Source organism: Thamnophis sirtalis, unplaced genomic scaffold (genome assembly GCF_051295495.1).
Source record: "Thamnophis sirtalis isolate CommonGarterSnake01/CBP01778 unplaced genomic scaffold, rThaSir2_p1.2 scaffold_5, whole genome shotgun sequence".
NCBI classification, from domain to species: domain Eukaryota; kingdom Metazoa; phylum Chordata; class Lepidosauria; order Squamata; family Natricidae; genus Thamnophis; species Thamnophis sirtalis.
Window position 1 is genome coordinate 110723217 of NW_028261385.1, and position 144179 is coordinate 110867395.

At 39.6% G+C, this 144179-nt stretch overlaps 4 protein-coding genes across 24 annotated transcripts in view; 1 reads left to right on the top strand and 3 right to left on the bottom strand.

Annotated features, from left to right (window-relative positions):
* The window catches only part of TMEM39A (transmembrane protein 39A), a 23081-nt gene extending 9119 nt beyond the window's left edge, over positions 1 to 13962 (bottom strand). Inside the window, exons 1-3 of the mRNA XM_014073959.2 lie at positions 13775 to 13962; positions 8232 to 8416; positions 7261 to 7483 (exon numbers count right to left, since the gene is read on the bottom strand). Of these exons, the coding sequence (XP_013929434.1) occupies positions 7261 to 7483; positions 8232 to 8344 (336 nt within the window). The 5' untranslated portion in view covers positions 8345 to 8416; positions 13775 to 13962. The remainder of the gene's footprint in view (positions 1 to 7260; positions 7484 to 8231; positions 8417 to 13774) is intronic.
* A 9247-nt stretch (positions 13963 to 23209) lies between these two features.
* On the bottom strand, positions 23210 to 46683 carry ALG5 (ALG5 dolichyl-phosphate beta-glucosyltransferase). Of its 2 annotated transcripts, none has more exons than XM_087716545.1 (10): positions 46536 to 46683; positions 44572 to 44629; positions 44310 to 44356; positions 44136 to 44204; positions 39774 to 39866; positions 36760 to 36873; positions 36086 to 36145; positions 32911 to 33062; positions 25816 to 25901; positions 23210 to 23810 (listed from the first exon to the last, which is right to left on the bottom strand). In XM_087716545.1, the coding sequence occupies exons 1-10, from the start codon at positions 46593 to 46595 to the stop codon at positions 23698 to 23700; spliced, it is 852 nt and encodes a 283-aa protein (XP_087572671.1). In that variant the 5' UTR covers positions 46596 to 46683; the 3' UTR covers positions 23210 to 23697. The 2 variants fall into 2 exon arrangements, with proteins under 2 accessions (XP_087572671.1, XP_013913282.1); XM_014057807.2 differs by having other exon boundaries at positions 44467 to 44629.
* Positions 46684 to 46977: 294 nt separating this feature from the next.
* On the top strand, positions 46978 to 66886 carry EXOSC8 (exosome component 8). 2 transcript variants are annotated; one of them, XM_014057805.2, is made up of 12 exons: positions 46978 to 47091; positions 47604 to 47713; positions 51820 to 51856; positions 52339 to 52402; positions 53883 to 53956; positions 55397 to 55442; positions 55529 to 55634; positions 58060 to 58105; positions 63921 to 64017; positions 64455 to 64572; positions 66335 to 66441; positions 66716 to 66886. In XM_014057805.2, exons 2-12 carry the CDS (start codon positions 47685 to 47687, stop codon positions 66820 to 66822), a joined length of 831 nt encoding a protein of 276 aa, XP_013913280.1. In that variant the 5' UTR covers positions 46978 to 47091; positions 47604 to 47684; the 3' UTR covers positions 66823 to 66886. The 2 variants fall into 2 exon arrangements, with proteins under 2 accessions (XP_013913280.1, XP_013913279.1); XM_014057804.2 differs by lacking the exon at positions 46978 to 47091 and having other exon boundaries at positions 47506 to 47713.
* A 5-nt stretch (positions 66887 to 66891) lies between these two features.
* On the bottom strand, positions 66892 to 105935 carry SUPT20H (SPT20 homolog, SAGA complex component). Of its 19 annotated transcripts, none has more exons than XR_015696787.1 (24): positions 105909 to 105933; positions 104060 to 104175; positions 102890 to 102925; positions 101295 to 101353; positions 101150 to 101216; positions 100077 to 100206; positions 95069 to 95172; positions 93879 to 93995; positions 93729 to 93782; positions 92080 to 92219; positions 90926 to 91082; positions 90779 to 90835; positions 90171 to 90242; positions 84135 to 84283; positions 80341 to 80373; positions 79518 to 79635; positions 75837 to 75945; positions 75122 to 75304; positions 72984 to 73281; positions 72343 to 72497; positions 71295 to 71353; positions 69698 to 69817; positions 67644 to 68059; positions 66892 to 67216 (listed from the first exon to the last, which is right to left on the bottom strand). XR_015696787.1 is itself a non-coding variant. In XM_087716560.1 (24 exons), exons 2-24 carry the CDS (start codon positions 104063 to 104065, stop codon positions 67134 to 67136), a joined length of 2406 nt encoding a protein of 801 aa, XP_087572686.1. In that variant the 5' UTR covers positions 104066 to 104175; positions 105909 to 105933; the 3' UTR covers positions 66892 to 67133. The 19 variants fall into 19 exon arrangements, 16 of the variants coding, with proteins under 16 accessions (XP_087572686.1, XP_087572675.1, XP_087572676.1 ...); XM_087716560.1 differs by having other exon boundaries at positions 67954 to 68059; positions 71295 to 71350; positions 100077 to 100203; XM_087716549.1 differs by having other exon boundaries at positions 67954 to 68059; positions 100077 to 100203.
* Between the last annotated feature and the right edge of the window lie 38244 nt (positions 105936 to 144179).

The following is a 144179-nucleotide window of genomic DNA, read 5'->3' on the forward strand; positions in this document are numbered from 1 at the left end:
TATCATAAACATTATTGTATTAAATGTTAAACAATTTTTTAATTGTTTAAAAAGTATATACTATTGTGATTTAATTAATGTGATAAAAATAAATAAATACATATCATTCTGTGGACATTTAAGGATAGAGATTCAAGGGTAGATTTACCTTTAGCAAAAAGGTAAAAAAGGAGCTTAATAAATGATTATTCCAGAATTATCCACCCCATACCTGTTATCATCCAAAGGCTGTTTGAGGAAGAAAAAGGTTTTTCAAACAATATCTCATAAAAGAAATACATAAAAAATCAACATATCTCCTCTTGTAAAGCCTCTCTTAGAAATTAACATAATCCGTCCCCTGATGAATGAATCAGGATGCCTCTGGAATTGACAAAGAACTCGAAGTTTTGCACGCATTATTTCACTAGTACAGTTTTGGTCACCTATTTCTCAAAACCAGATTCTTGAAAAAAGAAAAAGTTTTGCTGGAAGAAACTTTGGAATATATTCAACTTAATATACCTGGAAACCATTCAGTATCTGCCATCTCATTCAAAAGCAGAAAGAAAAATAAAACCGTTTCTTTTGGAATGCAAACTAGGGCATGAATATTTTTTTCTCTCTGAGTCGATAAAGTTCCTTTTCCAGAGGGATATAAAATTATGATGTATTTCTGTATTAGAGGTCTCAAATATTGTATTTAAAAATGAAAACTCATAAAACTTAGAGGTATATTAGATTTCTATGCAGCATTTCAATGCATCAATGGGCAAAGAAAAAGATAAAAACTGTGGAAAGAATTTGCAGATAGAAAAGTTAATGTCTAATGAACTGAAATTTGAAATGTTCAGGCTATAACATATGCAAAAAATTCAGACACTCCATAGTGAAATTGTATGTGTAAAGTACCCTAACAATGCCTGCTTCATAATAAGCAACCCGATATTGTAATACAAAAAGCAGTGATTTATTAAAAGCTTCATTAGGCATTCTTCATTAGGCATTTCTTATTCACAGCCATCTTTTTTGCTTTCTTTATCTGTTTTTCAACTTGCTCGTGTTTCTTCCCTCCCTTCAGTCTTTGTCAATCAATCACATTATCCAATAGCTTCATTCATCTCAACCCAGCTACTGTAATCTGAGATCTGGCTCCGCCGACGCTCTGCATGGAATGTCAACACAGAGAGTTGACATACAGCTCCCCTCACTTTTCAAAGGCAATCTGTGCAAGCAAAAACAATTTGAGTACCAGTATGGGATTCAAGGCTATGTCCTCCCCCCAGGCGTGTTTGGATTTTTTTCATGGAATCTCTCTATGAGGCGATCAGCCTGGATATTTCTACTCTTTACCCAAGATGCCTTTGACAAGAGATAGCCCTTCCACTTAATTAAGTACTGGAGTTGCCTCCTGTGCCAGCTCGAATCAAGGATGCGTTGCACCTCATAATGGGTTTGGCCCCCTATGAGGACAGGGCCTAGTGGCTCCCGGGGCAGTGGTCTCAGAGTGGATCTCACCATGGGTTTTAAGAGGCTACTATGGAATACTGGATGTACCTTCTGTAGCAGTCGGGGCAGTTTCAGTTGCACTGAGACTGAGTTGATGATCTTTACTATGGGGAATGGTCCCACAAACCTTGGTCCCAGTTTCTTGCTAGGGAGTCTTAAGCTCAAATATTTTGTGGAGAGGTAAACCTTCTCTCCCACCAAGAATGGTTGTTGCGGAGCTCGGTGTTTATCTGCCTGTTTCTTGTAGGTTTGTGCTGCTTTAGCTTGTGCTTTTTTGACATTCTCCCAGGCTGCTTTTAGCATTGACATCCAGTCAATCAAGCTGACTGAGGAAGGGGGATCCCTTGGATACTCAGGCATTGGGACAAAGTCCATGCCGCTCACTACTTTGAATGGTGTTAGTCCTGTGCTGCTGTGAACAGCATTATTGTATGCAACCTCAGCGAAAGACAGAAGGTCTGCCCAATTGGACCGTAGCACCTCAGGTACTGCTCTACCATAGCATTCAGTCTCTCTGCCCCCCCCCCATTGGTGCTCAAGTGAAAAGCCGAGCTAAGGCCCTGGGATGACCCAATGGACCGCAGGAACTCCCTCCAGAACTTAGCCGTGAACTGGACCGCTCTGTCTGAGATAATTCTTCGAGGTACTCCATGCAGGTGGTAGATGTGCTTCAGGAACAGTTTGGCCAGCTTGTGAGCTGAGGGTAGTCCACTGCAGGGTATGAAGTGTGCCTGTCTATTACAGTCCAAATCACCGTGCTTCCCCCATTTTTTGGCAACTCTACTATAAAGTCCATTGCGATCTCCTCCCACGGCCTCGTTGGCTCTGCTACTGGCTGCAGCAATCTGGGGAGTTTTCCTGCTTGCCTCTTCATTGTGGCGCAGATGGTGCAACTTTTCACGTAATTGTCCACATCTTTCTTTATTTTGGGCCACCAGAACTGCCTCCAGGCTAAGTGTAATGTGTTTAGGAGTCCAAAGTGGCCTGCCGGTTTGGCATCATGGCTCCTCTGGAGAATTAGGGTGCTTAGGGATTCCGGGACATAGAGTTTTGTCCCCTTCCATGCAAGGTCATCTCTTTTTCTCAAGATGTGTTGGTTGTTTTGGAACCAAGGTCTGCTAGCAGTTCAGTTTTGAGTCTCATGGTTAGGTTGCCTGCTGGTTGGTTGTGCTGGTCACAGCGTTGTCATCTGGTGGTCACTTGGGCAGCTATTTGGGTAGAGGGAATGATGGCGTCCACCCCATTCGCATTTGTACTGGGGCACGTGGGAGAGGGCGTCAGCTTGAAAGTTCCTCTGCCCTGGAATGTGTTTTAGTACTCTCACTGCGAAAGCCTCCTTTTCCCATGTGGCCCATCGTCTCTGTGTCTCTGAGCTTGTGGGAGGTGTAGGCGCAGGGTTGTAGGTTTTCTTGGTTGTTTCTTTGGAGTAGCACCACTCCCACTGCCATGTCGCTGGCATCTGCTTGGATCACGAAGGGTTGCTTGAAGTCAGGATGTTTCAGCACCGGTTCCTTTGCAAACATTTCTTTTAGTGTCTTGAATGCCTTTTGGCAGGTTAGGTCCCACTGTAGAGGTTGTCCCGGGTGAGGTTTTATTCCTGGGCTTCAGGGGTTTGGCGATTTTCACAAAGGAGGGGATGAATTACCTATAGAAGTTTGTGAACCCTAGGAAGCTTTGTAGCTGTCTGCAGGTGTGAGGGGGTTGCCAGTTTAGGACGGCTTGCACTTTGGCTGGGTCCCTCTCTATTCCCTCATTTGACACTCGGTAGCCTAAGTAGTCTAGTCACTCATGGTGGAATTCACATTTTGATAGTTTGACGTACAGGTTGGCTGCCAGAAGTTTTTCCAGTACTTGGCGGACCAGGGGTATGTGGTTGTCCATGGTCTCAGTGTAGATGAGGACCCCTTTGTAGAGATGCTCATGCAGCACCTCATTTATTAACTGCATGAACACTGCTGGGGCTCCCTGTAGTCCGAAAGGCATCACTTTGAATTGGAAGCTCCCTAGGGGACAGTTGAACACTGTTTTCCACTCATCTCCTTCCCTGATCCGTATTAGGTAGTATGCCTCTCTGAGGTCTAATTTGGTGAAGACGTTTCCCTTGGCCAAGTGAGATAGCATATCTTTCATGAGGGGGAGTTGGTATAGGTTGTGTACGCACACGGCATTTACCCCTCGAAAGTCCACACACAATCCATTATTCTGTCTTTTTTCTCTTTGAAGACGACTGGTGCTGCAACCCATGGCTTGGCTGGCTCGATGAACCCTCGTGCTAGGTTTTTGTCTATGTATTTGCACATTTCTTGCATTTCCTGGGGTGTCATGGCTTACAGCTTGGGTTTGGGTAAAAATATGGCTGTCTGTAAAGTACCCTTCATAATAAGCGACCCGATATTGTAATACAAAAAGCAGTGATTTATTAACAGCTTCATTAGGCATTCTTCATTAGGCATTTCTTATTTGCAGCCATCTTTTTTGCTTTCTTTATCTCCTTTTCAAGTTTTCCTGTGCTTCTTCCCTCCCTTCAGTCTTTGTCAATAAATCACGTTATCCAATAGCTTCATTCATCTCAACCCAGCTACTGTAATCTGAGATCCGGCTCTGCCGACGCTCTGCATGGAATGTCAACACAGAGAGTTGACAGTATGTTTCAATAAACCCTTAGCTAAACAAAACAACAAAACCATAACGTAGTATATCTGCAAATTTGAATGCATTTTTTGTTTACACAATTTGAATAACTTGTACATATGTTCCACAACTCTGTTCACAAACTCTGAATATGAATATGATAGTTTAAAAAAATTCTACACAATACTTTATGATACCTCTTTTGATAGAAATATACTTTTCAAAGGTTTCCTGTAGTCAGTTAAGAGCAGCTGTCATTACACTCTTCACTATAGAGCTCTTCCTTCTCAGAAACACTCTTAATTAATGTTCTTAATGACTTTTTTCAAGAATTTATGTTATTGTTTAAATTAAAATGGTTTATGTCTATTTTTATACTATAATTAGTCCTCAAGTTATGACCCCAAAAATTTTGTTGCTAAGTGAGACATTTATTAAGTGAGTTTTGCCCCATTTGCCACAGTTGTTAAGTAAATCACTGCATTTTCTAAATTAGTAATATGGTTGTTAAGTAAATCTGGTTTCCCCATTGACTTTGCTTGTCAGGTTACAAAAGGTGATTACATGACCCTGGGACACTGCAATATCATAAATATGAGTCAGTTACCAAGCATCTGAATTTTGATCACATGACCATGGGGAAGCTGCAATGGTTGTAACAGTTGTAAGCCATAAATCAATGATATTGTAACTTCAAAGAGTCACTAAATAAACTAAGTGGAGGATTACCTGTACTCTAAAATCCATTATTCTATGTCTTAAATAGGACAGAAAAGATATGGAATTAATTAAGAGGACTATCATGACTTTCCTCCGTTCATTGTCTTTTCTTCTCAAGATTAGAAATGCCCAAATGCTTAATCTCATCAAATGCGATTAAATACTTAATTTTCAATGTTTTTGCTCTGAACCCTGTTTGAGTCTTTTGAAGAAGTGTGATGCTAACACTTGTACATAGTTCTTGACACGGCGCAGGACTAAATCAGATAGTGACAGAAATTGTGCTTAAAAGAATTCAGGCTAAGAAAGAAAAGGGATGATTTCAAACATCACTAACCAAGAGCCAGTAGATGTCTCAGTACTAGCCTTACCTGAGAAAAAGATATCAAGCCCTTCAGTTTCACATTCAGGGAACAAGATTCAAAATAATGGATTCACTCATAAATGAAGGTGAAAGCCGTGCTTCCTGTATTCCAACATATTATTTATTGACATCAAACTTAATTAATGGAACTCTCTGTGATTCTTTCTTCCTTGAACATATTCTGCTGTCAAGGGATAACAATATTCTCTGCTAACACAGCCTAAAAGTGCATTTGCCTTCTATCAACTATATTGCACTGCTGACTAATAAGGAATCAAGTATTATTCCAGGATATTTTTCACAAGTACATTACAAAGTCATACTGTGTTTCCCAGAAAATAAGCCCTAGCCTGATTTTTTGAGGTGAGCCTAATATAAGCCCTATCCCAAAAATAAGCCTGGGGGAATGGGTGTGGCAAGCACAAGAGATGGCAAGCACACAAGGGCCGACAGTGTCCGGCAGCAGCTGTAGCACCCCAGCCCCTTGGCACAGCACAGATAAGTCCAAGCACGGAGGCAGAGGCGGGGGAGACAGGCAAACTGGGCATGCTGCATGACTGCCTGCCTCACAGGAGGCTTGTGTGGCAGTACCGGCAGCAAGCTGAGGCAGAGGTTCTGCATTGGTGCTGCTTGGTGCGGCCATTGGCAAACTGAGAGATGGTGGGACGGAGTGGACGACACGTTGGGATCGCCTGACTCGCCGCCCCATGGTTCTGCCTCCACCACATACTTTTCACCCAGCGGGAGACGAAGCTGCTTCTGTTTGCAAATGGGGCATTTTGTTCTGTTCCCAAGCGTCCCAAAGGTGCCCAAACATTTTTCACCTGGAGGGAGAAATGATGCTTTGCCTGCTTGCAAATGGGATGCTTTGAAACAGAGTGATTAGCTCTGTTTCAAAGTGCCCCATTTGCAAGCAGATGTAGCTTTGTCTCCCTCTGGGCGAAAAGTGCGCAGCAGAGCCAGATGTATGGGGGGTGGGGAGACAGGTGATCCCAACATGTTTAGCTGTTTCAAACTGCCCCATTTGCAAGCAGATGAAGCTTTGACTCTCCATCATTTCTCTGTCCAGGTGAAAAGTGTATCTGCCCTGGGAAGCCCTGTAAGCTGTTGTGGCCACGGACAAACAGATGGTGGGAGAGAGTGGGCGGGCGACATTCCCTGAAAATAAGACTTAATGAGTTTTTTGGTCCTCCAAAATATAAGACCCGGTCTTATTTTTGGGGAAACACAGTACTTTCCAGATATCCCAACCTTTGATTTATGTTACTTAAGGGAGGAACTTTGGAAGTCTCTCTATTTACCATATCATTTTAACTAATTTCTCTATTCTAGCAAAATCATTTTGAATTTTGTTTCCACTTTTTAAGATATTAGCAATTGCCCTGACTTATGTATCACTTAAGTGCTTTACAGCCCTCTCTAAGTGGTTTACAGAGTCAGCATATTGCCCTCAACAATCTGGATCCTCATTTTATCCATCTCGGAAGGATGGAAGACTTAGTCAACCTTGAGCCAGTTGAAATTCGAACTGCCAAATTGCAATCAACCAGCAGTCAGCATAAATAGCCTGCTGTGCTGCATTATAAACACTACACCACTGTGGCTTGTATTAGCTCTCTTACCCAATTTCTTGTGACATGCATACCTGAAGGAACATTCCAAAAACCCTGAATATCAAGACATTTTTTCCTATGTTGGCAGGGAGGTATTTTTCAGATCAAAATGAATCAAATACATTTTGGGATAAATAGTCTACAGATTACAACCATTCTTTTTATATCATATTTTAATATCGTAATATTAAATGCCACATTTACTGTAATTCTCCCAGAGTGGAAGTAAGAAAAAGGTTGTGTCTCTCAAGAAAAAAATTGAAAGACGAGGAACCAACAACCCACAAATGCTGACCACAAAACTGAGATACAAGGTTCTTGCAATTCCTTCATTCTTCTGCCATATGATTATTGGAAATATTGATTAGTGCTTGATGATTTATATATATTTATTAATTACAGAGACTCATTAATCCTGGGATGGGTAAGAAAAGATGAACTCACCAGTGATGTACAGGAGGCAGGGTGGTTATATGGATACCACCAAACGGTCTTGTAAATATTAATATATTGAATGAAAAGAGACACCAGCAAGTAGATGAAAAAAAGGAATTCAAATAGAAGATTTCCATCCACAGGGAGCTCTGGGATTCGGCAGTGCCTCACAGGCTCAGGAGTAATCAGGGCAGTGATAGGAGGAGCAGAAAGACTGAGAGTACTACCATTCCTGAAACCAAAAATAATTGTTACCCACTGGTTGTACAACGATATTTAGCATTTAGATGTTAAATTGTTTATATTCATTTGATTACAATAGATCTATAAATTTGCAACAGATTTTTAAAAATGCAGTAACAGTCATATTGTGATGTAAAGATTAATAACATTATGGCATAAAAGTTATGGACGATATACTGCATCATCTTAAGTTTTCCATTACACAATGTATTAACTGGAAATTTAGGATTTCCATTTTTACCTAATAACAATAGTTTAGGTTTCAGATGCTTCTACTGCATCAGGCTCAAACTGTTGTCGGAAGATGTTTTAGCTGAATATATAGGCATTTGGCAATTGCAGGCAGCCCAATTTTCTTTTTTTTGCAAAACTTCAAATATTTTAAAAGACTGATTACAAACTACCTATGAAAGTTATATAAATTTTCCTTCCTCCCCAAAACAGAAACAATTTGAAAAACTAAACTGTCCACTTACATTACTGCCTGTCTATTGGAGCCTTCAATCCCTTCAAAAACATGCAAGTTAGACCCCAGACATCAAGGCTGTCCTGCTCTGGTCATACTGAGATGAATAAGGTATCATAACAATACGCTGAACACAAGGCAAAAGCCTCCCTTAAAAAATCAAGGTATTGGACAAATTATCAATGGCTGGTACTCTTTTGGACATAACAATATCCAATGATAACAGGGAATAAATAGATTTGGAAACACAATGTTAGACTTAAGATTTTACCTATTTCTCAGACCTGTTCCGTTGCCACAGTTTCCACCAACTAATGTCTGAAGAGAAGGCAAAGCTGAACGGCTTAGTTGCTGCCGGCTGGGTCCCCTCCTTCCACCGGGCATGACCAGGAAGCAATCCACCTCTTCCACCTCTGGCACTTTTTGCCCTGATTCTTATGTAACAATTTCCCAATTCTACAAATGAGAAGGAAGCAATTATTCCACAGAACCTTCTAAAACAAAAGAAAGCGCAGCAGTTGTTGATCATATGCACTTTGCACAGACAAAAGCAATAATTAAAAGTAAATATACTTTTAGGGAAGATCATAAAGGAACAATTTTAAAAAGATGCTGCATGAGTTTTTAAAATATTATGCTTTAATATTAATTTGTTAAAACAGAATATATCAAAATTTCACTGATATACAACAAAATCAGAAGCAAAAGAACTATTAGGACAGTGATTTCAGAATATAAAATTTATAATTTGGAATACAGGTTTAAACTATTTTAAGTTGCAAGTTTGTAAATCTAAAGTTATTTTATTATTATTTAATACAATAAAAATATTTCTACATTATAAGAAATATTTTACAGAGTTTAAACCGGAGATTTAGAGTTGAAAGAAATTTGAAAGCAACTTTATCATATTAAAATCAAAGCATATTTTGGAACTGCACATTGGTCTTAAGATTTGCATTTACACCGTGAATTTGCAAATGAGTGTGGAGCCTTCTTGGAATTGGGGAAAAGACTGTGCTGTAGACTGGAGATAGAGGATGTCCTATTCCTGTTCAACAGCATCTCTCAACAGAGTGGGAGGGTTACAACATCATCTATTGCCAGTCTACAACACAGTCCCTTCAGCAATTCCAAGAAGGCTCCACACTTATTTGCACTACTCAGGTGATCCTGAAGACACAGATAAATCTCCAAGTGGTCTCAACAACTCTCTAAAAGAATGCAAATGACCAGCTGTCTGCAAGGAGTATAAATCCTTCCATTCCCCACCATCCAGTCAGAGCTGAAGAAGCTTCTTGGATGAGAAGCAAACCGTCTTCAACCCCCTCCCCCCCTCAAAAAAATCCAGTTGCCTCTTGAAAAAGCATTTTTGGGACAGTTTGTACAAATGATGCAATATGTACATTAGTAAAAAACTGCATTAAACAAAAAAAAACCAATTACAAGTTATACTTAAATAACAAATTAGAACAAATATATGACTTTGGGTACCATGGTAGATAGAAAATGAGGATGTTTAAGATGAAATGGTAAAATGGCAGAGTGCTCTTTTCCAAGCAATGAACATTTCTCAACAGAAATAAAAAGGCTCTAAATAAGAATGTGCTTTTATTCAGTTCTATCTGTGGAAAAGAGATAGTATATTGAGAGAAATATTCAAAAACTGAATAAAGTAAGATGTACTGTGATCAATACAAAAAAAAGTTCATTGAGTTAATTGGTCATACAGAAAGAATGAATGAGGAATGAGCAAATATTTATGAATTTATTTATTTTACAGTTTTTATAACCTCTCTAAATGAGTCTGGCTGTGTACAATATCACCGAAAAGAAAACTAAACATAATGTCAATCAAAACAATATCAATCAAAAACAATCAAAAACTAATCACAAAAACTCAAATAGAACCTAAGATAAGTACTCACAACCAGGAAACATGTTTCCAGAATTGCAGCAAGGAGGGGACTGCATATATTCTGGGAGAAAACATTCCACAAGGTGGGAGTTATGACAAAGGCTTGTTTTGTCAGCCACAACCTGCAGGCGTCATGAAGGCAGGGAACTTTTACCAGGCCCTCTCTTGATGAGCAGATTAGACAGGCAGATACAGTTCTGGAAAGGATCCTCATATATCCTGGTACAATGTCATTTTACAGCTTGACAGCTAATGGCCAGTACTTTTTATTTGTATTATTTATACAAATAACTCAAGGTGATGAACATATCCAACATATCTTCCTCCTATTGACCCCATAACAACAATCCTGTGTGGTAAGTCGGGCTGAACAAGAATGACTGGCCCAAAGTTGCCCAGCTGGCTTTCATGGCTAAAGTGCGACTATAACTCATGGTCTTCCACTTTCTAAGCTGCTGCCTAAACCACTAGAACTGGTACTGAAATATTTTTTCCTAAGGAAAAAAAACGGACTCAGCAAGCTATAGACCAATCAGTCTGATATCAATACCTAGAAATATCCTGGAAAAGATAATCAAGCAACGAATCTGCAAATACCTAGAAACAAGCAAAGCTATTACTAAATGCCAATATAAGTTTGTCAAAAGCAGATGATGACAGACAAAACATATTGCATTCTTTGACCAAGTGACAAAACTAGTGGATCAGCAAAATTCTTTGGATGTAATACACTTGGACTTCAGGCATTTGACAAAGTAGACCACAGCCTTCTTTGGTAAGATTGAAAAAATATGGTATAGTTTGCATCATTACCAGATGGATTTGTAATTGGTTAACCAACTGCACTCAACATGTAGTTCTTACTGGAACTACATCAATATGGTGGGAAGCATGCAGCGGAGTACCATAAGGCTTGGTGTACCCTTCAACAATTTACATAAAGGGTTAGAAGAAACTCATCAAATCTGCAGATGATATCAAGCTGGGGGAGGAATAGCCAGCACTTTAGAAGATAGAATCAAGAAACAGAAGGATATTGACAGACTTGAAAATTAAGTCCTATCCAATAAAATGCAAATCAGTGCTGTAAAAGGAAGGTTTACACTTAGGCAAGAAAAATCAAATGCACCAATATAGTATAGGTGGTGCCTGGCTCAAAGCATTACTGTGAAAGGGAATTAGGAGTCCTAGTGGATGATCCCTTACAGTATTTTTCACAGTATAATATGCACCAGAGTATAAGATGCAGCAAGGTTTTGAAGAGGAAAATTTAAAAATAAAAGGTTTTGCACTCTGCAAACCTCCCAAAAATGGTCTGCTTTTCGTGAAAATATCCCTTTTCCCCCCAAAAAGGGCATGAATAGCTCTTAGGAGGCTTGTAGAGTCCTCCTGGGGGGTGGGGTCAAAAATGAGCAACCCCCCCCCCAAAGGCATGGGTAGTCTTTAGGAAGCTTATAGAGTGCTGCTGGGGACTGGAGGGAGGGCAAATGGGCTGTTTTTTGCTCATTTCTGCCGTCCCCAGCCCCCAGGAGCTCTCTGAAAGCCTTCTAAAAGCTATGCATGGCTATTTTGGTGAAGGTGCGGAGTTTCAGGAGGCCAAAAATGCTGTATTTAACGTGTAAGACGCACCCAGATTTTCAACCTTTTTTTTTGTGGGGAAAAAGGAGCGTCTTATACTCCAAAAATATGGTAAGTATGAGCCAGAAGTGTTCCACAATGGCCAAAAAGGCCAATGCAGTCCTAGTCTGCACCAATAGAGGGACAGTATTAAGAGCATGTAAAGGGTTAGTACTGCTTTCTACTGCACTAGTAAGACCACATGTGGAATACTGCATCCAGGTTTGGTCACCATGATACAAAAAAGATTTGAGACTCTAGAGTGCAGAGAACACCAACAAAGATGATTAAGAGACAGGAGGCTAAACTATATGATGAACAATTGAAGGAACCAGGTATAAAGAGAACTAAAGGTGATAGGTCAACTGTCTTCCAGTACTTGAGAAGGTGCCACAGTGAAGAGAAGGTCGAGTTATTCTCTAAAGCACCTGAGGCAGGACAAATGCGATGGGAAGATCATTAAAGAGAGATCCAACCTAGAATTAAGGAGAAATTTCTTGTCAGTGAGAACAATCAGTGGAATGGTTTCCCTCTAGAAGTTGAGGTGGAGGTTTTTAAGTAGAGATTGGACAGCTATTTGTCTGGAATGGTACAGATCTCCTGCTTCACAAGGAGTTGGACTAGAAGACCTCTAGAGTCCCTTCCAACTCTATACCTTTTAATCTTTAAGCCTAAAAGCCTATCAGCAATTCATATTTAAAACTAATACAGCTGTAATTCTATATTGGCAATGCCAATAATCTTGCCAGTACTTTTTCTATCAGCTACTGCTTCTGTATCATCTTTACAGCAATCTCATATAAATTAGCTCAATCAAGTGATTTAAGGAATGAATTACTGAAAATATGAAGTGGAAATGGATAAGACGAAAATGTATATCAAGAAAGTGTGATAGAAGGTGCACCTTGAGAAGCAGTGGAGGGAGTCTTGGCAACACTTTCACAGGGAGGACACAGTACATTCCAGAAAGAAGCCCAAATTTAGAGACTGCCCAGTCCTGAGCTAGATAGGGGTTCAGGGTAGCCACATGTTCAGGTATGCATTTTTCACATCCATTGCAATCTCAGTTTTAAAGATTCTGTATTGTAATATTCCGAATCCCATAATTCTTCCTTGACATGGATTTGTTTATGTAAAATTATGTACTACTGTATCTATCATCTCCAACTGCTTGTCAGTTCTATACTTTTAAATATAATACATATTCAAGTGGCCCAGCCATAATGAAAGTAACTATGCTTAACCAATAGTAGTAAAAAATTGCTTACAAGTATTTTTGTATTTGAAAAGGAAAGAAGCATAGTACAAACAGAATTTACTTCAGAAAATAAAAATATTTATAGCTCTTTTGTTAATTTGATGATCATTTACAATAAAGTAAATGTTATTTTAAAAAGCACTCATGAACATTTCTCCACAGAAAATAATTAGCTCCTTGCTAACTTCGAATGGCCACTAAATGAACTATTGTAACTCGAGGACTAGCTGTATTCAAAAACGAAACCTCATACTCTCAAGGAGATGTATTCTGCCCAAATGTCTACAGGTCACATAACTTTTATACAAACAATTAAATGCATGTGGCGCTACTCAGTGGAGCCACATCTTGCAAGTTTGGATTTCTAAGAAGTTTAAGCAGACTCCAACAAAAGAACATCATACAGTAACAGCAACATTTTTCATTATCAACAATAAACAGAAGTAAATCTCCTTCAAAAGGAACCCAAATTCTGTTACCTCTAAGACCCAAATAATATCACAGAAGCAGCTTGCCACGGTCTTCTGTTGGGATGTTTTTTCCACTGTCCAAATTTAACCCTTAGCCCTCGACTTCCCATTAAGTCCTACATCCAAGTACTGACCAGGTCCGATCTTACCTGCCTGGGATTATAAACACAGATGTTTCTAGGTAAGACAGTCTACTTCCTGCCTAAGTATTTCATTCTTCTCAACAAAAAGGTTGCTTGAATGAGAGCTAACGAAACACAAGAGGAGAAGAAAGAGCAAGGAACAGCCTAAAATGTTTGCGAAACGGAAAAAGCCCTGAAGAAGAAAGTGGGAAGGCCAACTATTCACTAACCCAACGCAACGGATAAAGGGGCAACGGGATAAAGCACAACTCTCTCTCAGGCAACTAACGACGACAGAAGCAAAGCACGAAGGCGGCCTTCACTATGCCAAGCCACAGGGCCGTGCTTGGCTACAACGGGGTGTCTCGGTTACACACCAGACACCACGGGGATAGAGGAGGAGAAGGCGGCCATTCAAATACGACTCACCGCCTCTCCAACAGCAGCATGAGCGGAGCGTCTTCACCACCAGCCCGCCAGGCCGGGAGCCCGCCAGGCCGGGGAGGGGGCGTAGCGCAGCCCTCCCAATTCCCTCCGCGTCGCCCTTTCCCCGCTGTGGCCGCGGCGGCGGCGGCTACTGCTGCTGTAAATGCTGCTGCCCTGAAGAGACGTGGCAATGAGGATTGATGCGTTCATCAGTGCGCGACGGCAGAGAGAAGGCGGTGTCTGCAAACGCGCTGACCAACCGGGGAAAGGGAAAGGGGGAAGAGTTGCGGCAGCCATCTCGTGAGTGGCAAAAAACTCCGAAACGCGAGGAACCGTGAGATTCGGTTTCCATGATGCAAAATTACAACCAGCCAATCGTAATTTAACCTAGTCCGTCTTGAGTACTTAGTCCGTGGGATTCCCAGTTCGTGGTTCATCGGAATCCAAACGTATCCTTGCCTATTAGTACTTCGGAAACTTTTCTATATGCTTCACGTTCACGCAAAACATTTAAAATATAGTAAGTCGTAAATGCATAGCGGACCAGATAACTTTCCCGATTCATAGAGGTGTTTATACCGCGGTTCTGAATGAAGGCGACAACAGCGAATGAGTTTGTTACATATAATCCTGTACTTGCCTCTGCGCGGCCGAGAATCCTCTCAAAAGAGCGACTTTTTAGTGTGAGTGCCCACCCACCACCCGTGGGTCAAGGGACGAACGTGAGCCCCGTTTTCCCCACCTCCAGGCAGCGAAGTCACGATTCAGGCTTCCCTTTTCAGTGAGGCGTTCGGACATAAAGCAAGCGGATAGTAATAGTTGAGCTAATGGCTAGGCTTTCTTCCCCAATATGGGGCGAACAGCTTTAGAAACCCCGTTACAAAAGGGATGCTAAGTTATTGAAGACTCAAATTGGCTTCTGCCTACCGAGCTGTGGGGATGCCTGTAAAGTAGCGATGAAAGGATAAACGAACCCACGCTTCCTTCCGGGGGGCGGGGGCACTGTGTTTTTTCATTCGGTTTTCGTTTCATTTTGCAATTGTTTACTTCAGGCACTGTAAGGTGCCAGTATGATCCTTGGGTGTTACCTGCTCTTGGATATTCAATCTCACTGCTCTACAATTTATGCATGATATAATAATGAAGTTGTCTAGCCAAACACACTCGAATGTTGCAATTCAATGAATACTTTTTTCGTTGTATTCAACAGTAGGCAATAAAAAGTCATCTCCCTGTTTAACTTAGTAATCATTTTTAAAGATTAATGTATTAATTCTCAATCAATTGGGTTATTACACTGTGGAAAGTTATCACCCAGCCCTCTCCCAGAGAAATGAAATATCCTAGGAAATGTTGAAAAGGCAGAATATTATATTTCCCTGGATGTGAAAGGGAGAAACGTTTTAAAGAGAAACTTCCTGCAGCTTCCTGCCCCCCCCCCCTTTGTCAATGGGCCATTAAGAAGGCCAAGCTAGTCCTTTTACATAATAAAGATTCTCCACTTCAGCTCCAGGGGGATGGGATTAAGGCATGATAATATTGACACTTTACCCATCTCACCACATGGCATCTGAGAGCTCAACCAAACCTGGATTCAAAACGCAGCCTAGAGAGTTGCCCCTGCATGGCCCCATGGGCATCTGACAACCAATCAGAATACAAGATCAAGATCAAAGGCCAGAGAGGGCATAAAACCAGGGACTCAGCATCTCACTCCTTCCCTTCTCTTTTTCTCCATCAACATTGAAGCATGTGATCACCTTTTCTGTTCAGGACTCAAGCCATGTAGTCCTGTCCTCCATTAAACATCTTTCCAAGCAGCCTCCATGTCTCCAGTGTCTTTTTCCCCACTTGGAGCCGAACCCAGAAGGACATTTCTTTCATCAACACAAAGAGGTAAGAAAACCCCTAGAGAAATACTGTTATATAAATATCCCCAAGGAACAAAAAATAGTTTATGTAAGATTTTCAGTCTTTACGCTTTATATTAAAATAGAAGGTTAATATAAAATGTAAAGTTAAGCCTGACAAGAAGGCCCTGAGCCTTATCCATTCCACAGGGTACTGAATATCTTATCTACCTGACTAGGTCTAGGCAGGAAATTGGTAAGATTCTATCCTCATAAGGCAATCAAGACATCCTGTCACTAGGGTTAATGTGTTCGAGGCATACATGACACGGGAAGAATGTGTACTTAGGAGAATGATCAATATCCTGGCTGATAAAGTATAAAAACCTGTAACAAACTGCCCTTCGGGGTTCAGATTCTGCTTGAGCTATCGCTGCTGAACCTTGCGCAATAAACCTTTCCCTTCAACAAAGAGCTGGCCTGGTCTCATTTCTGCAACGATATCCCTAATAGTTATACCCTACCTTTCCTCTAGGAATTCAAAGTAATATACATCACATTCCCTTTTCCAATTTTTCCCAATAATGCTAGGAAATAAGTTGTGCTGAGAAATGACTTGCCCAAATCAACCAATGAAGTTTCCCTGCTGAAAATGGACTTTGAACATGAAACTTTCTGGCCCCAAAGCAAGATCTTAAATTATTATCCCCTACTGATTCTCATTGTAGCAGCAATCTAAGAATGTTTTAAACACCAGCTCATCAACACTTTAAATCAGGTGCATCAAACTGGTGGCTCATGGGCCGGATGTGTGACACATAGACAACGCCCACTGCCGCTCTGTGAAGGGAAAAGTATCACGATACATCACTTGATGGCCATGTGACACATGCTTTAAATGAAGTTATCACAGTTGAGAAAATTGTCCACAATAAAGAAACACAAAAATATCTTGAACATCTATAGAATTAGTTGCAACCCATTGTCAGATCCCTAACAGTCATACTGCCATTCAATTGGGAGGACGGGGGGGGGGGGGCTTGGAGTCAACTTATTAGCAGTGCCTGTGACAACTGATATCTTTACAACTGGTTTCCTAGTGCCGAAGTGCCTTGAGATCCCCTCACCTTTTGGGGGAATGTTTATGATGGCCATCTGGGACATTTCACTTTAATGTCTAACGGAAGATAGCCATGGGAATTGGCTCTCAGGGCAGTTGATAAAGGAAACATCTCCACACTTGTTCATTGGTAGAATCTGCATTCTAACTAATGGGATGGGTCTCTACTGCTTTAATTCTACTTGCATTGCCTAAGGGGATTCAGATGTTGCTTTGAATTTAATGGTTTCCATTCTTCTTAATAAAAGGTTCCTTTTGAAATACTCCGTTTCAAGAGTCTCCACTTTCTTAAGTTAGGAGAGGAACCCTTACATAAAGCAACATCTCTGCAAAACAGTCAGCCTGGAGAAGCAAATTTTGCTCTACCGAGGCAACCCTACAAAACATGTCGAAGCACAACAGTGAGCAAGGGGAAGCTGAATGCTGGAGGGAGAAGTCAACCCCCCCAAAAAAACAGAGGCCTGCTCCATATACCTTGTCAGAGAGGATGAGGTGATCCTGGAGGACCCCAAAAAGCCTTGCTGGTCAATTGGCATTGGGACGAAACACTACTGGGATGGGAGGACCAGAGGAGTCACCCTCACCAGTGGTAACTGAAAACCGGGGTGGAAATTGGAGTTAGAAGTCCCCTTTGAATAGGAGGAGCTAAACGAAGCCTCGCTATGAGAGGATCATCTGAAGAGACATATAACCCAGTTGGTGATGGAGATTTTGGAAAATCTCAACATCCAGGGGGAACCAAAATGGCAGCAAAGAAGTATGGGAAAGGCAGCAGCCGCAGATGATGCCAGAGGGGCTACCTCCCCTCTGGCCCCTGCTGGTCAAGCAGATGGCACAACAGTAGCAGCAGGGGACCCAGCAAATCCTCCCCCCAGTTAGCACGTGGATTGGGGCCCACTCCCAACCAACCCCAAAACCTGAAATTAGAAAGAAAAACTCCTTCCCTTGGGGTGAAGTTTGATGGGAACCCGCAAAAGTTGGGATTCTTTGTGGCACACGTGCTCACATACATGTAAGAATACGGGGATGATTTTCAAACCCAAGGATTCCGAGTGCGAGTGGTTACCACCAGATGGATGGTGACCCTACATGATGCCAATGTGCCAGAACTGCTGGACTTCGACTGTTTCATGATGGCCCTGTGATGATGTTTTGAGGACCCCCTCGCAGACTGCAAAGCACACGACGGCATTAAAGTTGTAAAGCAGGGACGGCGGCCAGTGGCAGAATATAGCAATAGCAATAGCAGTTAGACTTATATACCGCTTCATAGGGCTTTCAGCCCTCTCTAAGCGGTTTTACAGAGTCAGCATATTGCCCCCAACAATCCAGGTCCTCATTTTACCCACCTCGGAAGGATGGAAGGCTGAGTCAACCTTGAGCCAGTGAGATATACCAAAGAATTCCAAGACCTGGCGTGTCATGTGAACTGGCCAGAAGATATCCTGGTAAACTGGTTCAAGGATGGGCTGAGTGATGAACTCTACAATGCCTGCATGGTGTGAAGTTCCCAAGAGATGACCTAATTAATTTACGAACCTCGAGACAAAGTTTTAAAAAAAACCATTCATTCATAGGATCAACATCTTGGCATGATCTTCTGTGGAGCCAAAATTAGCCTGCGGTTAATTGCGTTTGAACTTTACTCCTCTATCTCCTCCCTTCTGTCATGCGTCATAAATGATATTCATGAACTAGGTTGTAGAAATATGAGATTCTACCCTGGCCAAAGGTATGCATGGAATCTTCCCTCGAATGCCAACCTGATAATAGTCATGGCAAAGCTTTACAAGTTGACATGTGGCCTGAGGCGCACCAAACCACTTACATGAGTGGTATCTCACTGCAGAAGAGGCAGAGATCGACATGGCCAGGAACAAGTACTGAGCGGGGCGAATGTGGAAGAAATCTCCAACTCAATGGAAGCAAGAACCTTTCAATCTGAAAACGGCATCTTCTCTGAAACCCTCAGCCTGTTTCAAGTGTGGAAAGGAGGGACACTGAACTACAGAATGCCATTCTCAAACACTGGCTAGGAGACCAGAGCGCCCATTGGGGGAGTAACCTACAAAACTTGGCCAGTGCAGGAAGGAGACGACCCTGAGGAGCAGGGAGATTGTAGAATCTGCACCCCTTCCCTCTTTGAGGAGGAAGCCCTGGCTTCTCAGCAGGAGGAACCATACTCATTCGGAAGCGACCCAGAGGATGAATCACTGGTAAGCAAACCAATTAAACCGCTTACCCTCACCCTAAGACTGTTTATCCCCAACTGGGAGAGGGGGATAAAAATCTTCACTTTATTGGACTCAGGGTGCACCTGCTGTTTGATCAGCCAGCCTCTCTGGTCCCTGCTCGGAGTCTGAACCCTGCCCAGGGTCCTCCACATTGTCCAGAGCTGACTCATAGGGTCCCTCGCTATTGGAGTCTGTCAGCAGCTCCAACGGCCCCTGCTGGGCCACAACAGAAATCCTACCTGGTGCCAAACTCCCTAAACCCAAGATGTATAGCATGTTCCCGAGGGAACTGGAAGAACAGAGCATTCATTGAGAAAAACCTAGCAAAGGGTTTCATTGAGCCAGCCCGACCAAAAATCACAGCCCATGTTATTTAGAGAAAAAAAAGATGGTCTAAATGTCTCTGTGTGGATTTTAGAAACTTAAATATGATCAGTGTGGAGAATATGTACCCCCTTCCCCCTCATGAAAGACATGCTAGCACACCTCGCTGAAGGGAAAAAAAATTCAAAGCTGGATTTAAGGGAGGCTTACTACCATATCAGAATTAAAGCAGGAAATGAATGGAAAACAGCATTTAACACCCCTCTTGGATGCTACCAATTCAACGTGCTCCCATTTGGGCTACAAGGGGCCCCTGCAGTGTTTATTCAATTAATAAACGAAGTGCTACATGAGCATTTGTATAAGGGAGTTTTGGTCTATTTAGATGACATTTTACTATATACCGAGACCAAAGCAGAACATGTAAAATTAGTCCAGGCTGTCCTGAACAAACTCTGCTCTGCCAAACTTTATGCTAAACTCTCTAAATGTGAATTCCACCAAGCAAAAATCAATTATTTAGGGCACCTCATTTCACACTAGGGCATAGAAGTGGATCCTTTAAAAGTGCAGGCGGTACTTGATTGGGAATCACCCAGAACAGGTAAAAAAGTTACAAAGCTTCCTGGGATTCGCCAACTTTTATTGCCACTTTTGCCCAGATTGTTCTCCCCATCACCAAGCTTTTAAAAATAAAGGGGCAGGGTAACTCAAAACTGAAGCAGCCTTTGAACTGGACAATGGAATGCCAAGTTCATTTGAAAAACTTAAAACGATTGTTTTCAGCAGAGCCAATTCTAAAGCACCCGGACACAGAGAAACCATTCATCATACAAGCAGATGCCAGCAATTTGGCAATAGGAATGGTCCTGCTTCAGAAAAATGAGCAAGACCAATTACAACTATGTGCTTACACATCCAAAAAATTGAATGAATCTGAGCAATTTGGGAGAAAGAAGTTTATGCAGTTCGGTGGGCACTTTTAACATGGAGGCATTTTCTAGAGGGGAGTAAGATCCCTTTTGAAGTCTGGATGGATGATAAAAATTTAGAAGCCTTAAAGACCCCAAGGAAATTCTCCCCAAAACAAGTACAATGGGCTCAGTACTTTAAACGGTTTGAATTTACGCTCAGATATCTCTCGGGGAAATTTTTTTTCTGGCAGATGCATTATCCAGAAAACTGCAATACAATAGTACGAAACCAGACGTAATCAAACCCATGATACAAAACAATCAACTAGCCGCTAATCACCAGATCCCAGGCAAAACAAGAAACATTGATGGACAATGACACCACCCAAACTTTTAAACAAGCTTCAGCCACCGATGAATGGTTTTTGAGCCACAAATCCAGCTGCCTGATGAAAGCTAACAGTCTGGGTGGGAGGGAAGTTGTATGTTCCTGCTAGCCAAAGACTGCACTTAATGGCAAGATGCCATGACTGCAAATTAGCTAGACACTTTGGTTTTGTGAAAATTTTACACCTAATTAAAATATAATTTTGATGGCCATCATTAAAAAAGGACATAGAGAGCTATGTAATTAGCTGTCCTATTTGTGCAACAGCTAAAAGATGTCAAGGGAAAATCCCAGGACTCTTACAGAAGGTAGCTGAACCTTCAGGATCCTGGAAAGAGATTGCTATGGACTTTATTGTAGAACTACCAGAAAGTGAGGGGAATACTGTAATTTGGGTTGTAATAGATCTGTTTACAAAACAGGCACATTTTATACCTTGCCAAACGATCCCAACTGCCAAAAGTGTAGTCAAGTTATTCCTGATACACATTTATCGTCTTCATGGAGCCCCACAGAGAATCATCTCCGACAGAGGGGTCCAATTCATCTCAAAATTTTGGAGGGCATTTTTAACTTTACTTGGCACTGCCCAAAGATTGAGCTCATCGCACCACGCCCAAACTAACGGTCAAACTGAAAAACTTAACTCAGTCTTAGAACAATATCTAATAGGTTTTATTAATTTTTAACAGGATAACTGGACTGAACTTTTATCTTTTATGAAAGTGGCATTCAATAACACTGTACATTCAAACACTGGTTTTACCCTTTTTAGAGTAGCAACAGGCCAGGATTTCAGCCCCATGCCTGAACTACCCACAGAAGAACCCACTATCCCCTCACTTAAGGAATGGATAGACACTTTACGAGACACATGGCCAATAGTTAGATTAGCTTTAGAGGAAGCTAGAGTGGTTTTAAAATTCAAGCTGACAAGAAAAGAGTGGAACCCAAATCTTTCCATGTTGGAGATAGAGTATACTTATCTACAAAATTCCTGACGTCATTGCAGCCATCAAAGAAATTAGGGCCAAATTTCATTGGACCTTTCCCTATCACTAGAGTCATCAACCCAGTAACAGTAGAACTACTCCTTCCAAAGACACTCGGGCAAATCCACCCAGTATTTCATATTAGTTTACTCAAATGAGAAGTAATCTCACCACTCAGACTACCTGCACCTACAGTACCTGTTCCTACATGATAGAAGGTGAAAAACACTTTGAAATTAAGGAAATCCTTGGCTCTAGGATCTACAGGGGAAAAACCCAATACTTAGTTGCTTGAAAGCATCTACCTTCATCCCAAAATGAATGGGTAGCTAAACACCATGTTAGGGCCCCTACCTTATTGAAAAAATTTCACTCCCAATACCCTGACAAACCTTGTTAAAATACTATGATGGCATTCTTGTTTCTATCTTTTCACAGGTGGATCTCTCCTTTTTCTAAGGAAGGCAGCATGTCAGATCTCTAAAAGTGATACTGCCATTCAATTGGGAGGAGGGAGGCCTTGGAGTTGATTTATTAGCAGTGCCTGTGACAACTGATATATAACAACTGGTTTCCTAGTGCTGAAGTGCCTTGAGATCCCCTCACCTTTTGGGGGAATGTTTATGATGGCCATGTGGGATGTTTCACTTTAATGTCTAATGGAAGATAGCCATGGAAATGTGTTGTGGCCCAGCAGGAGCTGTTGGAGCTGCAGACTCTGACAGCGAGGGGCCCTATGAGTCGGCTCTGGAAGATGTGGAGGACCCTGGACAGGGTTCCAATTCCGAGCAGGGACCAGAGGGGTTGGTTGGCCACCAGGAGGAGCATGAGGCATGGAGCAGTGGTGAAAGCCAAAGGGAGTGTGCCCAGGACGTCAGGCCTTGGAGCAGTGGGGAGGAGATAAGGGAGTTGGTGCTAGACGCCAGGCAACGGCGGGCTGATGGATGCAGAGAACAATTACGCAGATACAGAAGATAATTGGACCCAGGTGGTTGTAATTAGGCTCCTCTGAAGAGAGTATATAAGGAGAGACTTTGGGAGGAGACTGTTTGCAGGATTCAACTTCATTACCAACGCTGGATAAGCTCTTGTGTATATTTCTTATCTTGGAAGTCTGGATTGCTGCTAAGGTCTGGTCAGTGTGTTGATTTACTGTGAATAAATAGTCTAGCAGAATTCTTGTCTTGGAGTGCCTTGGTGTATGGAGAGGGGGGTCAGAACAGGAATGTATATTTATTTGGCTCTCAGGGCAGTATGATAAAGGAAACATCTCCACACTTGTTCATTGGTAGAATCTGCATTCTAACTAATGGGATGGATCTCTACTGCTTTAATTCTACTTGCATTGCCTAAGGGAATTCAAATGTTGCTTTGAATTTAATGGTTTCCATTCTTCTCAATAAAAGGTTCCTTTTGAAATACTCCGTTTCAAGAGTCTTCACTTTCTTAAGTTAGGAGAGGAACCCTTACACTCATGATGACACCTAATGCGCTGTAATATTGAAAACTGCCAGTATATTATGTTTTATAAACACTTTCTTGTGCTCAGAATTCCAACAGATTAGGAATTTGTCCACCAGATGTATCTTTAATCTAAAACATGGTGAATAAGTTCAGCAATTTTATATTGAATTTAATGTAAAAGTCCAATTGCTGAATAGTCTTTCACAAAAATCAAGAAACTGCAATATAACTGACTGATTACAATAACTACTGTACAGTATTACAGTACTCTCAGGAAACTGATGCTATAATTTATGCAAAGAAATGTGATATATACAAAACCACACACACATTGCTATGGCAATATTTGCTTTTTTGTAGAAAATATTTTGTAGATTTTGTAGAAAATAGCAATCCAGAGTGAAATGCCCTTTTCTAAAATTCAATTTCCAACAGTATTTGGAACAAATGGAAAACAAAAGTTAAAAAAAGACTGATATTTATATTTGAAATGAAAAAGGCTGAAAAAAAGCTGTATTTTTGGCCATTGAAGAAAATTCAGAAAAAAATTGTAATACATGATCCATTTCTCTCCTTAATTAAGATTTTGTTGAAAAAAATCTTATTTTTTAATCAAAACAATCCTTTGGTGATGAATAAATTAATTCATTTTTCTGGTGTCAAGTTTCCAAGCACCTGTCAGGTATCGTAGTCGTATAAAAAGAAGGTCCTTTCCCATCTGCAACCAACTCCAGAAGGGAACCAACTTAGAACCTATGATTATTAAAAATAATAAAATTTATGTTAAACATATTTATAAATGACAATTATTTCAAAATCACTAATTTTAAATTTTAATTTGCTCTGAAATATATTAAATTTATAGTTCTAACATGAAATGTATCAAAGAGGCACAAAATTATAATCTCAAGTGAAAATAGGCAATATTCAGCTGTATCATTTTGCTAGATTATTATTCTCTTAGTTTTCCCTCTTCCTAGCCCAATAGCCAGCAGAAGTGTAGATGGTCTGGAGAGGGTGCATGGGTGGAGAAGACTACCCTAGGGACTTGCAATCTGCTCTGTCAGCTTTTCCACTATCTTTATAGGGAAACAGACTGGGAAGGGTTCAAATCTAATCATGTGATCAAGAGTGCTTGGCAACTGGTCTAAGTGCGAATGGATTGCCAAGTGCCCAGCTTGCGGTCATGTGGCATGCTTGTAACTTTAAAAGCCAGTTGTAAGTCTCTTTGTTCAGCACTGTCATAACTTTGAACAATTGCTGAATGAGTGGTCATATGTACAGTGGGCTATCTGTGCAGAACCATTCTTGTTATAGAGAATATTTATGGATTTGTATTATCTGAGCAACACCAAAAATAAAGCACTTGACCCACTCAGAAGCCATTATGAAATTGATTGTTTGTTATGGAGGAAAATAAGAAGCGCTACAGTTAGTTGCTGAGTTGGAAAGTATGTATCTCATCCCTTCCTTGCAGCAATCTCCAGATACATATTTCCAATTAATGTAATTGAGGTTACTAATGTAATTTGTTTTTTGTTTGACTATGGTGTTAAAAATAATTTTATCAGGTGGCTGAAAATTTGATATGTATATCTCTGTGTATCTGTTGATTCTGTTAATAAAACTCTTAATAGTGCTTGCTTTTATTTTGCTGTTATAGTATCAATAAATGTTATTTATACAATAAAGTAAAAGGCTTTTGTAGCCAGTACAGCAGTACAGAAGCAAGTCACCCCAAAGAACTAGCAGATGGTAACTAAAGAATGTAAGAACATAACTCATTGCATTAGTGTTGTTCTCTATTCTATTTCAAAAATCAGGTGTTAGGTAACACCTTTTCAGATTTACAACCTTTAATAAGAGGCTAAACGTTTGTGAAATACAGTTTACTTTATCATTTCAAATTATTTTGGGTTTTATTTTGTTGAAATGCAGTCAAATTGGAGTACATAGTACAATGGAGTGTTTTGAAGTCAAAACAAAATTTGGTTTATGTTGGCAAAATTACTGGAATAGTTTAGGAATTGGTTTCTCTCAGAATCATCACCCAATAGGAATCTTGTTATCACCCATCACACCATAATTTTTATTAACTACTAGGGAAAATATGATAGAAATCTACTGAAATATAAATAGTTCATAATATATTGACAGTGAGGGATAAAGCATATTAGGAGACTAAGGAGCACCATGCAAAAGACCCAGTGTGGAGGAAACAGCTTAATTTTCTTAATAACTATCCAGGTTGTCCTTGATTTACAAGTTCATTTAGTGACCGTTCAAAGTTACAACAGCACTGGAAAAAGAAACCTTACAACTGTGTTTCACATTTATCACTATTCCAATATCCCGATGGTTACATAATCAAAATTTGGACACTTAGCAACTGACTCATATTTATGACCATTGCAGTATCCCACAACCTTCTGCAACCTTCTGACAAGCCAAGTCAATGGGAAAGCCAGATTCACTTGACAACCATATTACTAATTTAACAATTCCAATGATTCACTTAACAACTGTGGCAAGAAAGGTTATAACATGGGGCAAAACTCAATAAATGTCTCACTCAGGAACAGAAAGTGTGGGCTCAATTCTGGTTGTAAGTTGAGGATTACCTGTATTAGAAAGACTAGTGGAACAATAACCTTTCTATATTATCATAGGGAATATTTTAAGACCACTGAACTCGTAGAACTCACCTGATCTCTAGAACTGATCTAAAATGATACAAAATGTAAAATTTTCAACTGACCTTCAATTTCTGTCCAATTGACAGCAATCTCTGATATTGGGATTTTAAAGCTTTGAGCTATGTAAAGAAGTTCCACATCAAAAGCCCTAAAAGAAGAACAGAATAAATATTTTCAAGATTATTCTAATGAATTTCCATAAGCATATGGCAATATTGTTGCCAATTTTAATTTTTCTATCATAAAATAAAAATAATTGTGATATATGTTTCTCATGTTTCTCAGGACTGGACAGTCTCTTAACCTTTTTTTTATCTAAAAACTTTAATCTCCCCTCGTGTCCAGTTTTTGAAATCATGAAATTGCTTGTTTTGCCTTGTAAAAATAAAGACAATTTCCCCCCACCAAAAAAAGCTGTTTTTATATATTAAATCCAAAATTTTATTGTAAACGTTTCAATATATAAAATTTATCTGGATCCTTAGTGTGTTTTAAATTTTCTAAGACCAAAATTTTATTTTTGCTGATTATTTATGACTCTTAAATTCTTAAAACTTATGATTAAAATTTTCTTTCATTCAGGATTGAAGGCAGACTCACCCAGTGTTTTTAGACTTGTTGGTCCAAAACTAATAGTTTAGAAGTAGTTAATAAACAATTTCAAAAAGTGAGTAGGAAGTCACGTTTGCAAACTTAATGTCTTTTATAAATCTCCACTGCTGTTGCAAGCAAAAATGCTAATCTCATCATCACCCAGCACTCAAACTCGCAGAAAACTGCTATTGTGTGGTCTCCCCACAAAAAGCAGTTGTCTGGAGCACATGCAGGTGATCTCTGGTCATTTCCTTATCCAGAGAGTTCTACTCACCACTTCCTTGTTCTTTGTTGCACTCACTGGCTCTGCTTTTGCAGAGTCACCTTTCACAGAGTTCACCACACCTTCCCAGAAGCCAAGCTTTTAAAACTACATCTGAAGGATGTTCCTGGGAAATGGCCAAATCCTGCTCACTTAAAACAACTAAATCATTCTGAAGTTTCAAGATAGAGTTGAACATGTAAGCAACTACAGAGTACACTGGGTCCCAGCAAAGCAGTGGCAGTTTGCTGAGCAGCCCTGAGAAAAGCAGAATCAGAACTGATATATTTTTGGTCTACTACTTTTCAAAGAGATGACAAAAGGAAAGGCATTTTAATTATTGTATAATGCTGGGATATTTTAGATAAACTTCTAATTGTTCCTTCCTAATAGGTTACCATGCTAGTTATGCTACCTTTGGTCAGTGAATGCAAACAATTTGTTTTCTTGGGCCACTTGTTTGTGCCTAAAAACTCCATTGTCACCACTCAGGATGAATTCAGCTTACTGTGAATATTTTATTATGAAGGCATTATAAGTAGCTCACATGTAGGAAGGGCATCTCCTTGGTAGTGAAGGAGCTCAAATATGCAATCTTCAGTAGAGCCTACACTAAACAAAAAAAGATGGAAAACATAGAGGGACTGCTTCTCCTTTGAACACAGAGGAGGCTACTACTCTGATAAAGGCAAGTGTCCATCCTAAGCCTGTAGAAAAAGAAGACAACAGCCAGAAAAAGGGCTAGGCCGAGATACTCAGGTCAATATCATAACTGAAAAGTGGAGGCAACAGCAAGAAGAAAGGTTTAATAAAAAAGGAAGAACAACAGATCTAGAGGGAGACAGAGAAGAAGATATCAACATCCTAAATTAACCATGGAAGAAAATATAAAAGCTTATTTTGCTACATTTGAAAGGGCACCCAGTTTAACAGGAAAGATTTTAAGGACTTATTATAGCAGACTTCCAGCTAGGGAAGTAACTGATTACTATGTTAAAGAAAAATGTAATCATATACCAATACTATGTACCTCCCTTATACTGAGGCAGTTTAGGAGCTACATTTATGTCTACAATGAACATATTTTGCTGAGAATAAAGAAAAAAAACAACCTAAAAAAGGAACACATATGAAAAAGATCCATAAGCATAAAAAATGTAATTTTTAAAAATAACTTTGCTTTACAAAAGAAAATTTAAGAGCAAAACCAAGGAAAACTTTACAAATTGCCTATTTTTATTTTTAAAAAGCCTAAACTCAAACAATGTATATACATTTATTTTAAAAAGACAATTCAATTTTGATATGAATGTATAAGAATGTATTAAGTGATACCATTTGTGTGATAAAAGTTAAATAGCCAAAATAAAAGACAAAAGTGAATTTTTGAAAAAATACGGTAAATCCTAAAGGATGGCTTTCTGAAATAAAGGTTTGTCCTAATAAAAAATATAAAATTAACAGGCAGTAGCCCTCAACGTAAGACTACAATTGAGTCCAAAATTTCTGTTGCTAAGTGAAATATTTATTAAATGAATTTTGCCTCATTTACAATTTTTCTTGCCACAGCTGTTAAGTGAATCACTGCAGTTGGTAAATTAGTGACTTGGCTGTTAAGCAAATCTGGCTTTGCTTTGTCAGAAGGTTACAAAATGTGATCGGGACACTGCAACCGTCATAAATGAGTCAGCGGCCAAGCATCTGAATTCTGATAATGTGACCATGCAATGGTCGTGTGAAAAACAGTCATGTCACTTTTTTCAGTGATGTAACTGAACAGTCACTAAATGAATTGTTGTAAGTCGAGGACTGAGTGTATATATGGGGAAAAACTCACAAGTATGTTTGTGCAAACTTGAGTTGGTCTCATTTGTTACAGTCAAAATATAGAGAAATGAACACATAATGGTGACAGGTGCAATCCCTAAATTATTATGTAATCTAATGATTGGAATAGGTTTTCCAACTGATGAAGGTTTGATTCCAACAAAGGGCTTTAGGGAGGAGGCGAAAGTAGTAGGAGTAACCATAAGAGCCCAGTCTATGGCAGAAGCAAAGAAAGAGAATAAACAGGAGGGGAAGGAACCTAGGATCCTTCCCAGCCATGCCACTTTAATAGTGGAATTGGGATGTCCTAGTCCCAGGATGGCGAATCTATGGCATGCGTGCCACCTGTGGCACACGGAGCCATTTGTCAGGGCACACGAAGGCCAGCTGAATTCAGCCTTTTTAAAAGCCATTTTTGCCCTCCCCAGGCTCCAGAGGCTTTATAGGAGCCTGGGGAGGGCAAAAAAAGGCCTTCCCCCTGAGGCCCTCCGGAGGCTTCAGGAGCTTCCCTGAAGCCTCAGGAGCGCAAAAAAACAGCCCTACTGGCAAACTGGAAGTTTGGGAACTGACAGAAGTGACTTCCTGTTTGCTCGTAGGGTCATTTTTTGCTCTCTGGAGGCTTCAGGGAAGCCTCCTGAAGGTCCCTGAAGCCCCTGGAAGGCCTCTGGGGGGTGGGGAGGCTGGTTTCGCCCTCCCCAGGCTCCTATAAAGCCTCTAGAGCCTGGGGAGGGCAAAAAAAGCATGGAAAAAATGGGAAGTTACGCCTCTCATGCGCGCATGTGCACTGGGGGGGATCGCGTGTTGCATTATTGGTGTGGCATGCCCATGCACGACCCCCCTTGCACTCCCCCCACATGGCACGCGAGCCAAAAAAGGTTCGCCATCGCTGTCCTAGTCTTAGCAAAGGCTGATAAAGCGAGAGGCACAGACGCTCCTAAATAAGAGTGATTTAGGGCTTATAAAAGAAGGTTTCCCATCTTAAAACCTTATTGGTAGGGGGCAGCACAGGAGAAAAATAGAAAATACACCCAGATTACAAGAAAAATAAGTTTTGCTGTTTAAAATATGGCCCTGTCAATATACAAAGTTACAAGTAGTAATTCTCCAAAATTATTGCAAAATTATATTACAACTATCCCATGAAAATCTAGAGTCTGGACATACAAGTAGAGATTGTATAACATTCAGAATGCAAGTAATCCTACTTTAACAGTTGCTTAACAATAATTGAAAGTTACAATGGCCTCAGAAAGGATGCTTTATGTATTTCAAACCTGCATAAAACATTGTGTCATTGTTGTCGGTGCCCCCTCCCTCCTATCACATGACAGCATTTCAGGTATTTAGCAACCATTGCAGCATCCTGCAGTCATGTGACCGTGATTTGCAGCATTTTTTTGGATATGCTGGATTTGCTTAACAAGATTTATGATTCACTTATCACAGTGATTCATTTTTCAATTATCATAAAAATGGTTGTAAGTCACATGACCTACTCAAGGACCACCCCAATCTACAATCAAAATTCCAGGCTCAATTGTGGTTATAAAGTGAGGACAACCTATATTAGATATTTAACTGGCCAAATAAAGATGTGATTCATCACTCCAGACCCTGCCTGTTTGTCAATTAATGAAACCAAAAGGAAAACAAGATAAAGTTTCCATTGGACAGTGTGTCCTTAATTCCCATTTCTTTTTTTAAAATAGACATGGATATTGTGGGCCCTCTGCTCCAATCCAGTAAAGGAATACTGTATATCCTAACTGTTTGTGACTATGCAACTTGTTATTTAAAAACAGTTCCATTAATAAATGTTCCATTAATAAATATAAACAACAAAGAAACTGGTCAAAATCTGTATGACAGGCATACTAAAGGAGATCCTCATGAATCAAGCATTTAATTTTCACCCAGCCCTACTTAAATATCTTTAGGAATGATTTAGGGATAACAGGAGTGTGTATCAGTCCTTATTTTTCCTAGGCAGATGGCATAACTAAAACAATCCATCAGTCCCTGAATGCTATGCTTTGGAAATAGGCAGGTCAACAAAACCAAAAAGTTAGGATACCTACCAGCCATTTTTAGTATAGTATTTGGCCCACAGGCAAATCCTAAAGGTATCCACTGGATTTAGAAATTGGGAGGCAACTTCAAGGTGGGTTGGGCGTTAAGTTAATCCTTAAGGAAGGATTGTGTGAACATTTAGAAAGCCCCAACAGTTTAATAGAATGCATATTAACCCGGAGAAACAAATCAAGGGCAGTAGGACATATTGCCCAAGAACATTTAGGAAGAGCCAGGGAAGAACAGAAGAGGTATGATAAGGGTACAGCAGTTCAATGAAGAAGACCAAGTGTTATTATTATCACCTAGTAAAGAAAGCAAACTATTGGCTAAATGGCAGGGCTCCTACATAATAATGAGAAAAATTGGACTACCTATCAATGTCATGAAGAATTCAAAAGTATCTAGCTCAATTTACTAGTCAGATATCTGGAAGTTGAAAGAACTTCATGGCACAGCAACTGAATAGTTGACAAGCTTCTTCAATGTCTTTATGCATTCTAGTCATGCACCTACTATTTGGGCAATAAGTGTTACAGTTTCTCTCTTCAAGAACAAAGGCAATCAATCAGACTTCTCCGACTACCGACCAATCCCCTTCTTGTCACACACAATGAATTTTTTGAGCGAATCTTCAACCACCATCTCTGTGACATGGCTGAAATCAGCATCAATCTATAGTTTTGTCAAAGACTTGACTACCACCAGAATCATTTTTGCAGCTTGCATGCTCATAGAGCATAGAGAAAAAAAAGAAGTATTACACATTTTCTTAACCTAGAAAAAGTGTTTGTCCATTTTTCGCATCAGCTAATATGGTACATGGTGCAGTATTACATGTAAAAAAATGGAAAGAATTCCAAAAAATCTCATAAGAAAGTGACCATTCTCTCCCCAAAGGGCAATCAGGGTCAAAGTCAAACCATGCATCAGAGCCACAGGAATAATTTTGGTTACCTCTGAAAGCCAGCTAGACGCATTAGTCTAATATATGACCATTGATAGGAGTCAAGTATTTAATAACTTGAGTCAAGTCTATGGTTGTCATGAAGTCCCAACTGTCTGTATCCATGAAAGACAGATTAAAGTGTATCATTTGTTTGGGTGACTGCATTGTCAATTCAGCTAGGGCTTCAAGCAGATCAAGTGGGAAGGCAAGGAGATTGGTATAGTCACAGCAATCCTATTTGGCCCCCAGGATCCAATTTCACTACCAAAGTCTCACAAACAGCTATATGAAAACCACTCTTATGGCCATTCCATCCATACATGAATTTACATCCTATAGAATCATAGTACTGGAAAGGACCTTGGAGATTTTCTAATCCAACCCCTGCCCAAGGCAAGAGATCTTATACTCTCCTGGAAACATGGATGTCCAATTTTCTTGGAAACCTCTAGTGATGGACCTACAAGCCTAGGAGGAGAGCTGTTTCATTGATTGTTCTCATTGTCAGGAAATTTCTCTTTAGTTCTAGTTTGGATCTCTCTTTAACAAGCTTCCCCCCATTGTTTCTTGTCTTGTCCTCAAGTGCTTTAGAGTACTCTCTTAGCCATTTGATCCATATTAGTTAGGATAATGTCCAGTGTAGCTGACCCTCTTGTTCCCACCTCCAGTTTTTGGGTGACAAAGATGTCAGCTAGGCACTAAGAAACTTGTTTGATCTCCCACTCACTGCAGATTTTGTTTCCCAGCTGATGTCAGTTAAAGTCTCCCATTACGACAGTGTTGTTGTTTCCTTCATACTTTGGCTAACAGATTAGCAAAAAGTTCATCTATTTCCTCCAGTGTAAATGTGTATTTAATTTTTTTTTGAAAAGGGGCACTCTTTTTCTATTGTTTTTTTCCTGCTGATTAAATAAATAGTATTTTTTTTAAAAAAAGTAGATTTGAACACTGGGACAGGTATGCATTCTTTTGCTTATCTAAATGAGCAGGCCTATATAACATAAGAGCTGGGGCAGTTTTGGAAAAGTCTACAAATCTACTGCTGCTAAGCACAAGAAAAGAGCTCTTGTTGCCTAGCTCTTTGCAGTCATCTCCCCTCTCAAAGACATGCGGTTTAGCACCTCCAAACCTCACTGACTGCTACCATAGAAAGACCTAGCAGCTACCCACTGCAGCCCAGTATTATTTTTAATTTATCAGTGTGGCCCTTAAATGCATTATATTGGCCTGTCCTAGAGACTAAAAGTAATTCTTCTAATTTTGGATAAAAGCATGAACTATCTTCATAAATTGAAAACAAGAAGACCCAGTGAATATACAAAAGTCTTTGCAATGCCTGAAAGCTCTTACATTCTAGCCATAAAATTATTTAGCATATATATGTACATACTGGATAATGCATCATAATTTTGCACATGTTACCAGTTTTCAATTAACTGAAAGAAATATACCAACCAACGTTCTATATGAAGAGCTGAAAATGTCCGAGAAGCAGCCTCCCGGGTCAAGAGTTTAAAACCACACTGCGTGTCTCTAATATCCTTAACACAAAGGAACCTGACTAGAAAGTGGAATCCATGCATTAGAAAGGTTCGGAAGTATGAACGCTGCAAACAAAACACACAAAATATTAGGTTTGAAGTAAAGAAAACAAATGCAATCCAGAACTTTCTGTTTCCATAATCACCTTACTATAATAACCTTACCATGATAATCTCACCAGAACTATATATAAACTATATTCTCTGTGACAAGTATAAGAAGAAAAAATAAGAATTTTCTACAGAACAAATGTACCAAAGTGCAAGAATAGCTGGAGCAGCACTGATATTTATATGCTAGCAGTGCTATGAATGTACCAACACAAACTCTGAAGCGCCTTTCTTTCTTTGAATTTATAGTACAACCCAGTCCTACTGAATACTTTATGTTCAACATATTTCTAGAATTATACTTGAACAAGAGATTGGCATTTCAAATAAAATATAGAATTTATAATCCTGCTTTTGCAATGGGGTCCACCTTGAACTAAATGATCTGAGATACTTATCCAGTAATGTAGAAAATATACCATCAATATTATGTTTAAACCACAGTAAGAATTTAAACTGTTTACTAAGCTACTAGGCCTCCCACACCCGAGGCATACTTTGCTCTGTTCAACAATCACCTCAGGGAGAGTAGGGTGGGGCAATCACATAGGTGTCTTGTTTATTGACCATCACAACAAAATGCACAGGTATAGAATAGGTGGTACCTAGCTCAAGTTGAGTATGAGCTAGCAGTGTGCTGCAGCTGCCAAAAAGTCACTGCAGTTTTAGGCTGCATCAAGATCATGTGAAGTGTTAGTATTGCTATATACTGCCTTGATAAGACCACAGTTGAAATATTGCATCCAGTTTTGGTCACCATAATATCAAAAAGATGTTCAGACTCTAGAAAATGTGCAGAGAAGAGTAACAAAGATGTTTAGCAAACTGGAGGCCAAATCATACAATGAATATGGTTGCGGGAATTAGGTATGCCTAGTCTAATGAAGAGAAGTACTAGAGGTAACGTGATAGCAATTTCCCAATATCTGAGGGATTCTCACAGAGGAGATCAAGCTATTCTCCAAAGCACATGAGGGCAGGACAAGATGTAATGGATGGAAGCTTAATAAAGAGAGATTCAATCAAGAATTTCCTTTCAGTGAGAACAATTAATCAGTAGAGGTTTTAAGAAGAGATTAGACAGCCATTTGTCCAGAATGATATAGATTCTCTTCCTTGAACAGGAGGTTGGACCAGAAAACCTCCAAGGTCCCTTCCAACAGTGTTTTTCTGTAATTCTGTAATTTTTCTTGAGACCATAATGACCAGGCCCCATTACAGTCACAACTGAAGAACTATCTATAATCAGTTAAGTGGTGGGTTTCAAAAATTTTAGAACCTATTCTGTAGGTGTGGCCTCTTTTGTGGGAGTGGCTCAGCAGTCATGTGACTGGGTGGGCGTGACCAACTCGGAAAATGTGGTGAAACTCACTTAACAACTCCCTTGCTTAGTAACCAAAATTTGGGGCTCAATTCTTTCTTTCTTTCCTTTTTTGTCTCTCTTCTTTCTTTCTTTCTTTCTTTCTTTCTTTCTTTCTTTCTTTCTTTCTTTCTTTCTTTCTTTCTTTCTTTCATCTCGGCGGGTGACCTAGTGGGTGTCCAAAGGTGTTGGGCAGGCTACGGAAGGCATGCACATCATGCACACACACACTGCACTTGTCGCAATGCAAGGCGCAGAGGAAGGAAGCAGGGATGCTGGCCGGCGCTCTCTTCATTTACCGCTCGCCCCTGAGGTCTGCCGGCTGCAGACCCTGCCTGGCTGGGAAAGTGGTGAGGGGGCAAGCGCCAGCCACCATCCCCGCCTCCTTCGTCTGTGAGCCACTGGGATTAAAAAAGAAAGAAAAAATAGCATAGTGGCCAGCTCTGCCAACTGTGGATCATGGGACCGGTTGCCTGGCCATGTCTTGGATTGGACAAGACATTGCTTAGTTCTAGTGTGGCGAGAGCATAGGAGCAAAGGCCCTCTCCCAACTGGCCCTTCCTCCCTTCAAGGGTGAGGGACATGGCTGCCCCACTGCCTCTGGTGGACATCAAAGAAAAGGGAGCACGCGCCATGTGGGGTTCTCTCAATCCTCCGCTCTGGCAAAGGAAGTGGGTGGGCGGGGCAAGCTTAGTGCTCACAGGCAGGGTGAGCAAGCGAGCGAGCAGCGACTGGGCGGATGGGGGGGGAGCCAGGGGAGGGAGTGTTCTGGTACGGGACCTCCGCAACAATGGGTACGGGAAGGCATGCTAAATTTCACCATCCGGTACGGCTGTACCGGTCGGTACCGATTGAAACCCCGAATCAGCTGTTGGAGAAACAACTCAAGATTGGAACATTAACTAATAGTTGTCTGAACCTATCCTATTGCTCCATTTTGCAATAATATCAACACTGCATTCAATATTCCTGACCTGATATTCTTTGCTATATCCCTTGTAATCTTCTAAGATACTAGGAATTGTAAAATATCCATATATGGGAATCAACTAAAACAATTACCATTAAAAACTGGAAAGATAAATCTGCACCTCACATGCAGTAATGATCAACTGGTGTTTTGTTTGTTAACATTTGAATTTTTTCAACAAAGGGCAAGGAAAAGATGTGGAGGGAATGGGTTTGAAGTTGTTCTATTTAAAAGAAACCTAGGTTTTCCCCTCTTAATTTTTATCATTTCGAATTAGTGCTTATAGGATACTGTTAATACTGTTGTATGTATACTTTTTATTCTCTTAATTAGTTTGATCTAATAAAAATACTTTAAAATCTCAATTTAGAGACTACAGAATAGAGACTTTGATAATTGTGCTAGAAATATTTAGTAGTAATGAGTGTTTGCTTTAGTTATTTATGCTGGCTGTATATGGTTGAATAAGGGCCCACATTCCTTGGTCAATAAAGAATTCTATTCTATTCTGCATTCCAACCAGAGATCATGCAAACTAAAGGAGGATAAGATTTGATCCTAAAAAAGAAGGCATTTATATCTGTCTATAAAGAATAGTCTATCTGACAGTAGGTGCAGAAGAAAAAAACAGAGGCAAGAAAAATATACCTGTGCTATGGAATCTTTCTCTAAGTGAGCACGAGATCCACAGGCAATAGCCATCATTTCCTACAGGGAAAAACATTAACAGCTTTAAGGAAAGCAGAGTAAGGAACAGGTAGTTTCCAAATTATATTCCTATAAGCCAGTGATGGATTCAAATTTTTTTGCTACCGGTTCAGTAGACATGGCTAGGAGGATGTGACTGAGTGGGATTGGCCAACTTGACATCACTCACGGCCACAACTACTCAGTCACATGACCCTCCCCATCACCAAGCCACACCCACAGGAAAAGGTAGGAAATTTTTTAGGATTTCTCCCTATCTACCCCCGCCCTCCCTTTGCCAATCTCTCCCATTTCCCCTCCTAAACCCTGGCCCTAGCCCCATTTCCTCCTCCCCTTCCACCTCTTTGTTTGTTCTACAGTGGCTGGTCTAGGCCGGAAGGCAAGCTGACCAGAGTTTTCGGCAGCCCCCAGCCAGCAGCTGCTGCTGGGAAGCAGCTGGCTGGCAAAAAAGCCTCCCAGCCTCTGCCTTTTTGCATACCGGCTCTCAAAGAGGCTGGTGACTGGCTGCTGAAAAGTCCTCCTGTTGGCGAAAAAGCAGCTGCCGCAACCGCCATCTTCTTCACACATACACAAATCCAACAAAAAGGAGAAAAAGTAGCCAAATAGAACCTTACAGGCCAGGGTTGGAGACTCTCAAGACCTTTTTCTACTTTTTCAATATCTTTAAATTTTGTAGCTCCATCAGCATCTGCCATCAATATTCTTTTTCCTCGTGAATAAAATACACCCTGCGGTTAAGAAATATGTAAGAACCTAAATTAGTTTAGCAGATTATTATGAAAAGACAAAAAAGTAATACTTTGTTTTGATAGAATCTTCCCCCCAAAATTATAATTTAGGTATTAAACTTTATGACCAGAGAACATATTTGACAGCATGAACACAATCATGTTGCTGGTATGAGGTAAATTGTCTGTTCACAAAATGGATGCCACAATGGACATGGCCAGTCATTAATTGCAATTTTCCAGAAAGCAAAATGAAGAGACTGCTTAACAGAATACCGATTAAGAATTTTGGCAAACAACTGCAGTGAGCCACCATTTTAATTCTGTAAGACTTTCTTCACAACCTATGTGAAATCATATCTCTGGAGACTAATGCTTTGCTTTGCATTATGCCAGTTTCCCTTTTAATTATATTTAAAATTAGAATAATCTGTTCAAAAAACTAAAAACTAACATGATGCAATAAGCTTTCCATGTTACCAATAGTCACATTCAAGACTAAGAATGACTTCACAAAGCTCTGTTTGAATTATGGCTACAAACCCTGGCAATCTGTTGTCAAGAAGAATAACAATGGTTCTAGACAAGGGTGCTACTTGGCAACTCAATCAGAAACTAAAATGAGGATGTTTACCAAATCAGCAGGTCTATATTTTATGTAGTCATTATTATGATTATATTTTTATAGCTCAACTGGGTAAATATACCTAATCCCTCTCATTTTCCCTTAACAACAACTTGGGTGTAGAGAGAAAATGACTGACCCAAAGTCCCACAGCTGGCTTTCATGCCAAAGGGAGGCCAAGAATTCACAATCTCCAGGATTCTAGGCCAGTATTTTAACCATTATATAAAACTGGTTCTCTGGTTAATTTTAATGTTAAGTAACGTTAAGTTTTTGAAAAGACAAAATACCAAAACTCCATGTCTCTTGGAGAAGATTACAGGAAGCATGTATTATTCTCTTTTGAATCCCTGTCAAAGAGATGGGCTCAACACATGGGATGGGGGGAAAGCAGTATTTTTCAAAGATGGCTATAAAATGAAATTAATGTTAAATACATCCATTTTAATATTAATTTTATCACTTGTCTTTCAAACTTGAAGATAATAGCAATTTATGGACATATAATAAATATTAAAAGTACAAATTAATTTAATTGTAAATTTAATTTACAACTTAAATTAAAGTACTCCCAAAGAACAAATATTTTAAATTAACTTTGCAAATTTGGAATGGTAATCCAGTAAATGTCTATGGGACATAGATGGTTTTATTCAAAGAATCTTGGATAAGTAGACACTGGGTTTAATATACTAAAAAATTGTAGATCCAAGTTCTATTAAATTTCAAACAGAAAGAGACTTCATTTCAAATTTAGAATACAATCAGTTTGGTAAAGTAGTCTGGATAATGGCCACTGCATCCTCTCAAAAGTTTTATTTATTGTAACCTGAAAAATATATTTTCTCATCGTGTTTTGGGGCTCAAAAATTATTTTGTCATTTAAGAGTCATTTGGTTCAATAGAGATTCCTTCTCCTATTAATCCATTAAATCAAGCAGCCAGTCTATGTTCCATCTTAGCAAAATAAGCACTATAGGTTGCCCCAAAGTGCTTTTTCAAGAGGCAATTGGACTTTCTGGTTTTTCTTTAGAGGTTTCATTTCTTATCCATGAAGCTTCTTCAGCTCTTACTGGATGGTGGGAAATGGAAGGATTTATACTACTTGCAGACAGCTGGTCATTTGTATTCTTTTAGTGAGTTGCTAAGCCACATGGATGTTTATGTGTGTCATCAGGGTCACCTGAGTAGTAAAAATTGGTGTGGAGCCTTCTTGGAACTATTGAAAGGACTGTGTTGTAGACTGAAGATAGATGGTGTCGTATTCCTCCCCCTTTGTTGAGAGAGGACCGTACAATTTTGACATAGATGGCCTCTTTGATCCCGCTTTCAAACCAGCAGTCCTCTCTGTCCAAAATGTGGACTTTGCTGTCTTCAAAAGAGTAGCTTTTGTTTTTGAAATGCAGATGGACTGCTCAATTTGTCCTGATGGTTTCCCCCCACCCCCTATGTTGTGCTATTCATTTTTGAAGTGGTTGTTTTGTTTCCCCAAAAGAAACAGATTTGCACATGGCTCACTGTATTACAATGCCTATACCAGATTGCTCAGTTTGTGTCTGGATGTTTTATGCTTGGGATAGACAAACTTCTGCCTTAATGCATTCTTGGGTTTCAAGTGTACATGTATGTTATGTTGGTATTTAAAAAGTCAAAGGCCACTCTTTTGAAGACAGCAAAGTTCACATTTTCGACAGAGAAAACCGCTGGTTTGAAAGAAGGGTCAAAGAGTCCATCTATGTCAAATTGGAACAGCCCCCTCTCAACAGAGGGGGAGGGGTACAACATCATCTATCTCCAGTCTACAACAGTTTCCAGTCTTTCAACAGTTCCAAGAAGGCTCCACATCTATTTGCACTACTCAAGTGACCCTGATGACACAGACAAACCTCCAAGTGGCCTCAACAACTCTTAACGACTTGCTAAAAGAACACAAATGACCACCTGTCGGCAAGGAGTATAAATCCTTCCATTCCCCACCATCCAGTCAGAGCTGAAGAAGCTTCTTGGATGAGAAGCAAAATGTCTTCAAAGAAAAGCAAGGACGTTCAGTTACTTCTTGAAAAATCACCTTTGGGATAACTATGACCTAGATGACTGAAAATCTCCAGAGACATCAAGCACTATAAATTTTAACTAAGAAAACAGTATGTTTGCAGTACCTTCAGTAATATCTTTGAATTTAATTTAAATGTTCATACTAAAAGGCAAAGACCGAATCACTTGTTTCCTCAGAGAAAGAAAATATGCAACTTAAAGGAAAAGCAGGTGAGTTTACCATTCTAACAGCTGTCCCCTTTCCACGATTCCTCACCAGAGTGAGTACTCTCACTTTGTCACTACCATACTTCTCAACGTATCTCAGTGCAACCTACAGAAAATAATACATCAGAATAAAACAACAGTGACCACAATTTGGAATGCTATACTTACTAATAATTGAAGGTCAAGAGTTACAAATATACATACATCATGCAAAAATATTTTTTGTTTAGAAAATGCCATTTGAATGTTTCTAATCTTTTTCCTGCTAATTTATTCACCTATTAAATCCTTCCCAGACAGATGTGTTTCATGGTGTTAAAGGTACTGTCATAGTACCTTTAAAGGTACTGTCATAGGATATAAGCTGTTCCAAGTAAAGCTGCCTTTTGCTGTTGTGTTCATTTTGTCAATGCCAATGGTGTCCAACTAGTGCTCCACATGTTTTAGGATTGCAACCAAGATGCTGATTACTATTGGTACTATCTTGGTTTCCTTTGCCACAGTGGTTATAGTTCTATTTGCAGGTCTTTATATTTTGTGGGTTTCTCCAGTTTCTTCTTTCATTCTGCCTCCAGGTACTGCAAAGTCCACTGTTGAGACTTTTTTGTACCTCAGTGCTTTTCTTATCAACAATTGCTAAATCTGAGGTGTTATGTGGCAGATACTTTTGTTTTAATTCTGAAGTCCAAGCATACTTTAGCTTCTTTATTTTCAATTACTTTGTCAATTTTATGGTCCCACCAGTTGTTGTTGGCAGGCAAGTAGTAATTTTTGCAGATATCCCAATGCACCATTTTTGCAACTTTGTCATGCCGTTGTTTGTAATCCATCCATGTAATCACCTTGTAGCAGCTAACTAGGTGGGCCACTATTTGTTCAGCATCTTTGCAGAGGTGATATTTGCTGTCTGTTGCTCCCTTCTCAATTCTGGTTTTGTATGCATTTGTTTTTTGGTCTTGTACAATCAGAATTAACCCAGTGTTTTCATTGGGGTGGGGGTCTTTCCTCAGCATTTCAAGGAAGGTCTTTCCACCTGTCCTCCTCTTGATTGTAGTGAGCAGAACTAGGATGGTGTTCCGAGAATCAGTCAAGCCTCAATTCCTTAATGGTGCCCTAGGCAAATTTGACGTTACAAAATACCATATTAGAGATACTGTTCTTCAGCCCCTTGTTGCACCTTTTCAAAATATTATTGAATCCTAGAGCAGGAAGGGATGTTAATGGTCATAGAGTCCAAATCCCAGACCAGGGCAGGAAAGGTAGTGAACTCTTTTCTTGAAAAGCTGCAGGGTAGAGCCACCACAACTTTAGGATGTAGGCTATACCTGTTCTGCATAGTTTTTCTTAAAACTTAAATATATGTTCATTTAACATATATTTTAGTGGCTAGTTGGATAATCTACACTGTGTGCACAATTATTTGGCATGATGTATTTTGGAGGATTCATTTTATTATTGAACAACTACAGTGCTCTCGATCAATCCAAAATGTTAATAAATCTCAAACCTGAATATTTAAGAAAGTAAAAGTGAGGTTTTGGATTTCTTATGAGAATACGTGTGCAGAATTATTGGGCAATTATTAATGTGCAGAATTATTATGCAACTAAAAGAAAAATGAAAATTTCCCCATCTCACTTGTTTATTTGTATGTTAAAGTGAGAATAATAAACAACCTAAACTGTACAAATAAACATTTCTGACATTAAAAAAAAAAATCAGTGACCAATGTAGCCACACTTCTTTTCAATAACAGTCATAAGCCTTCCATTCATGGAGTCTGTCAGTTTCTTGATCTGTTGACAATCAACTTTTTGTGCAGCAGCAACCACAGCCTCCCAGACACTGTTCAGAGAGGTGTAGTGTTTTGCTTCACTGTAAAGCTCCTATTTAAGAACAGTCCACAAGTTCTCAATAGAGTTTAGGTCAGGTGAGGAAGGAGGCCATGTCATTATTCTTTCATCTTTAAGGCCTTTACTGGCTAGCCATGCAGTGGATGCATGCGATGAAACATTGCCCTGCATAATAATCATGGTCTTCTTGAAAAATGTAGACTTTTTCCTGTACCACTGCTTGAAAAAGGGGTCTTCTAAAAACTGGCAGTAGGTTAGGAGTTGATTTTGAGTCCATCTTCAACCTGAAAAGGTCCAACTAGCTCATCTTTCATAGTACCAGCCCATACCACCTTCTTGGCGTCTGACTTGAAGTGGAGCTCTGTGCCCGTTACTGATCCAGCCCTGGGTCCATCCATCCGGTCTGCCAAGAGTCACTCTCATCTCATTAGTCCATTAAAACCTGTCTTCAGATATTTCTTGGCCCAGTCTTGCCATTTCAGCTTATGTGTCTTGTTCAGTGGTGGTCGGATTTCAGCCTTCCTTACCTTGGCCAAGTCTCTGAGCACTGAACACCTTGTACTTCTGGGCACTCCAGGTAAGTTGCAGTTCTGGAATATGACAGCACTGGAGGATAATGGTTCCTGGTAGCTTCACATTTGATTCTTCTCAAATTTTAGGCAATTAATGTGTGCCTTTTTTCTCAACATGTTTCTTGCAACCTTGTTGACAATTTGCAACACAACATTTGATGGTTCTGTGATGACGCCCCAATATTTTAGCAATTTCAAAAGTGCTGCATCCCTCGGAAAGACATTTACAATTTTTGACTTTTCAGAGTCAGTTAAATTTCTTTCTTGGCCCATTTTGCCTGAGGAAAAGAAGCTGCCTAAGAATTATGCACATTTTGATATAGGGTGTTGATCTCCTTAGGTCACCCCCTCCCTAATTATACAAATGCATATCACCTGATATGCTTATATCCACTAAGCATTCAAGTTTTTATAGCTTGGAAGTGAAAAACATGCATAAAAATGATATGGTCAAAATACTCACTTGCCTAATAATTGTGCACACAAATAAATAGGACTAATGTGATGGAATGGAGCCTGTTCCATTTTGAATTCCATGAATGTTTTGTATCTTGGCTGCTCATTGTAGTGGTTTTAATATGGTTAGATTCCTTTTCTTTGTAATTTTTAAATTGTGTTGCCCAGAATTATAAAAATGAGATAGGTGGCCATAGAAAGTGAATGAGCGAATGAATATTCAGGATGTAATGGCCAAATTGTTTACTAATAATTAGTAAATTTACTCCCCTTTCAATTTATTTTGCTTAATTCTTGCTTGTGTTTAATTTCTCTTTCTAAACAAATCATGAATAACCAAGTCCTTAAAAAAGTATACCTGTTGCCTAGCTAAAAACTATTTTTCTACCAAAAAACTTTGAACTTTGAAATTGTTGACAAACAATACATGCATCATTTTCTTTACTCATTTCATCAAATTATCTCCAGTAAGACCATAATAGACTGTCAGTTATTTAAAATATTTCCTAATGTTCTCTGTGAATTAATGCTAATGGTTCTTAAAAATCTATGTAATACTTGAACACAAATGCACATAATGAAGGAGATTATTGTTTCTTGTTTAAATTATTGTCTACAATAATTATTTTAGACAATATATATATATATATATATATATATATATATATATATATATATATATATATATATATATATATATATATATATATATATAATCATTTTGACATATATTATGTTTATTCTGGCAGAATCAATTCTAGCTGTGAATTATTTTACATATACTGAATTGCTCTTTGGGCTTTGCTACCACATTGTAACATATAAGCAAGGAAAAAGTCAAGAAACAAAAATAATGCATATGTGCAGTTTATACAGAAAGGCTACTCTGACATGCATAGGCAACCATGTTCTCAGTTGATTTTACACTGAAGGGAAAGGTTTTCAGTAAATAAAAATGACAGCTTGCAAGGTTGAACAATCACTGGCTAAATAATAAACATTGTAGTTATTTTGGAATCAGACCCTCAAAATAATAACACCAGCAATAATAACGTGATATGGGATAGATAAAATTACTTTTTACAGCTTTCTGATATTTTTACTTATGTATTGTTTCTGGTATTGTGATTTTAAATTTTAACAACAGAAAGTCTTTTCCGAAACACAAACAAACAAAACAGGTAGATTTCAGCTTATAACAGTGACTGGGACAAGAATTGGTGTCGCTAAGCAATACAATAATAAAACACAATGTCATGTGAGTTTATTGCTTAGTAACAATAATTCTGCTAATCCCAGTTGCAGTCATTAAGTGTGGGCCGTGCAGGTCATTTAATGCTGCAACAGTCAAAACTCTAAAGATTAACTGTAAACCACCCTTGTTCAGGACCATCCTAAATTTGAACACTCATTGAATGAGTACTCATAAGCATGAAGAGCACCTCTACTGTTGACAGTTATCTGAAGTTTGTAGAAGAGTCCTTTATTTCCTACCTTTGTGGTTTGATCTGTGCTGCCATCATCAACTACTATGACCTCATATGTGAAGGAAGGATCTTGCTTCTATAAAAATAAAGAGAGCCATTTTTCATTTGACAGGTTTCATGTTCTTTTACTATCAGAAGATTCTACTTTTAAAAGTGTTACTGAATTATTGCAAATACGTACCTGTCTCATCTCTAGATAATCTAGAGCTTCATTCATCATTGATGGTACTGTAAGATGTGGAAAAAAGCAAAACTACAGATCTTGTTTCATTAAAATTATACTGAGCATAAAATAATTTATAAAGCAAAATATCTTATATATAAATATTTATCCTTACATCGTTCTTCTTCATTATATGAAGGTACTACTACAGAAAGTTCACGTGTTGCAGGGTCATGAAGGCTAGGCACTGGTTTCTTATCATTCAGAAATAAATTCTCACCCTCATATTCATAAATACTTGGCGACTGTCTTGCAGTTATATATGCAATGGCAGCAACCTGGGAGGGAAGTAAAAGAGGAGTAGTAGCTTATAGTACTGTAATAATAATGCAATACCATTCTTGCAAGATTAAAACATTCATGTTGAAGTTTTTAAAGTGAATAGAGAATAGATAAATAAAATTAAGAAAAAGAAATAAATTTGATCTCAATGTCCAAGATTGTGTGCATTGGGAGAGAATCTGCACTAACCAAAATGTAAACACAGAATAAATTATAGTATTCAACATTCATATATAACAGAGGAAATTAAGACAGAGGAATATATTGTATGTTGAGAAAAAGGATGTGACTCCTTTTTGAATGAAAGTAATATATATGAGAAATTAGGAATTGGTGTTATTTAAACTGTTATAAGAGCATATGAAAGTAGGAATTCACAGGTTGATGATAGTTAAACTGTTATGGTTTGGTAAATAGTTATGACAAAAAATAGTGACCAGGACTAAAAGCGATACCCTGAATTGAGAAAGTAAATGAGGACTGAAGCACAAAACAAAAAATGAAGAGAGGATGTGGATTGAGGGGAAGCTGAATTATGCTGCTGATAAACTCCTTAAAAAGAGATGAGAGTTTAAAGAACAAAAGGCAATATATAAATTGCATAAAATATGACAGAATCATTTGCCAGATAAATGAACACAAAAGAATACTGAACTGTGTTGATATGAATTAAATTAAGCCATATTTGTTTTTCTTTTGTCCCATGGTTTTAATTTTTTTGGCTTCTATCTTTTAGTTTTTTCCGCACTTTGCATGATTGGTATTGCTGTATAAACAAATTAGCATTTAAATGAAAGATACTCCCATCACTAAAATGGCTTTTACTTTTTAATTTAGGAAAGGCTGAGTTCTACTCCTTTAAAAATGTACATCAAATTTCTGAGTAAAAACTACAGGTAGTCCTTGACTTACAACAGATCATTTAGTGACTGTTCAAAGTTACAACGGCACTGAAAAATGTGACTGATGACCATTTTTCAGTTACAATCTTTGCAGCATCCCCATGATCATCTGATCAAAATTCAGATGGTTGGCAAATGGTTCATATTTATTGCTGTATCCCAGGGTCGTGTGACCTTCTGACAAGCAAGTCAATGAGGAAATCAGATTCACTTAACAACTGTGTTACTAATTTAACAACTGTAGTGATTCACTTAACAAAGGATGGCAAGAAAAGTTTTAAAATGGGGCAAAAGTCACATAACAAATTTCTCACTTAACAACATAATTTGGGGCTCAATTATGGCTGTAAGTTGAGGACTACCTATATCCAAGTCAGCAGCCCAACTTTCTCTGACATGGTAGTAATACCACCTCCTCAGAGGGCATTTTGCACCAGAAAGACATAGTTCTAAAAAATCAGAAGTTATCAAAGTAATTTTAAGTAAAGCTATAATGTAAACAAAGATGAACTCATATGACTTGGAACTGCAAAATTTCAGAAAAATAAGTGCACAACTAAACGCACACTCACTCACACCCACTGATGATGTCTCAGCCTGAATGTCTCAATGTAACTGTAGTCAGAAGTATGTGCATTTATACATTTACACATTTTTCTTATCTGATAGTACTGAAGTTTTACAATGCAATTTTATTTTTGTATTTATAAACTGCCTAAAGTCTGTGAAGAATGAGATGAACTGCTTATTCCGTACTCTAGGAAGGACGTATTGCATGCATCCCGATGCATTTTTGTTAAATTTGCGGATATAAAGTTGAACCTCGGATATAATGAATCTCCTAGGTCAAAATTTCCTGAAATGTCAGGAAAATGACAGAAAATAAGCCTGAAGGCCAAGATTCTAAGAAAGGAGAGCCCACTACGAGGAACAGTTTGCTGTTCCGCCTTCATTCTCTTCGCCCCGAAATGCTTTAGGGCCACTCCTGATCCCTTCTCACCAGAGCCAGCCCTGCAGTTGCTAATACCACGATCCCTTCGATCAGCAAGCCCAGTTCCATCGTCAGTTACTTCAGCACTTCGCTTCTCTGCTCAGGGGTCTTCAACCAGCACTCAGAGCGACTCATCGAAAGAGACACGAAAGCGGAAGTAAAGAATGACGAGGACGCGAAAGCCTGAGCTTCCGGTGTGTAGAGCAGCCTATTGGTTCATATGATTAGACATTCAGGAAGACAAAACTAAAACAATGCTTTTTTATATTCACGGAGGTAAACACATTCACGTCGTGTGAAAAACACACGGGGGTTACCTAAAATATGTTGCCTACAGAAGTTATGGATCCTCCGTAACGGGAGGCTTTTAAGAAGAGACCGGACAGCCACACAGGTCTCCTGCTTGAGCAGGGACTAGAAGACTCCCAAGGTCCCTCCCAAGTCTGTTATTCTGTTCTATGCATTGAAATTAGCTTGAGTGAGCACTGATTCGGCAATGAAGATCTTTGGCAGCAATCTTTGAACAGTTTTGTATTGGAGAAGCTGTTTTGTATTTCAGTCTACCTTAAGTCTGGTCTTTAAAATGCCAATAACGTCAATAAGCAGCGGTTTTATTTGTACTGGCAGAGCATTTTAAAACTATTTAAACTAGAAAAGTGCTGTGTGAAAGAAGACAGGTTTATGCGGCCGATCTTCCTGTAGACAAACCAAGTTTCCTTCGAATCGATTCGTGATTTGACATTAAGGCGCCTCTGTATAATAATCTTAGCAATAATCACGGAAGTGGTTTGCAACCTCCTATTTTTTAAAAAAAAATCAGCGTAGCTTTTCATCCAAGAGATCATCCTCCATCCAAGTAATCAAATTAATCAAACTATGCAGAATTGATGTATTTCTTTACTTATATGTATAAGGGAAACTGTAAGATTCTCGCAATATCGAATTCAGAAAATTAGGTAAGTATTTTTTTTTAACCTAGTTACCATTACCATCTGGGAGACCGCTCACTTTCGTTTTTGCCGAAACTGCCGACAATGTGCCAATCTCTCCTTTTCCTAATTCTAATTTACATGGCAGACTCGATTTAGTAGCGCCTTCCGCAGCTGGACTGTTTTTAGTCTATATCAGTTGCTAAACGGAGAAGCCAGTGAAGTGACGATGACGGCGACCGTAACGGACGCGTTCAGGTAAATGTTGGTTTCCTGCCGATCGGGGAGCGCAGAATGTTTCCCCTCGTGCCCAAACCGTTCCTCGTTCCGGAGGGTCTTGGGCGCGAGCGCTTGCATTTTGGTATTCTCGCCACTCGCGATCAGGCATTTTTTGGTTTCTGGAAGTTCTCCCCACCTTCAACCTGCTGTATTCAAGTTTAGGACATATCCAGATTGGCAGGATTTATGTATTCCTGCAGTAGTGAAAGAGTACCAATGAAAAAGAATAAGAAATTGGCTTAATTTAAATGTCCTTTTTGAGAGGGGGCTGTTTAAGAATGTCCCCTGCTCCTTCACCAAAACCTTTGCGTGTTTTCCTGTTCCACCGAGTCTAACCCTTCTTTATGGGGCAATTAAAATAGTTTTTTTGTTTTCATTTTTAAGTTATTTCAGTGCCCATATTTCCTCCAGGATCAAAATACATTACAAAAATTAAAGAAATATAAAATAAAGCAATATAACAGTATCTCAAAGACTGTTTGGTCTTGAAATACTTCTTACTTCAGAGATGTCTGGGTGTTTAACTTTTCTAAAAGAAAAAAACTTGGAAAGCTAGATGAATTTCCCCTAGCAAGAGAGATTCAGGGGCTTTAAGAGGCCTTATTTTTAGTTACTTAAATCTTTCTGATTTGGTGATCATGTAATATTGTCAGAAAGTTCATGATTCAGTGTTTCCAATCTTTAGATGATTTCTCCTAGTTCAAACACCAAATAGCTGGGGAGGAAAAAAATGGAACTCTGTAGTACCCTGCCTGCTCAGAGAATCAAAGTCATTGCCTTATTGCCTACTATCACCTTGTGGAATTAGTTATCAGACAGAAATGTAACCACAATACTGTGATTCCTAATTACCAACCCACCAATTTGTTCCCGTAATATCTCATGATTGATTAATTCATCCTTTGCATCTGTCTTCACGCAAAAGAAAAATAGTCCAACTGATCAAAAACAGCACAATAGGATACATAGACAGAATAGGAATGCAAGTCAAAATGGGCAACAGAATGATAAGAGAACACCTATCCATTCTAAATGAATTCAAATCATCAGATGGATTACATTCCAGGATTCTGAAGGTGTTGACAGATGTGGTCTCAAAACTTTCAAGGCTCCTGTAGCATGGGAGAACTGCCAGAGGATTGGAAAAGAACTGATGTCGTTCCAATCTACAAAAAAAGGGGAAAAACTGATTACACAAAACTATGAACCAATCAGCTTGACATCAATACCTGGGAAAATCTTGGAAAAGATAATCAAGCAGTGCATTTGTGAGCATCTAGAAACAATTACTAGAAGCCATCATGGGTTTGTCAAAAACAGATCATGCCAGATCTTTATGTCTTTTTTTGACAAAGTGACTAAATTACTGGAAATGTGTGGACAGTTTATTTAGATTTCAGTAAGCCATTTGTCAAATTGTAAGATAGTGACAATATGGGATAGACAGTACCACCATCAGATGGATTTGCAGTTGGCTGACCAACCACACCCAACAGATAGGTCTCAATGGAATTACATCTACATAGAAGGAAGCATGCAGTCGTGTGCCCAGAGTTCTGTCTTAGGTCCAGTACTCAGCTTATTGATAAATTTAGTATTTTTAGTATTTTGTATTTTATTAATACTTATAGGCCGCCCTTTTCCCTGAGGGGACTCAGGGCGGCTTACATAAAATAAGGGAGGGGGAAATACGAAACAATAAACATAAAAACAATACATAAGAATAAAATAGTACACAACATTCATTCAATATTCGGGAGGGGGCAGGTTGTGATCTTATCCCCAGGCCTGATGAGCTAGCCAGGCCTTAAGGGCTGTGCGGAAGGCCTGGACGGTGGTGAGGGTACGAATCTCCACGGGGAGATCGTTCCAAAGGGTCGGAGCTGCAACTGAAAAGGCTCTCCTCTGTGTAGTTGCCAGTCGACACTGACTGGCAGATGGAATTCGGAGGAGGCCCAATCTATGCGATCTAATCGGTCGCAAGGAGGTAATTGGCAGGAGGCGGTCTCTCAAGTACGCAGATCCACTACCATGAAGGGCTTTGTGAGTGGTAAGTAGCACCTTGAAGCGCACCCGGAGATCAACAGGTAGCCAGCGCAGCTCGCGGAGGATAGGTGTTATGTGGGCGAACCGAGGCGCACCCACAATCACTCGCGCGGCCGCATTCTGGACTAGCTGAAGCCTCCGGATGCTCTTCAAGGGCAGCCCCATGTAGAGCACATTGCAGTATTCCAGCCTAGAGGTCACAAGGGCCCGAGTGACTGTTGTGAGAGCCTCCCGGTTCAGGTAGGGTCGCAACTGGCGTACCAAGCGAACCTGGGCAAATGCCCCCCTGGTCACAGCCGTCAAATGATGGTCGAATGTCAGCTGTGAATCCAGGAGGACTCCCAAGTTGCGAACCCTCTCTGAGGGGTGTAAAATTTGACCCCCCAGCCTGAGTGTTGGAACAGTGGTCGAATTATTGGGAGGGAAACACAACAGCCACTCGGTCTTCTCCGGGTTGAGTACAAGTTTGTTAGCCCTCATCCAGTCCCTAACGGCTTCAAGACCCCGGTTCATCACGTCCACCGCTTCATTGAGTTGGCACGGGGCGGACAGATACAGCTGCGTATCGTCCGCGTATTGATGGTATCTTATCCCGTGCCTCCGAATGATCTCGCCCAGCGGTTTCATGTAGATGTTGAATAGCAGGGGGGATAAGACCGAACCCTGCGGCACCCCATATGTTAGGGGCCTAGGGGTCGATCTCTCCCCCCCAACTAACACCGACTGCGACCTGTCCGAGAGGTAGGAGGAGAACCACCGCAAAACGGTGCCTCCCACCCCCACCTCCCGCAGTCGTCGCAGAAGGATACCATCGAAAGCCGCCGAGAGGTCAAGGAGAACCAGGATGGAGGCATGGCCTCCATCTCTGGCTCTCCAGAGATCATCGGTCAATGCGACCAAAGCGGTTTCTGTGCTGTAACCAGGTCTGAAGCCTGACTGGAAGGGGTCGAGATGACAGGAAAGAAGTGGATCTTATAAAATTTTCAGACAGAATCAAATTGGAGTGAATAGCTAACACTTTAGAAGATAGACTTAAGATTCAAGAGAATCTTGACAGACTAGACTGGGTCCTATCCAACAATATGCAGTTTCATGGTAAGAAAAGTAAAATCCTATGCTAGGCAAAAAAAAAAAAGCAGAGATGTAAAAAAGGCAGTACCTGGCTCAGTAGAATAACTCTGAGAGGGATCTAGGTGTCCTAGTGGACAACCACTTAAGTATGAGCCAGCAGTGTGCTGCAGCTGCCAAACAAGCCAGTGCATGATTGGGTTGCAAGGATAGCATCAAGATCATGAGAAGTGATAGTGCCATTCGGTACTGCACTATTGAGGCCACACTTGATTGCCACATTTCAAAAAAGATGATGAGATCCTGGAAAAAATGCAGAGAAGAGCAATGAAGATAATAAGCGGTCTGGAGGCTAAACTCTGATGAATAGCTAAGAGTACTAAGTATGTCTAGCCTAATGACAAGAATGACTAGGGGTGACATGACAGTTGTCTTCCAGTACTTGAGAGTCTATCATAGAGAAGAGGGGATTGACCTATTCTCTGAAGTGCCTGAGGGCAGCAAGAAGCAATAGGTAGAAGCTTATTAAAGAGAGAACTAAGGTGAAATTTCCAAACAGAGAACAATTAATCAATGGAATGGCTTATCTTCAGAAATTGTGGGTGCTTCTTTACTGGAAGTTTTCCAGTAGAGACTGGACAGCCATTTGTCTGTAATGGTATAATTTGCTCACATAAAGAGGTTTTGACTGTTCTCTGACCCAGCCAGTTGTACTAGATTTTAATGGCCACAGTAGGCAAAAGTTGAGAGAATAGATTGTTAGCCTAATAGGCACAAAAATCTTATTTGCTTCTTTTGGATGCAATAATTGCTATTAATCCCACAAATCTAGTCAGATGGCAGTCCCACAGTTTCTGATGCTTTGGGAATTCAAAATTACTATCCATTTGGGAATGTTATTTTTATCCTAAAATGTTCAACTTGATTTGTCTGTTTCTAAAATGCTTTATGTAAATTTCTATTTGTTTTAGAACTGTAGAACCTTTGGAATATTACAGAAGATTCTTAGTGAGTACAAACTGTATATATCTATATATATTAAAAGTGTTTTTCAAACCTACTCCTTGTATGAAGATAGACATAGAGTATCTGGAGGCTCTCATCACTACCTCCATAGAAGCAGATTGAATTAAAACAGGATTTAATATGACCAGAATAAAGCAAGCTGTATTCAGGATTTTCCCAGTCCCCACAGTCTTTTAATGGCTATTTTCATTGTCAGAACTTCCTCAATAAACAAAAACAAAAAATCCTGTCAAAGGTTTTAGCATTGAAGGTTCAACTTTTGGTTATCAGAGACTGACTTTTTCTTAGCAGGTCTATTTTAATCTGAACATATTTGCATTTGAATCCAAATAATCATACCTTTGTTTTTAGATGAATCCTATCATACCAATTTGCTTGTCAAATCCTGATTTTTTAAAACTCAAATGTATCTACTCTAATGTTATAAGATTAATTATTTATGCTTGATTTGGTGATCCTAATAGAAAGAAAATTGTCGGCCTGATGGAAGGGACCTTGGTGAATTTAGGACCACAACTATCAACATAGGTAAATGCTTTACTATTAAATAACTATTCTTGCTCATAGTTTTCCAAATTAATTGTAGGATATTAGTCTTCAATATGTAGTTGAGTTTGTTTTGAGAAATAATGGGAAGAATAGCATAAAGCGCATATTCTGATTAAGCAAGAATATGGAAAAGAGTCAAGACTAACCACTATGGTTATAGGTTGAAATGATTCATACTAATCACAACCGTGACCCGTCAAAACTGCGGAGGACAAAATCGCGCTCGACGAAAGCGCGCATTTGACGTCATCACAGCGCGATGAAAAAAATTAAAAATTGAAATAAAATTAAAATTAAAGCAAGCCAATTCACATAAAGGTAAGGGTTAGGGTTAGGGTTAGGGTTAGGTTAAGGGTTAGGGTTAGGTTTAGAGCGTTAGGGTTACGTTTAGCGTTAGGTTAAGGGTTAGCGTTAGGTTTAGCGTTAGGTTAAGGGTTACGTTTAGGGTTAGGTTTAGGGTTAGGTTTAGGGTTAGGTTTGGGGGGGTTAGGGTAAGGTTTTCGCTTTATTTTTACATTTTTCGATCACAGCGCGATGTTTTCGTCGCGCTGTGATAATGTCAAATGCGCGCTTTTGTCGAGCGCGATTTTGTCCTCCGCGGTTTTGTGGTGGAACCGTCACAACATCTGGTTTAACTATAGAAATTGGCTCTTCTCAATAAAGGTGGAGATAGTATCCATGAATGGGTTAACACGGTCCATGCTCTGATTATAGACTGTCTGATTATTAATTAATTATCTGCCTATATAACCCGCCTTGTGAGTGGCCCCACCCAGCTTTCCGACTCAGTCCACTCTGGGATGGTTGTGTTATCCACTCCTTTCTTCATCCCATGCTGACTGCTTTTCAACTTCTGTGAGTTCTGGAGACTGCAGTTTGTATTGGTGGTCTGAGATTGTCTGCCACTGGTCTCTGGGCATTGCCCTACAGGCCCAGCCTCTGCTTCTGTAAGGACAATCCTCTTACCTTTAGGGCTTATTCAACAACAGAGGAATCTCGTATTGATAAATCAAGCCTATTCCGCAGCTCTGGCTGCAAGGCTTTGCGCAAGTAAACCGATCGGGTCAGTTCGGCCGAAGTGCTCTGTGTGATTACGATTGGTTTCAGATCCAATATGGCAGCGCCTGTTAGCGGGCATTCACTCACCTGCTGCCTGCGACGTTCCTCACCCTGTGTGTCACTGCCGCATCGCCAGCTGACCCATTAAAGTGAATGAGACTGTCAGTGAGTCAACAGCAGGTCAGAGAAGGAGCCGCTGCGGGACAGAGATGACAGTTGCTCTTTAAAAATTATGATTTAAATTGAGTTGATTTAAATCAAGCCTTTTTACTAGTGATTTAAGCTGACTTGATTTAAATCAAATCCACCCTGAACCACTGGTTTTTATTTTGAATGCATCAATGTAACATTTACATATTTTCTTAAGTAGATTTTATGAAGTTTTTTTTTCTTTCTTTAGGTTCAATTACAACTGCAGATGGCTCTGCACTTTTGAAGTTAGGAAATACTACAGTGATGTGCGGCATAAAAGCAGTAAGTTCATGGATATATATTTTTAAAGTTAATACAGGGAGCCCTCTGTTAATGACCACTTGTTCAGCCCCCATTCAAAATTGCAAAGGTGCTAAATCAGTGATGCTTATAACCAGCCCTCAAAATTCCAACCATCGCATCATCCCCAGAGTCATATGATCATAATCCAGGTGCAACCATCTCACAATTAAACATTTGCAACATCCTGCAGTCACATAAATCACCATTTGTTACCTTCTTGTCAGCTTCCCATTAACAAGTCAATGGAGAAGCCGGCAGAAAAGGTTGTAAGTAGCTTTTTCTCCCAAGGAGCCCCAGTACAGATTATGAAATACCAGGATCTTGTCCTCCTTAATATGTTTGTACTTCAACAGCCCCTCATCAGCCCACACGCATTGCTTGCAGTAACCCTGCGACCTCACTTTGTAGTCCTTGCAAACCATTTGGGATTTGCAACTTCCAGCTGGCTTCCCCATTGATTTTGCTTCTGGAAAGTGGGCAGGAAGACACAAGTCAGTTATGTGAGGCTCTTGATTAATGACTTGAAATTTTCACTTAATGATAGGAAAATAAATTTCTGGGATTGCCATCTCTAAGCAGGATGGTCACTTTTTTTTACTGCATTGGAAATTCAGATCCCAATTACTGTTGGTAAGAGAGAACTACCTATACTATGAGTATCTTTTTGGAAAGATTCTTTTCTTTAGCTCTAATAGGAAATCTTAATCTCTAAAGTACTTTAAAAAATCTTTTGGAGCTTAATCCTCTGCCTATTGCAAGAACAAGTAAGGAAAATATACTAAGGGAAAAGTAATACAGAGAAAAATAAAGGAATATAAAATGGAAAATAAAGGAAAAACTACAATGGAAAGAAAGTAACTTTTCTTCTAAAATAAGGATGCACTAACCAGTATGGCAACTGTAGAAATTTTTAGTGAGATATTCCAAATTCTGATATTGTTAAATATGATATGAAATATTCTTCATACTGAATATATGAAGTAGTAGATTTACCAGTTTACTCACGTCCCTTTGCAGTGTTGCTGGATGATATACTATCTCTATTTCGAGAATTGACTTTTCAGCTATGTTTTATTGTGATGTAGATTTATGTTCCAATAGTTACTTTGTAGTATACGAGAAAGGAAAGCATTTGAGAGAAATCAAAAATGAGCATGCACAAAAGAATTAGTAGGAATTCAGACTTTGTCCTCACTAGTTTTGGCTTGGACAATACCACCAACTTCCTGCCACATTCAGCCTTAGAAACTGAGCTGTGTAACTAATGTATTCAGTTAATATTTTGTTTTAATAAATAATAAAACACATCAAAATTCAGGCAAAATGTGTGTGTTGACTTTACAAGTTGCATATATATTATTTCTAAACCAACTTCTAATTCTTATATTTTGCTCTTCCCCAACTATACATTATGTACAGGAATTTGCAGCACCCACTGTTGAGTCCAGTAACAAGGGATATATCAGTAAGCTTTATTTATTCATTTTTTTCTTCAAATATGACATTACTATCATGCAGATAATATTTATGATTATTTCTCTATTTATATAGTTCCCAATGTAGATCTTCCTCCACTTTGTTCATCAAGATTTCGACCTGGACCTCCATGTGAAGAGGCTCAGGCTGCTAGTCAATTTATTGCTGATATCATTGAAAAGTAAGAAATTTAGACTTCAATATCAGAGTCTTTTGGAGTGGGGCAGCTATAATAAATAGACAGACAGGCAAGCAGCTGGACAGCTCTAAGATTGGTAGGGCAGCTGGGGAAGCTGCCATATGTAGTCTGTAGAGAACATGGGTTGAAAAAGCGGAGAGACAGCACACTGGTTTTCAAGATATTATTATTATCGCAACAACAGAATTGTATCACAGCGGCCAGTTGTTTCGTCGGATTTGGCATTGATTACTAGTCGGGCCCACCCAGGAGCCTAGGACGTCGTAACGTATTTTCGTAATATGCGTGTGGATCCAAGCAGTGCAGTTTTTTGCATTTGACTGATGGTGATTTTGTCAATTTTAAACTTTTAAATGTAATTCCAGTGCTTTTGGAATAGCACCCTGTGTGCCGCTTACCACTGGAATTACCACTGCTGGTTTGTGCCATAATCGTTGAATTTCGATTTTTAAGTCCTGGTATTTCACGATTTTTTCATGTTCCTTCTTGTCGACCCTGCTATCACCTAGTATTGCGATGTCTATGATTGTAACCTTATTTTTCTCAACCAGTGTGATGTCTGGTGTGTTAAGCGCCAGTATTTTGTCCGTTTGAATATGAAAATCCCATAAGATCTTGATCATCTGGTTTTTGGTGACTTTTTCAGGCTTATGTTCCCACCAGTTTGTTGTTGTTTTAATATTATAATTTTTGCACAAATTCCAATGGATCATTTGTGCTACTGAATTGTGCCGCAATTTATAATCAGTCTGCGTGATTTTTTTACAGCAGCTGAGTATGTGATCAACAGTTTCATCAACTTCTTTGCAAAGTCTGCATTTAGCATCATCAGAGGATTTTTCGATTTTGGGCTTAATGGCATTTGTGCGGATAGCTTGTTCTTGCGCAGCCAGGATTAGTGACTCTGTTTCTTTCTTTAATATACCTGTTGTTAACCATAACCAAGTTTTTCACTATCCATTTTATCTTTTATTTTTCCCAGAAATAGGCCATGCAATGCTTTGTTCTGCCAACTCTCCATTCTTGATTTTATCACATTTTTTCTGTATTCTTGTTTCGTCTGTTGGATCTTCAGTAGATTTTTGTTCTTGACTTTCTTTTAAATAATCAGCCAGTGCATGTTTTTCTTCTTCAACTATTTGCTTCACTTGTAATAATCCTGTGCCACCTGATTTTCGGGGCAGGTATAGTCTATCAGTGTCACCACGTGGATGTAAACTGTAGTGCATTGTCATTAGTTTCCTGGTTTTTCGGTCCAAAATGTCCAAATCTGCTTGTGTCCAGTTAACTATACCAGCTGTGTATCTTATAACTGGTATTGCCCAGGTATTCATGGCCTTGATTGTATTTCCACCATTCAATTTAGATTTCAAAATTTTCCTAACTCTGTTGGTGTACTATCTCCTGACAATAGTTTTTACTTCTCCATGTTTGATGTTATCCAACTGCAGAATGCCTAAGTATTTGTAGGCTTCAATTTCGTTGCATTTAATTAGTTGGCCATTGGGCATTCTAATTCCTTCACGTAGTGATTTTGCCCCTTTTTATGGATACAGTGGCATATTTTTCCATGCCAAACTGCATTGAAATATCGGTGCTGAATACTCGGACTGTATTTGTCAGTGATTGGATTTCTAATTTTTGACCTTCCATAGAGTTTCAAATCATCCATATATAATAAATGCGATTTTTTTTCAGCTTCTTTGGCTGTTTGGTAGCCTAATTTCATTTTTTTTTAAAGATTACTGATAGTGGGATCATGGCGATGATGAAGAGAAGAGGCGAAAGTGAATCACCCTGGAAAATTCCTCGCTTGATATTAACCATTCCTTAGTTCTCATTCCCTACTGTCAACTTAGTTCTCCATTGTTTCATCGCCTTTTCAGTAAAGGATGTAATATTTTTGCTAATGCCTTGAAGCCTCTGGAGCGCAAAAAGCGGCCCTATGGATAAACCGGAATTTTAGGAACAGACTTCCAGTTTGCCCTCTGGAGCCTTCAGGGAAGCCTCCTCTCTGATACTCTTAGAGAAGGTGCTGAAGATGCTGGTTCTGCCAGTGGGCCTGGGGAACCCAGAGTGGGATGGAGGCCATTAAATGGCTTGTGTAATCTGCTGTTGCAAGGGGTGATTTTGTTATATTGCACTATATATATTGCACTATATTTATTTGATTCTTTTTGTTAGTTTTTATTGTTTGAAATGTGGTTTTATATTCTGTAAGCCACCTTAAGTCACCATGGGTGAAGAGGCAGCAGTATAAATTCAATAAATAAATAAATAAATAAATAAAGAAAGAAAGAAAGAAAGAAAGAAAGAAAGAAAGAAAGAAAGAAAGAAAGAAAGAAAGAAAGAAAGAAGCCGAATTGGGGATAAATGGAATGTCCTCTTCATTATGCCATTATTTCAGTTCACAGATGATAACGAAAGAAGATCTATGCATTTTAGATGGAAAGGTGAGTAAACATTTTATTCTAAGCATTGTAAGAAGCTGAGATGCTCCTAAACTAAAAATTCCAACGAGATATGAAATATGATTTTATTTTATCCTGCACGCTTTGAAGCAACCTTTGCTTCTAAACAAGGTTGAAGCTGGACTGCAGTTAACACTTTGCTTGCACTGAATATGTTTTGTTGAGCACATTTCAAATGTGGTAAATAGAATCATACACATTAATACAGATGTAAATGTGCAATAGCTGGATAAGGGCATTGCGGTGGTTTGGCATTGTGTAGCTGCTTAAAATATCCTAGAATAACTTCTCATTATTTCATTGCTGCTGCTCTGCTTTGCTTCCTGATGTAGTCAGTATCTTTCCTGCATTGAGGGCAACAATTTGTTTTCTTACTTCTTGAGCATCCATCTTGGTCCATTGGGCCAATTGCTTCTTTGGCTAATTTCCTGTTTTGAACACTGGCAACAGCTTTGATAAACTGGCTAAACCTGATGAGGGGAGCTAATGTGTCTTAAGCCCTTGGTGAGACAGACAACTGCCTATTCCAGCATGTGAAGACAAACTCCAGATTGAGCTGATGAGAACACTGGAAGGACTAATTCTCATGGTCTCTGAAAGTATTATGGAACATGAAGAACAGGACAAGGCACAGAATATATTCTGGTCACCCGCTACGTCTAGTCCCATTTCCAGTTGTTTTGACTGTATCTTGCCACTGGACATAGATGGGAATTGGAAAGAGAGAATGAACAGACACTGCATGCCTCTCCCTCATTTTAATCCATATTATGTGCTAGTCTGAACACCATTATTGTCATCACTCTTTATAAAGTACATGGGTGATAATGAGTGAATGACAGAGCAGTAGATGTGGATACACTAGGAGCTGTGATCATAGATCTGCACACAGGAGACTCAAGTTTAATGGCCAGTTTTTGAGCACACCATCTCTCCAGGGGACTGAGCAGCCCTCTCTAGGAATGTATTCCTCATCTCTGCAGTATGAGGAAAAGGTACTCTAAAACATTGACTACATCCTGGCCAGTTTACCAGGGCTGCAGGATCCCACTTTGGCAGTCAAACACACACAAAATGCAAGTGATGCTGCTTATCATTGGTACTTGGAGCATGTACACACTTCTGAACAACTTGATGGCAGACACACCAGAGAGAAGAACAGCTTTAATTGCCAAAGAAAGATACAACATTGACATTGGAGGCCTGAATGAGATTTGTTTTGCCAATAAAGATCAACTGACTGAAATTGGTGGTAGATACAGTTTTTTTCTGGGACAGTTGTGACTGTGATTATAGTTGCAATGCTGGAATTGGACTTACCTTAAAGAGACATCTTGATTGGAAACTTATTATTCTCTCCAAGGGTGTGAACAACTGGCCCATGACACTGCAACTTCTGCTACAGAATAAAAGTCAAGTCACCCTGATCAGTGCCTATGCCCCCACAATGACCAATTCCGATGAGATGAAAGATGGATACTATGAAGAATTAGATATCCTGCTATCAGCAGTGAGCAGAATCAACAAGCTGATATTGCTCGGCAACTTTTAACACAAGAATAGGATGTGATTCTGCAGCCTGGCACAGAGTCATTGGGAGATATAGAGTAGGCAACTTTAACATTAATGTTCTACTCTTACTGAAGTCCATTGCAGCACATGACCTCCTCAACAGCAATATAATTTTCTGTCTGACTACCTGTAACCGGACCTCCTAGGTGCACTCCCACTCTAAGCATTGGCATTTTAACTGACTACATCGTCAGAAAAAAAGACAGGATATCAGAGTGACCAAACCCATGTGTGTTACTGACTATTGGCTAAATCTCAGGCTCATCTCCAAAATGATGCTCCATATCAGACCCAAGAGAGGACCAGAAGGCCATGAAAAGAATTAACGTAGCCAGGCTGAAGAACCCCAGCAAGGTTTCAGCATTGGATTAGAGACTAAGCTTGCTATCATACATCTTGCTGGCAGTCCTGAGGACAACTGGAAATGTTTTCAGGAATCCTTTTCATTTATCTGCACTGAAAATTCTAGGATTCTCTACTCACCAAGCAGCATGATAATTCAAGGAAAATGATGAGGAGATAAGAGGGTTGTTAAAAAACATCACCTTCATAATGTCCACCAGAACTGTTACCAAGAAAATGGCTTTAACCGTGCATGTAGGATAGTCCAAAATAAGCTGTGTAAAATGCACAATGCCTGATTGAATGCCAAAGCAGAGGAAATACAAGGAAAAGTAACAAGGTAAACAAACATCTAACAGTATGAATATATATCCCCACTTCTATTTAAAACCTAATCGTGAATTCTTCTCTATAATAATCAAAATCTAATTTCAATTAACAATTAAACCTTGCAAAAATTACAATTAAACATTACCAGAAATAATAATTCCTTATTTATATGTCAGAAGTACTAAAATAGATATGCCCATTAAAACCAATTAAATATTTACAAAGCAAAGTATTTTCTTTTTTCTCCCAGCAATCTTTAAATTCCATACATCAAGTTCTAACATCTACTTTCTTCTATCTGTCTTCTCTCAGAGTTCTTGTTACCCTGCAAAGCTTGCAAGTTCTAAAGGCTTTTCAGTCTTGAAGGGGTAATAAAAAGAAAATTAAATTTCAAGATGATCAAAAAATTAAGACTAGGTTGAATTTTGAGTCCTTAAAAAAGGCTACATTAATGGCTCAGAACATGTTAGGCTCTGCAATTCTGAGCTGAATGCGAGCAGCTGCAAAATCCTGTTTCTGCTGTCAATTCATGAAAAAAATCCCCAGCTATCTAGAATACATGAGAGCAATCTTAAGATCTGTCTTTTTAGAGAGAATTACCTGCAGTCTGGATCTCACATCCAGCTGCCTTTCAGCCACTATGTCCTCAGAGCTGAAGAAGCATCTTGGATGAGAAGCGAAACTTCTTAAGAGAAAAACCAGGAAATCCAGTTGCCTCTTGAAAAAGCACCTTTGGGACTACATCCTATGCAAAACACAGAATCTCAATTTGCTCACTAGGAGCATCTCCATGCTGAACGTTTTGAAGGCATCCTCAACTTGACCCATCTATTAATGATGTGGCAATGGACAAGATTCCCCAGTGACATACTAATAGTAGTTGAAGTCACAGAAACTGTGACTGAAGATGCTAGGGCTCTCTACTCAGCAAGCAGCATGACAAAGGCTCGGGCAGACACCATACCTGAAGTGATATACAAAGTTGGTGATCCTGTACTTTTAGAAAAAATCACTGAGTTGTTCCAGTCTTTATGGAAGTAAGGATCCATTTCTCAGTAATGATGCATCCGTTATATACATCTACAAAAAGGGACAATTAGCAAGTATGCAACAACTACGGAAGAATTTTGCTGCTCTGTATTGCAGGAAAAGTCCTTGCAAGAGTTCTGCTAAATCTTCTGGTGGCTAATCTGGAGCTGGGCTTGTTGCAAGAGTTACGGTATGACTTCCACAGATCATGAGTCTATTGACACACTAACTTCAGGAGAAATGTCAGAAGCAGAATTGTGAACTCTATACAACCCTTTGTTGACCTTACATAAGCCTTCGATGCTATGAAACATCAAGGCTTGTAGAGGATCATGTCAAAGCTCAGATGCCCTGCCAAATTCATTCAGATGATAGGTCAGATCCATCAAGGGTAGAAGTGTAGAATCTCAAGACATTCCCAGTCACCAATTGTTTTTAAACGGGTCTGTGTACTTGTAACCACACGGTTCAGCCTGTTAATTGTAATGTTGAATGATGCTGAAATCAGCCTTAATTACAGAATGGATGGGAAGACAATCTGAGGTGACTTTAAACACTATCTAATTTTTAAATTATTTTAATGTTTACCTGTTTTTAATGTTTGTAAGCTGCCCAGAGTTGTTTCTAGACAGGATGGGTGGCACACAAATCTAATACAGATAGTCTTCGACTTACAACCATTCATTGTAGGAAATGACCAGGCTGAGCCCAAGAGAGGGGTAAAATGTGTCTTAAGTCACAAAGCCCACCTTGAACCGCTTGCTTATTTCCCTTGACTGCTAGTTGGTGAGATTCTTGTAGAGAGCTTAAGCTTGCAATAAATCTTTATACTAATTTGAATTGCCTGATTTCCCCTGCATTTGACATTCATTTAGTGTCCATTCAAAATTACAACAGCACTGAAAGAAGTGACTTATGACAATTGTTCACTTACAACTGTTGCAGCATCCCCATGGTTATGTGATCAAAATTCTACCCTATGACAAGCAAAGTCAGTGGGGAAGCCAGGTTCACTTTCCAACCATGTTATTAGCGTAACTGCAGTGATTCACTTAATAACTGTGGCAAGAAAGATTGTAAAATAGGATGAAACTCACTTATCTTTCTCGTTTAGCAAAAAAATAAAATAAAAAAAAATCATGTCACGTACCATACACAGAGCCCAATCACAAAGAAAGGAACTACCCCATTTCAATTACCTTGACAGTATCCACTCTCACATAGTGACCATTTAGAAATCAACTGCAAAATAACAAAGGTAAGTTTTGCTTTTGTAGATTGTGTTCCATTGTATGGGAACATCAAGGAATTAAAATTGAATGTCTACAGAGCTGTTGTGCTCATTGTTCTTTGGTATGCCTGTGAAATGTGGACTGTGTATTAAAGGCAAGCAAAATAGCTTAACCATTTTTACATGTCTAGTCTTTGCAGAATATTAGGCATCAGATGGCTATATGAAATACCAAATACTATGTTCTCTCTAGAGCAGGGGTGTCAAACACACCCCTGGGTGTGGGCCGGATCTGGCCCACAGAGCGCTTAGAACTGGCCTGTGGGGCTGCCCTGGAAACAGAGAAGGACTGGCTTGCAGTGCCTCTGCACTCGGGAGGCCCACTCCATTTTCACTGGCAGCAGGTTGTAGGAGGCTGTTGCAGCTGAAAATGGAGATTGGGAGCCCATTTTTGCTGACAGAGCGCTTGGGCCACTAAAGGCGCCCCCATCACTAGTAACATCAAGTTGGCCACTCCCCCTGGCCACACAAACACCCCACAGTCAAACATAACCCTGATGTGGCCCTCAATGAAATCGAGTTTGACACCCCTGCTCTAGAGCAAATCTGCTATTGATCTATATACTGCTGGAATGCAAGTTCAAACCGAGCCCAGACCTGACGACAGATTATGTTATCCTTAACCTAGATGAAAGCATATCCAAGCAGTTTTTGGGAAATTCTGCTGGAAAACACATGGAGGGCAGAAGAAATAATCCAAAAACAAAATTGCTATATTCATAGGAGGTTGTTCAGCATGTAAAGTAAGGCACACAATGGAAGCACAACATATCTATAAAATACACAACTCTAGAACTATCGGTGCAACAATAGCAAATTACACATTTGTTCAACATGTGCCAGGATATTCTGTGCCCAAATTGGCCCGAACAGTCATTTTTGGGCACACCAAAAATGACTGTTTAGTTTTAATTGGACGATAGTTGTTGAGGTCTTAATGAACAATATTTTTAAAACTTCCTTCCTTCCTTCCTGTATGATTTGGTAATATTGAGCTGTTCTAGTGGTTATGCTCTAGTACGTACATGTATAAATTGGCCATTATTAAATTGACCCCCTTTTTCGCTTTCTGTCATTCGGCTAGAATGAGTGAATCATTTCTGTATTACTGATAACAGATTTCAAACAATGTGATATGAAATAACATGCTGACTTAGACAAATATTTTAAAATAATTTTTTATGCATGTGAAAGCTTTTCCAGTATTTACATCAGCAGGTCTTATTTCTTTAGATTGTATGGGTTCTATATTGTGACATTATATGCTTGGACTATGATGGAAATATTCTCGACGCCTGCATGTGTGCTTTCTTAGCAGCTCTGAAAAATGGTAAGTTATGTTCATATACTTTGAGATTTACTTTAAACTTTAAATACAGTGCAGATTTAGCACTAAATTGGATTGGAGGAAAACAGCAATTGTAATGGCAACCAGGGTTTGACAAATGTACTGGCTTATCTACAGAAGTTAGATGAGGTACGAATCGGTCTGGGATAAAAAGATATCCTACAGTCATTGCTATTTCCCTTATCAATTTTTTTGAACAATTTGCCCAAATGGCCAAATACTCTAAATGTTGTTGTTAGAAAGGACACAATTCACAGGATTGCCTTGTTCTGAATATTTTTAAATCAAAAGCTACTTATTACATTTCTATCACTATATTGTGTTTATTTGAGGATACCTCTATTTTTCTTTATAAAAATGTGCTGTATCAAACAATTTTCCAGTCTTGCTTTTTTCATATCTATTCTTTGTTATTTCAGTGCTTTTGCCTGTTGTTGCAATAAATGCAGAAACTGGTTTGGTGGAAGTTAATTTGAAAGAGAAGAATCCTTTGACTATTAAAAAGCACCCAGTGGCAACATCATTTGTGTTGTTTGAGTAAGTGGAGTATATGTGCAGATTATAATAAACAATACCATGTTACCAGATAACCCCCGATTTGAGCAGCTGTACTAGCAAAAAATACTTGGCTGCTTCTTCCTTTGGGAGCCCTCTAGTACTCCAAAAGAACATGGTGTGAGCAGAGGGAGGGAGATTCACTTAAAAATCCATGAAAATTGTTTCTGCTATCTGGGTATTCCACATTTAGCAACTACAATTGGGACCAGCAATCCAGTCATCAAGTGATGCGGTCGCCAAGTGAAAAATCATGCAAACACTACTGCTTGCAATGTTGTTTTAGCTTTTCTTCCCCCCCCCCCCACTCCCCTGCTCTTTGGAGCATGCACCCTGGTGCTAGGATAATTAGCAAGAAGGGGATTAATCTTTGTATTTACATTCTTTGGAGAGGAAGGGATTACAAGAGACTAAGCAGACACTAAACAAGGAATACATATTGAAAGGAACGCCCTAGCATCAGCTGTATGCCTAGGGTGGCCGCCTGAAGGCCTCTGAAGGCTCCCGAGGGCGAAAAACGGACCAACGGACAAACCGGAAGTTACAATTCCCGAACTTCTGGTTTGTCCGTAGGTCCGTTTTTTGCCCTCCAGAGCCTTCAGGAGGCTTCACTGAAGGCTCCGGAGAGCAAAAAACAACCCTATGAGCAAACCGGAAGTCCACTTCCGGTTTGTCTGTAGGTGTGTATTTCGCCCTCGGGAGCCTCCATGGAAGCTCCTGAGGCCTCCGGAGGGCATTGGGGGGGAGGGGCTGTTTTCACCCTTCCTAGGCTCCTAGAAAGCCTCTGAAGCCTGGGGAGGGCTGGTCGGGTGTGCATACGTGCATGGGGGGAGGGTCGCATGCAAAGTATTGTGTATGGCATGCCCGAGCATGACCCCCTGCGCTCCCTCCGCTTTTGGCACGGGAACCAAAAAAGGTTCACCATCACTGCCCTATACCATTTTAAACAAATGGCTGCCCAATCTCTTCTTAAAAGACTTTCAGTGATGAAGTACCCACAAATTTTGAAAGCAAGTTGTTCCACTGGTTAATTGTTCTCATTGTTGGAAAGTTTCTCCTTAATTCCAGGTTGCTTCTGTCCTTTATTAGTTTTCATCCCTTGTTTTCTCCTTCCTAAGTGTAAAACCTTGCTTTTCACCACATTAAATTTCACTTTATTGGATAGAGCCCATTGTTGAAGTCTGTCAAGATCCATTTGGATCCTGAGCTTGTCTTCTGGTCTTCTTATCTTGTATTCAATTCAGGAAAGTTCTCTGAATGTCATTATAGCATTTATAAATGATGGAAATGGAGAGGAAGAAATAAAAAACACTATATGCATGCACTTAAAATGAAATCTCTCTGAACAGAAAAAATTTATATACATGAAAATGGGTCTATGTCGAATAGTGAGTATGGCTAAGATAGTAGTTGCTCTGATAAACTTCCAGCTGTTTTTCTGAGAGGATCAATTTAATTATTTTTCACTCAGAGTCAGGCACAGATTGAAGAAATCCTTATTGCCTAAATTTCTTTAGAAGTCTTTGAATTAAATTGAAAAAGGCTTCAGCATTGATGCTTATGCCAGCAATAATCCAGGTGGTCTGAATAGTACATAATTGAACAAAGGAACGTGATGATGCTTTTTAATGTTGCTTCTTACATGCACTATTGTCTAATTGAACAGTAAATATATATAATTGTTATGGATTAAAAAAATCGCAGAAAGGTTAAATTTTGGCACATGTGTATATATCTTCAACAGCACACTAGTGGTAGTTGACCCAACTGCAGAAGAAGAAGACTTGGCATCTGGGACTTTAACTATTGTGACTATCGAAGACAACAAACTGTGTTCTGTTCATAAACCAGGTATTAATACTAAATTATTAAGAATTCATATTTTCCAATGTTCTAATTTAGTTTTAATTTTGTAGATGCCATCCAGGAGTATCTAGTCTCTACACCTAATTAAGGGATTACAGGGTCACAAAAAGAATTTTTCAATCATGAGAATGTCCTGTTGAAGTTAATTCTAGTAAAAACATTTGGTTAATTACAAGCATATGGATGTAATTTAATGGGCAATTCAAAAGCTCAGACAGTATTAAATACATTGTATCCTTGTTTTCTGTTTCTTTTTAAGGTGGAAGCACAATATCAGAAGCAAAGCTTCAAGACTGTATCAGTCGGGCAAAAGCACGACATAAAGAAGTACAGAAACTAATGGATAAAATAATAAAAAATGTATAATTAGTAAGAGGTGTATTTACTATTTGTTCATGAAACCATTACCTTAATAAACATACTACATTTATGAAGTTCCATTATTTCACAATATCATTTAATCTTGAAATTTTTGTAACATTTCCAGATGAATAATTTCATTTTAAAACAGTATAGCTTTCTTACAAATTTCAGTCGATTGCTATGCCTCAGGATAGCTACAAATTCAGTTTATTTTTTTAAAAAACATTTTTTAAAAATATTATTATTGAATACATACATCTCTCTCAAATGCAAGTTTCAGGATTTTGATACCAGTGAAGTTTTTTTTCCCCTTTTTACTTTTTGACTGGGTACCTAGATGATGTAGTAGTAGAGCTGCTTATGCTGCTACCGCCATAACCATTTGATGGAGAAAGAACTGTAGTTGTTGTCAAGAAAAAAAGAAAAATGTTTTATTTTTTAAATTTTCATTTTTATCTTTAAAAGAATGAAATAAATAATGCAATATTAAAAACTAATATAAGATTAAAGACTATAATACAGGATTTAATCATTCAGTTAATGATTAACTGAAATAATTTACTTAGATTTTAAATGTTATGGATATCAAGGTATATTAAAATACTCTTAAAGGGCATATCTAGTGCACTAGCCATAGGAATATATGGAATTCAACCAGACTATTTTGTCTCTGTTACAGTAATCCTACTGTTTAAGCACCTAGCTCATCTGTGTTTGATTTCTTTTTGTAAGAATAACAACATAGTAATGGAAACAGAGACTATGTGGCAAACTATGGCCACACAATGTATTTAATGCCCCTAGAGGATCCAAACTATACCTACACAAAATGTAAACTAATTGGATTTCTGTCTATGGAGATTTTCATTCATCTAGGTCATGGTTGTCCCAAAGGCGCTTTTTCAACTAGAGTGCAACTAGATTTCCTTGATTTTCTTTGAAGGAGTTTCCCTTCTCATCCAAGAAGCTTCTTCAGGTTTGGCTGGATGGTGGGGAATGGAAGGATTTATACTCCTTGTAGACAGCTGGTCATTTACATCCTTTTAGAGAGTTGTTGAAGCCACTTGGAGGTTTATCTGTCTCCTCATTTTTGCACGGGAAGACTCCATAAAGCTGGTTCTTCAACACACGTACCTGCTGCTTGAGGTTGGATAAAGTTCCCTACTCCAGTCAAGTTAACAACAGCAGTTTGCTGAACAGATAAAGATTGATCCTGGTTTGGGGATGCTTCCTCAGAACCCTAGCAAAAAAGTTGATGTATCAAAACGTATTTATGATCTGTACAGTTTATTTTCCTTTAGGAAGAAATACATTTCAAAGCATTTCTTAGTTTGATACATAAATAGTGAATTTCACTGAAAACAAAATTTTGTAAATGAGACAGCTTCAGTAATACTTCTTAGTGATTTTACTTTATAGCAGAAACTTTATTTTATTAACTCTGATGGAAACCATACTTAAGTATATACATCATGAATTCTTAGTTTATAAACATACCTCAAACAGAAATTCTTTATTTAACTGTAGTTCAGTTTGTCATCTGTGAATTAATGAGAACTAATGAAGCTGCAACAATGCAGAATATAGTTCTAGAAGGTACTAAAGCTAACACTTAGTCAGAAATAACTCCCCTCCAATATATGCCTAAAGCTGAACTGAAACAGATCCAGATAATTCATTTCCTCCAGGATAATCTAGAGCTGGAGCAAAACCATTGTTTGCACCAACTTGCCCAGAAAATGGAGGGTGAAGTTGGAGTGGAAATATCCAGGATCATTGGGTAGAGTAATCCTGACGAGGCTCAAGGGTTGATTCAGCCTTCCATCCTTCTGAGGTCAGTAAAATAAGGAGCAAGATTGTCGGAGTAATATGCAAATAATGCTTCTATATTGTAAATTACCCAGAGAGTGCTGTGGAGTACTATGTGGTGTTACGTAAGCATAAATGCTGTTATTAAATGCTACTGCATGTGCTACTGAATATATGAACAATGTTAAACAGCCCTTCTATGGAATGTTGTGATATTGGTATGTCAGAAAACATCTGGCTGTCTAAGGATACTATATAACTGCAAGTATGGGAATGCTCCCTGTGGCAACCAACATTCCATGTGAATTGAAATTGCATTATCAGGATTCCAGCCATTATAGAAACTTTCACACATACACAATAGCTTTTCTTGGAAGACAGCTCCACTGTATTGTAGAGATTAACTCCCCAGTGATATCATAAATTTAAATTACCATATTTTTCAGAGTATAAGATGCACCTTTTTCCCTAAAAAAAAAAGAGGCTGAAAATCAACCCTGTCCTTCACCAAAATGGCCGTACATAGCTTGTAGGTGGCTTTCAGAGAGCTCCTGGGAGCTGGGGAGGGCAGAAATGAGCAACAAATGGGCTGTTTTTTGCTCAATTTCCCCCCCGGCCCACAGGAGCACTCTATAAGCTTCCTAATGCCTTTTTGGCAAAAAATGGGCCCATTTTTGCAAAAAAATGGCAGGTTTTTGCTTATTTTTGCCCCCACGGAACACTCTACAAGTGTCCTAAGGGGTATTTATGACCTTTTAAAAAAAACAACGGGTCTGTTTTCACAAAAAATGGGCTGTTTTGGGGAAGTATGCAGAGTGCAAAAACTTTTTTAATTTGCCTCTTCAAAACCTTGGTGCATCTTATACTCCAAAAATACGGTAAAGGAGTCATGTTGATATCTATTGTGTTTCCTAGAAAATAAGACCATGTCTTATTTTCTTTTGATCCATTCAAAAACACGATAGGCTTCTTTTTGGGGTGGGTCTTATTTTAGGGGAAACATGGTACATGCAAACATGAGACAGCATGTATTATTGTTTATTATTTTATTCTTAATGGGTATGCCTACCTGATCTCCCTGTAGCTGAGGACTAGAAGTTGTAGGCAGCTGAGATGAAAACTGGGAGAGTTGTTGCTGCTGCTGCTGCTGCTGCTGGAGAGGATTGAATATCAGTGAGCCACCTGCAAGCTGTTAAAAGTTTAGACAGAAATTAGGTGTTGGGAGGGTTGCATGTGTTACTTGTGATGCACACAAATATATAGAATTTAGAATTCATAACTGTGACCACCCAGTGTCCTTAGTCCCTTTCCATTTCAAGAAAATTGGGACTAATTTTTTTTACACAAAGAAAATCACAGCAAAAAGGAAGCCTAAATCAAAGTAACCAAAGTAGTTTTCCACAGCAAGTATCATTTTATGCAAAAATAGATGTACATGTGCACAGAATCCATATTGCCTACATCAGTGTTTTTCAACCACTGTGCCGCGGCACACTAGTGTGCTGTGACATAGTGTAAGGTGTGCCGTGGGAAAATTACTTTATATATAGTCAATATAGGCACAGAGTTAAATTTTTTTAACATTTTCTAATGGTGGTGTGCCTCGTGATTTTTTTCATGAAAAAAGTGTGCCTTTCCACAAAAAAGGTTGAAAAACACTGGCCTACATCAACTAATTCTATTCTCCATTAGGTAAAACATATGTGTTTACTTCCAACTAGATCAAAGCCTGAAATCTCTGTTACAGCTGGAAGCAGGAGTAAGAGGTGCAAATGCACAAGTGCTGAGCAGAGCTTTTAATCTAGTTTGTTGGATGTCCCATAGAACTAGCTCATCAACTTTTCTTTGTGAAATAGCAGTACTTTGTTTATGGTCCATCTTTTTGCATACAGGGCACTAAAAGTAACAAATACAATTCTATAAAAACAGTTAAAAGCAATTATTTAACTCAACCTGAAAATACACATCAAAAGAGGGATGTATTTCAGTATTTTTTGAAAGCAGAGTTAAGTCTGAGTGTGGTTTTGAAGGAAGCATATGTGAGAGCAACACAGGAAATAGCATTCTCTGTGTCCAAAGTTGTATCTCAGAAAGTAAGAAAATTTTCATTTAGACAGCCCATCTAATAATGAAACTCCAAAGCCATTATAAATATTAAAAGCATTGCCAACATTGTATACAAATCAGCAGCTATATATTTAAGCTTGCTTCTGGATATATTTCAAGGGTAAGCCCATACAGAAAGCAAGGATATAAGAAAAGCATGGATAATTCAATGAGAATCCCAACATTGAAGTCATTGGCATTGGGCAGTCAATAAATTTGAACTAATTAATTAAAATAACAAGGGCAGTGAGATAGTTAGGCAGGGGGATGGTCCCCTAACCCCAGTTGCAAAATCTCCACATTTTTGCAGATTTGAAATAGAGAATTGGCTTTGCAGATTCACAATTTCCTTGTCTCAATGTTTTGCGATGAAATTTTTCCCCCCACATTTTTTCCAACCTCATATCAAGAGAAATATATCCTTCTGTATTTTTGACAGGATATGTTTTACTAATTAGTCAATGGACATAAGGGTGTTTGTATTTACATCTACTGGTAATTTTCCAACTCAATATCTTGAGAAATCATACAGAAAAACAGGCCCAAGTGTATTATCATACCTGTAGAAGATTCAATGGGCGAAGGCCTGGAGCATTTTTTAAACCAAAAGGGACACCTGCTGAGATTAATTTAGATAAGAAAATGTTTTGTTTTTTCCCTTCCTTTTAATTACATCTAAAGTGGAAGTGAACAGTATAACTAACCATTAATATTGACAAAAGCTATTTTGGCTATTTCAACAGAAGTAACTATTTTTTTCCAAAATACCTCCTCTAATGAGAAAGATGTTTTAAATACTAAAATATTCCAACTTCAAAGCTCAGCTTTAAAATTTGGAATATTTTAGTATTTAAAACTCATAAAAAGTTATATGAGCTTTAAAATTTAAGTATAGTTACTTTGCACTGAAACTGTACAATGTATCTTGTTTCAGTAAACTGAACTAAAAAACCTTAATATTTAAATCCTAGCAATGATTCAAGCTTTCAGAGTACTGTAGTTTTTTTCTACTGCCATGTCAGGGTAGAAGGCATATACATGAAACAGAACAGAATTAGCTTATTATATTTATATTACTTCACAAGAAATGCTTACAAATCCTAAATATAATGCTCTTATAATAACTGATTAAAAATAGACCACAAACTGAAAGCATAATAGCAGATAAAACATTCCATAAAATGCTAAAATTATGAAACCATTGTAGCAAGTTAAAATGCTTACATAAATAATTTTAATTTTAAATCAAAAACTTGATTAACAGCAGGTTATTTGGAAGATCAGTGGCACCATATAAATATCAACAGATGATTGAGAAGAAAGTAGAATTACCAGAAACTATACCATGCTATAGAATGAATCCTAGAATTTGTCTGGGTCTGTGTCACTGATTAGAAAATTCAGTTGCATATGCTTACAAAACTTAAAACTCTAAAGGATTACCACTAGGGCAATAATTAAGATGGTGTTAATTGTAAATCAAGTCCAAAATGACCATCACTATGCAATTTACTAGTTAATAACCTTCTAGATTCTTTTTCCAAGTTGCACTTTCAATAGGCTTCATCATCATCATCCCATTTCAGCATGTCTGATTTTCATACTGACCTGGCTGAGAGTTATGCTGCATTGCAGCAGGGAGTGCATTTGGCATCAGATTTCCTGAAGGTAAAATATTACTCAGGTTTATACCTGCAGGGGGGAGTGCACCAGTACTACCCCCCAACATGGGATTTGAACCACTCATTAATGTTTGTGTTCCACTGTACAAAAGGAATAGGTAAGAATTAGACTAACATGGCATGAAATACTAATGCAGTTTTACTAATCAAGTTACAACAAAATCTTTCCTTGTATTCCATCCAAAGCTATCTAGACCATTTCTAAACAACATAACATGTGAACAGTACTCAAGGAATGAATAGAATGCCAGATGCTCTCTTTATTCTTAATTCTAACTCCAATGATGGTAAGAATGGAGGACAGATTACCCATACACAGAAATAATACAATAATAAAAATACTAGTCTCAACCAGTTTTCTAAAATTTATTCTAAAAGTTAACTTTTTGTATGTTCTCATAATTATGATCAACTAATGTTTAAGAACATGTAATGAAATAAATGCACTAAAATATGTTACATTTCATTAATTGGTTAACCCATCTCAAGTTCATCACTCATCAGTTGGCTCACAGCAACATGGAACATGGTGGAAAGTAACTCTAAACTATAAAATAACCAACTTACCACACAGAGCCCACTACATTGATGAAGTTAAGTCCTGCAGTGTTTGTCATGACCTGGTTGGAAGATGTTCCTGTAGTAACGGAAGTTACCATGGTGGAAAGAGGAATGGTCATTACAGGCAATGCCTGGCCCAGAGACATTTGCTGTTGAGCAAACGGGGTAAGCAAAGTGGGCTGAGGGGTGAAGCCTGAATCTTGGGGAGTAAGGGTAATCAGAGATGAGCTCTGAGCATCAGGGTGTGGGGTCGATGAAAGGGTGTTGGTTGGAGTAGGAGTAGTTGGCTTAGGAGTTCCAGACCCTGCTCATTGAGAAAAATAAAAAGCACTCGTTTGTTATAAAAGGCCAGTCCTTTTTTAAAACTAAGGTTAGTGGACTCTTACTTAGCTTGATATTTTACTCCACCTTAAAACACCACCACCAGCCCAGCCAATTCTGTTAATAATTGCGTTTTTGATGAATGAAGCCAATGGACAAAAATGTCACTATGCTTAATCTGCAACTCCAGTTCTATTTATTCCATTAAATCATTCTAACATTGTTGACACATTTACATCACTCCTCTGCTATTAAATATCTCATGTCAATTTCAGTATTTAAAGTATTAAAATGCTATTAACAATAAATGAGTCATCTAACATAGTAACATGTAAATCTCTAACATCTGCATAATAATGTAACATTAGAAAAGCAGCTTGAATAAAAATATGGATAGTGAAAAAGAAAATACAAATAATTATCCATCACTGATTTCCTTAACTTGCAGACAGAAAGAAAGCAACGATCAATGATTTCATTTAAAATGTAAAATTGGCATGAATCAATGGAATTAAAACAATCCAAAAGTTCTAAAGCTATTTTTTTAAGCATTCATGTTTTGCAGAAAGAAAAAAAATGTGAATGTCTAAAAGCTGGGGACCAAGTATACTACAACACTTACACATCTATAAAAAAGAACTCTCCTACAAGTTGAGTTTGGTTCCTCATGAATATGTGGACATGCCAATGTAATTTTCTTGACATTGCCTTCTTCCAGGAAACTATTTTGACTTCCAATCTAGTCCCTGGGATTTAGCAGCAACATACAGTATAAGGAGTGGAATGAAAATTAGTTGAATCAGATAGTTGGGAATACTTATCAAAGCTCCTTTTATGTTTCTTTGTGCAAAACTGGAAGGCATAAAAATGGCATCTGTTAAGCCTCCTTCTGACAATTTTAGATTATGCAACATGCAAATCACAGGACTACATTATGTGGCAGACAAAGAATTGAATAGACAAATGTTTAAAAGATACTCTAAGGCAGGGGTGTCAAACTTGTGGCATCACGTGACATATCGTGACTTTCCCCCCCTTTGCTAAACTGGGCGTGGACGTGGCCAGCACGTGACATATCCAGCCCGCGGACCACGAGTTTGACAGCCCTGTTCTAAGGGATCCCTCCCCACCTCCCATATATTTCAAAGGGTGGTTAAAAACCCACAGTTGTTATTTTTATTGTGAGATTTATCAAATTGATGCTGCTGAAAAATCCAAACCAGCTAACAGTTCTGAAGATATTTAAGAGATTGCACTAATATCCTGAAGCTATTCTTATATTTTTGATTTGTAATGATTTTGATATCAGCAATGATTTGTAAAACAGTATAGGAGTGTTTTTAAAAAATCAACTATAAACTTTATTTTATTACCATATTGGGACTTGATCATGTTATATACACATATAGAGATACAATTACACCATAATTGATAACATTCAAATAGTTTTACTTTCTTAAAATATGCAAATTAAAATTGGTCTTAATGAGCTACTGTTGACATATTAGTGGAAAAAGATATGTATTTTGGAAACTTCTATGATTACATTAATTATCAGGCTATATGAAAGTCAGACCTAAGTTAGTTGCATAAAATGAGTCAAAACGTATACACAGAGGGTGCATACATATATAATTATACAGAAGAACCAAATACAGTTACAGCAAACGAAGTACATACAGTGAACAAGAGGCCTGCTTTGTGCTGCACAATTAATACACAATTTAGGACAGGTGATATTTAGTTTCTCCAGATCAGCTGGTTAGGAAGTTTATCCTAAGATGCCTATGAAGATTTAATGGAGAATTTAGGACGGGACTCACTTTGTGAAGCACTTGCAGGAGACACAGAAGTCGAAGAAAGCATGCTCAATTGGTTCAGATCCAGAGACTGCTTCCGAGATACACAGGGAGGCTTAGGAGGAGGAAGAGCAGAAGGAGGAGGAGGAGGAGGAGGAGTTGGGGATTTGAGATGACTGCTTGACTGCTGTGGACTAAAAATATTACCTGAAAAGCATAATTAATAGATGGATTTGTTCTGTGAACCAACATCAGAAAGAGTATTTCATTTTCTAGAGTTGTTTCCCCAGTTTTTCTACAGTACATATTAGTTATACAGTCCAATATTTGCTTATAAAAAGGATGCAGACCGCCTCACTTTTTTGCACTTGTTTGGAACATAAGTAAGTTCTTTAGATTGCAGTTTCACTATTCCTACTGGAAGGAAACTGAATCTCCCCCCCCCCCCCACCTCCAAGCAATGTTACTACTGTGAGAAATTGTCTGCCACAGAAGTCCTGTTTTCCTAGTTTCCAGTCTGCTCATCCATCAGGTGAGTGACAGGATATTATTATTATGCAAGGGGAGTGTGTTCTGAATAACTTCCTTGCAATTGCCCATACTTTTCTTATCAATAAGATCATAAATATATGTTCACATTCCCTAAAAGATTCACTAAGAAATCTAAACAAGTAAGGCAAAACTTATTCCACACATATCTTCTCAACACAAATGGAAGGTGCTTTGAAACGATATTTACCTGAAGAACTGCTTGCTGAACTTGAAGGTAGCTTGATGGGAGGTGGTCTGTGTTTCACACCTTTTCCCAACACTGAAGACTGTATATAACCTGCCACACCCTCAGTCTGCTAAAATCAAGCATATAACCTTGGAGTCAGAATAAATTTACAGAAGTAATTCTAACAAACAAATATGGAAACTGATAATGCAAGTCAAAATTAGTGTATTTGTATTTTCTCAGGAATGGGAATAAACATTATTAGTAGAGTTTTCCTGAGCTCTTTATTATATTCCTAAAAAGATCTCACTTTTGGGGAATTATTTTTAATCAAACCAGTCAAACCAAGAAACCTGTCTCCATACGACAAAACACTTTCATCTCACATTTTATCATCATTTAAACTTTGAGCCCTGAGCCTAGAGTTCAGATCTATACTGAGTGATCTCCCAGAATATTTTTAAAAAGCTTAATTCGATGCGATTAATTCAATTCTGAATCATTTAATATTGGATCTGATGATATTAAATGAGTTAATATACAGATTGTCATATTTATATTTTTATCAAAAATTGAATATGAACTTGTTTTCCGAAGTCGTTAAAAGAAAAATAATCCACCCAGCTCTTTTCATCTTTAAAACTATCCCAATTGTTTTAGCCCTTAGAAAATGGGCTATATTAAGATGTGTGGACTTCTATTCACAGAATTCCCCAACCAGTGTTGTTGCTTGTGAATTCTGGGATATCTTTATTATTTTCCCATCACATCAGTAGTGGGATTCAATTTTTTTTACTACCGGTTCTGTGGGTGTGGCTTTGTGGGCGTGGCAGGGGAAGGATACTGCAAAATCCCCATTCCCTCCCCACTCTCAAAATTTCTGCTACCGGTTCTCCAGAACCTGTCAGAACTGGCTGAATGCCACCTCTGCATCACATATTAATTTTCTCTTCTAGATGAATACTTTTCAGGCTTTATTTCTATTAAGGAAGATGATCATATTTGCAAATGCTTTCTTTATTTGTTAAAGTACATATAGTATAAAATATTAGGAAAGAAGATTAAAGTGAAAGTGAACAACCTCCTTAACTTTACATATGATTCTCCTCAAGCCCTCACCTCAATAATCTAAAATCGTAATGGCTTGCCCATTAGAATCATAAGTCATGGCGGTTGTTAAAGAAGGCACCCACATGACTGCTTCACTTAACAGCCACAATCCCTGTTCTCCCCACAATGTTATTAAGCAGAGAATGGGGTGCCGCAGAGGATGGGGGAAGCCCCAGGAGACCTGGCACAGGCATAGGCCCACACTGCAGTTCCCAGCATCCCAGAACCTCCTGAGGCAACCTGTACTCTTTCCACCATCCCAATGGGTTCCACACCCATGTTCCTACCTCCGCACAAACTTTGGGTCTGCCTTCTGCCCTAATGGGTCCCTTCAGGCTTTGGACCTGTCTCCCACCCTACTTGATTCTCACAGGCCTTGGACCTGCTTTCTACCCTGCTAGGTCCCCCACCATCCTCTCTCCATCATGGCTCAGTCTACTTACATATTGCACAAATCACTGGGGAAGAACTGGCTGATCCACCCCATGGCTTTCCTATAATAGGGTGGGGGCATGCCCAAGGCCTGCAGGGCCTCAGCCAGGTAGGGGTAGGCCCAAGCCTACTAGTGGGGTAGGATGGGGGCAAAAGAAAGGCGGGAGATGCTGTAGCATCCCTGTGTCACTCGTAAGGGTAAGCCAAATTTTGTTCACGTGGCCATGGGAATGTGCTGTGGCATTAAATTCAGATACAGATAGTAATTTCAGTGCCATCAAAATTTTGGATGGTTGCTGAATAGTCACAAGTTGAAGATTCCCTATATTCTATTCAGATGACCATCAGACAAACTATTTCTTGATATCTTTTCTAGACAATTCAATATTTGCACATCACAATAATTAAGAATTCTGGAAAATTCTGGCTTTTTGTGAATAACCAATGAAAGAGAATATTTGTAACTCAGGATTGAAATGTGGGGTCCTTTCTAAGCTTGGTTGTTTTCTTGCAGACATTTCATTATCCAAACTAGGTAACATCATCACTGATAGTAAGTAGTGGGATTTATTCTCAATTCATATTCAAGTGGCATACCCTGTCAATGTTGGTGGGAGTGGCCTATTGTGAATGACCTTCAGAATGATGTGGATAACCATACTTTCATTTTGTTTCTCCCCACTTGAAGGAGAAAAAATAAACAATAATATTAGCTTATTGTATTTCATGAAAGCAAATTCTTAGTTTATAATTTAGGAGCCGTGGCGGCACAGTTGTTAGAATGCAGCATTGCAGGTTAACTCTGCCCATAGCCAGGAGTTTGATCCTGATTGGCTCAAGGTTGATTCGGCCTTTCATAGTAATAACAATAGTGCTTAGTGATATGTCCACGCAGACATGAGCAGAGACTTTTCCTACTGCCGTCAAGTGTGGGATGTATTTTAAAGTTATTGGTTAATTGGCTGAGAGCTTCTTTTAAAAGGAGCTGTCGGCCAGAAACTGAGGTTAGTTTGTAGTCTGCTCTTATCTTGAATAAATAGCATTGCTGGAATGTGCTCCTCCACGCACAGCATTGCATTGGCGACAAAGGTGGGATTCCTGAGCTTGGAGCCAACACTGAGAACTGTTAATTGAGAGGTCCCAGAGATTAAGAAGCAGTGGCGACTATGTTGTTTTGGAAAGATAATGGCTAACCCACCACAGTTTGCACCATTTGATCCTGAAACACAGACGTGGGATTCTTACTTAATGCTTAATGCAAGAGCCAAGGTGGCGCAGTGGTTAAATGCAGCACTGCAGGCTACTGCTAGATCAGCAGTTCAGCGGTTCAAATCTCACTGGCTCAGGGTTGACTCAGCCTTCCATCCTTCCGAGGTGGGTAAAATGAGGACCCAGATTGTTGGGGGCAATATGCTGACTCTCTGTAAAACCGCTTAGAGAGGGCTGAAAGCCCTATGAAGCGGTATATAAGTCTACTGCTATTGCTATTGCTATTGCTTTTTAACTGTATATTGGAAGCTAATGACTATACAGATAATCTCAAACAAGTGCTTTTCTTGAGCATTTGTGGAAAATAAGTGTTTGAGATGGCAAGGGCCCTCATCACGCCCCAACTCCTTCAGACAGTTAGAACCCTACCCTAACCCTAATCCTTGGGACATATTATTGTGTAAACTGCAGGAACATTACACCCCCCGACCATCTTGCATTGCCAGAAGACATGCTTTTTACCATAGGGACTAGACAGAAGATGAGTCTATGTTATATGGTGGCCCTCCAGAAGGCAGCTATCTACTCCGGATTTAGCAACTTAGACGAAGCCATTTGAGGCAGATTGGTCTGTGGGGTTCAGGATGTTCGGTTACAGAGACGATTACTGGCAAAACCGACGTTAACGCTACAAACAGCAGTGGAGGAGTGCACGCCGCTGAATCATCTAATAGATCAACTGAAGAGATATAGATGTCAGGCAGCCCCCAGGCGGCATTCTAGCACCAGAGGATAATAATGCAATTCATCTATAAAGAATGAATAGGCGAAAGTCATGTAATTAAGTCACTAATAAAAAATGAATTTGCATGTTTTTTAGACAGGGCTTAAATGAAACTATGATATTTTTGAGAGTACAAAGTTATCCTCTAATAGTTAAAAATGACTTACTTCTAGTTCCTTCCCAGGAGAAAGTTGACTGGCATGGATTGATCCACTTGAGTTATGAAAAATCTTCACAGGACATTTAGCTTCATTTTGAACCAGCTCCTGGTATTGGTTGACTACTCTATAACATGAGATAAATATGTCTTTCATGAAATTGCAGAATTTCTATCTAGATAATGAACAATAGCAGAGATCTGCTTATTTTTATATTTCTGCTGGCTATTAATTTATATACATAAGGTACTGAATGAAAACAGTGTATTTAAGCTTACTAAAAATATTCCCTATGGAAGATATTCTACTCTTCTACACAATCATATTTTAGAAACAAATTCTAATTCAGCACTTTTCTTTATTCTGAGTTTAATGTTTGAGTGGATTCTAAGAACAGTTCCTGAGTTTCTGTTGTAATTACAGTATATAATGACAAGAGAAGCATGGATAACAAAAGAAAGTAATTAAGGAAGAAATTAGACACTTTGAAATACAGAATGTGCAATTTAAACAATAAATACAAAGGATTATACCTATCTTTTAGAACTACACTTCAGTTCTTTACTTAAATTTTCTGCAAAACATTCCATGCCACAAAAGTGGACAACATCCTAACCTTACACCCCAATACTTGGTGTTAACACTATCCTATTCTGACAATATATGCATTTGATGGGTGAAAAAGGTATATTCTAGGCAAAGATCATAGGTTTTAAGACAAACTTCATTTCCAAGAAAAAGAACAAAGAAAACATAAAGCCAATCTGAGGAGTTTTTGCAAGAGCAAACCCAGCTACCCGTAGAATCGTGCAAATAGTAATCAGGTACTTACCTTTCTGCTTCCGACTTTGAGCCAATAAGAAAACTGTAAACAATATAATACACGAATTAAAATTAAATAAATATACAATATAGATTATATATGTCACATCAACTGAGCTGAACATACATGAAGTTTGCTTAACGCGAAAACCCAACTTCAAGCAGTATTTAATCTCTGATAGTTCACTGGCTAATTCTTTCTCTTTCTCTCAAACTAAATATATGAACTATTACAAAGCATGGAAAGGATGCTGGACTAAATGTGGTCTGATTCAACACTTTTTACACTTTTATGCCCCAAAACCTGGGCAATAGTCACCCCATTCCTTAAATTATTTTTTCCAAACAAATATTTTCCAAATATTTCCATTGATACCTCTACTATTCCCTTCACCATGAACTTGTTTCTGCTATACGCCATCCATCCTGACTTTATTTATTAAGATCTGCCTTTTCAACTGAACATACATAGCAATGATGTGTGGAAAGTTCCTGTTCTGCCAAAGGGTGGAAATACAGGAGGGCTAAAAAAGACTTTACCAGTGTCTTATAAAAATATAGCTGCAATTTTCAGAGATTTATACAGTGGATACTTTCAGAAATAGGTATAGGTAGTCTTTGACTTACAACCATAATGGAACCTCCCATTACTGTCATAAGTGATGAAGGCTGTTTAGTGCAATGGCTTTAATGATGCCTACTCCCTGCTCTCCCTGATGGGGTTGGTAAACACCAGGAGGTGTTAAAGCGGAGCATGGGGTGCCTTGGGACTCACCCAGCTGACTCCAAAAAAGAGTCAATCAAGCAGCAAAAAAGCTTTGCAAAGCCAAAAACAGGAAAAGGAAGCAAAGAAAATCCTTCGGATGGTTGTTTGCGTGGAAGTTTGTTTCCAAAGTTAAGGATGACTCAGTACATGCAGCAAACAGTCACAGAATAAGCTGGTTTGTAAAGGGAGTCAGGCAAGCAGCAAAAGGCTTGGAAATGTTCCTTGGAAAGCTTTTTGCTGTTGTCTGACTCGCTTTAGGACTCAGCTTCTGCTGATACTGTTTGCTTCATGTGTTGAGTTCTTGGTAGCTTTGCAAAGTATTTTTCTTCACCTCTCCACAAACAACCCCCAGAAGGGTTTCTTTGGTTCCTTTATAACCCCCCCACTTCCTTTAAAAAAATTAAAACCTTTCCCTCTATTCTTTAGCCTGCCAATCACTTATCACAGTAAGTAACTTGCAGATTTTGTCACTTCCTTTCCAGGCACACAGTAAATTTAGTAAATTAAGTGGTTAAAGGGGATCAAGATTAGAGGACAGAGGTGGAGAGTTTAGTTTCAAGATCTAATTGGGAGGGGGAGAAAAATCCACAAGCCTGCCCCCCTCAGCTTTTTTTCTATTTTCTTTATTGGGAAAAAAAGTGAGTTTGAGGAAGAAAAGCAAGGAGATGATTTGCGGAAACTGGTTGTAGAGCTGCCAACTTTGCATGCAGCGGGCTGGTTCCCCCAAAGTCTAGCAAGAGCTAGGAAAGATCTGCAGTCTCAACTGTCAGCTGATTGGAGCAGAGGCCTAGTCCATAAACAGGGCTTCTTCATATTTTACAAAATGCCACCAATTGATGGATCACTAAGCTTCCTCCCTGGTGTTTCAAACATCAGGATTTCACTACAGCCAAGCAAATAGGCTTGTTTGGAAGCCTTTGTGGCACAGGAATGCAGCGCTCCGACCCTCATCTAGTTGGGCTCTTCCTCTGCTTCTGGGTTGTTTTTTCTTGCTTCATTTTGCTTTGTTCTGCTTTCCGCTAGTAAGCAAGCTTCTCTCTTTTGTTCCTTGGAGGTTTGTTTGACTCCTTTTAGGACTCAACATTTCCTGCCATTTTTGCAAAGTTTTTGTGGCTAAAGCTTTGGCTTTACTTGCTGCTCAACAAGGCAGGGCAAATACACAAGTGGGTGGTGCATTGCAGCCCCTCCCTATGGTCAAAAATGTGGGCAGGCTGCCAAGCCCTTAAATTTTGATCATGCAATCATAGGGAGGCTCCAATGGCTGTAACTTTGGGCATGAATCATAAATACCTTGTTTCATTTTGAATGGTTGCAGAATGGTCATAAATTGAGGGTAACATATATATTTTATTTATTTATTTCTATCCTGCCTTTATTATTTTAGAAATAACTCAAGGTGGCAAACATATTCAACCCACCTTCCTATTTTCCCAACAACAACCTTTAGAGGTGTGCTGTGCTGAGACAGTGACAGGCCCAAGTCACCCAGCTGGCTTTCATGGCTAAGGTGGGACTTGAACATACAGTCTCCTGCTTTCTAACTTAGGTTATAGCTTTATTGATTAGCCTATAGGCCATATCTAAGCACAACTTCTAACTTGATGTCTTAACTAGTAGACCAAAACTGGCTCATATAGCCATTATGGTTAGATAAAAGTCTGATCTGACAACATTAAAACAATTAAATCTATTTTATTGCTATCAGCCTACATGAAATTGCAGCTAAAACATTACTGAAGATTTGAAAACACACCAGGCACACAAACTGAAAATGAAAAGAAGCCTGATCACAAAGTAAGAGTCAGGACAGGTAACCCAGAACCCACATGCTGTCAGGAAAGTGAAAATTAAGAACGAGTTAAGGTATGAACAGTAAATATGAAAAAAAGAATTTTTGTAGGTATGTATATTCAAATTAAAAGAATTAGTACTATCCCCTGCTCAATGAAGACAGCAAAATGCTAACAAATAGTGAAGAAAAGACAGAGCTTACTCAACTACTATTTTGATTTGTTGATTCCACCCAACAAAAAGCACCTTCAAGGGTATGTGAATAATGGCAGGATGAAGAGGCAGAGCTGAAATTTGAGACTAATAGAAACGTGGTTGGGAATTTATATTGACTGAATTTAAATCTTCAGATTCTAGAAGAATTAATGTTCTGCCATTATTTCTAAGAAATCCTGAAGAAGGGGTAAAATATGAAATCACTGGAAGAATGCAAACACTAAAAGAGGGGGCAAACTACAGTCAGTCTGACGTAGATATATTATGGCAAGATTCTAGAGGAAACCATAAGGACATTGTTCTGTAAGCCTGTTAAAAACAATGCTGTGATTACTAGAAATCAGCCTGGATATATCAAGAATTAATGAGGTAATATTACATCATTAAAAAAAAATAACTTCCTTTATAAATTATGGCAATGCTGTTGACATAATAGATGTTGACTTCAGCAAAGCATTTAGCAGTGCTAATTTGCAAACTAGATAAGGGTGGCCAACTGGGTGTATTCTGAGTAAGATTTCTCAGGCTTCATCAATGGCCTATCAGAGTGGAAAGAGATATCAAATGAAATACATTCAAATTAAATCTGGATCCTTTACGCTCATTTTTGGGCGAAGAAGTGGAGGAAATGCTCATAAAATGTGTTGAGAACTTATTGGATGGAGTAGCCAATATCACAGAAGACAAAGTAAAATTCAAAACTATTTTGATGGGAGGAAAGGAACAGAATAAAATATATCAGAAGCAGCTGCAAAGTTCTCAATTTGAGACATAAAAACCAAATGCTTCGGTAACTTCACTTGTGAAAAAGTATTGAACAATAATTGACTTCAAACCTGATATAATAAGATTAACTATCCAAAGAGCACATACAATTTTAAAATTGATTAAAGTCTGGTCAGTTTCAGGCATATAGATATGCCTGTACACAACATCTCATCTGTTGTGATCCACAAGGTGAAAAAGATACCCACCCCTGCAGTATAAAATTAACATCAATGTTTTTTTCTAAAACTGAAAGATGTACTCACTGTGATGGACTTTCGTTATCCTCATCATTTTTAAGAGTCTGTATTTTACCATAGTACAATGGATTTCCAAGGGACTGAAAAATTGTCAATTTTGTCTTCTGAAAATGATTGCCACTTTCACATTCAAACACATAATCATCTTTTATTTCCTATGAAATAGAAAAAAACACTTATAACTATTAAACAACATATTTATGATGTGCTTAGCTTGTTATACAGTTGTACAGAGAACAGCAACCTTTGGGAGTCTTGAGAATACAAGAGTCTTCATAAATTCTTTTGTTTGGATCAGTGGTGGGTTGCTGCTGGTTCGGACTGGTACAGCCGTACCAATAGTGGCCTGGAGGAGCTGAGAGTGTACCAGTACGGTGGCTCGTTTGGCACATCGGCGGTCTATAGCTGTATTTATGCCAAAAAGGCACATTGCCCACACGTGCACAGCGTGCAGTGCCTGCGTGATCCCCAATAAGCAGCTGGTTGTCACAGGGGCGGTGGATTGCAGGCGTTTGCACAAACAGACTGCGATCAGCATACTGGTAACAGCAACCCACCACTGGTTTGGATGATATGTTTCATTTGGTAATGGATAAGATTACTGGGCTATGTAAAAAACTAAATCTAACATCCTATTATGTGTGTATCCTCTTTAAAGGTGACAACCAGGATCTTTTTATATATATATAAATAAAGTTTTTTTATTTTTTGTTCTCTATATATATACATTCACATAATTATTATTCTTTTTTTTACATTCATAATTCTAATACATTTGTCATTCTATTTATAGAATTGTAATATTCCATTCGGGTTGTTTTGTTTACCATCCCTCACCTATTTTGACACCCCCTTCTTCTCCTTTCCTTTTCGCCCTCTCTCCCTTCTCTACTTCCTTCCTTCCTCTTTTCCCTTCCTTCTTCCCTTACCTCTCCCCTCCTCCTCTTCCCCTTCCTACCCTCTCTCCTTCTCTGCTTCCCCCTTCTATCTTCCTCTCCTCACCTTCTCTCTTCCTTCCCTCCTTTTCCTCTCTTCCCCTCTTTCTTTCTTTTTCTGTTGCTGCAGGTGTCTCTTTCAGCTCTTAATTTCTATTTTCTTGGGGTGGTATTTCCGAAAACCCAAAAATCTTTATATATCATTTCTTGTTTTTAAAAAAAAGAATATTTTTATTTTTTGGTCAGACAAAAACAGACAACAAATAACACATAGAACCTTCTTCAATCACGTACAGCGTGTCGTTTGTTTGTAAAGTTTTTGTGCATCACTTCCATAGTCCTCACTTTCAAATGTATGTAAGATCACAAATTATCAAGTCATTTCAAACAAGTTCTCATATCATCAATCCAGTATATTATATAATAAATTATTATAATTATTAAACATTCATTTGACTATAAATTACTTTTACATCCTTTTGTATGAAATATCCTAAAGGTAAAACTATATAATAGCATTCCATTCAATAACATTTCATCTTTCTAACATATTCTAAATAAAAATTGATTATATTTAATAACAAATACTTTTAAGTCTCCTCTTGTAGTCCTCATTTACAGTTTGTATAAAATTTCATAGCCTTAAACTAGTACCAATATATGTATTATTATTAATATTACTCATTTATATGACTATATACAATACTCTAAATTTAACTAAGTTTGACTTAATTTTTATTATAAACTTTCACTACATCAACCTGCATCTTTCCAGTATTAGTGCAGTTTTATATCTCGTGTCATTTGTGGAATGAATATTCTGGTTGTTTTCTTAGTGGGTCTTTTATGGACTTCTTTTCGCAACTTGTTGCTCATTGTATATCTTATGAGCACTCGAAACCCTCCATCTGTCCTTTCATCAACTTATCTTTTATCTTATCACTGATGTTTCAGTCAAGATTTTTCTCCTTACTTCCATCAAATTTTCTCTTTTTTCTTCTTCTGTACTTTGAGGTCTGAGGTAGAGTTCCAGTCCACCTATCTCCCCTTTCCATAGTCCACTCTTACTATTTCCAATCACGCTCAGTATGCTGTCAGTATCCACAATTTTCTTATCTCTTTATTCTTTTTTTCCTTCAATTTTTGAAACTCTGTCCTCAACTTTCTTCTTTTGATAAATATTCTCAAATTTTTCCATCTCTTTTTGTTGTTCTTTGTTCTGTGTCATCCATTCTCATCTCAATTTTCTCTGTTATTATTAATAGCTTTTGAATTTTAAACATAATCATTTGCAATATTAATGTTTCTTTTCATGTTGCGCCATCCTTCCAACTTATAAACACTGCCACTATAGCATTCAAGGGCTTTTATTCATTATAATCTTTCAACTCAAAACTTTGCCTTTACTGCAAAACTCCGAAACAGCAGCTGTATAAACAAACCATGCTCTTTCTATTATCACTCTCAATAAACAAACTGAAAGGAACTCCAATGATCAAAGAGCAGAAAGAAAATACAATGATTCAGCCTCCAGCCTTAAAAGTGGCAGTGTTACTTTTTTCTCTCTCTGCTATTACAGCCCTTTTAAATAGCAGACTTACGGAGAAAAATTCTTAATTAAAAAAAAACACCAATCCAATCAAACGTAGAAAAGCAAGAAATTTTTAATCCTCAAGTATATATAGAAAAAGTAAAAAATAAAAAGTAGAAGAAAAACAGCCTTTCAATTTAAAAAATAGGAAACATTTGCAAAACTTCCATTCGTAAAAAGAGAATTTAAAAAAAAGGATAACACACTAAGTTTAATGTAGCTTAATTTCGCAGCTTGTTTTCTTTTGTCTTCAATTTTAATTTAGTTTTAATTTTCTTTGGGTAGTCGCTTTTCTCATAATAAAATTTCCTCACCAATCCAACACACTATTCTCTTCCATTTTCTTTCCGTTCCGGAGCTGTCCCAACTTCAGCAGTTTCAGGGCTGTTTCTGTCATTAGGAAAAAGAGCATCTCCTGGATCAATCAGAGACTTTGCGATGCCCCTGAGATCAGCAGAATGAAAAAGTTGGAAACAACCTTGGAGGTCTTCTAGTCCAACCTTTTGCTCAGGCAGAAAACCCTACAGTATACATTTCAGACAAATGGTTGTCCAATCTCTTCTTTAAAACCTCCAGTATTGGAGTATTCACAACATCTGGAGGCAAGTTGTTCTACTGATTAATTGTTCTAACTGTCAGGAAATTTCTCCTTAGTTCTAGGTTATTTCTCTCCTTGATTAGTTTCCTTCCTTTGCTTCTTGTCCTGCCTTCAGATGCTTTTGAGAATTGCTTGACTCCCTCTTTTTTGTGGCAACCCCTGAGATATTGGAACACTGCTATCATGTTACTACTAGTCCTTCTTTTCATTAAACTAGACATAGACAGTTCCTGCAACCGTTCTTCATGTTTTAGCCTCCAGGCCCCTAATCATCTTGCTCTTCTCTGCACTCTTTCTAGAGTCTCAACATGTTTTTTACATCGTGGCAACCAAAACTGGATGCAGTATTGCAAGTGTGATCTTATCAAGGCATTATAAAGTGGTACGTGATCTTTATTCTATCCTATAATGCAGCACAGAACTGTGTTGGCTTTTTGGGGAGCTGTAGCACATTGTTGGCTCATATTTAAGTGATTGTCCACTAGTACTTCAAGATCCCTCTCATAGTTACTACTATTGAGCCAGGTAACATCTACACCACGTGCATAGTTATTAGGCAAGTGAGCATTTTGACCATATCATCCTTTATATGCATATTTTCCACATCCAAACTATATAAACTTGAATGCTTAGTGCCAGCGAATGCTGGCTGGGGAATTCTGGGAGTTGAAGTCCGGACATCTTCAAGTTGCCAAGGTTGAGAAACACTGGCTTAGTGAATACAAGCAGATCAGGTGATGTACAGTGGGGCAAAAAAGTATTTAGTCAGTCACCAATTGTGCAAGTTATCCCACTTAAAAAGATGAGAGAGGCCTGTAATTGACATCATAGGAAGACCTCAACTATGAGAGACAAAATGAGAAAACAAATCCAGACAATCACATTGGCTGATTTGGAAAGAATTTATTTGCAAATTATGGTGGAAAATAAGTATTTGGTCAATATCAAAAGTTCATCTCAATACTTTGTTATATATATCCTTTGTTGGCAATGACAGAGGTCAAATGTTTTCTGTAAGTCTTCACAAGGTTGGCACACACTGTTGCTGGTATGTTGGTCCATTCCTTCATGCAGATCTCTAGAGCAGTGATGTTTTGGGGCTGTTGCTGGGCAACACGGACTTGCAACTCCCTCCAAAGGTTTTCTATGGGGTTGAGATCTGGAGACTGGCTAGGCCACTCCAGGACCTTGAAATGCTTCTTACGAAGCCACTCCTTCGTTGCCCGGGTAGTGTGTTTGGGATCATTGTCATGCTGAAAGACCCAGCCAAGTTTCATCTTCAATGCCCTTGCTGATGGAAGGAGGTTTGCACTCAAAATCTCACGATACATGGTCCCATTCATTCTTTCCTGTACACAGATCAGTCGTCCTGGTCCCTTTGCAGAGAAACAGCCCCAAAGCATGATGTTGCCACCCCCATGCTTCATAGTAGGTATGGTGTTCTTTGGATGCAACTCAGCATTCTCTCTCCTCCAAACACGACGAGTTGTGTTTCTACCAAACAGTTCTACTTTGGTTTCATCTGACCATATGACATTCTCCCAATCCTCTTCTGGATCATCCAAATGCTCTCTAGCAAACTTCAGATGGGCCCGGGCATGTACTGACTTAAGCAGGGGGACATGTCTGGCACTGCAGGATCTAAGTTTCTGGTGGCGTAGTGTGTTACTGATGGTAGCCTTTGTCACGTTGGTCCCAGCTCTCTGCAGGTCATTCACTAGGTCCCCGCGTGTGGTTCTGGGATTTTTTGCTCACCGTTCTTGTGATCATTTTGACCCCATGGGGTGAGATCTTCCGTGGAGCCCCAGATCGGGGGAGATTATTAGTGGTCTTGTATGTCTTCCATTTTATAATTATTGCTCCCACAGTTGATTTCTTCATACCAAGCTGCTTGCCTATTGCAGATTCAGTCTTCCCAGCCTGGTGCAGGTCTACAATTTTGTTTCTGGTGTCCTTCGACAGCTCTTTGGTCTTCACCATAGTGGAGTTTGGAGTGTGACTGTTTGAGGTTGTGGACAGGTGTCTTTTATACTGCTAACAAGTTCAAACAGGTGCCATTAATACAGGTAATGCATGGAGGACAGAGGAGCCTCTTAAAGAAGAAGTTACAGGTCTGTGAGAGCCAGAAATCTTGCTTGTTTGTAGGTGACCAAATACTTATTTTCCACCATAATTTGCAAAAAAATTCTTTCCAAATCAGACAATGTGATATTAAGACATGATCACAGAACCATCAAATGTTTTGTTGCAAAGAGTGAACAGGGTCGCAAGAAACATGTTGAGAAAAAAACACACACATTAACTGCTAAAGATTTGAAGCTACCAGGAACCCATTATCCTCCAATGCTGTCATATTTCAGAACTGCAACCTACCCAGAGTACACAGAAGGTAAAGAAGGCTGAAATCCGACCACCACTGAACACGACACATAAGTTGAAATGGCAAGATTGGGCCAAGAAATATCTGAAGACAGATTTTTCAAAGGTTTTATGGACTAATGAGATGAGAGTGACTCTTGACAGAGCAGATGGAAAATAAAATAAAATATTTTTTTTGTAATTAATAAAATAAAAATTTAATTTTATTAATTGCAAAAGATTGGAATTATCGCTGTTGGACAACTGATCTTTGTCTGTATGATACCTATAGTTGAGACGCAATAGAATTCTGAATACAATAAACTGGTTTATTCACACACTCAACAGCAGCTTATACACAATTACATTCTATTGCTAAGAAGTTGCCCACTTGAAGAATTCACAAGTGTTCTGTTTTACTGAATAATTGAAAATGATCTGCAGAATTTTCCTTTAGTCACCTAAATGCAATCATGAACAAATTATTCATTACATTGCATTTCCAACTTTTGCTAAAAAAAAAAAAAGTTCTTGGAAATTAAAAATTTACTACTACTCACATGAATTGGCCAGACACTTGGTTGTGAATCATCGGGTTTCATAGATTTTTCCACTTTAGCATATTTTTCCACCTTGAGAAATAAGAAAACCAAATTAAAGTGCAAGTGAATAAAAGCAACACTTGAATAAGGCATACATTTTATAAATAATATAGTTATTTTTTTAAAAAATAGTTATCATTTTGGTAATTTTAAGAAATCTAATCAACATAGTTCAATCTCCTCTGGAGCCAGACAGACATGTAGTCCTATTCTAGCTGAGCCTTTCAGCCCAAAAGATTATCTATGCTGGATTAACCTGTTGATTACGTATAACTCTAATGAGGATTTTTAAAAATTACTTGTAATGACATTCATCTTTAGAAATAGGGAGGATAAAACATTCCCAGAAAAACTCTCACAACAAATTTACTGACATCAGCAAAAGAATTCTTCATTTCTAAAAATAAATAAAAAATATTCAACATTTTAAATAATTATATAATTAGGCAATGGGTTAATTAGAATAAATTAAATTGCCACAAAATAGCAAACAGGTTTAGGATTTCACCGAAACACCTTCACCAGCTTGGGTGATAGAAGGAAAGCTTGTAAATCTGTAAACTTACATCTATTTCAGATGGTGCTGTCAAATAGCAGGGGTTCTGTTTCCACATATCAACACACTAAAAGAAGGGCAAACATATATAAATGGTCATCAGGATCGATACATTTCACAACTGTATTATTTTAAAAGCTTCTTAAAATAAGCATACATTTCCAGCTTTGGAAATTTTGAGATCATACTGTTGGCTTCCTCTTCTCTCCTTTCTTTTTTGCAAATAATCAAATAGCTTGAACTGTGGTGGAATGGTACTTTGAGACACCTCCTGCTGGTAATTCAGAGATGGCCTGGAATATTTCTTGAAACATCTGTAAGATATTGCAAGGATCATGTAAAGAAAATTTATATTTTTGAACACATTTGTACAAGCATTTATAAGCATTATAAGCATTATATACAAATCATGATTTAATGATTTAATAATGTAGTTGCAAAGCTGTGCAATTCCTTTTAAATCAAGGAAATTAAGTCAATTGTAAGCTTATATCTTCAATTTGTAAAATATTTGTATTTAATTTTGTAAATATATATATATTACATTTGTAAATATATTGTATTTAAAATTCCTTTTCTGTAGTGGTTAAGACAGTGTTTTTCAACCTTTTTTGTGCAAAGGCACACTTTTTTCATGAAAAAAATCACGAGGCACACCACCATTAGAAAATGTTAAAAAAATTTAACTCTGTGCCTATATTGACTATATATAAAGTCTTTTTCCCACGGCACACCTTACACTATGTCACGGCACACTAGTGTGCCACGGCACAGTGGTTGAAAAACCCTGGGTTAAGACACCAGGCCAGAAACCAGGAGACTGTGAGTTCTAGTCTTGCCTTAGACAAGGGGTGTCAAACTCGCGGCCCACATCATGCGCTGGCCACACCCACATTTAGTGAAGGGGCAGAAGTTGCAATATGCCATGTGATAACAATGTGTCATCATGAGTTTGACACAAAGATAGCTGGATGAGCTATCACTTTCTTTTGGCCAGTCACTTTCTCTCAGCTTAGAGAGAGGGGCAATGGCAAGTGACTATTGAAAAACCTTTGCAAGAAAACTGCAGGCCTAATCCAGAGAATTGGATACGACTAAACCAAAGGGAAAAAACTTTTATTAATTAATATAAATTTACAATTGTATTGCAAATCCAAAGGTTTTTTCCCTAAAATATATTTGCATTCAGTATTCTAGGTTATTGTATAGGTTTTTAAAAGTTATCTAACTTGAATGTAATCAACCTTTCCCCCAGTATAACAGAAAGCAAACTGTTGCAAAGATTCTCTAAAGATGAATATTTTCCAGTACCGTTTCATTGGGTGAGTATTCATTTTTTGCTTATTATACAAAAGCTGGTTTGCTGTGCACGTAACAGCAATTGATGGATCTAGACACAGAGGTTCTGCTGTTGCCAGTATCAGTTGACTTTCTAATAGAAGTTTGTCTTCCTAAAACACAAATGCAGAAGATTCTAAAAGAGCAATAATTCTTTAATGCTAAATTTATATGCACATTTTTACAAGTTAGTCCGCTGATGTCAATCAATATATTTCATTTTCAATATTTATGTAGACAATAATTAGTTTCATTCTTATCAATGTGCTAGATTAAGTTGATTCTTAAACATACTGTATGTGTAAATATTAATAGACAAGTTTTCTTTTGAATCTATTGGGTTTGACTTTTTAGTTCCAATAATTTTCAAGACTGAGTAGTACTGCCATTTTAGAATTAGATAAATTTATATTTAACATTATTTTAGTAACATATTTAATAATACCCATATTCTAGTTACACACACACAAAAGTACAGCAAGTCAGAAATTGCTCAATTTCTAGAATTTAAGAGCTACAGTTGCTGTCAAATATTAACTATTTGTTTATTAACTATTTACTATCATGTCTTAATCAGAGAAAAGGAAAACAAACTAGAAATTGGTCATATAAGTAATGATTATGTATTCATTTAAAACACTAATTTGATGGGTTGTTCAACTAAGAATTATTAAATAAAATATTGCTTAACACAATGTGTGCCACATAGAAGAATGGCAGCACATACACAACTACTGTTTGCCATCCATCATATCAGTTCAGATAACAAGTGGGACTCTATAGGAGTATACTTATTGATTGCTTTCCTACTTCTTTCTCCTTGCAGCCTCTTTTGCTGTTGTCTCCCCGTATGTTATTCTGAAAGATCAAAAGGTCTCCCAGAAGACAATAAAAGATGGCATGTGAAAGCAGCCCCAACTTCTAATTCTGTAACTCAAATGTTCTGCCATAAGAAACAATTGCAACTAGGAACCAAGTCCACACTTTTTATTTCTGGTTTCTGAATAAGATGCTAAACTTGCACCTAAGTTGTATAGGTAGTCAACAACTTATGGCCACAATTGGGATTGGAATTTGGGTGGTAAGTTGTGGTCGTAAGTCAAGGCATCCACATGATTTTATGACCATTTTTACAACAGTCATTAAACAAATCACATGGCCATAAATCTGAATCCATTCTTGTGAATGGGCATATTTTTGCTGGAAACTGGCAAGTAACACTAGAAACTGGTAAAAACATTGCAAATCATGGTGATATACCCATGAGATGCTACAGCCGTGTGTGCAACCGGAAGTGCTTTATGGGCCGCAAAGCACTCTTTGCGGAGGACTACCTGTATTCTTTACTTGAATGAATTTCCTTTGAATAAAATATTTTTCAACATAGATATTTGGAAAAGTGGTATTTTTTTCTGATATGTTCGTTTTCATTATGGAAGAACATTCCATCATATTCCAAATACAGGCTTGCTATTTGAAAATGATTTGTTCGGTGGTTCATTGAATAAGCTAATACCAGTCTTACACCAGAAATACAGCTTACACCAAAAATGTATCTTAGTTCAGAAATTTCTGGACTACCAACTTATAATATCACAAGGCTTATATAACTTTGTTTCTACCTGTGTCCACTTGTGGTTGTCACTTGTAATAGAATGCACATCACAAATCAAGGTCTAGGGAAAAAGGAGGGTAACCATTTGTTATGAAATATAAATGAAAGTTAATTGAAGCTTTAGCAATTGCAGTTCTTGAAAGCATGAGGAGTTTACCTGCATTGTTGGGCGCAAAAGAATGTGTTTGCTTTGATACGTTGGAGATTTCAGATTACCAGACTGTCTATAGTCACGTATTTCTGTTATGACACTCCCACAATGGAAAATATTAATCTGTTTAGAAAATAAACATAGAATTACACAGTCATTAATGTTTTTAACACAGATTTTTAACAGTATGATTATACTTAAGTAGAATCAAAATGATAATTACATCTTAGGAACAATTGTTAAATGCATCTTCTATCAATATATCAGAAGAATTAGGATGGCACCAGGTCATATAAAAAATGATACTTGCTTTCAAATTTTTTAGACAAACTCAAAGTTCTAAATCATATACTAAGGAACAATTCTGGTCAAATTATGACATGAACTTTGATGCATATGACAAACAATAATTCAAAATAAATTCCTTTCTAATTTTTAATTTAGAAATGCCCTAGAAAAAGGAACTAAGTGGGGGGGGGGGGGCATAAGAAACTAAGTCTTAGTACACTGCCGATCTAGTTTTATTTTGCCTTGTTTTATCCTTGAACTTATATAATCATAATCATACTCACTGAGGTATTAAACAAAGCATTATTCAAATCATGGTTTCTCACTGAATCAGAAATCATAGCTTGTCAAATAAAATATTATATTAATTATGTTTGCCTTAGCTGTGTTTTGATGTGAACTCTAAAATGAGTTTGTGAAAATAAGTAGGTTAGTGTAATGCTGCTAGTAATATTACTAGCAATTTAAATAATATTTGGGGCTAAAGCAACTATAGAAATCTAAGTAACCATTTTGCCTTAGGGTCATATGGATCATAAATGGTGAATTACAGCCTTGATTTTACAAAGAAACATACATCTATATATGCACACATCTTGTCAGGGATGTTTATCTTTTTACTGTCAATCCAGACTAGGATTTCTATTTTGCTACAACTAATAGCAATCTTCTTCTCCTGTTTAACTGTAAATTGGCTTGCCACATGGAACAATTGTTAAGGTTGCAATTTTTCTAGATTTACTCTGTTCAGTTTTGTCTGTTAACAGCTATCACTCTTGTTCTACACACTGCCTACATAGTGGTAGCTGTGTATATCCCAACTGACTGTCATACATGCATAAGTAGGGTTGACATTACACCAAAAATGCATTAAAATCCACAAATAATCGTGCAAATTCTTTTCAAACCTGAGATTTTTCAAGAAGGTCAACTAAAATAGGGGGTAGCTCCTCAGCATCCAAATATTCAAGTAATTCTCCTTCTTCATAAGGAAGTCGAATGGTTTCTGAATCTGTTTTAAAACAAAATAAAACTCAGCAAGCATCTATTACTCACAACAAAAGCAACTCTGATATGCTTTGAATCAGGCTTCCACCTACTGGAATAATATTTCAAAATATTACACTGGTGCACAATTATTAGGCAAGTGAGTATTTTAACCATATATCATTTTTATGCATATTTTCCAACTCCAAGCTGCATAAACTCAAAAGCTTAGTGGATATAAGCATATCAGGTGAGGTGTATTTGTGTAATGAGGAAGGGGGTGGCCTAAACAAGGGGTGCATAATTATTAAACAGCTTCTTTTCCTCAGGCAAAATGAGCCAAAAGAGGGATTTAACTGATTTTAAAAAGTCAAAAATGGTATAAAGTCTTTCAGAGGGATGCAGCACTCTCGAAATTGCTAAGATATTGGGACGTGATCACAGAACCTTCAAACACTTCGTTGAAAATAGTCAACAGGGTCGCAAGAAACATGTTGAGAAGAAAGACGCATATTAACTGCTAAAGATTTGAAGCTACCAGGAACCCATTATCCTCCAGTGCTGTCATATTCCAGAACTGCAACCTACCTGGAGTGCCCAGAAGTAAAAGGTGTTCAGTGCTCAGGCCAAGGTAAGGAAAGCTGAAATCCAACCACCACTGAACAAGACACATAAGTTGAAATGGCAAGACTGGGCCAAGAAATATCTAAAGACAGATTTTTCAAAGGTTTTAATGGACTCATTAGATGAGAGTGACTCTTGACGGACCAGATGGACAGGCCCGTGGCTGGATCAGCAACTGATACAGAGCTCCACTTCAACTCAGACACCAGCAAGGTGGAGGTGGGATACTGGTATGAGCTGGTATTATGAAAGATGAGCTAGTTGGATCTTTTCAAGTTGAAGATAGACTCAAAATCAACTCCCAAACCTATTGCCAGTTTTTAGAAACTTGAAATTGCTAAGATATTGGGACATGATCACAGAAGCATCAAATGTTTTTTTGCAAATAGTGAACAGGGTCGCAAGAAACATGTTGAGCAAAAAGACATTAACTGTTAAAGATTTGAAGCTACCAGGAACCCATTATCCTCCAGTGCTGTCATATTTCAGAACTGCAACCTACCCGGAGTACACAGAAGGTAAAGAAGGCCGAAATCCAACCACCACTGAACAAGGCGGGCGTCATCAGGGGAATGTGGTTCTGCAGCTGACGTAGCCACAATAAGGTGGCACAGTTAAAAAAGGATGCTGCAGCCGCAGCCTTAATAGCTCACGCCGATGCTTGCAAAGTCTTGTGTAGGGTGAGTTCGGCCGTTTTATTGTCTGTTTTAAGCTTGTCCGCAACATCCCCTGAAACTAGGGCCGAGAATGTGGCCAGAGCCGCGACCAGAGCATCTACTGTTGGAACCTGTAGGGCATCTGAAAATTCCTTGTCTGTGTTATAAAACCAGCGATCATTGCTGCCGGGATCGGGGGTGACCCAGGATGAGCCCATTGGTTCTTGACAACTTCCAGAAGAAGGGGTGAATCAGGCACCCTCCTCCTTTTCTGTAGATGTCTTAGAAAACATGATCTTGCCAGGCTCATCCTGAGTTGTGGCAGTAGCCGGAGCAGCAGTTCCAGGGCCCAATTTGGTAGTGGAACGAGCCTTGTTGAGAAGTGACTTGAAGAAGGCGGCGGGGGGGGGGGGAAGCTCTGAAAGGCTGGGGTATCTAGAACAGGTGTCCCCTTGTTCTCTGATAGTTCAAGGTCCTTGTGAACTACCTTCCCCCACCAGTGATATCTCGCTAGTGAGGGATGGAGAGGCTGGCCTCTGGACCTCCCAAGGGACCGATGATTGGCCCAAAGACTGGGCTCTGGTGCCCCCCTTTGCTTTTCTGGAAACCTGGGTTGACCGCTTCTGTAACCTCATGCCTGAAGCAATGCCCAGGGAAATGGCTGAAGTCACTATCTTCTGTAAGCTCTCTGGCAGATTATCCAGATCAGCCAGATCCTCATAAGGGCCTGCAGCTTCCTCCTCTGCGTCTCTCTGGGGAGCTAGGCTGAGCCTAGGCATCAGATAATCCCTAGAAGTGGCCTCCAGGGGATTTCCTATCACATCCCTGATGGCACTGAGTGAAACACTGAGAGCCAAGGTGGCGCAGTGGTTAAATGCAGCACTGCAGGCTACTGCTAGATCAGCAGGTCAGCGGTTCAAATCTCACCGGCTCAGGGTTGACTCAGCCTTCCATCCTTCCGAGGTGGGTAAAATGAGGACCCAGATTGTTGGGGGCAATATGCTGACTCTCTGTAAACCGCTTAGAGAGGCCTGAAAGGCCTATGAAGCGGTATATAAGTCCACTGCTATTGCTATTGCTGCTATAACAGAAGGTGAAGGAGAAACCTCCAGTCGACTATGGCTTCTAGGTCCGACAGGAGATAGTGGAGGTGGAGGACTGGAGAGCCTAATTGGTGATCTAGACCTGGGAGAAGGGCTAGACCTATGTGCCTGCACCTCCCTTTGTCCCTGTGCTTGAGCAACCCTCTTCTCCAGCACATGTTGCCGGCACTGTTCCTAAGAGTAGCCAGGTGAAGAATCAGCAACCCCAGGGGAACCCTCCTGTTCGGACCTGGCGTCCGCCATTTTTATCTCCCGCAGGAGATACTCATGCCAGCACCTTCTCATGGAGGCAATGGAAGGGCCCTCTAGCCGGAGTGGCTACTGCTCTCTCAGGCACCGCAGTGCAGCTCCACGTGGCTGTCTTGCAGCAGTGTCTGGCACCCACGGCTTCCTCGCACTGCCATCCAACACACGCAGCTGCTTCAAGTTTCCGTCTGGCATGGTCAACGTCACCAAAATGGCCACCGGGCCCACACAGCCACTCCAAAATGGCCTCCCCAGCCTGTGTGGCCACTCCAAATTGGCCACCCAGTATACGTGGCCATTTGAAAGCTTTCAGAGTGCTGCGACGAAGGCAAAGAAGCCGCTTGACTAAAAATCACTTGCGACGATAGGAGAAGATACTGGAGAAGCAACTGGAATCAGTTGCTCAAAGCCAGTCACTCTCAGTGCCAGGAATTGCCTAGGCTTTGCGTGGCTAATGGCCCGGAGCGGAAAGCTGAACTGATGCTCCAGTACCTCAACAGGTGGCAACGGAACGGTCCCCTTACAATGCCAGCAGCTTTCCTTTAAAAATTTAGAAAAATAGCCAATTAAGGTAAAAGAGAAAATTTGCTCAGGAGCAAATTTGCTCAGGAGCAAATTCTAATCATAGTCACCTCAACCAGACTGAGTGACAAACTGAAACTACAGAGGAAGAGGCGTGGCTTCAAGACTGACACCCAGTCTTGACCACTCAGGCTGTGATAATAACCCAATTGTGACCCCTCCCACGATGCCCTGGAGAACAGTACACCTCTCTGAACAGTGTCTGGGAGGTTGTGGTTGCTGCTGCACAAAAAGTTGATTGTCAACAGATCAAGAAACTGACAGACTCCATGAATGGAAGGTTTATGATTGTTCTTGAAAAAAAAAGTGTCTACATTGGTCATTTGATTTTTTTTTTGAAACATCAGAAATGTTTATTTGTACATTTTGAGTTATTATTCTCACTTTAACAGATGCAAATAAACAAGTAAGATGGAAAAATTTTCATTTTTTATTTAGTTGCATACCGTTTCCCCGAAAATACGACATACCTTGAAACTAAGGCCATGCCACATTTTTCAGGTGAGCAAAAATATAAGCCCCCCCTGAAAATAAGCCCCCTAGACAACGCCCCCCCCCCTCTGGCCAGGCAGAGCAACACTCACCAACCTACTGGTATCCCGAAGGCATCAAGCCGCAGGAACCGGGGGGGGGGGAGGCACTTGCGTTGCTTGGTGCCTTCGGGATACCGCTAGGTCAGTGAGCGGTGTTGTGCCCAGCTGGAGAGGGCATTTGCCAAGCGGCTGTTCCACTCCTCGATCGCCTGCCTTCCAGCCTTGCTATGCCCTGGCCCAGCTCTCCCTGCAGAGCCAGGGCACCTCCACTGCTGCGGCCTGCCCCTGCCATCCCAGCTTGGCTTTTTCTGTGGAAGTAGGCTGCCGAGTCTTCCTGCAGTGGCCGCTCTGGGCATATGCTCTATGGTTGTACACTCTGCCGGCAACCAGCCCACAATTTCTCTCTATTTCCTCTGCCTTCATTTCCCTCCCCCCATTCTCTCATTTGTTTAGAGTCTCACAAAGATTCATTTCTAGCAATTTCTACCAATTTAGAGGAGGGTGGCAGGTTGGGGGGGAACGCAAGGTGCGCGTCCTAGTGCTATCATAGACTGACAGCTCCATTGCGTTCCTTGCTGTTTCGTCCAGGGAAGCCCCTTGTAAAAAAAAACTTGCAAGTTGAACTCATGAGGTTTTTTTTACAAGGAGTTTCCCTGGACAAAACGGCAAGGAACGCACCGGAGCTGTCAGTCTCCGATAATGCTAGGACATGGGCCTCACATTCCCCCCCACCACCTGCCACCCCTCGTTAAAGGGACGGTGGGGAAGGGAACCAGGCAGGCTGCCTTTACTATTGGGGGGGGGGAGGTGGCAGGCCAGCAATGCGCCTCACACCCCATTCCCTCCTGCACAAAAAGAACACCTCCCCCCCCAATGGTAATGGCTGCCTTCCTGCTTCCCTTCCCTGACGTCCCTGTAGCGAGGGGTGGCAGGTTGGGGGCGGGGGAGAAGCAAGATCCGTGTCCTGCACACTAATTGTGCACACATAGATATTCTGCTAAGAAAGCCAAAACCTCACTTTTGCTTTCCTAAATATTCAGGTTTGAGGTTTATTGCACTGTAGTTGTTCAATAATAAAATTAATCCTCCAAAATACAACTTGCCTAATAATTGTTCACAGTGTGTATTAAAAGAGACACTATTTAGATCAAAGAAAGATTTAAAAGCCAACAATGCTTGTTTTACCTGAGCCATTCTTTCCTCTCAGCATCAAGGAATATCCTTCATTTCCTGGATAAAGATTCACTACTAGGCATGACAACGTCTCTTGCATGACTAGCTTCTCCAACAAGTTCACATTTCGTCTCAGCTTCTGCTTTAAAATGTGGGCAACAATTCATGAAAAACAGGGATATAAAACTAGATTAGCACAATCTATGTATTTATATTTAAAATGTTCCAAGTCAATGACAAGACCAACACAAACCCTGCTCCAAATAAAAGCTATTTATTATTTTCTACCTTTCATGCCAATACAAGTAGTCCACTTAATGATTGATCAAGGACCACTTGTATCGGGGTTACAATTTATTTGATTGGGAAAACTTATGCTCACTGGCCAAGTTCACAAGACACAGTAAAGGCAGCTTTATTGTGAAAACAGTTGCTAGTGTTTCTTCCAAAATAATGTTTCTTACAAAATAAAACACCCATGTTTATTTTCATGTAAATTTACATTTACAATATAGTTAACTATATTGTTCAAACTTAAGATACTTGTTATTTTCAGCTGCAACTAGTCAGAAAATGTAATCAAATAAGACATGGCTATTCCTGTGATTAATATAATTTGCCCTGAGAATTACAATGCTAGCCAGCAGCCAAAGAAGCATCATGTTTGTTTCCCATATATGTTACCTGTGGAGCTCAGAGCAATCTGAAACACTAAGGGAGAAAATTTGTTTAAAACTGATAATCACCAAGTGAACATGACATGATCACTGGCACTGGCACTTCGGTAGAATAATAGGAAGTTCTAATCCTCTGTAATAGGTATCTGAGAACAGTATGATACATCTTCTCCACATTTAGATACTCCCATATTTTATATTCAGAAAGTGGTTGCTCTTCCTCCTCCACAAACTGAATGGACATTCAAGGGTAGAAATTCTTCATGAGACAAACCAACCATGCTGACATCTCCCTGAATGTTTTTAATGCTACTACAATCTATGAACAGAATAGTTATGTGAAACTGGCCTTTCCTGGTCCATTATGAAAAACATAAAATAGACATCTGACAATGAGATTTCACTTACCTTTATTTCAGGCTCCTTGTCACATTCTTCTAGATACAATTCATATAACTTTTGAAATACTGATTTTCTGGAATTAGAAAGAAAAAGCTCTTGAGTAAACATTTTCATCCGTTAAAGTAAGAAAAATGCACTAAATATTTCTTACCTCCCACTAGATAAATACTTTCGTTTTGGAGGGCGCTGGCGAGCACTTTCAATGATATACTGAAAAAAAGTGTATGAATGTTAATATGTTAAAAATATATTAGCAATGCACAAATGCACACATAATTTCAAGTATTTATATAATTGCGGAATACAATTCACTTATTATTGATATGTCAAATAAACTGGAGGAGGAAAGTGGAATAGAATACAGGTAGTTCTTGGCTTATGAACACAATTGAGCCCAGAATGTTTGTTGCTAAATGAGGCAGTTGTTATGTAAGTTGTGCCTCATCTTATTACTTTTTTTATTTTAGTTAAGCAACTACTGAAGATATTAAGAGAATCATGCAGTTATTAAATGAATAACACAGCATGAAGCGAATCTGACTCTCCCATTAACTTTGCTTATTGGAAGACTGCTGGGAAGGTTACAAATTGTGATCACATGATCCCAGGATAGTGCAACTATCATAAATACATGCAAGTTGTCAAGCAAACAAATTTTGATCATGTGATCATGAGGATGTTGCAATGATTGTACATGTAAAAACTAGTCATAAGTCACTTGTTTCCAGTATTGTTGTAACTTGAAAAGTCAATAAATGGCTGTAAGTCAAGGACTACCTGTATAAACTTAGAATTTTGCCTAATGTTATCCTCATTTCAACTATAATTCAACTACACTTCCCATAGACCATGTAATGTTTCATTTCTTGAGTTTTGCAATATATTATTTATCCATAAAAAATCCATAAAAAATCAGAGAAATCTAAAATAATTCAAGCTATAGTAATCAGTAACAAAATTACACCTCTTGAATCTTTCTAGAGCAGTGTTTTTCAACCACTGTGCCGTGGCACACTAGTGTGCCGTGACATAGTGTAAGGTGTGCCGTGGGAAAATTACTTTATATATAGTCAATATAGGCACAGAGTTAATTTTTTTTAACATTTTCTAATGGTGGTGTACCTCGCGATTTTTTTCATGAAAAAAGTGTGCCTTTGCACAAAAAAGGTTGAAAAACACTGTTCTAGAGTATAGTGGGCATTATCAAACAGGAATACAGATAATCCTTGACTTACAACAGTTCATTTAATGAACTGTTCAAAGTTACAATGGCACTGAAAAAAGTGACATGACCATTTTTCACACTTACGACCTTTGTAGCACCCCCCCCCCATGATCATGTGCTGAAAATTCAGATGGTTGGAACTGGTTCGTACTTATGACCGTTGCTATGTTCAACTCATGTGATCCCCTTTTGCAACCAATGGGGAAGCCAGATTCACTTAACAATTGTCTTACTAACTTAACTGCAATGTTCACTTAACAACTGTGCCAAGAAAGGTAATAAAATGGGGCAAAACTCAGTTAACAAATGTCTCACTTAACAACATAAATTTTGGAGTCATAGGTTGAGGTCTACCTGTAGATGTTATTACAAATGTTTATAATAAAGCAGTTTAATTGTTTAGGAATTATATGTTTTTCATATACTTCTAAATGAAACTATCATGAGTAGAACAACGGTCTTTTCTACTGCTAGTGCTATAATCAGAAAAGCCTATATAATTTAGATAATCTATTATTTACCTCCGCACGATCCAGTGCAACTTCTAAAGTCTGCTGCTGCAAAAATGAAAATAATATTCTTATTCTTATAAGTATTATAATTAATTGAGCAAATAAAATGTTGTAATTAATCAACAAAAGCTAATATATTATTTAATCTTCTAAGGCTTAAAAAATCCTTCATATAACAAGGTGGAAGAAAAGTCCTACTGGAATTTAGCATGTTTTCAGGGTAAAAAGTTAGGAATAGACTGAAAGCAATCCATTACCACAATATTGGTTTAAATGTGAAAGTTTATCTACATTTGGTTGTAATACAACAAAAGCAGGGAAGTAGGATATATAAGGATCACTGCCAAAGGCAGATAACTTGAGGCCACTGGTCAAATGTCCAAGCACAACTGCCAGAGGCACTGTTTCTATCCTTTTGAAGCAAGAGATACATGAAAACTGCAAAGCATCCTTGAAATAGCTTAACATACTGTTAAAAAAAAAAACAGTCAGAGGAAAAAAATCCTGATCCTGCCCATATATGTTAAACACATTCACTTTGCTTCATCATCCTTTGGACTTTGATCAGTTCTGGTATTAAACATGGCGAATGTAATTAAGTAAGATCCTGGACTTAGGCAGGAAAAAAATACCAGACTTAACAGTACTAATTGTGAGAGAGTGTCCTAGTAGAACACCACTTGAGTATGAGCCAGCAATGTGCTGCAGCTGTCAAAAAACCTGAAATAATTGGAAAACTAAAAATATGGCTGATAGCAATAGCAGTTAGACTTATATGCCGCTTCATAGGGCTTTCAGCCCTCCCTAAGCGGTTTACAGAGTCAGCATATTGCCCCCAACAATCCAGGTCCTCATTTTACCCACTTCGGAAGGATGGAAGGCTGAGTCAACCTTGAGCCAGTGAGATTTGAACAGCCGAACTGCCGAACTGCAGTCAGCTGAAGTAGCCTGCAGTGCTGCACTCTAACCACTGCGCCACCTCGGCTCATCCAATATTTGATATTTGTGCATATAAGTAAACCAAGGTTATGGTCATTATTTGCTGAACCAGTTTTTGAAGCTCCATACAGGAAATCAAATTGGAAAGAACAAAAGTAACAAAATACTTTATATTTCCCTCTTTAGCCATGTATTATTTAAAATACAAAAAAAGCCAATACCACACCCTCAAAATCTTACCATCATGCTGAAGTTAATTGATAAAGTCAATGACTTTTTAAAAAAATTGTTGAGATTCTGAAATGAGGCACAGGATCTGAATTGTTAAGGTCCATCCATGTTTAATATTTCTACAACTGAAAGAAATAAGGAAATAAACATGTATTGTACAATATAAGAAATAAGGAAATAAGATTTAAGATACAAAAAAAATAAGAATACCAGTATACTATTTTTCAATTATTTGGAATATACATTTTCTAAAAATGAAATACAAACATATTACACAGACTAGATTCAGTAGTGTTCTGCTAGAAGAATGCATTCTTAATATTCTATCACCTTTTGCATTCACAACTGAAGAGATATAGGACCAAATGAGGGAACAGAGTAATACAGAAACTATTCATTTAACATTGGCAAAATAAATGAGGAGACAATCAAACATTTTTATCAGACTAAATTACAAAATGTGTAATGATGCCCTGGAGAACAAACATTGGTCCTTACCTGAACAAAATTACAATTTTGATATATAAAATATATTAACATATTCAGATTTAGACAAAATCCACAGGATTAGAGGTACACACTGAATACATCTAAAATCATTAAGTACATTCACACAATCTCTGTTCTATAATGATTTGGTATAGTGCCTGAACAAAAGCTTGAAACTATTCACTTTTTGTTCTTCCTACAACATTATCGATTCTTATAGGTTGTTATAATTCACTTAAAGGCTAACATTCAAGAACATGGAGATTAGCTTTTAGAAACTTACTAACCAGCTAATTCAAGAGGGTTCTATCTTAAAAGAAAAAAAACTTTGGCTAGGAATGCAAATTATGTATTGAACTTATTTCTCAACAGCTTCACTTGAATTCTGAAAATGCAAATAGATTGCAAATTTGGATGTACCTGAGAGGAAAGAAGAAATTAGGGTTCCTGCATTATCCAGAAGCCATAATCTGGTCTTTGCCTCATCAGATACATTAGATAGCAATTTATACTAAGATATTAGCTTTATTGTTGCCCTTGCTACTAAGTTACATCTTTGGTAAAATTGAAAATGGAACTAGCATCTCTACAGAATGACATACTTGAAAATTTTGATTGTATTTGATTCTCAAGTAGTCTCCAACATCTGACTGATCAACTGATTTCAGGAAACAAAATTGGAAAGAAAATGGGTTCAAGAGAGTAATTAATATATTAACTATTGGTCTTATGTATTTTTGAGTTTGTTAAACACTTTGAGCAATTGTCTAGTAAACCAGACAATTATTTTCATCTTTTCTTGACAACTTTTCCCATAATAAATCTTAGGCTGTGTTATTGTACATGTCCATCTATGTGTATTTCTCTTTAGATGCAGCATGATCAATTCCTATAGAAAAGCACACAGAACTGTGTTATCTTTCTTGACACCCTAACATAACTGTTGTGTCTACCTTTTCTGATAAAGTTTGATGGGCTTTTCTCCCTACAGAATTTATTTTACCAGTCAGCCCAATACAGCAATTGATATGTTAAACTGGGAAATCTTGGGTTGAAATCTGTATGCAGAAACAACAAAAATATTTACTGGATGGCCGTGGACTAAATCAAAAGGTGGTTACCGGACCATCGCAGTGCATATTTTTTGCGGAAATAAATTAATAAACATCAAATAGCAAAACGGTCGCCTACGTAGTATTATCGTCCTGCAGTCCACAATCCCGCAGTTGTAAGTAGCTTTCCATTTCTGAACAGTTAAGCAGTTTTTAGAAAACAAAAAGCAGAAGCTAACCTCAAGCCCACCCACCCACCACCAACACACACATAAAGATATACACCATCGGCAGCAGCAGACAAGATTAAAACCTACCTTCCCCCTTCTTTCCACCCTCTTGCAACTTCCGCTATAAGCACTTCCGGAATCTTTTAGATGGGAATTAACGTAGCCGGATGGAACGCCGCGACGGTCGTCATAGGAACTGAGGGAGGTTTATTTTTAGTGTTTTTTATGGAGTTCAAATTAATTCGAGCGAAGTCGACCTGGCAGGCTCTCAAAGTCCGTGTTATCGTTATTCTCAATTATCATAGTTGGTAATAGTAATACATAACACATACAAAATAAATCACATTATTATGATTGCTGTCAGTCAACCGGCACCGTTTCCGTGGAGCTGAAATCGTGTAAAGTTGACTGTAAAATATTCATCCAAAAGCAAAAGATACACAGATGAAAGGAATTTAGTGCTATTCCTATATGAATAGGTGGTTCTCTTATTGGGTGAAAAATGTGAATTTTTAAATCAAATGACAGGAATATTATAGGAAATAATGGAATGGAAGTTTTCTGAAACTTTATAGAAAATGAGGCTGATGATACAGGCTATAGATGTCACTAGGCTTTATCAAGTGATGTGTGTGAATGCTCCAGGTTTAACATGAAGGACCAAAGTGACTATACATTCAAACAAAACATTTCAGGTACTTTTCAGATTCACACCACCTCATACCTATCTTGTCTTTCAAAAAACATAGAAACAAGCAACTTCAGAAAAAGACATTAATTATTGACCAGCACTCTTTCCTATTGTACAATAAATTAACTGTCCCCTTAGTATTCATTGAATGTGGGAAAAGTATGTTAATGGTAAGAAATCAGAAGTCTCTCTTTGACTAACAAATTTTATTAAAAGTCATAAGCTTTTGTGAGTCGCAGCTCATTTCATCAGATGACTAGGTGACTAGGAAATAAATTAGGATAAAGGTGGAAAGATACATAACAAACCTATTTGTCCTGGATTTGTCTTAAGAGTTTGTATTCATTAATTCATTTTCACAAAGTTTGAAGGATTTGAGTAAAAAAATCTAGATATTTGTTTTGTCTTTACATCTATACCACCATCATAGGCCTCAAGAAATACAGATTAAAATCCTTTACAGGCTCTTCTTCCAATGTGATTGATGCCATTATCTCCCAGCAATTTCCCTCTGGATTTTATATAGGACAAATGTCATGTATACAACAATTAATAGTCACAAGTTTGACATCAGGACAGTCCAAAGTGATCAGGACAAAGTGATATTAGACAGTTTCAATCCCAGCATACTGTAGACTTCAAAATTACCATTTGGGGAGAACAATATCATTGAGAAATTGCTGAACATTGGTGATAAATCAAAAGGTTTCAAGCAATCTCAGAAGATTTCAACAAACAAAATGGAATTACAGTTGTTGATTGAAAAAATCAATTGTAATCTGTATTTTGCACTAGATATCCCCAAGTGACTCTTAGAATGAAACATTTAACAGCCAATGTCAACACCAATATGCAACTAAACAACCCATCCCCTTGAATTCAGAGATGTTTTCTTACCTAAACAGAGAAACCGAATAACCATGGGTGGCAGGGGTGGGTTTCTCGCCCCGTTCCAACCGGTTCGGTTGGAATGAGGCCGGCGGCGTCCTCGCGCGCGCATGCGGCGTCCTCGCACACGCACGTGGCGTCCTTGCGCACGCACGCGGCGTCCTCGCGCACGCACGCGGCATCCTCGCGCACGCACGTGGTGTCCTCGCGCATGTGCGTGGCACGCGCATGCGTACTAGCATCTGCGCGATGCTCCAGCTGCTCCTGGAGGATCGCGCAGGCGCTGTATGCGTTCTGCGCATGCGTAGAAGCGCAGAATTAGTAAAAACCGGGTAAGGAGCGGGCGCGGGTGTGCAGGCGGGCGCGGGGGGGGGCTTCGCCGTTCCCGGAAGTTACTTACTTCCGGGTTCGGCGACCAACTGGATCGCAGGGACCGGTGCGAACCGGTCGAAACCCACCCCTGATGGGTGGGCAAAAAAGCAGTAGGAGCAGGAGCAACTTCTGAATTTCTGTTGCTTCTCCATTGATTTTCCTTGTCAAAAAGGATTGAAAATCTTCCTTCCACCCGAGGTTGCTTTTAGCATTGATATCCAGTCAGTCAAACTGACTGAGGAAGGGGGATCCCTTGGATACTCAGGCATTGGAACGATGTCCATGCCGCTTACTACTTTGAATGGTGTTAGTCCCGTGCTGCTGTGAACAGCATTATTATACACAACCTCAGCGAAAGACAGAAGGTCTGCCCAATTGGACTCCTGATAGTTCACGTAGCACCTCAGGTACTGTTCCACCATAGCATGCAGTCTCTCTGCCCCCCCCATTGGTGCTCAGGTGAAAAGCCAAGCTAAGGCCCTGGGATGACCCAATGGACTGCAGGAACTCCCTCCAGAACTTAGCTGTGAACTGGACCCCTCTGTCTGCGATAATAGTTCGAGGTACTCCATGCAGGTGGTAGATGTTCTTCAGGAACAGTTTGGTCAGCTAGTGAGCTGAGGGTAGTCCTCTGCAGGGTATGCCTGTTTGGAGAACAGGTCTATTACAGTCCAAATCACCATGTTTCACCCACTTTTTGGCAACTCTACTATAAAATCAATTGCGATCACCTCTCACAGTCTTGTTGGCTCTGCTACTGGTTGCAGCAATCTGGGAGGTTTTCCCAGTCCCCTCTTCATTGTGGCACAGATGGTACAACTTTTCACGTAACTGTCCACATATTTCCTTATTGCAGGCCACCAGAACTGCCTATGGGTTAAATGTAATGTCTTTAGGAATCCAAAGTGGCCTGCCGGTTTGGCGTCATGGCTCTTTTGGAGACTTGGGTGCGTAGGGATTCTGGGATGTAGAGTTTCGTCCCCTTCCATGCATGGTCATCTCTCTTTGTCAAGATGTGTTGGTTGTTTCAAAATGAGGTCTGCTAGCACTTCCGTTTTGAGTTTCGGTTAGATCACCTGCTGGTCGGTCGTGCCAATCACAGCATTGTCATCTAGTGGTCACTTGGGCAACTATTTGGGTAGAGGGAATGATGGTGTCCACCACTTGCTCCCATTCACATTTGTACTGGGGCATGCAGGAGAGGGCATCAGCTAGAAAGTTCCTCTGCCCTGGAATGTGCTTTAGTACGAAGTCAAAGCGGTTGAAATATTGAGCCCATCGGACTTGTTTAGGTGACAGTTTCCATGGGGTCCTGAGAGCCTCCAGATTTTTATGGTCATTCCAGACTTTGAATGGTTTCTGGCCCCCTTCCAAAGGTGTCTCCAGGTTAGCAGTGCCCATCTCACTGCGGAAGCCTCCTTTTCCATGCGGCCCATTGTCTCTCTGTGTCTGTGAGCTTGAGGGAGGTGTAGGAACAGGTTTGTAAGTTTGCTTGGTTATTTCTTTGGAGTAGCACCACTCCCATTGCCATGTCGCTGGCATCTGCTTGGATCACAAAGGGTTGCTTGGGGTCAGATTGCTTCAGCACCAGTTCCTTCGCAAACATTTCTTTTAGCATCCCAAACGCCTCTTGGCAGGTTAGGTCCCACTGTAGAGGTTGTACCAGGTGAGGTTTTATTCCTGGGCTCCCTATCTTTAAAACGTCTGTCATGGGTTTGGCAATCTTTGGAAATGAGGGGATGAATTGCCTATGAAGTTTGTGAACTCTAGAAAGCTTTGCAGCTGTCTGCAGGTGCAAGGGGGTTGCCAGCCTAGGATGGCTTGTACTTTGGCTGGGTCCATCTCTATTCCCTCATTTGATACTTGGTAGCCCAGGTAGTCTAGTTATGCATGATGGAATTCACATTTTGATAGCTTGATGTACAGGTTGGCTGCCAGAAGTTTTTCCAGTACGTGTCGGACCAGTGGTATATGGTCATTCATAGTCTCTGCGTGGATGAGGATGTCATTCAGGTAGATGAGGACTCCCTTGTAGAGGTGCTTGTGCAGCACCTCATTTATTAACTGCATGAACACTGATGGGCTCCCTGCAGTCCAAAAGGCATCACTTTGAATTGGAAGCTCCCTAGGGGGCAGTTGAATGCTGTTTTCCATTCATCTCCTTCCCTGATCCATATTCGGTAGTATGCCTCTCTGAGGTCTAGTTTGGTGAAGACTTCTCCCTTGGCCAAATGAGATAGCATGTCCTTCATGAGGGGGAGATGGTATAGGTTGTATATGCACACCGCATTGATTCCTTTAAAGTCCACATAGCCTCATAGTTCTGTCTTTTTTCTATTTGAAGAGGACTGGCGCTGTGACACATGGCTTGGCTGGCTCGATGAACTCCCGTGCTAGGTTTTTGTCTATGTATTTCTGCATTTCTTGCATTTTTCAGGGCGCCATGGCGTACAGTTTGGGTTTGGGTAGTTTTGCCCCAGGGATGATTTCGATGGCACAATCTGCCTCACGGGGGGGGGGGGGGCAGGGGGGGCAGAATGTTATACTCGGTCTTGCTGACTACTTCTGCGAGGTCCTGATATTCCCCCGAGATCTGTTTGGTCTCTGGGGTATCATTGGATGTCGCTCTGAGATGTTCTGGTGTGATCTTTTGAGTGGTTCCCTGTTTGTGTGGTATTTCTGCTTGCTGGTGGAAAAGGGGTTGGGGCCCCTTTTCTATCCTAAGTCTGTGGGTACTCCCTTGCCACCAGATGGTCTGTCCCCACTTGTCTAGCCAGGAGAGTCCCAGTATGACTGCATCTGTCATTTGGTGAGCTATTATGAATCAAATTATTTCCCAGTGATCCACTAGCTCTAGTCTCACTGGTTCGGTCAGGTGGGTGGCATAGGGTCCCCCCATTAGGGATCCGTCGACCTGTTCAAACCGGATTGGGTGGGCCAGTCTTTTTGCTCTGATCCCGAGTTTCAGGACTGTGGTCAGATTGATAGTGCAGCCTGAGTCTATTAGGGCTTGAAAATCCACCTGACTTCCTGTCTTTGGGGCTGTGAGGTGTATTGGAAAAAGGAAAGGGCGAATTGGTCCTCTCACCATTGCGTTGTTTTTGCCCTCATCATCACTGTCATAGGATTCTGGTGACTGATCCTTGTTGCCTGGAGTCCCCCCTTCATCTGGGTAGGGAGGGACCTCTGCAGTCTGGAGGACCTTCTGGGATGCGTGGGTGGCCCATTTGTGGCCCCGTTCCGGTTGTGCCTGGGTAGTGGCTCTGGCCTCAGCATCGGGGTTGGGGTTGTGCACGCGGATGCCATATGGCCCACCCCCTGCATCTGTAGCATTTCAGCAGACTTTGAGGGGGACTGATTTCAGGGCCCTCTGTGTTGCTGTGGGTTGCCGTTGGCCGGGCATTTTCAGGTTGAGTTGACCTCTCTCTTTCTTGTCCGGTGGCTTTCTCATGGCATTAGTGCGTAATCCACCATCAACCTTTATTGCTACTCGGAACCACTCAGAAAGTTGGTTTGGGATGTTGCGGTAGGCAGTTACTTGGGCAATCTGCTAGTCCAGACTTGTTCTGAAAAAATCCACTAACAGTGCCCTTTCCTCCTCTTGTTCGTCTCTGTATGCTTGCATTTGATATGTCTGAAGATACGCCTCAGTTCTAGTTCGGAGGGAGGGGAGAGGTTGTCTGCCCTGGGCAGTCTGCCTGCTACGTGGGAAAGGCATTGGCTTCATCTTCCTTCTAATGAGTGGAGAAGGGGGGCTGCAGTCCCTTGTGCTTCTCATCATCTCAAGAGTATCCACTGCTCCTCCCCTCTCTTTTGGCATGCATAATAGCCTTTCTTCACAGAGGGTGACCGAGTCAAATTCCTCCCTCTGTTGCTCTATGGAACTTCCCAGGGGCTCCATTTGGGGCTTTGGGGGCCTGGCTTGATTCTAGTCCAGCATCCCCTCCACTCTTCCCAGTTTGCTTAGGGCCTTTCCCTTTTTCCTGCCATAGGAGTGGGGTGGGGGCTCAGCTTTAGCTGTTTTAGGGGTTGTATACTCATCTCCTCTTGCTTCGCCCATCTCGGCTTTGATGTCTGAGATCAGGCTGCACGCCGATGGCAATTAGGCTCTGTTCGGGGAGCTGGCCTTTTGCCATGGTCTTTTGAGTTCCCTCTCGGCACCCCCGATATTTAAAATTGAGAAATGTCTGTCTGTGAAGTTTCCCAATGATGCCGTACAAACACATAATAAAAGCTAATGTTTCTTATACCGAAACTAGTGATTTATTAACAGCTTCATTAGGCAAGATTTATTAGCAGACATTTCTTTCACTTTGTCTATCTGCTTCTGAATTTTGCCCCTCTTCCTTTCCTCCCCTCACTCTGTGTCATAAATCTTGTTGCTCAATAAAAAACACTCATCTCAAACCAGCTACTATAATCTGAGATCTAGCTCCGACACTATGCGTGGAATGTCAACCCAGGAAGTTGACACACTGTTTCACTCAGTTAAAGGTTACAACAATAAGAGTTTTAGTAATATTTAGATTATATTATGGAATTTTTAGGCTCCATTATTAGCTTTTTAATAAAGTTGATATTAGCATTCATGTTTTCTTTTGATGGTAAGGAAAGTCAGGTTTGACTTTTAGCAAAAACTATTTCTTTTTTCCATGCAAAACCTAGCCTATTCACAAACAACATATTTTCATAAACTTCATTGTTTTTTATTGTTGTTTTCTGCCACATCACATATACCAAATGTATATATTATTTTTTCTGTACCCTATATAAAGTCTTGAAATAATATTTCTTTGACTGTACAGTACACATTAAGGCAGAAACCTAAACAGTGAAGTAAACAGAAACACACCCCCCCCCCACAGATTAGTATTTACTTTTTGATTCTTGTGTGCTGTGTGGAGAGGGTTTCCTCTTAAATTCTTGGGAGTGCTTATTATTCAAGATCTCACCTGGAAAAACAACACATCTCTGGTGATTGGAAAGGCCCAACAGAGACTTCATTTCCTTAGAGTCCTGCAAACAAAATCAGGTAGAGCAACGGCTGATGACCTCTTTCTATCGGTCCACCATAGAAAGGGTCCTCACATATTGTATTACAGTATGGTATGTTGGTTTAACAGCAGCGGACAGGAAGGCACTACAGAGAGTGATCAATTCAGCACAAGAAACCATTGAGTAATTATAACAGTATCACAAGGATATATCTTCCAAAAACATTTAGCAAGACATTTATGTGCTGTAGATAGTGTGTCATAGGCAGGGCTCCTTTCCCTTTTCTCTTGAATTGCTTTCACTTAGTTCCTATTTTTTATGCTTTGCATAATATTGCTCATCTTAAAAAGTAATAATCAGTGGCGGGATTCAATTTTTTTTACTACTGGTTCTGTGGGCCTGGCTTGGTGGGAGTAACATGGCATGGTGGGCCTGGCTTGGTGGGCATGGCAGGGTAAGGTTACTGCAAAATCCCCATTTTGTCCTGGTCAACTGGGACTTGGGAGGCAGAGAATAGATGGGGATGGGGCCACTCAGAGGTGGTATTTACCAGTCCTTCAAACTACTCAGAATTTCCACTACCAATTCTCCAAAACTGGTCAGAACTGGCTCAATACCACCTCTGATAATAATATAATCAGTATATATGGCTTAGGATTCTAGCTCTTTTTCGGTGACTGATATGTGGTAGTTCAATGTAATTTCCCACTAGAGGTCAGGATTGTATTGCAAATGTAATAGTAGTAGGTCTATTTATGGTAGTTTTTAAGTAACTCAGGTAACTGGGACAATGTCAACCTCCTCATCTCTGTGACTGACCCTCAAGTGGCCGAAGACAGCTAATGTAACAGCCCTAATCCTTCTCTTCATTAGTCTAGAATCATTCTGGCTCAGAAATTCTGGATGTTGAAGTCCACAAGTCATAAAGGAGCCATAGTTCCCCATCTCTGGTCTAGACATACCTAGTTCCCCTAACCATTCATCATATGGTTTAGTCTCCAGACCTCCTGTCATCTTTGCTGTTCTTCTTAATAAAGCCTCAGAATCTTTTTTGTATCGTGGTGACCAGAACTGGGTGTGTATTCCAAGTGTGGTTTCACTAGTCCAGTATAGAGCAGTATTATCACTTCTCTTGGTCTTGATACTATCCTTCTGTTGATGCAGCCTAAGACTGCATTACATTTTTGGCAGCAGTAACACACTACTATATATCCCTCTCACATTTACTACTGATAAGCCAGGTATCAGCTATTAAGTCCAGGACCTTATTTTTCTCACCACGGAACTGCATCTTGTTTGATAGGACCCTGGCTCAAGTCTGTCAAGATCCTTTTGAATCTTGAGTCTCTCATCCAAAATGTTAGCAATCCCCCACAAGTCTGTAAATTTGAGGAGCCCGTCGTCTATCGCTTCATCTAGATAATTTATGAAGATATTGAAGAGCAGTGGGCCCAAGACCAAAGAGGGGATTCAGCTGATTTTCGACCAGTTTGGGAGAACTGGTTGTTAAAATTCACTCTTTGGTAAACTGTCCCTGTCCCTGTGAGGTGTTTTTGGCTGTTTTTTCAGCCATTTCAAGGCCATTTTCCGAGTGAAAAACAGCCCAAAATGGCTGGAAAATGGGCTAAGAATGGGCCATAACCTGCCATTTTGGGGGCATTTTTCAGGTTGTTAGCAATTTTCAGGCCATTTTCCTGGCTGTTTTCTGGGCTGTTTTCAGACCATTTTTCACCTAAAAAACAGCCCCAAATGGCCCAGAAAGCAGCCTGGAAAATGGCCTTGAAATGGCTGAAAACAGCCTGAAAAGTGACCCTAAAATGGCTCAAAAACAGCTCAAAAAGGAAAGAAGGAAGGAAGAAAAGAGATGGGAATGAGGAGAAGGAAGGAGTGAAAGAAGGAAGGATAAAGATGGGAATGAGAAGGAAGGAGGGGAGGGAGGGAGGGAAGGAAGAAAGGGCTTAATCCAGCTTTAGCTTAGTCTCTTTCAAAATTGCCTGCACAAAAGTATTGTCAATCCTTTTCCTTCTGCTATTTATTTATTATTTTGGGGGTACAAATGGTCTTTAATTGTAAATTGCTTCTGAGGAGTCAATGGAATTTATTGCCTCTGCCACCTCAGGTGTGAAATGTTGGCTGTTATGAACAATATATTGCTTTTTAATAAGCTCAGCCTCCAAGGTCTTACTTTCCTTGGTGATGGGAGCAGAATGCTTTGCTGGTCTCTCCCCATCCTTTCATTGGGATTTGCACCAGGAAACTGAGGGTTTCATTTCTAGAGATGTTGCATATAGGCCCAAGGCCTGGGGAAAGGGAGAGTGGCCAGGAGGCGGGGCTGGTTTGCTTGCCTCCATGTAGATGTAGTTCCATTGAGGGCTACATGTTGTGATTTATTGGTTAGCCATTTGTGAATTCATTTGATGGTAGTACTGTCTATCCCACATTGTTCTGTCTTATCAAGAAGTAGGCTGTGATCTACTTTGTCAAATGGCTTACTGAAGTCTATGTATACTATATACATCGCATTTCCTTGATCCACTAATTTAGTTGCTTCATCAAATAAGACAAGGTTTGTCTCACATAAACTATTCTTAACAAACCCATGGTGGCTTCTATTAATCTCCTTGCTCATTTCTTAGGTGTTCAAAAGTCCATTGCTTGATTGTCTTTTCTAGGACTTGATATATAAGCTAATTCATCTATAGTTTTATGAATCCACTCCCCCCCCCCGCTTTTTTTTTGTAGATTGGAATTACATAAACTCTTTTCCAGTTCTCTGGCACTTTCCTGGTTCTCTAGGAGCTCTGAAATATCTTGTTCAGTAGTTCTGAGATCATAACTGAGATCACACGGCCCTGGTGATTTGATCTCATCTAAAGTGGAAAAGTGTTCTCTTGATATCCCCCCCCCCTTTTGATCTGCTTTATTGTTCTGTCTCCTATGGTGTTGTTTTTGATTGGATAGACTATTTTTTCTTTTGCACGAAGACAGATGCAAAGAATGAATTAAGCAGTTCTGCTTTCTTCCTGTTTTCTATCACTATCTTGCCATCTTCTCCCATTAATGGACCTATCATTTTCTTGGCTTCCTTTCTATGCTTTAAATATTGAAATATTTTTTAATTATTATTTTTGACATTTGTTGCAATCATAGCTTATTCTGAGCCTTAGCTTTCCTGTCTCCTTGCAGGTCCAGGTTATTTGCTGGTATCTGATTTTTGCTTTTTGGCAACTTCCAATGTGACTGTGAGTTGAATTATAGCAGTATCAAAAGGAGATTTGGGAGCACTGTTTCCATGCATAATATAATGCAAAGGGAGGGTGAGAATGATTGCTGCCTTCTTTTTCCAAGGTATGACCTTGGTGCCAGGAATGAGATCTAGTTTATATTTCACTCACTTTTCTTCTACTTGAGTTGTCTTAGCATTTTGTTTGGCTTATGTTTAGAGCAAGTTCTCCTTTATTGTTGCATTTCTTCATCATTCAAATGTTTTGTTTTGTTTTGTTTTTGCTTGCAATGGTTTTCTCTCTAAGGCTGTTTTTGGAATGTTAGCTTGAGAGGTGATGGGGAAGGAAGAAGGGACAAGGTGTCAGACAGGAATATAAAGAGTTAGGGTGGGATGGGACGGTGCAGCACCTGAAGTGATTGATAGAAGTATTATAAGTTTTTGTTTGAATGGAGGTTGAATGGTGAGTTGCTATTTCTCGGTCTTTCGTTCTAATCTCTATTTTTTCCATTTCATTCTCTTTCATATCTCCTGCTACCTGCCTGTCAATGGCCAACAAACTGGTGATGTCATGAAACTTTTCTAGTATTTTACTTTTGTAAACGTTATTAGGTTTTTCTTGGAAGAGATAGGCAGGGGCTTTGGATTCCCTGAATTGTGATTTTTGACTCTGGTATATGATTATGTACTGCCAGAATCACTGGTAAATAAAGCTGACTGGGACAGTTGTTAACTGGATCATGTTGTCATAGGTACAGGGCCAGATAATTTCTCATCTAGGGAAATGTGCCAATTCTCTTGGAACTCAGGCAGAAGTTGCTGAAAAAGCAATTTTACATTTTCACCAGAAATTAAATTATCTCTGTTTTTTGCCTTCTAGCTATCTTTTCAACATTAAAAATGATTTTTCCCAAGCATTTCTGTTATGTGGTACTTAAGTATCCACTCTACACTGGAATTGCAGCTTTAATGTTTGCACCTTTCCTGAAGTATTTATTCATGGAATCTTATTTGTGTTTTCTTTATTTTTTTAAAAATAATTCTGCTCAGATTATAGTTCTGATCTAATCAATTTAATTTTGGGTATATTATAATTAATTAATTAATCTACTAAGTTATACCCCAATAATATGACCTGCCCTGAAAACAAGCTCTAGCCCAATTTTCATTCCTGCACCTAATATAAGCCCTTCCCCAAAATAAGCCCTAGGTATTCTGATCCAGGCTTAACAGAATTATGAAACAGACTCCTTGTCCCCAAACCCCGCTTTTTATTTGGTTAATGTGAATTCCTGGCATTCACATCCAGAAAAGCCTGTGCAATAAGTCTTTCAAGGATAAATTGCTAAAACAGACCTTATCAGTTCTTGGATATTTGCCAGGCTGAGAGCTTCTAGTTGCAACACTGTAAAATGAAATACCTGGCAAGGAGTCTCTGTGAGGCATGAACTCAGATAAGCAAATCTTCACAATAATAAGCAAACTAATTGTCTCCTGCAAACACCACTCCCCTTTTGCTTCTATTTATTTCCTATGGGAGGGGCCATTCAGTGTCCACTTGTGCCCTTACTTCCGAATTGACCCCTATTCCTTAGTTGTTCTGTTCTTCTGACAGCTCTGCACAAACGTGCATCTGGAGCAGGCTCCAGCTTTTCTTCTGCCCCACTTATCTCTAACTCCAAAGGCAGCTAATAAATATCGGATGGCCCTGGCCCCATCTCTGCCTCTGACACAGAGCACCTATCAGAGCCTTCTTCAGATTCCAGGTTCCTTCCAAACCTCCTTGCTGTCTGAGTCTGCCACCAGTTCCGCTCTCAGCTGAAAGGCTACAATAGCATGCTCTGGCTATCTGCCGATAATCAGCCTTAGTTATGTGTCCCTCTTTCCATTTTTTGTACTTGCCCTTTTTGTCTTTCAGTTTGTCAGAGAGATCTTTGTGCAGCCATGCTGGTTTCTTCTTGAGTTTCTTAATTGTTATTTGACTTGTTTTTTTTCTTTTCTTTTTCAGTGGTATTGTGCTGGACTGGGCTTTTATGATCTCATTTTTCAAAGTTTCCCACACTTCTTGAGTTGTTTCCCCCTTTAGGATTTTCATTCATGGAATCTTTCCTAGGCTCTCTCTGAGTTTGTTAAAATTAGCTCTTTTAAATTTTAAGACATTGGTTGGATTATTTTCTATTGCTTGTGTTTGCATTATATTGAATTCCAGTATGACGTGGTCACTTTCACCCAAGGTTCCAGCAACTTCAACTCCCTCTATCACATCTTTACTATTAGTAAGAATTAGGTCCAGTATAGCTTTACTTCTAGTTCCCTCCTCTAGCTTTTGGACAAGAAAGTTGTTGGTTAGGTTGGTTAGGAATCTGTTTGAGCTCCCACTTGCTGCAGAGTTTGTTTCCCAGTTGATATCTGTATAGTTAAAAATCTCCCATTACTACTGTGGTATGCTTCCTACATACATTTTAACTGGTTGGCAAAGAGTTCATCTATTTCTTCTGATTGGTTAGGTGGCCTATAATGTACACCTATGGCAATGTCACTCTCCCCCCCCCTTTATATTGACTCAGATACATTCTGCAGGAGTTTTATCTTTGATCATGTGCATTTCTATAGCTATGTAGTGAACTCCTACATATAGTGCAACTCCACCTCCTGTTTTGTAGATGTGTTTCTTTTGAACAATTTTTATCTATCCATCAGTACATTCCAATCATGGGTTTTGTCCCACCAGGTTTCTATAATGGCAACTATGTCATACCTACCCTCATGTACTATTGCTTTTAGTTCACCCTGTTTATTCCCATGCTTTGAATAATTGTTTATAAACATTTAAAACTTTTATGCCTTCCATGAGTATGTTTCCAGCATCTCTTAATTGTTATTTGACTTTTCCCCCCCTCATCACTCCCTACCTCTTTGTTTGGTTTATTTTCTTGGGGTTTATGATTGGTTTTGTGTTCTAGAGATTCTAAAAATTGGCCACCCTCCCCCTTCAATTGTAGTTTTAAGTCCTTCTGATGAGGTGGGCCAGTTTTTTTCTGAGTACATTTTCTCCTGTTTTTGTGAGGTGCAGCCCATCCCTTGCCAAGAATCCTTCGTGTAGGTCCATAATGAAGTCCATGGTCCAGGAAACCAAAGATTTATTGTTAACACCAATCCTTTAGCCAGTAGTTCATTTCTAGAGTTATTTTTTCCCCTCAGTGGGTGTTGACCTTTCAATGGGAGTACTAATGAGAATACTACTTGTGATCCTAGTTCCTTAACTTAATTGCCTAGTTGCTTATAATTTCTCAATATTGTACTCAGGTTCTTTGTTGTGTTATTCGTCTGATTGTGAAGAAGGAGGAAAGGGTGGTAAACAGTGGGTGTAATTATTTTGGTTAAGTTCTCAGCCATGTCTGATTTTTGCTCCAAGGAGATAACATATCTCCCTAGATTGTACGTCCGATCTGCAGATAGTTCTGTTCCTTTGAGAATAGAATCTCCTATCACCAACACTTACCTTCCTTTTGGGGGGGTGCAGTCTGGGGTGCTTTTCTGTTTATCATAGGTGTGTTTGTTGATTTTTAAAGGGATATTTGATTATGTTTCTTCTCTAGGGGTCTGCATGTTATCTTTCAAGGGGAAGTTGTGGGTCTGCATGTTATCTTTCAAGGGGAAGTTGTGGGTCTGCGCATTTTCATCTAGGGGGAGAAATGGATTGCTCATTTTTAATAGGGCTGCTTCTGGTTGGGTTAGCTTGGGCAATAAGGGTTTGTTAGATATATGCCACTTCTTTCTTTGATTATTGTGTGACATACCTCCATTTGTGTTCCTCCAAAGGTTTATCAGCAGGGTCAAATCCTCTGGGAGTTATTTGTTCATTATTTGGATTGACTCCCTCTTCTTTGTGGCAGCCCCTCAAATATTAGAACACTGCCATCATCTCATCCCCACACCTTATTTTCACTAGTTTAGCCATACCCAATTCCTGCAACCATTCTTCATATGTTTTAGCCTCCAGTCCCCTAATCATCTTTGTTGCTCTTCTCTGCACACTTTCTCTGTTAATGCATCCTAGGATTGCATTGGTTTTTTTGGCAGCTGCAGCACACTGCTGACTCATATTTAAGTGATTGTCCACTAGGATTCCAAGATCCCTTTCACAATTACTGCTATGGAATAAGTCAAGTTTCACATTCACATTCAAGTTTCCTCTAATCTGTATCTATACATTGGTTTTTCTTCCTTAAGTGTAAAATCCTATTTTTATCCACATTGAATTTTATTTTGTTAGATAGAGCCCAGTGGTCAGGTCTGTAGAGATACATTTGGATCTTGAGCCTCAGCTTTACCATAGCATTCAGTCTCTCTGCCCGCCCCCATTGGTGCTTGGGTGAAAAGCCAAGCTAAGGCTCTGGGATGATCCAATGGACTGCAGGAACTCCCTCCAGAATGTAGCCGCAAATCTCTGTTTGAGATAATTATTTGAGGTACTCCAGGCAGGTGGTAGATGTGCTTCAGGAACAGTTTGGGCAGCTTGTGAGCTGAGGGTAGTCCACTGCCTGGAGAACAGGTCTATTACAGTCCAAATCACCATGTTTCCCCCACTTTTTGAAACTCTACTATAAAGTCCATTGCGATCTCCTCCCAGGCCTTGTTGGCTCTGCTACTGGCTGTAGCAATCTGGGTTTTTTTCCTGGTCGCCTCTTCATTGTGGCGCAGATGGTGCAACTTTTCACGTAACTGTTCACATTTTTCTTTATTTTGGGGACCAGAACTGCTTCTGGGTTAAGTGTAACGTCTTTAGGAATCCAAAGTCGCCTGCTGGTTTGGCGTCGTGGCTCCTCTGAAGAATTAGGGTCTGTAGGGATTATGGGACATAGAGTTTTGTCCCCTTCCATGCAAGGTCTTCTCTTTTTGTCAAGATGTGTTGGTTGTTTTGGAACCAAGGGTCTGCTAGCAGTTCAGTTTTGAGACTCGTGGTTGAACACCTGCTGGTTGGTCATGCCGGTCATGGCATTGTCGTCTGGTGGTCACTTGGGCAGCTATTTGGGTAAAGGGAATGTTGGTGTCCACCACCTGCTCCCCTTTGCATTTGTACTGGGGAGGGTGGGAGAGAATGTCAGCTAGAAAGTTCCTCTGCCCTGGAATGTGCTTTAGTACGAAGTCAAAGCAGTTGAAATATTGAGCCCATTGGACTTGTTTGGGTGATAGTTTCCGTGGGGTCCTAAGAGCTCCAGATTCTTATGGTCAGTACAGACTTCAAACAGTTTTTGGCCCCCTTCCAACAGATGTCTCCAGGTTAGCAGTGCCCATCTGACTGCAAAAGCCTCCTTTTCCCATGAGGCCCATTGTCTCTCTGTGTCTGTGAGCTTGTGGGAGGTGTAGGCACAGGGTTGTAGGTTTCTTGGTTGTTTCTTTGGAGTAGCACCGCTTCCACTGCCATGTTGCTGGCATCTGCTTGGATCATAAAGGTTGCTTGGGGTCAGAATGCTTCAGCACCGGTTCCTTTGCAAACATTTCTTTGAGTGTCTCGAGTGCCTTTTGGCAGGTTAAGTCCCACTGTAGAGATTGTCCCGGGTGAGGTTTTGTTCCTGGGATCCCTATCTTCAGGAGGTCTGTCAGGGGTTTGGTGATTTTTGCAAAGGAAGGGATGAATTGCCTATAGAAGTTCACGAACCCTAAGTAGCTTTGTAGCTGTCTGTGGGTGCGAGGGGGTTGCCAGCTTAGGACAGCTTGCACTTTGGCTGGGTCCATCTCTATTCCCTCATTTGACACTCGGTATCCTAGGTGGTCTAGTCGCTCATGGTGGAATTCACATTTTGATAGTTTGACGTACAGGTTGGCTACCAGAAGTTTTTCCAGTACTTGGCGGACCAGGGATATGTGGTCCACCATGGTCTCAGTGTAGATGAGGATGTCATTTAGGTAGACGAGGACCCTTTGTAGATGTGCTCATGCAACACCTCCTTTATTAACTGCATTAACACTGCTGGGGCTCCCTGAAGTCCGAAAGGCATTACTTTGAATTGGAAGCTCCCTAGGGGGCAGTTGAATGCTGTTTTCCACTCATCTCCTTCCCTGATCCATATTCAGTAGTATGCCTCTCTGAGGTCTAATTTGGTGAAGACTTTTCCTTTGGCCAAGTGAGATAGCATATCTTTCATGAGGGGGAGCTGGTATAGGTTGTGTATGCACACTGCATTGATCCCTCTAAAGTCCACACACAGCCTCATAGTTCTGTCTTTTTTCTATTTGAAGAGAACCCTCATGCTAGGTTTTTGTCTATGTATCTGCATATTTTCTTGCATTTCCCGGGGCGTCATGGTATACATCTTGCGTTTGGGTAGTTTTGCTCCAGGGATGATTTTGATGACATAATCTGCCTCACAGTGGGAGGTCAGAATGTTGCATTCTGTCTCGCTAAATACTTCTGCAAGGTCCTGATATTCCCCTGAGATCTGTTCGGTTTCTGGGGTTTCATCGGATGTGGCTCCCAGATGTTCTGGTGTGCTCTTTTGAGGGGTTCCCTGATTGGGTGATGTTTCTGCTTGCTGTTGGAAAAGCGGTTGGGGCCCCTTTTCTATCCTAAGCCTGCGGGTACCACCTTGCCACCAGATGATTGGTCCCCACTTGTCTAGCCAGGAGAATGCATCTGTCATTTGGGGGGCTATTATGAATCAAATTACTTTCCAGTGATCCACTAGCTCTAGTCTCACTGGTTCAGTCGGGTGGGTGGCATAGGCTCCCCCCATTAGGGACCCATCGACCTGTTTGAACTGGATTGGGTGGGCCAGTCTTTTTGCTCTGGTACCGAGTTTCAGGACTGTGGCCAGATTGATCAAGCATCTAGTGCAACCTGAATCTATTAGGGCTTGAAAATCTCCCTGGCTTCCTGTCTTTGGGGCTGTGAGGCATATTGGAAAAAGGAAAGGGCAAATTGGTCCTCTCACCATTGGGTCTTTTTCGCCCTTGTCATCACTGTCGTGGGATTCTGGTGGCTGGTGATTGTTGCCTTGGGTTCACCCCTTCATCTGGTTGGGGAGGGACCTCTGCAGCCTGGAAAGCCTTCCGGGATGCGTGGGTAGCCAGTTTGTGACCGCATTCCCATCATGCCTTGGGTAGTAGCTCTGGCCTTGGCATTGGGGTAGGGGTCGTGCACATGGATTCCATATGGCCCATCCCTTCACATCTGTAGCATTTCAGCAGACTTTGAGGGAGGGCTGGTCTCAGGGCCCGCTGTGGTGCTGTGGTTCCCTGTTGGCTGGGTGATTTCAGATCAGGTTGATCTCTCTCTTTTGTGTCCAGTTGCTTTCTCATGTTGTTAGCATGCAACCTGCTGTTGACTTTTATTGCTACTCAAAATCACTCAGAATTAGTTTGGGATGTCGTGGTAGGCAGTTACTTGGGCAATCTTCTGGTCCAGAATTGTTCTGAAAAAATATACTAACAGACACTTTGGTAAAGGAGGTAGATTTCCTCCTGGAGCCCATTACGACATGGAGTCACAATGTGACCCTGCCCCACTCGTCCCTTACAAAGCAGTGGCATTGGCTGCTATGCGGGGTGGGCCAGTGTCTCAGGACCACTGTTCCCTCTAAGGTGCGTGGGTGTGCGGCCACTCATGTGGCAACGAAACACCGCACAGCAGTTTCCAACTGCCGCCCAGTGGTTTTTGTGAGAAGCCTTCCACGATAATAGGAGGGGAGAGCCAGCCTGAAGACAGCAATCACAAGGCAGGAAGTAGGTGAGAGAAGTGGTGTGGGGGTTGGGAGAAGGCATGGGACCTGCTCCCAGCAGCGGCTGCTTGGATTTGCCATTTGAGAGAGAGAGAGAGAGGAAGGGAGGGAGGAGGAGGAGGAGGGGAGTGAGGGAGTGAGGGAGAGCGTGAGCATGTGTATCCCTCCTTCCTTCAGTCCAACACTCTCGCTGGCATCCCGGCCAGACAAGAAGGACTGCAGAGGGTCTCCTCGAGTCTAGGGCAGCGAGTCATTCAATGGGAAACGTGCCTCTTGGAAGGAATGACCTGGCTTGGCTCTCGCTTCGTCTCTCCTGCCTCTTCACTTCTCTGTTCGGTCGTTGGACGGCAGATTGAAAGTGGGAGCCAAGCCGGGTCATTCCTTCCAAGAGGCAACTTTTCCACCGAATGACTCGCTGCCCTAGACTCGAGGAGACCCTCTGCAGTCCCTCTCATCCATCCAGGATGCCAGCAAGAGTGTTGGGCTGAAGGAAGGAGGGATTCTCTCTCTCTCTCTCTCTCTCTCTCTCTCTCTCTCTCTCTCTCTCTCTCTCTCTCTCTCTCTCTCTCTCTCTCTCTCTCTCTCTCTCTCTCAGAGAGAGAGAGAGAGAGAGTTAGTTAGTTGGTGGGCAGACTTAGCACTTTGTTAAGTTTGTTTCTCTGTGTTTTGTGTATATATACATGTCTCAATGGGTGCAATTGTGCAAGCATTTTTTTCTTCTTTAAAAGAATTTTTGGATTTCTCCTCACCAAACCTTTAAGACTGAAAGAGTTAGAGTTGAAATATAAAGAGATTGTCAATCGCCATACTGTTAGATTGATAGGCAATTATGGACTATCTTGATTATATCCTCCTTAGAAAGAATATGCTACTGTATGGTTGAGAAAAAGATCAAACTTCATTCCATGGAAACCCAACAAAGTTCATAGGGAGGGTTTCTTTCTATGATGGGCTTCTTGTGTCAATGTGAATATCAGTTATCAAAAATGTAGGTAGAAAATTAAGCAGGCAATAGGCAATTACAAAAAGGGAAGCCAACTTTCTGAATCTGTTTCTTTGCACTTAGTGACTTATAAATAGACTAATGTTCTGAAAACCTGACCTAAATTACTATATATTTTAAATAGCTGTAAAGCTATGCTGAAAAAGTTGTTCTCACAGTATTGTGATAAATTCAATAAAAAGAAGGAAATTCTTGATGAACTTAAGGAGAAATGAGAATATTGGATAGTAAATGGACAAATAAAATTACCAATCAAAGAGAATATTTGCACCTCAGGGTTGAAATGAGATGTTCTCTCTTACTTTTTCCTCTTCCTCTCTTCTCTCTCTGTCTCTCTCATCCTCTTTCTCTTTGTCTCTCTTCTCTTTCTCTCTCCCTCTTTTCCATTCTTCTGTCACTTTCTCTCTCCTTCTCCCTTCTCTCTCCTCTTTGTCTCTCTTTCTCTCTCCTCCTTTCCCACTCTTCTGTCACTTTCTCTGTCCTTCTCTGTCTCTTTCTGTCTCTCTTCCCTCTTTTTTTCTTCCTCTCTCCCATTCTTTAATCAGTTTCTCTCTACTGCCCAACCTGTCCCCATACTTATCTTCGATTGATCATGTTTGCAATAATTTACTTTCTTTCCTAAATAGGCGCAGTTCCCTTACTGGATCCCTCGCTCACTCAAACACACACACATACACTCATGCACAAAACCATTTTTCTCCATTCCAATTTGGATCCTATAAATCAATTGCTGTGTGAAACATCTGTGAAAAATATTCAGGTGCTCAGAAATGAAAATGTGCTGCTCAAATACTATACTATACTTTGAAAAAAAAATAGAGGGAACATTGCTCAGGACAGAGAGCAGGTCATGCATTCAGCACCAACAAAGGCTGGAAGTAGCTACCTGCAGTTAGCTCAATTTGGCTCTGTCTGCTCCCCTCTCTCCACCTTTGCGCAGTTTTGCAAGGATTCAGTGGACGCTGCCTTGGTGATGTGTGTGTGTAGGGGGGGTGTCGTCCAATACTTTGCCTGACAAGCATCTTCGGGAGTGCTCAGGGACTATATTTTTGGGGCACTTTGGACCAAATTGCAAGATGCGTATGCATGCCTCTGTGTGTGTGCTGCTGCTTGGGATGATGCTTCTCTGAAGTGCCTGTGGTAATCTAAGATGGCAACCTTGTGGTGCTGTGATGTAATAGCCTGACAGTCATGCCTTTTGCAACGCAAGATTTATTTTTGTATTTTTTCCAGAGACATAGAAAACACAACTGAATTTCCTTACAGTTATTACCGGGGTGTGTGGGTTGGGAAGTGGGGCATGGGGGAGAGGGAGGAGGGAGAGAGAAAAAGAAAGAAAGAGAGAGAGAGAAAGAGAGGGGGGAGAAAGAGAGAGAAAGAGAGGGGGGAGAAAGAGAGAGAGAAAGAAAGAGAGACACACAGAGAGACATAGAGGGAGAGAGAGAGAGAGAAAGAAAGAGAGAAAGAAAGACAGAGAGAGAAAGAGAAAGACACACATACAAAATTAGAGAGAGACACTGACACAGAAGCACACAGAGAGAAAGATAAAGATAGAGAAAGAAAGAAAAAGAGAGAAAGAAGATAGAGAAAGAGACAGGAGACAGAAAGAGAGAAAGAGAAAGATAGATAGATAGAGAGAGAAATGGAGAAATAGCGATAAATAGAGATACAGTAACACAGAGAGACTGAGAGAGAGAAAGAGAGAAAAAGAGAGGGAGGGAGGGGGAGTGAATAACACCCTCCTGGCAGGGTGTGACTGGCAGGGGAGGGGCAAATAATTTAACAACTGGTTCTCTACCCTACTGACCCACTAGGTAGGCATGGCTGGGTGGGAGTGAGTGACGTTGAGTTGGCCATCCCCACGCAATTACACCAGTTGTTAAATTATTAGCTCCCGGTGTTTTCTTGTCTGTGGGAAATGGATCCAAATGACTCTTTGAGTGTTTAAGGTTACACACCCCTGTAATAGGGCTGAACAGGGGGTTGGATTAGAAGACCTCCAAGGTTACTTCCTTCTATTCTATTCTATTCTATTCTATTCTTATTCTATTCTATTCTTTTTTTAATAAAAAGTTTTTTATTTTTCCATTTTCATAAGAAATAACCACATGTATATTGTTACATAACCAGCATTGTTTTATATTATTAAATATTTGCATCAATTCGTCTTACCATCAATCCCCAAAAATGATTATTGGCTCTTCTGCTCTCCATACGCCATATTTGTACCTTATCCATCACTTTCTTCTTCCTTTCTTCTTTTCCTCCCTACCTCCTTTCTTCCCTCTATCATCCTTCTCTACTTCCCCTTCCTCTTTCCTTGTCCTCTCTCCCCTTTCCACTCCTTCTTTCTCTCCTCCTCTTCCTCCCCCTGCCCTCTCTCCTGACCCTCTCTTCTTCCCTTACCTCTCTTTTCTACTCCACACTCTTCATCTCATTTATTTGGTGTATTTCAGCCTCTGAGCAAGCTCCATTTTATATTGATGATGTTATAATTTCATTTCAGTAAACATCTATATCCTCCTCCTTTTTTAAAAAGAAAAAAAGTATACATATATAGCAATTATATTTTTAACCTCCCCCAACCTATTTTTGGCCGGAATGTGGACCTGATTACAATTCCAAGCTATACTCATCATAATATTGTATAGTTATACATCATTACACGCCCCCAATGTTTAGTTCTGTCTTTGTAGTCTCAATAATTTTCCATTGTAAGTATGTTTCATGTCCCTCCTCCATTTTTCCATATCTTAACTTAGCTTACCTTTAATTGTCTTTAAATAACAGTCCTTACTATTCAATGTTCATTACAATTCCATTGATCTGCTATGTAGAATAACAAGCAATACACATCTCACTTTATTTATATTCTTAAGAATTCTATATGCATCCATATTTCATATATTTAACCTATATTTAATTTCCATTATCATATTCAATCAATTAGCAACTCAATTTAATTATCATGTAAAAGGGTAAATCACATACCTTTACTTTATATTCTCCCCATAACAGTTTCATATGTGTCCATAATTCATTTTAACCCTTATTAAATTATATTCCATTATCATATTCAATCCGTTAGCAACTCTGTTTAATTATCATGTAAAGGAGTAAATTACATACCTCAATTTTATCTTCTCCACGTAACAATTTCTAAATATCTGATTTTTTCCTACTAAGTCTTTTGTCCCAATTCTCTATTACTGTATCCTCCATTTTCTTTGTTGGGACATGTCCGCTCTCTTCAATTTTCCCTAAGCTACTGCCAAACCCAGTGAAATCTTTCGTCTGCTTTTTATTTCCCTTTGTTGGGGCATATCCCCCCTCTTCAGTTTTCCCTATACCATTGTCAAACCCAGTGAAATGTTTTGTCTGCTTTTTATTTACCACTATTTCTACTCTTTCGTTCATCCTCCCCCTCTTCTTCCTTTGATTCCTGCATCTCCTCAGATTCTAACTTCCAAATTCTATTTAACTTAATTTTAATGATTTATGCATATTTTAAATAATTTCACGTAATTCTTCAAATTCCCACCTTTCCATAATGTCCAGTTCCAAAATTACAGTTAGTTGTACTGTTAATAATAATTTAAATCCCAAGTTTTCCAAGGTTCTTCTTATTTCACAGTTCTGGTCCAACTTAAATTCTGATTCAGCTAAAATGGAGAGGAAGAAAAGAGGGAGACATCTTGACCATTTCACTTTCTTTGTTCTTTATTTTTCCCTCTGGCAAATAACTCTGTATTTTTTTTGCTCTTGATATTTTTCCTTGTTATATTTCACCTCTTGTTGGTTAGGTTTGTTTGGTTTGGTTTATTAGATTTATATGCCACCCTTCTCCAAAGGATTCAGGGCAGCGTACAACATTAAAAGAAACACATAATACAAAAGTTAAAAAAATTAAAAGAAACCCAATTAGAATTGACAATAACATTTTTTTTAAAAAAATGAATTAAAATTAACAATGATCAATAATTTGTTTTGTTTTGTTCAGGCCAGGCTGGCTTGCTGGAAAAGCCAACTTATTAGGGTGTGTCAGAAGGACCGGAGTTCGGGGATTATACGAAGCTCCAGGGGCAGCTCATTCCAGAGGGAAGACGCTCCCACAGAGAAGGCTCACCCCCTGGGGGTCGCTAGCCGTCTGGCCGATGGCACCCTGAGGAAGCCAACCCTGTGGGATCGCACTGGACGGTGGGAGGCTACCGGTGGCAGTAGGTGGTCTTGCAGGTATCCTGGCCTAAGCCATGGAGCGCTTTAAAGGTCATAATTAGAACCTTGAATCGCACTCGGAAGACAACCGGCAACCAGTGCAGGCCACCCAAAAGGGGTGTAACATGGGAGCATCTAGGTGCCCCCCATGATAACCCGCGCAGCCGCATTCTGGACCAGCTGAAGCCTCTGGGTGCTCTTCAAGGGCAGCCCCATGTAGAGAGTGTTACAGTAGTCCAGGCGAGAAAGGACGAGGACATGAGTGACTGTGCACAGAGCATCCCAATCCAGGAAGGGGCGCAATTGACATACCAGGTGAACCTGATAAAAGGCCCCCCTGGTCACGGCCATCAGGTGTTCTTCTAAACTAAGCCGCGTATCCAGGAGGACACCCAGATTGCGGGCCCTCTCTGAGGGGGGCTAGAATTTCTCCCTCTATCATCAAAGACTTGCTTGAAGTATATTAATTAGAAGAAACCCTAATAACACGAGTCTCCTGGGTGTATTTTTAACTTTTGTTTCTCCTCGCCGCTTTTTCCAAGTTCTGATTTATGTCAGATAGTTAATTAAATCTTCTTGCGATGTTTTCACGTTCCATTCATTGCTCAGACAAGATTGGATTATAAATGAGAAAATAGTGCTTTTTTCTTGATTTTTTTTCCTTGTTACATTCCACCTCTCATTAATTAGAGTTGCTTAAGATATGTTAGTTAGAACAGGCTCAAACAAAGCAAGTCTCCTTGGTATGTTTTTAACTTCTGTTTCACCCCTTCTTCTTCCATTCCTTTGTAGAGTTCCCAATTGTCAATTAATCTCTTTTAAAGACACAGTCTTTTCAAATCCAAATCCAAAGTTTGTGTTTAAATGGATTAGTCAATTCTGTTTTCTCCTTTATGTGGCCAAGTTGTTTAAAACAAAGAGTACTTTTTGGGCTTAATTATTTAAAACCACCATTTTCCTCCTTATTTCTTTGTTTCTGCCAAAATCCCAATCTGTCAATCAATATTATTTATACTCACAAGTTTCTTTGCCTTTTCCAAATTCTGATTTATGTCAGTTCATTAATTAAAACTTCTTATCAAGTTTTACATTCCTTTCCTGCACCGCTTTGGCCAGAAGCCCACAGCTTTGATAGCAGCCATGTTGCCATGCTGCCTTTCCTGATGCCGATTCAGAGAGCTAATCTCTGATCTACAAGGAACCTGTTACACTTCTCTAGGTCTAGTGAGATGCGGCTCCTTCTTCACTCCCCCTCCAGGGAAGTTCTGATCCAAAAGGATCTCCACATTGATTTGTCAGAGATAATTTATGTGAGGCTCCTTGGAGCACACATTTTTCCATCTGTCTCTCTGAGGAACTTCTGGTTGAGTGATTCTATTCTATTCTATTCTATTCTATTCTATTCTATTCTATTCTATTCTATTCTATTCTATTCTATTCCATTCCATTCCATTCCAAAAGCACAAAGGTTACTTTGGATGCTGAAGAACAGATTGGTTGGCTCTCCTTTCTGAACACAACCTCTAGATCTCCATGTTTGGGAAGGAGACCCAGCCACTTGTTGCTCAGCTCTCTATACTGTAGAGGTTGCATGGCACTGTCCTGAAAGCAGGCACCATTTCAGAGCAGTCACAGTTTTTCCCCCCTCAGACATATTCATCCTATGTGCACTAGGAAATTATATTCATCCTTCAAGATGGCATAGCAACTTAAAGAGTGCACTGTTACTGCTTTTCACTTTTTATTGTATTTTTTTTGAATCAATTTTGGCACCCCTGCCCCAGTGCCAACCCAGCCTTAGCCTACAGCTGACTCTGCCCACATTCAAAACTCAGCAGAAATTTGCAAACTACTGAGCAGCTGTTTGGCCTAAGCTAAGGAAGTTGCATGGTAAATTCTTTAGCACTTGTTTGAAAACTCTACACATTTATTTCAAAACAATGCCAAACCCATTCTTAAAACCCTACCATACCTTGGATGCCACAGATGCCACAGATGCCACAGATGAAGAGAGAAAATGAGCTGAGCGTTGGAAAGAATTTCCTTTAAGCACCATCTTCTCCGTTTTTTAATTTTTTTTTTACAGTAATTCAAAGTAGTAACTACTTTGGCGGATGACAATGTTTTCTTCATGGCTTCAGGCTTAGAGTTGCGTTGTCTCACTTTTTTTTTAACAGATTGGGTCTGCTTCACTCCTACTATGTTTTCCCCCCCCACCTAAGTATTTTTTAGTTTTTCCCCCTCCTGGGAACAACATCATCAACACCATATGGAAGTTTCTAGTCTCCATCTGTCTTCTAGATAGTCCTTCTCTTTGGTCTTTTCCCAGGCAATCTGGTTTGAGATCCTACAGGATATGTTTCTTCCATGTTTCTTCCACTCACCAGCCCTTAAACTTGGATTTTGCAATCAGTATAAATCAGGCATATGTGACAAATGAATGAAGTAAATGTGGGTTTTGCCTACCTTGCAGTACAGACTTGAGTGAATAGCTAAGTGAATGTGATGGAGGGAAGGGCTTGCTATTCCTTTGCCCATTCACCACCCATTCAAGCATACTTTTTTTTAAAGAATATGAATTATTACCATCCTGCCATCTTCTCCTAATAGCAAGTGTACCCCTTCCTTTTATTATTAACTTTTAACTATTAATTAAAGAGCATCTAGAGCAGTGTTTTTCAACCACTGTGCCGCGGCACACTAGTGTGCCGTGACATAATGTAAGGTGTGCCGTGGGAAAAACACCCGCCGGGTGTTTTCAGCGGAGCTCTTCAAAACAAGACTTGTTGAATTCCGCAGGTTTTGAGGCCATTCACTTCCAAAAAAACCCACTGCTTCCCCCAATAAACCCGCCGTTTCGGGAGCGCTGCAGATTGGTCTGCTTGACAACCCCAGCCGGGGATTCCGGGATCGCGTTCGCGGCACCACGCAAATGCCCGCTGACTTGCACCTGGCTCCTCCGGGCTTATTTCCCGGCAGAGAAATCAGGACAAGGAGATTGAATGCAAAGCAAGAGGAACGAAGCCAGCACCCCCGCATTCCTAGCAATGTCTCCTCCTCCTCATCGTTCCCATCACCCTCCCACAGGCAGATTTTGGCCCAGACAAGCCGACGGGGCTCTTCTCATCCCGGGAAGGGAGGAAGGGAGGAAGGGGCAAGGTTCAAGGCAAACTCGGGAAGGGGGAAATCGCAAAGCTGGAACGGGAGACCTTCCGCGATGAACACGAGCCCAAAGGGGCAACTCCGCGCACGAGCCTCGCCCTGAACCCTGAAAGGCAGAAGACCGCAGGACTCCCATGCGCTCCCCCACCTCCAGCAAAAGCAGTGCAGACGCTGCTCTTTTCCCTGCACTGCCTCGGAAAGGGAGCCCAAGCCCCGCTGCCCCAAGCGCAGTTTCTCTCGCGATCACCCACCTCTGCCGGCTCTTCCCTGTGGTGCCTTGGGGAGCAGCTTTGCTCCCCCCCGTCAAATTCACTGGACTCGCTCCTGTAGGATGGCTCCGAAGCTAAAGCACAGGCTATACTCATGCAAAACAGTTCCAAGATTTTGAATGCCCTCAATTGGTGCTCTCCCAATACTGTTCCTATACTTCAATGATGCTGTTGTTAGCTTTCAGTTTTGGAATAATGAGTGAGGAACTAGGTAATACCTACCTCATACCCTTGGATGGATGCTAGCATTCTAGGAAGTATAATCTCAAGAGAGTGGATTTTAAATTGATAAATTGATTTATACTTCACAAAAGACAATTGCAAATTGAGATAATTGTAAATTGAGAAGATATAGTCAATATAGGCACAGAGTTAAATATTTTTAACATTTTCTAATGGTGTTGTGCCTCGTGATTTTTTTCGTGCAAAAAGTGTGCCTTTGCACAAAAAAGGTTGAAAAACACTGATCTAGAGTCACCTTGTTGGTGAGATGGATGGGATATAAATTTAATAGACATACAAACAAACAAACAATACACACACACACACACAGAGATAGAGCCAAAAAGCTCCTTTTGTTAGTTTCCCTTACAAATTCATTTTATGATTTAGATTTTCTAACCTCATTTTTACATATACTGTTGCTGGCTGCTTACTTTTTTTTGTTGGTGATTACACCCATCTTCATTTCCTATAGATGTGTGTCCCTTAATCAAAAGCTCCTGATACATCCACAGCAGTTTTCTAAACTGTCCCCCCATTTTTTTCTGACCACATTTGATTGCATTTCTAGTATCATACTTTTGAGATTGTATATTTCCAGTAACTTATTTTCTTACTATGTGTAATTGCATTTCCAGATTCTTACTTTTGCTGTTCGTCTGAGGATTTCTGTCTATAGGATTCAGTCCAGCACTTTGGGAAGCTTACTGAAATTGGCTCCTGAAACTTAGTATTCATAACTTTGGACCATTATTTTTCTTTCGATAATAAAACATGTATAATAAAAGATATAGAAAGCAACTCTTTATGGGTGAAAAATATATTGGGAACAGTTTTTGAGTTGGAAAATCTGGACAAGGTGTCAGTCTGTGTGTGTGTGTGTGTGTGTGTGTGTGTTACTGTTTACTGGAGTCATACATGGTTTAGGGTTTGACTATTTGGAAACAGCCTTTCCTGTTATAAACCTATTCAAAAATTATAACAAGTAATATAAAGATCTGTGAGAAGGGTCCTTTTGAAGATATCCCTATGGTATTAGGATAGTGGAAAGCAGCCTTCTTTTGTGTTTGCAAATACATCAAAAATCAATACTAAATAAATATTAAACAGGTGACAATCTTCACATAATTTATTTATAATTCGCAATTCTTTTATTATTTTGTTTTGATGGGTTAGTGTTATGGAATCAGAAAACTGTGCCAAGTATTTGCAGATTGCAAGAAATATTTCTCTTACTGCATAAAATGAGTTTTTAATTATATGGTTGATTGACATTTGGCAACATGTAGTTCTAAATAACATACACACATACAATTGGATCTGCTATAAAATTCTGATTCTGATTCCCTCAGGACAGGGTGTACTTCATGAATTCCTCATAAACATTTCAGCAGTGATGTGTTTTCCAGGTGGTGACCAGAAAGGGAAAGCTGGAGGAAACAACAGTTCTTGTAGCACCCCTAAATTCAGGGACGTGCAGTCACTAGAGGCAAGGGAGGCGGAGCCTCCCCAGTCTCCTGAGAGAAAGGAAAGAGTTTAAAATTTTTTTTTTAATGAATTAAAGCCAGGATAGTTGCTACCAGATTTCAAGTCACAGTGGCTTGGTGTCTGCTCTCAGTGTTAACTAGGAGGAGGCCAGAGAACTCGGAGCCTCTTTTGCTTAAGGAATTTTTCGCCTTTTAAAAGTTAAGGCGGAGTTAAAAAGCAAAAGATTTAATATGCAAAAGAGGCACTGATTCTCCCGCCTCCTGATCTGAGAGCAGCGAATCATGTCTTGCACTTGAGCGACTGCGCAAGTGCAAGGGTGATTCTGGAGAGGTTTTTCTTTCACCAGCCGCCATTTCTTCTGCAGCCAGCCCAGCACCGAGCGGGGAGGACGAGGAGGAGGAGGAGAAGAGCGGTGAGCTCTTGTGGCTGGCTGGGGAGGGACTCACCACTCTTCTCCCAGCCAGCCAGCCACTCAACCCCACCCGACCTGCTCCTTGCTTGGCCGGCCGGCCGGCCGGCACAAAGACTCACCGCTCTTCAGCCAGCCAGCCAGCCAGCCAGCACCCCCACCCGACCTGCTCCCTGCCTGGCTGGCCAGCTGGCACAAAGGCTCACCGCTCTTCTCCTCCCAGCCAGCCAGCCACCTGACCTGCTCCCAAGAATGTCAGCGGGGACAGAGGAGGTGGGGGGCGAGGCGGCAGAGCGCGGCAGCGGCGAGAAGCAACACCCCCACCACTGTGTCCGACAGGCATCTCGCGTTTATGTCCATCATAAACAAGAGACGCCTGTCGAACACAGCAGCGGGGACGTTGTTTCTCGCCGCTGCCGCGCTCTTGCCTCACCAATGGAATCCCTCACCGCACGTCACTGCCTAAATTCAATTAGTACAAATTCATTTTGAATATATTTGTTAGCTCAGCAGAAATCCCAGTGAATAGGTCTCTTACATCAATAGCTTTGATGCAATTTCCCCACTGTACCATGTCAGCAGTGGTGGGTTTCAAATTTTTTTAGAATCTCTTCTGTAGGTGTGGCCTGCTTTGTGGGAGTGGCTTGCCAGCCATGTGACCGGGTGGGAGTGGGTTGCCAGCCATGTGATTAGGTAGGAGTGTCTTGCCAGCCATGTGACTGAGTGGGCGTGGCCAACTTGCAAAATGTGGTGAAACTCACTTAATGCTCTTGCTTAGCAACCAAAATGTTGGCTCAGAAACTCTGGCATTTGAAGCACGCAAGTCTTAAAGCTGTCAAGTTACAAGACCCTTGCAAAAAAAAAACAAAACAGGAATGTTCAAACTTGACAGCTTTAAGCCTTGTGGACTTCAACTCCCAGAATTCCACCTCTCTTCATCTTGATGAAGACGTGCAGACGTGCGGGGGGAGGGAGCTGGAACCGGTTCTAAACAGCACTGTAGATTTGTGGAACCTCTTCTATAAAAGAGGTTAGAACTGGCAGGAACCCATCCCTGCATGTCAGTATCTTTGTGAGCCCCTTATCAAACCAGTATTTAGTAAATACTATTTACATTGACTTAGATGGTGGAAAGACAGAAAATGACAGCATTCCCAAAAGTCCTTCAGCAGAAGGTACTCAGAATTGAATTCTTTTGAAAGGCCACTTGATTAAATACAAATAGTTTTACATCAAGAGGCTGTTTGCTTCCATATGAAAGCTTGGAACCTCTGGAGCCAGAAGGCATGGAGATAAGTCTCTTGGATGTCTTAATAATTAAAAAGGGATATACAAATAACACAAGAGTGACCTGGATAATTTTGTATATTGGGTTTACAAAAGTAAGTTGTTAAACCCTGAAATGGTTTTGTGAAAAGGACAAAGAAAAAAAATGAAAAGAAATAAAATTCCAGGAAATTATTTGAAGGGAATGAAGATCAAGATTATTAAAAGTCAAAGGAAGAAATATGTTGGTTTATTTGATCAAGGTTAAATCCATATGTTGTTATCTCTGGTAACTCCTAATCAATTGTTGTTGACCAGGACTGAATTATGAGGCTTTAAGAATGGGATCTGGGAAAAAGAGATTGTTTATTGTATTTTAAGAGAAGTGGTAATTTACTAAAATCATTTATATTGTGATGAAGAGGGAAGTCTTTTCTTTATATATTTCTTTTTCTTTTCTTTACTATATTTTTTCTTTTTTTCTTTTTGGCAATTTCTATTTTTTCTGTATTAGCTTTTATCTTTTTTTAAAAATTTAAAATTACTATTAAAAACATTTTTTCTGGAATAGAAAAGACATGAAAGCTTTTCTCAAGTATGTCAAAATATGCGTGACCCGTCAAAACCATGGTCCACAAAAGCGTGATCGACGAAAGCGCGCATATGACGTCATCACAGCGCGACAGTCACGCTGCCAAAACTGTGACATCTTCATTTCTGTTACACAGCAAAAGATGAAATATCAAGTTGCCCAATTTCTGATAAATATTTTTAGATACTATATGTGTATAATTGACTGGGTTATGTTGGAGGTTGTTGGACCCGAAAGATGTTTGAGCTGTATCTTCTCCCCCACCCCCCAAGAAAACCCATGCCCTTCGACCGAGCGCAGCGGGCCCGGAGCGGGTCTCCCTAACCCACTGTCGGCTTTACCTTCACAGGCAGCTGTGGTGAGCTGAGCAATGCAAGCCCCATGGGCTGGAACACCCAGAACTTCAGGAGACAAGCTGTTCTACTAGTTAATTGTTCTCACTGTCAGGAAGTTTCTCCTTAGTTTTAGGTTGCGTCGCTCTTTGTTCAGTTTCCATCCATTGCTTCTTGTTTTGCTTTCTGCTGCTTTGGAAAATACATTGCCCTCCCCTTCTTTGTGGCAGTCTCTCAAAAGCCTGTTTTGTGACCTGCCTATCACACTTTCGCGCAAAGCATATGAGCCATTTCCTCCTTTCAATGGTCCATGAAAGTACATCTATAGTATGTAGTTGCAGATAATAAAGATCAAAAAAGGTGATTAACATTTTTAAAGAACTATAGATATGTTGAGGCCTTTGAGGTGAGTGGCTGGGATTTGAGGAAGCATTTACAGTTGACATAAATAAATCAGCCTCTAAGCATTTGAAATCAAGCATTAAGTATTTTAATTATCGATGTTGTTAAGAACAAGTCTTTCCGAACTATGGTAATTTTATTTTTTTATTTCTTGGGCAATATCCTTTGATTTTTCAATAAAGAGAGCATACCTTTTGATAAGTTGAATAGTGTGGATAAATAGCATACATACATAACTAGTTAAAAAATCATACACAAGGATCAATCCTGAATCCTTTATTCTTCATTATTTTCACTATTGGTTATGATGGAAACACACATTTTATAATATTCAAGAAAAAATTATTAGGGTAGTACTTCTGAATTGATCCTTACTTAAAAAGGCCCTCTTTTATCTTTTGCTTGCTATCTTGCTAAATATTATCTTATTAATATTGTTAATAGATATTATTTTCCTCTGTCCAAGATCTGCTTTCTTACTCTGTACCACTCTTTATGTGACAATTCTTTCTCAGATTATACATGGTTCCTAAGCTTATAATGTAACTTCTTAGTGACTGACCTTGTAGTGAGAATGATGAAAAATAGTATTGCTATGGGGAAACCTATTTAATTTTCCATTTCTTCCAGTAGTTCATTCTCCAATTTAAAGGTAAATGATGGTATAAACATGTACAATAGTAACTGCAATCCTTACTAAAACATTTACTACTAGCAAGAGGTTTTGGTGTTAAACCCCTCTAAGGATGACCAAGTTAGGTCTGGCAAAGCTGCAAAATGAATAAGACCCAAGCAGCACACAGAACAGAGGTGGATTGCTCCGGGTTTGGCCCAGATCGGGCAAACAGGTAGTGGTGGCAGCAGGATGCTCCGCCCACCCACCCGGATGCTTCTGTGCATGTGCTGAAGTGTTGCATGTATGAGCACGTGCACGCACATGAGCGAGCCAGTAGTAAAAAAAAAAAAATAGAAATCCACCACTGACACAGAAGATGTTTTTCTGAAATCCTCTTATATCAGCTCCGGCCCTCTACCAAGTTAGTAGTCCATTCCTCAGATGAAAATTGCAACCAAGTGACTGAGAATCCTTTCTGAAAAACATATACCTAACGCTAGAGTGCCTGAACAGGTCAGGATATGATTGGTTCAGTTACTTCTCCAGTGAAGTTTAATAAAAGGCTTTCCTTACATTTCCCCATCTTAGGATAGTGGCTTTGCAGCTGATATTTCAAGAAATATCCCTCAGTGGATTCTTATATGCAGCGAGATATCTTATCCTGGTCCTAAACAAGCAGACTTGGAGTTAGCATCTCTGTAGAATAGATGCTGCTTCAAATCTTCAGAAAATAATTAACTGCTCATAGTTATTTGCATGAAAATAGCATGATGATAAAAAGGGACAGGGTTGATTTAGTGTATCAGGGTAATGATTTAAGAGCTGACCAGCTGCTATGATGATGTAATGCTAGGTATGAGTCAGCAAAGTTTTTGGGCTGATATCACTTTAAGAGCCTTTAATAAGAAGAGGCCCTGTTCGGGGCATATCTCTCTCTATGTGTATGCTGATTGCTGTTTGTTTGAGTTCTAACGAAAGTACATGTATGTATATATTCTTTGTAGATAGAACCACTATTTAAATACAAACCTCTGTTTACTGTATTTGCTCCTGGTTTGTCTCACATAGTAACACTGTGAACACTCTAATATAGTGCACAAAATTGTTGTTTCTTTTTTTATTGTCCCAAAGGTGCTTTTTCAAGAGGCAACTTTCTTGATTTTCTTTGAAGACATTTTGCTTCTCATACAAGAAGCTTTTTCAGATCTGACTGGATGGAAGTGAATGGAAAGATTTATACTCCTTGCAGACAACTGGTCATTTGCATTCTTTTAGAGTTGTTGAGGCTATCTGGAGGTTTATCTGTGTCATCAGGGTCACATGAATAGTGAAGCTTTTCTGGAACTGTTGAAAGGACTGTGTTGTAGACTGGAGATAGATGGTGTCATATCCCTCCCACTCCGTTGAGAGATGTCTGTTTTGACATAGATGGCCTCTTTGACCCCTCTTTCAAACCAGCAGTCCTCTCCATCCAAAATGTGGACTTTGCTGTCTTAAAAAGAGTTGCCTTTGTCTTTTAAATGCAGATGGACTGCTGAATCTTATCCTGATGGGTTTGTTCTCCTATGTTGTGCCATGCATTTCTTTATTCTCCTCACCCTAACCCATGCATTTTGCCTCTCAAATGCTGAAGGAGTGATTACACAGAATAAGATGTAACTGAAGCTGAAATATTTCCAACTTGGGAATTGGTTTCCTCTAAATCTAGACCAATGCTAATGAGTGAAAGCTAATTGCTTATCAGTTTAATAATCTGTTATTCACGCAAAGAATAAATAAATAAATAAATAAATAAATTAAAAAATATGCTTTAGTAAAAAAAACTTTGAATCATTCATTTTATGTTCACAACTGCCTCTGTCCCTAAATGGAATTTCAACAGGTTTCCTTCACTGCTTTCGATTGTTTAAAATGCTTTTGATTTTCTATATTTAACCCCTATATTTGACATATACTGTATCTTAAGCATCATCATGGGTTATTAAGTAATCATAGGCACATATTGCACACATATGTTTTCCTTCCCAGATGACTTTACAAATCTGCTGTTCTCTGCAGAATATAAGGAACAGATCCACATTTTGTTCCATGATACCTTTGCTCAGATTTCAGTTTAGGCATAATGTAATAGTAACATGTTAAAAAAAATATTAAAAGCTCTGGTTTGGAAAAATAAATGTTTGAAAAGAAAGGCCTATTATTGCCTTTCTACATTCAGACCACATCTTTTTCAGTGATCTGTATCCCAAAAGCACAAATCTAGTGTTTTTTTATGGTGAGGACATAGTAGGGAATCTAGACTCAAGGGAGTGGGAGAAAGTGTGGGAATTCTACCATATGTCCCTTGCTTGATGAGCTGAGGTCTGTGCTTCTATGTGTTCTGCCATTGTTCATTTCAGTACAATGGTATTCTAGTTTGAAAACTGAGTTATCAATTGAAAACAATGTTTACACTTACATCACTTCAAATTTAAAGAGAGGCTTTTTTCAATTAAAAGCCCTTATTGTTGCCAAATGCCAGATGAATTAATACTACTGGAATGTTTGAGAAAGCTTGAGAAGGGTTGTGCCAAACCTATTTGCTTTTTGTACTAATGCTCATGTATTTAATCACACATGTTTCATGTTTGCCTTAAAATATAACATATGTAAAAACAATAGCATTGTAGTTTATAAAACATATTCCAGGTTATGGAAAATTAATTTCTTCATGTTGTCCAAGAAACCACAGTAAAAGCACAATCAATTGCTGTTTTACAAATCTCAATAAATTAACACCAGTGACAAAAAATCTGTTACCAAAAAAAAAAGAAGATTTTGAGGATCTAGAAAGAATATAGAGAAGCAATATAAATGATAAGGGGTCTGGAGGCTAAATCATATAATGAACAATTAAGGAAACTAGGTATGTCTAGCCCAATGGTGTCAAACTCGCGGCATCATGGTGGCATCACGTGACATATTGGGACTTTCCCCCCCTTTGCTAAACTGGGCCGGGGGGGGGACCAGCATGTGACATATCTGGCCCACGGGCCATGAGTTTGACACCCTTGGTCTAGCCTATTGAAGAGAGGGATTAGGGGTGATTAGTTGTCTTCCAATAGTTGAGGGTTTGTGACAGGGAGGAGGATACCCATCTATTCTCCATAGCATCTGAAGACAGGACAAGAAACAATGGGTAGAGGCTCATCAGAGGGAGATCCAAACTGAAAATAAGGAGGAATTTCCTGACAGTAAGAACGATTAATCAATCAACACCTTACTACTTGGAGTTGTTGGCGCTCCGTCACTGGAGGTTTTCAAGAAAAGATTGGACAACAATTTGTCCAGGATGGTATGAGGTAGTGATGACAGGCAGCCAAAAGTTGGGGGAGCACAGGGGGTTTGTGCATGGGTATGTCACACCCATAGTGCTATGTGCATGAACCAGCGTGCATGCATGTGTGACACCCACACTTTTGGCACAGTTTTTTCACCCTCCACAGGCGCCAGAGGCTTTCTAAGAGCCTGGGGAGGGTGAAAACAACCCTCCCTGGAGACTCTCCAGAGGCTTCATGAGCTTCCCTGAAGCCTCCAGAAGGCGAAAAATGTCCCTAACGGGAACCCGGAAGTTCAGGAATGGTGACTTCTGATTTGTCCATAGAACTGATTTTCGACCTCCGGAGCGTTCAGGGAAGCCTCCTGAAGGCTTTGGAGGGCAAAAAACAATCCTACGGATAAACTGGAACTCACCATTGCCGAACCTCCGGGTCCTCCCTAGGGCCAATTTTGACAAACCGGAAGTCTCTTCCGGTTTGCTCGTAGGGCCGTTTTTGCCCTCTGGAGCCTTCAGGGAAGCCTCCTGAAGGCTCCGGAGGGAAAAAAAACAGCCCTACGAGCAAACCGTTCCTAAGTTTCCAGTTTGCCCATAGGGCTGGTTTTTTTGGCTTCAAAAGGCTTCAAGGAAGCTTCTGGAGGGTGAAAAATGGCCTCAAAAGAAGGCCAAAGTCAGCTGGCAGAGCTGGCAGGGCAACACCTTGCGTGCCCTAACAAATGGCTCCGCATGCTACTTATGGCATGCGTGCCATAGGTTCGCCATCATGGATATAAGGATTCCTGCCTTTAGCAGGAGGTTCGACTAGAAAACCTCCAAGGTCACATCAGCCCTATGATTCTATGAAATGGAAATCTATCTTTCTCCATGCTATGGGCAAAACAAATAGAAATACATATTTTACCTTCAGTCACAATGTGGGTCATCCATCCCAACCCTAAGCATTGAATTTAACCTATATCTATTATGTTTTGGAAAGTACAAGACAGATTTTCTTTTCATCCCATCACTGTAGTATGCGTATGAGATGATATTTATACAGTGGATTTTTTATATGAAAAGAACATTGAAGTGATTTATCAAAGTTCCTATTTTTAAAAATAAAAGTAATAAACCTTTTTAAAAATCCCTTTATGAAATTGTTTCATAATTGCAATTACAAAATATGGTTGCAAGTGTATATATTATATAAATAAGAAACTACTAAATATTAGACTGTTTGCAGAGGCATAATTAACAGAAATGAGTCAATTCTTTTGTGCAGACATCACGGTATGTTTCATTCATTTATCAGATGGAATTAATGTGACTCATAGCCATAATATATTCAATATCGTCAATATCTTCATTTTTATGAGATGAGAAATGTAAGACACCATAGATTCCATTCTAGTTCTCTGTACAAAAGGCTACAATTCGGTGATTATTCACAGCTGCTGAACCAAAGAGTAAACTTTACATAAGAGATAGCCATGATAGAATAAAAAAAAAGTACATCTTTTTCAAGAGAAATACGACGTGATAGTCTATTGGGAGCCTATCATGTACACAATTTCCAAGTTTCTCGGCTGACTCAATTCTAATGAAATAGGAGCTACTGTGAACTTTTCTCCCTCCACAACCCCCACTCAAAAAAAAAAAATCCAACTCCAAACTAGAAATCTGTGTTATATTTGGAAATCAAATTATTTTTCTTGTTCTGATTACAAACTTCTCATTAACTTAAACTGCAATTTAATACAGTAATTTACTTGGAATGCTGACACCAAACCTGTAAGAACAAACAGTTTGAATTAAATGCTACTTACCAAATGTATTTGTTAAATATAATTAGGACCACATTATTTAATCAATTATTCAAGTTAATTTGTAAAAAAATCTTGTAATAAAATGTCACAGGATGATATAAACATTTTAAAAATCCCAAATCATTACAACTAATATTTGAACTTGTAAGTGCTATAGAATGTTTTAAGAGCCATCCATATTTAAAATATAATGGTGCCATGCTAAAGTTTCAAAAATTATATTTATATTATAAAAATTATATTTATTTCAGAATTTTTTATAGATATGCAAATGTATATTAAGCAACGTATCAAAATTAATAAAATGAAATTCAACCCTAAATAACATGCAATTGAAAAAACAGAATGCTAAAAGATTATAAATTGTTTAATACATTATCGGTAATCACCCTTCCAAATATATTAGAGGACTAAATTTATATATGAGGTAGAATTATAGTTATATAAGAAACCTGTGATCTTTTGGAACTTTCTTCTTTCTACATTTAAAAGGGCTAGTACAATTTCCTCTCTCATCATGACCCTCAACAGAGCCGGGTGAAGCCTCCTATTCTTCCTCCTCTTTCTCTTCCTCCTTATCAGTTGACCAGAGAGCTGACTGCCACTTTACTGAGGATGTGTGCGTGTGATGGAACAAAGGAAAAACTGCATCCCACTCCCCATTTTGACATGTCTGCAAGACCTTCCTTCCTTCCTTCCTTCCTTCCTTCCTTCCTTCCTTCCTTCCTTCCTTCCTTCCTTCCTTCCTTCCTTCCTTCCTTCCTTCCTTCCTTCCTCCCTCCCTCCCTCCCTCCCCTCCCCTCCCCTCCCCTCCCCTTCCCTTCCCTTCCCTTCCTTCTATTCTATTCTCTTCCCTCCTTCCCTCCCTCCTTGCCAAATTTCAATCTGTGAGGTATATGGTGCTGCCATCACCTGAAAAGACTTCAGCTTAGGGCCTTGCTGGCATCCTGCCATCAAGTGGGGAGGAGGCATGGGGGAGGGAGAACAAAAGGGCAATAAACCTGTATTAGTATATACTAGGAAATTGTTATTCAGTCCACCCAATAACCATCCTACAGAACTGGTGTCCCATCCTCGGAGCACAAGGGAGACCTACTGGGAGCTAAACTACCCAAACCTAAGCTGTATTCCATGACCCCTAGAGAATTAGAGGAAATGAAAACTTTTATAGACAAAAACCTGAAGCACAGTTTCATCCAGCCTTCTAAACCGAAAGATTGCTGCTCTGGTATTATTCAGGGAAAAGAAGGATGGGTCACTTCATCTATGTATTAACTATAGTGGATAAAACACTGTCTTCATTGAAAATGTCTATCCACTATCCCTAATAAAGGACATGTTAGCCCATTTGGCAAAGGGGGATTTTTTTTA

Bases quoted from the DNA above. Each gene is read 5' to 3' on its own strand.
- ALG5 (XM_014057807.2), bottom strand. From the start codon at position 46,595: ATGGAACTGGGCTTGCTGATCGAAGGGATCGTGGTATTAGCAACTGCA. The intron at 36,146-36,759 runs GTAAGGTTCTAT...TTTTCCCTGTAG, and splicing joins AGAGTCTCCAACCCTGGCCT to GAAATGATGGCTATTGCCTG. The intron at 33,063-36,085 runs GTATATTTTTCT...TTTTGTTTGCAG, and splicing joins AGAAAGATTCCATAGCACAG to CGTTCATACTTCCGAACCTT.
- EXOSC8 (XM_014057805.2), top strand. From the start codon at position 47,685: ATGACGGCGACCGTAACGGACGCGTTCAG. The intron at 51,857-52,338 runs GTGAGTACAAAC...TGATCCTAATAG, and splicing joins AATATTACAGAAGATTCTTA to AAAGAAAATTGTCGGCCTGA. The intron at 64,573-66,334 runs GTAAGTGGAGTA...TATCTTCAACAG, and splicing joins ACATCATTTGTGTTGTTTGA to CACACTAGTGGTAGTTGACC.
- SUPT20H (XM_087716546.1), bottom strand. The intron at 90,836-90,925 runs GTATGCTTATTT...CCCTTCTTTTAG, and splicing joins AAATTTCCAAAGCTGGAAAT to TGTGTTGATATGTGGAAACA. The intron at 72,498-72,983 runs GTAAGTTGGTTA...CCTTTTGTACAG, and splicing joins AATGTAGTGGGCTCTGTGTG to TGGAACACAAACATTAATGA.